General features: G+C 44.0%; 4 protein-coding genes across 7 annotated transcripts; 3 read left to right on the plus strand and 1 right to left on the minus strand.

The window, feature by feature from the left end:
* The first annotated feature begins 2,687 nt into the window (after positions 1-2,687).
* memo1 (mediator of cell motility 1) lies at positions 2,688-36,515 on the plus strand. Its single transcript, XM_067989568.1, has 9 exons — positions 2,688-2,715; positions 6,820-6,901; positions 10,182-10,250; positions 21,015-21,127; positions 23,891-24,002; positions 27,985-28,127; positions 29,644-29,720; positions 35,017-35,121; positions 35,967-36,515. The coding sequence occupies exons 1-9, from the start codon at positions 2,688-2,690 to the stop codon at positions 36,096-36,098; spliced, it is 861 nt and encodes a 286-aa protein (XP_067845669.1). The 3' UTR covers positions 36,099-36,515.
* Positions 36,516-38,501: 1,986 nt separating this feature from the next.
* urb2 (URB2 ribosome biogenesis homolog) lies at positions 38,502-62,029 on the minus strand. 3 transcript variants are annotated; one of them, XM_067989388.1, is made up of 10 exons: positions 61,692-62,029; positions 58,991-59,119; positions 56,661-56,837; positions 50,503-53,851; positions 46,755-46,915; positions 46,548-46,658; positions 44,753-44,995; positions 43,413-43,509; positions 40,645-40,784; positions 38,502-39,635 (listed from the first exon to the last, which is right to left on the minus strand). In XM_067989388.1, exons 2-10 carry the CDS (start codon positions 59,114-59,116, stop codon positions 39,438-39,440), a joined length of 4,602 nt encoding a protein of 1,533 aa, XP_067845489.1. In that variant the 5' UTR covers positions 59,117-59,119; positions 61,692-62,029; the 3' UTR covers positions 38,502-39,437. The 3 variants fall into 3 exon arrangements, with proteins under 3 accessions (XP_067845489.1, XP_067845490.1, XP_067845492.1); XM_067989389.1 differs by lacking the exon at positions 61,692-62,029 and adding an exon at positions 61,593-61,632; XM_067989391.1 differs by lacking the exon at positions 61,692-62,029 and adding an exon at positions 61,563-61,605.
* taf5l (TAF5-like RNA polymerase II, p300/CBP-associated factor (PCAF)-associated factor) lies at positions 61,666-96,023 on the plus strand. The gene is made up of 5 exons (XM_067989392.1): positions 61,666-61,891; positions 64,014-64,158; positions 78,177-78,281; positions 81,579-82,303; positions 94,193-96,023. The coding sequence occupies exons 2-5, from the start codon at positions 64,017-64,019 to the stop codon at positions 94,982-94,984; spliced, it is 1,764 nt and encodes a 587-aa protein (XP_067845493.1). The 5' UTR covers positions 61,666-61,891; positions 64,014-64,016; the 3' UTR covers positions 94,985-96,023.
* A 7,558-nt stretch (positions 96,024-103,581) lies between these two features.
* LOC137324235 (small integral membrane protein 26-like) lies at positions 103,582-110,161 on the plus strand. 2 transcript variants are annotated; one of them, XM_067988382.1, is made up of 2 exons: positions 103,582-103,785; positions 108,882-110,161. In XM_067988382.1, exons 1-2 carry the CDS (start codon positions 103,635-103,637, stop codon positions 109,067-109,069), a joined length of 339 nt encoding a protein of 112 aa, XP_067844483.1. In that variant the 5' UTR covers positions 103,582-103,634; the 3' UTR covers positions 109,070-110,161. The 2 variants fall into 2 exon arrangements, with proteins under 2 accessions (XP_067844483.1, XP_067844482.1); XM_067988381.1 differs by having other exon boundaries at positions 103,583-103,785; positions 108,879-110,161.
* Positions 110,162-111,711: the final 1,550 nt, after the last annotated feature.

The raw sequence follows: 111,711 nt of genomic DNA on the forward strand, positions 1-111,711 counted from the left end.
TGGGGGCGACTGGGTCGGGGTATGAGGGGGCGACTGGGTCGGGTATGAGGGGGCGACTGGGTCGGGGTATGAGGGGGCGACTGGGTCGGGGTATGAGGGGGCGACTGGGTCGGGGTATGAGGGGGCGACTGGGTCGGGGTATGAGGGGGCGACTGGGTCGGGGTATGAGGGGGCGACTGGGTCGGGGTATGAGGGGGCGACTGGGTCGGGGTATGAGGGGCGACTGGGTCGGGGTATGAGGGGGCGACTGGGTCGGGGTATGAGGGGGCGACTGGGTCGGGGTATGAGGGGGCGACTGGGTCGGGTATGAGGGGGCGACTGGGTCGGGGTATGAGGGGGCGACTGGGTCGGGGTATGAGGGGGCGACTGGGTCGGGGTATGAGGGGGCGACTGGGTCGGGGTATGAGGGGGTCACTGGGGACGGGCATGAGTGAGTTATTGAGGGTGACACAGAAAGGACATGACTGGGTTATTGGGGGTGACTGGGTAGGGGTATGAGTGGGTTACTGGGGGTGACTAGGTAGGGGTATGAGTGGGTTACTGGGGGTGACTGGGTAAAGGGTATGATTGGATGACTGGATAGGGGTATGAGTGGTTTATTGGGGGTGACAGGGTTAAGGATTTGAGTGGGTTACTGGGGGTGATAGGGTAGGGGTTTGAGTGGGTTATTGGGGATGACTGGGTAGGGGTATGAGGGGGTCACTGGGGACGGGCATGAGTGAGTTATTGAGGGTGACACAGAAAGGACATGACTGGGTTATTGGGGGTGACTGGGTAGGGGTATGAGTGTGTTACTGGGGGTGACTGGGTAGGGGTATGAGTGGGTCACTGGGGGTGACTAGGTAGGGGTATGAGTGGGTTACTGGGGGTGACTGGGTAAAGGGTATGATTGGATGACTGGATAGGGGTATGAGTGGTTTATTGGGGGTGACAGGGTTAAGGATTTGAGTGGGCTACTGGGGGTGATAGGGTAGGGGTTTGAGTGGGTTATTGGGGATGACTGGGTAGGGGTATGAGGGGGTCACTGGGGACGGGCATGAGTGAGTTATTGAGGGTGACACAGAAAGGACATGACTGGGTTATTGGGGGTGACTGGGTAGGGGTATGAGTGTGTTACTGGGGGTGACTGGGTAGGGGTATGAGTGGGTTACTGGGGGTGACTGGGTAGGGGTATGAGTGGGTCACTGGGGGTGACCGGGTAGGGGTATGAGTGGGTCACTGGGGGTGTCACTGGGAATGTCAGGGTAGGGGTATGTGTGGGTCACTGGAGGTGACAGGGTGGGGGTGTGGGTGGGTGACAGTGTATGAGGGGGTCACTGGGAGTGTCAGGGTAGGGGTATGAGGGGGTCACTAGGGGTGACTGGGTAGGGGTATGAGGGGGTCACTAGGGGTGACTGGGTAGGGGTATGAGGGGGTCACTAGGGGTGACTGGGTAGGGGTATGAGGGGGTCACTAGGGGTGACTGGGTAGGGGTATGAGGGGGTCATTGGGGTGACTGGGTCGGGGTATGAGGGGGTCACTGGGGATGACTGGGTAGGGGTATGAAGGGGTCACTGGGGGTGACTGGGTAGGGGTATCAGAGGGTCACTGGAGACAGGCTTGAGTGAGTTATTGAGGGTGACACAGTAAGGACATGAGTGGGTTATTGGGGGTGACTGACTAGGGGTATGAGTGGGTTACTGGGGTGACCGGGTAGGGGTATCAGTGGGTTACTGGGGGTGACAGGTTAGGGTTATGTGTGGGTCAAGGGTGGGGGTGTGGGTGGGTGACAGTGTATGAGGGGGTCACTCGGAGTGTCAGGGTAGGGGTATGAGGGGGTCACTGGGGGTGACTGGGTAGGGGTATGAGGGGGTCATTGGGGGTGACTGGGTAGGGGTATGAGGGGGTCATTGGGGGTGACTGGGTAGGGGTATGAGGGGGTCATTGGGGGTGACTGGGTAGGGGTATGAGGGGGTCATTGGGGGTGACTGGGTAGGGGTATGAGGGGGTCATTGGGGGTGACTGGGTAGGGGTATGAGGGGGTCATTGGGGGTGACTGGGTAGGGGTATGAGGGGGTCATTGGGGGTGACTGGGTAGGGGTATGAGGGGGTCATTGGGGGTGACTGGGTAGGGGTATGAGGGGGTCATTGGGGGTGACTGGGTAGGGGTATGAGGGGGTCATTGGGGGTGACTGGGTAGCGGTATGAGGGGGTTATTGGGGGTGACTGGGTAGGGGTATGAGGGGGTCATTGGGGGGTGACTGGGTAGGGGTATGAGGGGGTGACTGGGTCGCGATATCGGGGTCACTGGAGACAGGCTTGAGTGAGTTATTGAGGGTGACACAGTAAGGACATGAGTGGGTTATTGGGGGTGACTGGGTTATTGGGGGTGACTGGATAGGGGCATGAGTGGGTTATTGGGGGTGACTGGGTATGGTATGGTTGGGTGTCAGATGAGGGGAGAGGTAGGACTGATAGGAAGATAACAGGAGCCTGACAGGAGGTGAGTAAGTGGAGACTCGTGCCTGACAGCCTCTAACATGGGGGAGATGAGAGCTGACGTTGGGTGGAGCATGTGATGTTATCTTGGTGGTGATCGGATCTGATGAGCGTTAATGGAGTCAGTCAAGATTGGGGTGGCTTTTGGGTTTGACTGGATTTAATGGTGGGAAGGGAGAGGAATATATGTGGGTATGTGACCATGGAACATGGGGGTTCTGAAGAGTGAGCGGTGGGGTACGGGAGATTGGAAGAGGACACGGTCTGATGGGGAACAGAATAACAGTGGATGATAGGGAAGAGAATGGAGATGGGTGACCGCATTTGATATGGTAATGGGGAAGATGGTGACAGGATGTTGTTGGAGGTTTGATGGGTGACCTCATCACTGTACATTGGACACGAAGGAGCTCCAGTCTGGCGCTGGGATATTGGAATCTGTGAAGAGATGGGGTTGGGGTTTGAAAGGATAGTGCCAGGGAAGGTGTGAAGAGATCTGATGCTTATAGTTCTAGGAGGAGGGGGTCACTGCGTTAGTATACCGGCCCGTTACTCCTGCCAATCCAACCCAAACCGATATAACGATGGCCTTTCCCTGTCAGGGCCCAGTATGAAACGAGCTTGGAGAATTTTGCAGCCCAGTTTGTCGTGGGTTGCACACAGTGCAAGTCCTGCTAACTTGGCAATAAACATGCTCAAAAGGGATCAAAGGACAGCATGTGTGTGATATGATGGGGGTGGGGGACTGGTGGAGAGGTTGGGGCAGAGTCGAGGGAGCTTTACTCTGTACCCAACTTTGCATTTGCTGATCTGAGGGTGCTTGACGTAGATGGCTGCCTACCTGAAATGGGAGGACATCCTATTCCCTAGTGCATAACCTCCCTCGCCAAAATGAACACAACAAACATGGTGGGGGTGAGGGAGGGGATCAGTTTGACCGGAGATGATCAGTGGGAGCTGGGTTATAACCGGTAGGGGTGTGAGGAAGGGAGAGAATTATCTGGGTGCTGAGCGACAGCCTGGTATCTGGATGGTGGTCACTCTTCAGACTTGAAAGAATTAAACATGAACTCGACATTTCCCACTGCTTTTGCTTGATGAATTGTTAAATGTTTGCAGAATCAGTGCTGAAAGAAAAATATTGGGGAGTATGTTCTGTGCTGTAAAATTCCACAGGGTGTCCAAATTGTATTTTCAGAGCCAGCCGTAGTGTGTAGCTTTATTTCCTGAAACTTGTGGCTCGGGTCAGGTGAGGTAACTCGATTCTCTTAATTCTGTTTTTACTGAAGTGCTCAGTGCAGCATTGACAGGTTCCTGGTGAGGCTGTGGGTCAGTGGTAAATGCCGCATTGGCAATGTTTAACAATTCATGGAAAGTAAAGCCAGATGTTACCGCGTGATGTGGGTCTACACAATACCTCTGTCCAGTAAAGGATGCTATCTTTGGCTTGGTAGTAATGCAGGCTCAAAGATTCTTCTAATTGCAAAAAATTGGGGATGAATTAGTTCCCGTAATGAGTGCTAACTCTTGCTGAAAATCCCTGCCATTTCATCTAGCAGGAAAGTTGCAGGTTTGGAGCTGTTCAGCGGGTTTGGTGCCCTGTGGGTATGTTTATTGCAATACTGCTGAGTGATTTTTCTCTTCACCACTCTGGTGTAATTGTAAGAACTCGCTGGAGCACGGAGGGAGGGATTCAAACTCATGCGATTCTTCACTCACAGTTTTTGTTCGGTGGATTTTCTGAGTTGTTTTACTGCTACTGCTATCGGCTGTCAAAGCACCTCTGATCGTCTCATCCTGTGACAGGAAGATGGCAATTTTTTTAAAGTTGCTCACTTCTGCCAACCAGCTGCTATATGACGTTACTCCTCAATGTTATTTTAAAGCACGGGTTTCCAAACTGAGGCTCCTCCAAGCCCTGCAGTCAAAGCCTAGGCAACTCAGTTCTATTTGTGCTTGTATTTCTGTAATGCCCTGTTTGAATTATTGTGCCTGGAGGTTGGGAAAAGGGCTGTTCTTAGCGCTGTTGCCTCATTTGATGGATAAGTCCTGAATCAGAACACCAAGACCTGTTAGTGTTAGAAACTTGAGATGTATGGGAATTAATTAGCACTCGGGGTAAACTTTATATGTCGTTCCTAACCCTTCCCCTGAGAGGCTAATGGTCTATGCAACCCACCAAGACACAAATTTGTACAACCCTTGTTTGAAGAACAGAGAAAGGAAGTTGTGTTGCACCATAAAAGTGACCCTATGATCTACTGAACATTACAGATCTAAGGTTACATAAAGCTGAGCAATGTTACACGGCAGCAATCTAGCCGTAACTGTTGGCCATTCAGTGGCTCCCCTCTTGTGAAATAATTACTCACATGAACGATCTTTTAATTTAAAAAAAAAGTGATTCAACATCATACAAGTGAAATATTGAGCCTCCTTCCTGAACAGATGGTCTCTACTTATGACCCGACCATTATAGCACTGGCAGCCAAGTTGCCCACTCTTTTCGCCTTGAAAGGAGGCAAATGATCTGACGGAGTATCCGAGACATTAATTGGAATTGAAAAGGTTAATCCTGAGCGCTGTTTCAAGTTCAAGGGCAGTGGAAATCTGGAACACTCTTTCCCCAAAAAGCTGTTGAAGCTATGCCAATTAAAAATGTCAAGACTGAGATCGATAGATTTTTGATGGGTAAGGGTATTAAAGGATATGGAACCGTAGATGCTGATCTAATTGAATGGCGGAACAGGCTCGAGAGGCTGAAGGGTCTCCTGTTTCACGTGTTCCTAAGTTAAACCGTGATTTGCAGGACAAGGGACATGGGTGCAAACTGGTAATGGAGGAGTTCAGGACTGATGTCAAGAAGCATGTCTCTCTCAAAGAGTGATCCATAGCTGGACAGGTCTTTGAGGTGGGGGGAAAGAGGCGTTGTGATGGAGTAGGGGAGGGGAACTTTTGGTTTCTATGGAAGACATGGCCCTCCACACCTGTACTTACCTTTGTGATGTTTCTGAGGTGCGGCAGTCTATAACGGCATTGCTATCTCTTTGGCCGTTATGCTGATATTTGCTGCCATGTGTCCCGACCTGTGTTTAACAGCATCACGGAAGCCACCTGCAATTTGTGCTTAGTTGAGAGAAAACCAGTGAAACGGCTACTGTGATGTGAAAAATATAAAATAACATTTTAAAAGTATTCTCAACAGGAACATGAGAGCCTTGATGTTTTTGAACATTAGGAATACAGCCCTTTTAAAATGGCGTTAAAGTTATACTTGTACAAAGGCATGTATGCTGTGCAATTCCCTAATCTTGTCATTCTTTTGTAAACCTTTGGGAAATTTTAACTTTTGAAAGAACCTGTCTTAATGAATATGCTTTTAAATGCGCCTTGATCCTCTTGAGCATGTTTACATTTATTTATACATGTTAGGAAACTCAGTATCCTAATCCCTTCCTGCTCTGCTCTGTCTGTGTGCCAGCTTAAGTGACAGAGATGATAATGACCTTATATTTTTTTCACCGAATCATACTGTGGGTGGGTGTTGTTTGGTGTTAGAAATCGCTTGGCACAGTATCTGTACTTGGGCTTTTTTGATGCTAAAATTGCAGTGTTGGAGATTCCAGCACCAAATAATAGCACCTGTGATTTAACAACAATAACTTGCACTTATATGGTGCCTTTTAAGGTAGAAAAATCCCGAGGCGTAATCCAAAACTCTGCTGCCTGTATCCTAACGCACACCAAGTCTCGTTCACCCGTCACCCCTGTGCTCGCTGACCTACATTGGCTCCCGGTCCAGCAATGCCTCTATTTTTAAAATTCTCATCCTTGTTTTCAAATCCCTCCATGGCCTCACCCCTCCCTAACTTCCTCCAGCCCTATAACCCTCCAAGATTTCTGCACTCCTCCAATTCTGACCTCTTGGGCATCCCTGATTTTCATGGCTTCACCATTGGAGGCTATATAAATGCCAACTGTTGTTGTTGCACTAGACAAAAATGGAAGTCGAAGAGAGAGATTTTAGGAAAGGCGATCAAAAGCTTGGTCACAGAGGTGGGTTTTAAGGAGGAGAGGTTTAGGGAGGGAGTTCCAGAGCGTGGGGCCCAGGCAGCTGAAGGCATGCTCGCCGATGGGGCGAAGGGAGTGGGGGATGCACAAGAGTGGGAGGAACAGTGTTCTTGGGGAGCGGTGGAGGGTTGTAGGGCTAAAGGAGCTTACAGAGATAGGAGAGGGGTGAAGAATCTTGGTAGATTCCACTTGAAATGTGCAGTTAGAACTTGTGAAAGAGATGAATTTTTAAAGTCCACTGGGAATAATCTTTTGTCTCTCTATTTGCAGGAGCACAACTGAACGCACAATTAGAAAGCTGGCTTGCCCAAGCACAACCGACTGGGAGACCGGCTAGAGCCATCATTGCACCGTAAGTTCATCCGTGAAACCTGTCAAGAGTTTCTAAAGTGACTGCTTTAACAGTAAACTCACTCCTGCATCCATTTCAACCATGTGTGTGGGTCCTGTTTGCCTCAGGTATAAAGAAAGGAAAAGAAAGAACCTTCATTTATGCGGTACCTTTACACATCCCCAGGGTGTCCCAACATGCTTCACCTCCAGTCAATTTGAAGTGTGGATAAACGTACAACAAGATCCCACAAACAGCATGAGTTAAATGACCATTTTTTTTGTGGTGGTAGTTAAGGGAGGAGATTTGGCCAGGACACCAGGCGAACTCCTTGCCCCTCTTTGAATAGTGCCATGGGAACTTTTACATCTACCTGAGAGGGCAGATGGGGCCTCGGTTTAATGACTCATCCGAAAGACGGCACCTCCTACAGTGCAGCATTCCCTCAGTATTGCACTGTCAGCCTGTATTATGTGCTCGTGTCTCTAGAGTGGGGCTTGAACCATGATCTTCTGACTCAAGGGATGAGCGTCCTACCTCTGAGCTAAACTGATAGTTGCACTTGTGCATATTTTTACCTTCACAGAATTACTGCTTTGTTCAAACTGGATGCCAAGGTGTTTGAAATATAAACCGTCACTTTCATTTCATCAAAGTTTTGTTTATAAGCAAGACTTATTTTGTCAGTTGTGGTGATGTCTTGGAGGAAGTAAATGTCAGTCTTGGCTCTATGGGTAGCACTCTTGCCTCTGAGTCAGAAGTTCGTGGGTTCAAGCCACGCTCCAGAGACTTGAACCCATAATCCAGGTTGACACTCTTAATACAGTGCTGAGGGAGTGCTGCACTGTCGGAGGTGCCGTCTTTTAGATGAGATGTTAGACCAAGGCCCCGTCTGCCCACTCAGGTGGATGTAAAAGATCCTATGGCACTACAGGGAGTTCACCCAGTGTCCTGGCCAATATTTATCCCTCAACCAACATCACTGAAACAGATTATCTGTATCTCATTGCTGTTAGTGGGATCTTACTATGTGCAAGTTGGTTGCCGTGTTTCCCTACATTACGACAATGACTACACTTACGAAGTACTTCATTGGCTGTGAAGTGCTTTGAGAAAGTTGTTATGTAAATGCAAGTTTGTTCTTTCGTTCGTTTGATGTGACTTTGGACCACCTGTTTAACTGTTTCAGTTCTCAGTTACCAGTCAGGTGAGTGCCCTGTTACAAGTAGCCACCATTACACATCTTTGGCTTTTATTTGAACACGAGCCTCTTGTATGAAAAGACAATGCAAACATTCTCCAGTCGACTTTTTGGCGAATATAGGAACAGTTCTGATCAGTTCAAGATATTTATAAGTTGCTCACAAAATTATAACCGGTTCATTTGTTATTATCATAATTCTGTCTTCAGAAGGGTTTAAACAAAGTGCTGTAGTAAGGGTGTGCTGGTGCCTGTAAACAGAGGTGAAACAAACTGTTTGTATTGTAATGGGTTTTGTATCTGGGAATGTTCACTGCAATAATTTCACCTGAAGCAGAGGGTCACGCTAAGGGCGTTCTGCATTGTTGGAGGGTCCGTCTTTCAGACGAGGCTCAGTCTATCTGTTCACGTGGGTGTCAAAGGTCCCATGGCACTATTCAGGAAAAAACAGGGAGTTCTTCCGGTGTCCTGGCCAACATTCCTCCCTCAACCAACACCACCGTGATCTACACCACATAGAAGGACAAGGACAGGAGATGCATGAGAACACTATCATCTCCAAGTTCCGCTCCAGGTCACGCACCATCCTGACTTGCACATATATCGCCATTCCTTCATCGTTGCTGGGTCAAAATCCTGGCACTCCTTACCTAACAGCACTGTGGGAGCACCTTCACCACATGGACTGCAGCAGTTCAAGGAGGCCCACCACCATCCTCTCAAGGGCAACTAGGGATGGGCAATAAATGCTGGCTTTGCCTGCAGTGCCCACATCCTGCGAATGAATTTTTAAAAAATCAAAAACAGAATATCTGCTCATATGTTCAGGCCAGGGGCAGGAGGAAGGGAGTGGAGAGGAATCTCCTGGAACTGCAGTTGCTTTTTAGGTTTCAAACCTATTTGCTTCTCTTTACTTTTTCAGTCCCTCAATTATTATTGAAAGTAGGCTTGGTGAGACTGAGAGAAATTACTCCTCTCCCGATCAACAGTCTTGCAGTTCTGGTATCGTAAACTGCAAAGTTGAAGCACGGATATCGTGTGAAGACCTGCAAAGCTGCACAATTATCGTTTTAATTCTGCCCCAGGCATTTGTCCTTTGTATGGTTTATCATAATTTTAAAAAAAATACAAAAAAAAAGTTTCTCCTCACTAAAAGGCACGAAACCCAACACAGGTCACGTCAGCTATAGTGATAAAATGCAGGGGTGCCCGTTTTCAGACCCCAAGATCTAGCTCTTGAAGCCCATGCAGCCATATCCGTATGCGCATATTTATTCACCGGTTTGTTGTGTTTGGATTTTGTGGAGCTGGAGGTTTGGAAAGGGCTGTTCTTGGTGCTGTTGCCTCATTGGTGGATAAAACTTACTAATGGATTTTGATGTTCTGATACGTCATCAGCTTTAGAGCACAGATGGAGGCCATCCAGCCCATTATGTCTGTGCCTGCTCTTGGCTAGACTAATCCAAAGTTAATCCCACTGCCCTGTGGACTGCCCATCACCTGTAAGCTGTTTTGCATCAATTATTTATCCAGTTGTATTGTAAAAGACGCAATGGTCTCGGACTCAACCACAAAACATTCGATCCTCCATCAGCTCTCTGCAGAAAGAAATTTCTCTTAACCTTTCTCCTCGCTCTCTTGGTAACAATTTTAAATAGATGACCCCTCCTTATTGAATCCCTACCCTGAGAAAATAGTCTTGCCTTATTGACGCTATCAAAACCTGTCATAGTTTTAAAAGCCTCTGTTATATTTGCATTTCTTGCCTATCCTTTTCTCTCTGCCCAAAACAGTCAGCTGCTGACCTGATCTGACCTCTGTCAATGCAACTCTGTGACTGCTGCTAGAAAGGTGCACAAGAACATCCCCCAATGACCTTCCTACTGATTCTCCTTCCTTCCGTGCTGGGAAGTGCTTGGTTTCCACTTGCTCGGCTGAGGTTGGAACCATGCCCTGCAAAGGATTGCTGGCTTAAAGCCATGTCCTACCACACTCTGGTACAGGACTTTGTGCTGCTTGTGGATGTTTTGATTAGTTCTGTGTAAGTTTGGTGTGGGATGTTGGCGCTCATGCAAACCTCTTCTGCTCTTGCCTTTACAGTCATGCAGGATACACGTACTGTGGATCTTGTGCTGCTCATGCTTATAAACAAGTGGACCCATCCATCACGTAAGTGAATCTCAATATTGGGGCTTCTCTTCTGGCAAACGCTGTCTTAAACAAGACTAATTCTGAAGGGATGAAGGAGGAACTGACCAGAATTGTGTGGGAGGAATGGTTAAATCAATGGAACCTTATCACACAATAGACTTGTTAACAAAATTGAAGCCCATGGAATTAATGCGGCAGTGGCAGCATGGATACAAAATTGGCTAAGGGGCAGAGAGTAGTGGTGAACGGTTGTTTTTCTCACTGGAGTGTATCCCAGGGGTCATAGCACCATGGCTCTTTTTGATATATATTAATGACCTGGACGTGGGTATACAGGGCATAATTTCAAAGTTTGCAGATGACACGAAACTCGGAAATGTAGTAAACAGTGAGGACAATAGTAACAGACTTCAGGAGGACATAAACAGACTGGTGAAATGGGCAGACACATGGCAGATGAAATTTAACCCACACAAGTGTGGAATGATGCATTTTGGTAGGAAGAATGAGAAGCAATATAAACTAAATGGTACAATTTTAAAGGGTTGCAGGCATAGAGAGACCTGGAGGTATATGTACACAAATCTGTGAAGGTGGCAGGACAAATTGAGAAGGCTGTTTAAAAAAGCATATGGGATCCATGGCTTCATAAACAGGCATAGAGTACAAGAGCAAGGACTTTATGCTAAACTTTTACAAAATACTGGTTAGGCCCCAGCTGAAGTATTGTGTCCGATTCTGGGCACCACACTTTAGGAAGGATATCAAGGTCTTAGAGAGGGCGTAGAGGAGATTTGCTACAATGGTACCAGGGATACGGGACTTCAGTTATGTGGAGAGACTAGAGAAGCTGGGGTTGTTCTCAGAGCAGAGAAGATTAAGGGGAGATTAAGGGTTGGTAACCAGAGGACACAGATTTAAGGTAATTGGCAAAAGAACCAGAGACGTGATGAGATTTTTTTTTACGCAGCGAATTGTGATGATCTGGAATGCACTGCCCGAAAAGGTGGTGGAAGCAGATTAAATAATCCCTTTCAAAAGGGAATTGGAAAAATTTGTGGGGCTATGGGGTAAAGGCAGGGGAGTGGGACTAATTGGATAGCTCTTTCAAAGAGCCGACACAGGCATGATGTGCTATATCATTCTCTGAATCAATGATCTATCCAAGGAGGATATCAGTGGATTACCAACAAGTATAGGAAGGCTTCAGAGGTACTTTTTGAGGGCAGTTCTGCCATTGTCTGTGAGAAGGGCTGGGACGAGTATGGAACAGAAGGAGAAGGCTTGTGTAAGGGCAAAGGATAGTGCTAAGAGGAGGAGGGCTAGGAGGAATATAGAAAGCAACAAAAGACGACCCAAATAAATACTGGGGGCAAAGACAGAACATGTGGGTAGCTGCAGATAGTATGAAGCGGAAATAACAAAGGTTTTTTTTTACAGACGTCAAGGGGGAAATAAAGCGGTAAAACAGCAGCCATTAATAACTGCTTTAGAGGATAAAGATGTGATAGGACCGCAAATTAATATTTTGTCTTCACATTGGAGAAGGAGGATACGATGCTAGAGCTGCAGGAAAGACTGGAGATTAGTTCAGGAAAGAAAATCAAAGGAAAAGTATGATTTTTGTTTTGCAATGGATAACTAATGCAATTGAAGCTGGACTACTCTCCAGGCCCAGAATGTTTCCACTCAAAATAAAAGTAGGGAGGGATGTTGGGGAAGCTTTAGTTCAAATCTATCAAAGCTCTCTGGATTCAGAGATTGTACTGACGGATTGGAAGGTAACATACCTTATTCAAGAAGGGGGAAGGGATCCCAGTAACTACAGGCCAGTGACTTCAATGTCAATAGTGGGAAAATTGCAAGAGTCCATTATTATGGACAGAGGAAAGTGAGCACGTGGAAAAGTATAAATGGATTGGGGAGAGTTTTTTAAATTAATTCTCAAGGTGCAGGCATCGCTGGCAAGGTCGGCATTTATTGTCCATCCCTAGTTGCCCTGAGAAGGCGGTAGTGAGCCTTCTAGCAGTTTGCTGTGAGTGAGTGGCATGCTAGGCCACTTCAGAGGGCAGTTAAGAGTCAACCTTGTTGGTGTGTGATTGGAGTCAGATATAGGTCAGACCAGGTAAGGACGGCAGGTTTCCTTCCCTAAGGAACATCAGCGAACCAGATGGGTTTTTACGACAATCCATCAACTTCATGGCCACTTTTACTGATACCATCTTTATACTTCGATTTTTAAAACTGAATTCAAGTTCTCAAACTGCCACAGTGGGATTTGAACTTGTGTTCTCTGGATTATTAGTACAGACCTCTGGATTAACAGTCCAGTAACACTACCATACTCATGCAGTCAGCGTTGTTTTGTGAAAGGTAGCGTTATAGCTAACTAACCTAATGGTGTTCTTTGATGGAATTCCTGAGTTGGTAGATAGAGGGGGTTCATTGGATGATCTATGCATTTCAGAAGGCATTTGATAAGGTTCCATACAAGAGGTTACCAGCTAAGATTACAGCACATGGGATAGGAGGCAACCTTGTTGCATGGATAGGAAATTAGTTAGGACGCAGAAAGATGAGATAAAAGGAACTGACGGGAAGTGACAGCCTGTGTCGCTCTGGGGACCCTAGCTTTTCTATATATTAAACCTGCAATTGATGGTGTGTATACAAGTTTGCAGCTGACACTGAGCTAGGAGGTGTATTGTGAAGAGAGGAGAAACATGCAGCAGGTCACAGGCTAAAGAAGTGGAAGATGCAGAGCAAAATGTGAGAATTTTGGAGGTAAGAATGACACGGAAATACAGAAATAAGTTGGGAAATGCGGTGGGGGTGGAGGACAGGAGATCAAAGAGATTTAGAGATCCAGGTACCTAAGTCATTAAAAGATAGCTCAAGTGCAAAAAGCAATCTAAAAAGCTAATGGGATGCTGGGTTTGATTTTTAACTGGCTTAGTTCTAAGAGTATAGAATATGAAAGCAAGTACTTGGCAGTGACAGAGGACTCCTCAGAGCTCCTTTCGGAATATAGTGTTCAGTTTTGGGTGCCCACCTTAGGAAGGAGACACTGGCCAAGGGGAGAGTCGAGCCGTGATTTCTGGGATGAGCAGACTTGGCTATGATGAGAGACTGAGTAAACTTGGGTTATATTCCCTGAAGATGAGGCGGTCAGTGGGGGGTGGGGGGGGAGGTCTCAAACAATGATGGGAATTGACAGGATAGAGGGAGAATGAGTTTTCCCTCTAGTGGGGGGAATCCAGAACAAGGGGACAGAATCTTAGAATTAGAATTTACTGGTTTAAAGTGAATCCACAAAAAATATCTTCACACAAAGGGTTGAGAGAATGTGGAATGCACTGTACTTGATGCCATTAAATGCAGAATCAATTGAGATGTTTAAGAGGAAGAGAGACGTACTTGGGCAGTAAGGGTATTAAGCGATATGGAGAAAGGGCAGGGAATTAGGATTAAAAAGATAGAACTGCAATGGCTGACAAAATGGAATGGGGCCGATGGGCTGAATTGTCCACACCTTTGTAAAATGTTAAGGTTACTCGTGAGCAGTGTAGAATGCTCTATGTCTGTACTAGTGGTCACAGAGCTATGTAGCTAATTTATTTATTGACAATTAAATATTTTTACAGCTAAAAACCTGTTACCGTCTCCTTCTCCATCTACTTGCCAATTTTTTTCTCTCTCTTACTTCTCCCCAGAAAGCCTGCACTCCTTTCTGGGGTACGGCTCCTCTGGTACCAGTTACTCTGCCTCTTGCCCTACTGACCATTAATTATGCGTGAGCCTTGATGGTGAGTGCCAGCGGGCCATTCCACCATGGGGGCCATCACAGCTGAACACAGTCCCATCCCTGTCTGATGGCTGCACACGTGCACCCCTAGCAGGGCTCACTGGATGACGAACAGGAGCAGGAACACTGACTGATGTTTGTTTTTGTCACCCACCCTACTCTTTCTCTGCCCACCTGCTCTCCTCTTTCTCTGCCCACCCACCCACTCAGGGGCACTTGGTTCAATTATAGTGACCCATGACTGCCATGGTTCAAATCAACGAATTCAGGACATATGAGGGAATTGATCTGAATGACTCAACTACTCATTGGATAAACTCATTGGGACACTCAACTGCACATTGGATAAGCCCTCTGTCTATTGCTTAGCTACTGATTGGATAAGCGACCGCCTCCTATCCATTGCTCAACTACTGATTGGATAAACCCTCTCTATTGCTCAACTACTGATTGGACATGCCCCCTGTCTATTGCTCAGCTACTGATTGGATAAGCAACCGCCTCCTATCCTTTGCTCAACTACTGATTGGATAAACCCCCTCTCTATTGCTCAACTACTGATTGGACATGCCCCCTATCCATTGCTCAACTACTGATTGGATAAACCCTCTCTATTGCTCAACTACTGATTGGACATGCCCCCTGTCTATTGCTCAGCTACTGATTGGATAAGCAACCGCCTCCTATCCTTTGCTCAACTACTGATTGGATAAACCCCCTCTCTATTGCTCAACTACTAATTGGATAAACTGTCACTATTGCTCAACTCCTGATTGGATAAGCCCCCTGTCTGTTGCACAACTGCCTCCTTTTTTAAGGATATACAGCAAAAATAGATTGTGTTATAAATCAAAAATGTCTTTTTTTGGAACCAGTGCCAATCATGTGCCTCAGTGAGGAGCAGGTGATAACAGAAATGGTACAATGGCTGCGGTTTAATAAAAAAAGATGCCAAGTTCCTTTCGCTAGAACGCTCCCAACAGGGAATGCAGCTCAAAAAAGTTGGAGAAGGTAGGCACCACTCTGCTTATAAACAGTACAAGGTCAGTGTAGGATACCCTCCAGTTCCAAATGCTCATGGGGCATTACTGGAATGTTTACCTTATAAGAATATTGTACGGTGTAAATATTGCCAGCGCATTCCCTAGTTAAGTACATGGACATTAAAATGCACTGTCCCGATCGCTGTTTAATTTTCATCCATTGTGATGACCTCCTCCGATGTATCATCTTTCCTCTTGAAGCTGGCAGAGTGGGACTGTAGAGTACTCCAGCTAACTAAACCTCACTGCCACTTAATAAAGGGCCCTCTGATTGCGATGTGCGACAGTGGAAGTGTCCTGTTAATTTTTGTTTGCCCACGAGTAGAATGCTTTGTGCTTGCTCGATGACCTGTGGAGGAGCCTGTCAGAGAACTAAACAATGTGTTCATCTGTGGGTTACATCAAACAGATCACGTGACCTGACCTTGTAAAGAGGATCAGTGGAGATCTACCGAGGTTGGAGTGGAGGGGAATCTGCCACACACGGAGTAGATTTCAAAGGACGGGCAAGATGTTTTACTTGTCGTTTGTTTTAATTATGCTTCCATTTGCGCTCTCCCTCAACATATTCATCATTAAAAATCACCGACCTGCATTTCCTGTACAAACTGTATATGTCTCTCTCTTCGCACTCCCCCCGCCCCCCCATACAGTCTGGATGTGCCTTAATTACTGTCTGGGTTTGATTAGTGCAGACAGCTATTTTCAGTGTAGCAATCGCGAATGCTCAAAGAGAATGGAATGGCAGTTCTGAATTAGGGTGCAGTCAGATCAGGCTGCAGTTTGAGATTCGGGCGTTAGCAGTAGCACAGATTCTGTCATTCACCAAACCGAAATTGCCACGTTTCTCCATCTGTGCAATGACTCAAACCCTTCCTAATTGGGTAAGAAGGAATAGGTAATCATTTTAATACAGATGGAGAATAAAATTTGAACGAATTTCTTGCTGCTGGGTAAAACCTTTCGCAATCCCGCTCTGGATAACGGGGCCTGAAAGCCAGAATCCGAGTTGTGACCAAGATTGTCTTTGTCGTTTTAGCGCTTTTTACTGCGTTGCTGCTACAGCAGTGACGGAGCAGTCAATATACGGCTTTCGGTCTTTCCTACTACAGGTTACACACGGGCATTCGGGGCCGAGAGGAGGAAGGGAGGATGGGAGGAAAGGTCTGCAGCTTCTTAATTTAACTATGCATGGACTCGCCCAGTGTTTACTTAACATCAGTTGGATTTAGATGGCTAGAGACATACACTTCAGCAGCAGGATACTTACTACCTGTTATGTCACATGGTTTAATTTTCCTGAATTTATAAAAGTGTGCATTCTCTGACTTATCATGAGCATGGGAGATTTGTTGTTAATATATTAAAATGAGTACATCTGCATACATTTCCTGTCTGTCACATACAACAACCATTAAAACTAATCACAATTAAGTCATATAAATTCATAATTACTATTACAAATTTAAATTGTGTATAAAATTAAATTATATTTGTTTTATGTAGACAATTTAATCCATTAATTTTTTTTAGATAACTCATTTATATGCCATCATGATAATACAGTCCCCACCGTATACAGCGGGTGCGTTTGTGCAAACGCAATTTGCCGGCTGTACGCGATGGCCGGTATAACATGGCCAGGGTAATCCCAGGTTACTTTACAGGGATTTAAGTATCATCTTATGCAGCAGTGGCAGGAGTTCTAGAGGCCACGAAGGGTTAGGACTTAATGAAAGGTAATTCCACTTTAACGAGGTGTGACCAGCAATTTAACAGCCCGAAATAGCCAGCACTTTTAATACGGTTTAAGCAGCGCCTCTGTAATTGATGCCTATGGCAATGGCAAATGTTTAGCACCATTTGACCGATATAGGCGGGGACGAAGTAAGTAGTGGGTTCTGTCCATTATAAAATCCCATCAGTATAAACTATATATCCTCTGGTGATTAATGAGCAACGCCATGGGAGATCCAATAGTAATATTAAAAAGATAAATATCTCTCATGTTCTGTTCATTACACTTCAACTGTCACGTTCATATTTCAAAAAAGGGTATAAATAAGCGAAGGAACTTTCCAAGTGTGCGAAAATAACAGAACCACAATGTCTTCAGCCTTTTAATTAACCTCTATGAACTTACCCAGTGTTTACTAAACAGCAGTTAGACTTTGTAGAGTTAAAGGGATATTATCCTACACATGGGTACCAAATTGGGGGGTATAGTTAATACTGAGGAAGGCTGTGACAAAACACAAAAAGACATTAATAAACTTGCAGAATGGCCATGTAATTGGCAGGTGAATTTCAATGTAGCTAAGTGTGAGGTGTTGGTAGGAAGAATGAGGAGGTCACATACTGCTTGGATAATAGGAGTCTAAATAGGGTAGAGGAGCTGAGGGATCTTGGGGTACAGATACACAAATCACTGAAAGTAGCAATGCAGGAAGGCCATTTTTAAAAAAAAAGCAAAGAAACCATGGGTTCACTTCTAGAGGGATAGAATTGAAAAGCAGGGAAGTTATGTTAAACTTGTATAGAACCTTGGTTAGACCACACTTGGAGTACTGTGCTCAGTTCATGTCTCCATATTATAAAAAGGATATAGAGGCATTGGAGAAGTGTAAAAAAGATTCATAACCTCTCAGTTCTACTAACATCCTTATCAGGAAAGATTGAACAGGCTGGGGCTCTTTTCTGTAGAAAAGAGAAGGCTGAGAGGTAACCTGATTGAGGCCTTTAAGATTATGAAAGGGTTTGATGGGGTAGACATAGTGAAGATGTTTTCAATTGTGGGGGAGACCAAACTAGGAGCCATAAATATAAGATAGTCACTAATAAATCCAATAAGGAAATCAGGAGAAATTTCTTTACCCAGAGAGTGATTAGAATATGGAACTTGCTGTCACAAGAGTAGTTGAGGTGAATAGCATAGATGCATTTAAGGGGAAGCTAGATAAACACATGAGGGAAAAAGGAATAGAAGGTTATGCTGATAGGGCGCGATATAAGAGTGGTGGAAGGAGGCTCGTGTGGAGCATAAACATCAGCATGGACCAATTGGGCCGAATGGCCTGTTTTGGTGCTGTACATTCTATGTAATTGTATGTAACTTCATCCAAAGAATAATATATTGTGTTTTACATGGGATAATGTTGCTGTCTGACAGTGTGAACAGCAGCAGCAACAAGTGCAATAAAGCTTGTTTGTCAGCCAATACCTGCTTTTTCTAGCTAGAAATAGGCATGTCAGTTGTTCACTTGCTTGACTCTGGCAGTGCTTGGCTAAGACTTTGAAGTGTAAGTCGCTGTCATACAATGACCAGATCCGCAGCCTTTTAAGAAGGTTTCCGATAAGGCAATCCTCTTTATCTACCTCCTTCCAGTAACAGCTGGCATGAGTCACTGGGGAGCTGTGAGTGGAGCTTGAATTATTTAAAGCCACACGTATTGAATCCACTTCTTCGTATCTTATTCTCTGAAGGCACTTGGCTTCATTTCCCCCCAGTTTTCGCAGGTGGCGTGGCCTTGGATATCAGAAGCTGAGTTACTGAATTTAATTAAACGGCATCTCCCCCTGCCCAAACTCCCTTTTAATCTAGGCTGCAGCACTCAGTGATATCCGATTCCTCTCACTCCTGTATCTTTGTGGTCACAGCATCGAGCATCTACTGACTGACCACATCAGGACCGGACCTGCATCCACCACAGACATGTATCCAGCCCCTTAGTACTGATTGACTCCAGCCAGGCCCTTTAGCTACTCTGTTTCATGTCCAGAAGCAAGACCCTTGAGCACAGCCTAAAGCTGCTTCAAAGTGTGGACTGTGATATGATATTTGTAAACTGGGCAGTGCCCCACTAACTTCCAGCACCTCCCTGTATCAGTGCACAAAATCGCCTGAACTAGATCACGTTCTGAGGTGTAACCATTTCCTGAGAGGATAAACCTTGTTAATTTCATGAGAGCGACTCATGTATTCTGCACTGGGTCTGGGACTAATTAAATAAACTTGATCGTACACACATGAGCAGAGTTCAGTACATTGTACCAATCACTTTCTCAATCTCTATATAAACAATATGTATGTATTAATAAAAGTCCTGTGTAGAGCACGCATTTCCTGTCCCTAAATGTTATCCCTCTTGTCTTAATTTTTGGTCACACTTTTTTGTTGACATTTACTATTGTAATTTGCTGTGTTAACATTTCCCATTAAATATTGCTATGTCAACTGTCACGATGTAGTTGCAGGCCATGGCCACTTAATGGCTCTGTGGAGTGAGTTTCTGTGGTCTTTCTCCCAACTCTGTCACTATCTTGTATGTAAAAGATAGCTTGTATTCAACTCACCATGGGCAACTTCTTGGGCACTTTACTAGTCTATTTAATGAGGGTATTGTAGGTTCTGCAGAAGAATTCCAGTGGGCTCAAAATGAGCATAAGGTTGGGGCACTGATGCATAATACCAAAGGAGGAAGCCGAAGCTTTTTTTCACCCTGCACCAAGTCAGATGATAGAAGCCCAAGTTCCTTTAACGTTCCCAATTACTGAACACGTATGATTACCTTTGACCTGGATTCAGAAGCTCAAAATACAGTGGTCAAATTTGCAGATGATCCCATACCTGGAGGCACAGTGGGATTGGAGGAGGCCCCTCAGAAAATACACAGAGCCGGACAAAATACGCAAGTGGGCAGGACAATGGCAGGTGGAATTTAATGCAGAAAAGTGTCTGGAGCTGCACATGGGAAGTTAGAATAGACAATGTGGGCTCCATGAATGGTGTTGAAATAGTTACGGATAAAGGTGAAGGAAACCTAGAGTCTTAGTAAACTTTGATGCTGAACATGTTTAACCAATGTAAGGAGTCTTACAACACCAGGTTATAGGCCAACGGCTTTATTTGAAATCACAAGCTTTCGGAGGCTTCCTCCTTCGTCAGCCTCCGAAAGCTTGTGATTTCAATAAAGCCGTTGGACTATAACCTGGTGTTGTAAGACTCCTTACATTTGTCCACCCCAGTCCATCACCGGCATCTCCACATCATGTTTAACCAACGCAAAGCAACAATCAACAAAGCCAAGAGGATGTTGAACTATACAGCCAAAACAGTAGAATACAAGTCAGAGGGGGTACTGATCAAAATGTATAGGGCTCTAGTCAGACTGCACCTTGAATACTGTGTCCAGTTCTAGTTGCCAACATACAAGGGAGACATTCAAGTGCTGGAGGCAGCGCAGATAAAGGCCATGAGGGTGATCCCCAGTGTCAGGGGTCTTAGTTATGAGGACAGACCGGAGAAACTTGGGCTTTTCAGCCTGAAAAGGAGATGACTCAGAGGTCGTTTATAGAGGGATACAAGATTAAGGGTAAAAAAAGTTAACCCAGAATATTACTTTTAATTATACTGTGGGAGTGGAGCTAGGGGACCGAGGTTCAAACTAAAGAAAGGCGATTTTAGGACTGATATCGAGAAATTCTTCTTCGCACAGAGTGATCAACGAAGCTTCCAGAAAGAGCAGTGGAGGCAAAAACCCTAGAAACATTTCAGAAACAATTGGATGCTGCTGTGGGAGGGGGTGTTAGGATCTCATCTGTAATTACCATGTGACCCTGGGGTCTGTGTTGCTTGAGGTATTGGAGTTCATTTCTGTGCGTTTCATGGAAAGTGAATGGCGAGTGACATCAGTTAACCGTGGTCCGAGGGCAGGCAAATCTCTTCAAATCCCCCTTCTGTCACCTACAGTAAAAAGAAGGCAATAGAAGAAGGGTTGGGATCTGCTGCTGATCACCGCTATGTGACTGATGCTCGCTGGGTATTAATGCTTGTGGAACTGTTGGGTTCCGTTTTTTAATATTTTGTAATCAGTTGTGTTAAATCCGAAGGAAGGTGGCTGCTCAGATTTACCTTTCAATTTAATTTCTTCACAGACGCAGAGTTTTTATCTTGGGACCATCGCACCATGCACCTCTTTCTCGCTGTGCTCTATCCACTGCAGATATTTATAGAACACCTTTGTACGATCTACGCATTGATCAAAAGAGTAAGTGTTGATGCTTAGCTCTTGCTATTGATATAAAGCAAAGTATTATGTACGGATTCTTTAACGTACATGGAAAAACTGACGTCAAACTCACCTACTGCCCTTCAGATTCAGGAATTAGGTTTGCCTTTAAATTTGTCATTAACCATCCTACCCACTTTGAGGAGGTAACAGACATGATGGATGGGGAAATGCAGTGGTTGAAGTGTACATGGACTTTAGGAAAGCCTATGATAAGGTACCACACGGGAGATTATTAGAGAAGGTTAAGAATTAGGGGGAGAATTCCAAATTGGAATAAAAATTGGTTAGAAAGGAGAAAACAGAGAGTAGGAGTTAAGGGCAGTTTTTCATAGTGGTTGGAAGTTGTTAATGGTGTCCCACAGGGTTCTGTTCTGGGGCCGCTTCTGTTCACTGTGTATATCAATGATGGATCTAGGCCTAGAGGGAGTGGTGTCGAAATTTGCAGATGATATTAAAAAGGAGGTATAGTTAATTCTTTAGAAGACCAAAGGAAGTTGCAAAAGGATATTTGTAAGATGGGGAAATGGCTTAAAAAGGGGCAGATGGAATTCAATGTTAGTAAGCGCGAGATGGTACATATTGGTGAAAATAACAGCAGTTATTGTACTCTTAATGGAAGTAAGCTTAGTGCTGTGATTTGGGGGGACAGGTTCACAGGACATTAAAGGCAGCACCTCAAGTTGATAGGCTGGAAAAAAAAAAGCTAATGGATTCTAGATTTGATCATAAGAGTAAAATATAAAATCCAAGAGGTAATGATGAGCCTATATCAAATCGTAAGACCTCAGTTAGAGTACTGTGTGTAGTATTGGGCTCCGTAGGAAGGATACTGAGGCTTTAGAGAGGGGACAACACAGATTCACTAGAATGGTGCCTGGTATGAGGAAATATCAATACAAAGAAAGACTTGAAAAATTAGATCATTTTTCATTAGAACAAAACAGATTACAGATCATCCAGTGGTTGAGGCAGAAACTATGTCAGCATTCAAGATTAGATTGGATAGGTAGATGAAGGAAAAGGGATTGAAGGAACAGGGTGGGTAAATGTAATTAGGATTATTTGTTTGTGTGGAGGTTAAATGCCAACACAAACTGGTTGGGCCGAATGGCCTGTTTCCGTGTTGTAACTTCTGTGCATTTCTATACTATTTGCAATTTGTCTCTTCTCCCTCCTCTGGATTCTCTGTTCCTTTTAGAAAAAGGACCTTAACCACCCCCCCCACCCCCCCCATCTTATTTACCCGATGAACCTATTTATGACAGGGTGTGGTAATGAGTCCTGTAGAGCAGCATGGCCCCACGTTTGACTGCTTGCTTGTTCTGAGTTTGCCGATTCCCATTGGGGGTTGTGGTAGTGGTGCTACAGTTGGCACCTGTAGGTTAGGGCTGAGGTAAATCACCAGGGATTCCCGCTCCTGATCTCCCAAGTGTTTCGCCGCCCGCTGTGGACAGCATTGTGCTTAGTTGCGACGGACCCGCACTCGCTGTCCAGACTCCACAGGGCCTATGAAACCAGTCCCCCAACGCAAGGCAATGCCTTTAGAAGAGGAAGGGAGGAAATGAAAGAGTAAAAGAGGGAGGGTGAGTTCTTCATCTCACAAGGGGTGAGGGTCAGCAATTCAAATTCTCATCATTTGTTAAATTGAATTAAATGTTTGTGTTGCTTGTGAAAATGACAAGCAACACCAAACATTCAGTATTTGATCTGAGCACTGGGCCATCTGAGATTAGCTCGTGGGCCACTTGTGCCCAATAAAGCTCAGTCAACTCAGTCCTATTTGCACTTGTATTTCCTATTCGCTGATTTATCCTGTATGTATCCGGAGGTTTGGAAAGGGCAGTTCTTAGTGCTGTTGCCTTATTGGTGGATAAATCCTGAATCAGAGCACCAGGATCTGTTAGTATCAGCAACTTGAGATTTATGAAGGTTAATGGGAATAGGGATTTAAATGTTATTTATGGCCCCCTGGGCTCCATGTAATAAATGGCCTATGAAAGCAAAAAGCTTGGACACTCCCAGCCAAAACTCTGACTTTTCAGTGGCTTGAAAGCATTCAGCTGGATTGTCGCCAAACATCATTCGATGTTAGGCAATCTGCAAGCCATGCCATTTAATAATGGAAAAATTTGGGAATAAGCCAGTACAGGTAGGCAGCGCCTTGCACCCTGGTGTCATTCTCCAGGCAGCCCTGATATCAGTAAAAACCGCACTGTCACGTAACCGCACTGTCACGTAACCGCACTGTGTTCAGGCTTCACTAAATTGTAGGGAGCATGATGTTCTCTGTGTGAAAACTAACATAGCCCCACACGCAGCTTAAATTGTAGAACGCCTTAGGCTTTGTACAAAGCACGCACTTAAATCTTCAGCACCGTAAGATTATTTTCAGCTCTACTAAGTAAAATACTGTGCCAGCAAGGATAAGACTAGATTGTGATAATCTGATAGAACTTTTTTTATTCTCCTTGTGTGTGCGAGAGAGAGAGAGAGAGAGAGAGAGACATGGAGAAATTCTTCAGGGTCCAAGTAAACTATTAACGAAAGCCCTAATCCACCACTATCCAACTAGTTCTTTTGGATTCCCAGCTTACACTCATTCCGCAGAACTGCTAAATTTAATTGGTGATACTGTGGGCTAGAATCGTTTCAGATGAGTGGTTAAATCACGTGCAGATATAAATCGCGTTGAGGCTGAAGATGCCAGCGATCTTGACTTTTCTATTTTGTAATGATCAGTTTACGGAGAGCTGTGGAAGACGGGAATGTTTGAGCGGATGACTATTCAGATAGACGAAGATGAACATAGTATTGAGATGCATCTGCCTTACACAGCTAAAACCATGGAGAGGTAAGTCACTCAGCTGCTGTACTTCATGAGTGAGCGTGCAGTTCATTAGAGTAAAACCAAATTTGAAGCCTCCCTTTAGTGTTTTCATCACCTGAAATGGTGTAAAGAGCTGTGCGCTGGGAGGCAGCGTGCTGCACAAATAACAGGTTACCTTACTGCAAGGCTGAGATTGGGGGAGCGGAGTGAACAACTCGCCGACTTCATCCCACGTCACATTTAGATCCCTGTAGCACTCCAAAAATTGAACATTAAGTCGTATTTTACTTTAACATGTTGAGGTTTACTTCAGTATCTCAGTGATTTTCAGCTCCTGGCCTTACTCTCTTTTCTTACTCTCCCAGATTTCTGCTGCTCTGTGAAAGTCTCCCAGTATAAATTGTCCAGCAGTAGCCCAGCACCATTCCCCCTGATGACACCAGCCTGTTGTGCTCCCACTCTCCTCTCTCTGACTCCTGTTCAGTGCTGTTGTTTTCTCTGCCACTGGTTCACCTGTTTGAATGTGGTGGGCCCAGCAGCTTGGAGGGGGTGCAGCACAGATTCACCAGAATGATACCAGGGCTTAAAGGGTTAAATTTATTAGGCTAGGTTGCATGGGCTAGGTTTGTATTCTCTTGAGTATAGAAGATTAAGGGGTGTTCTAATTGAAGTGTTTAAGATGATCAAAGGAATTGATAGGGTAGACGGAGAGAAACTATTTCCTTCAGTGGGGGAGTCCAGAACAAGGAGGCATAACCTTAAAATTAGAGCCAGGCTGTTTGGGGGTAATGTTACGAAGCACTTCTTCACACAAAGGTTAGTGGAAATCTGGAACTCTTTTTTTCTTCCCCCCCCCCCCCCACCCCCCCCCAAAAAAAAAAACAGTTGAGGCTAGGTTAATTGGAGCTTTCAAAACTGAGAGATTTTTGTTCGGTAAGGGTATTAAGGGTTACAGAACCAAGGTGGGTAAATGGGATTAAGATACAGATCAGCCAGGGTCTAAATGAATGGCAGAGCAGGCTCGGAGCCGAATGGCCTACTGTTCCTATGTCAAGTCTCCTTGCTGCTTCCTCAGCCATGGACATTGCATGCTTTGGAGGGCCAAAATAGCCCTGGCATCTTATCCTCAATTGAACCAGCCAATGGGGTAATTTAAAACATTTTTTTTAATTCATGGGATGTGGGCGTCACTGGCAAGGCTGGCATTTATTGCTCATCCCTAATTGCCCTTGAGAAGGTGGTGGTGAGCCGTCTTCTTGAACCACTGCACTGAAGGTATTCCTACAGTGCTGTTAGGTATGGAGTTCCAGGATTTTGACCCAGCAACGATGAAGAAACTGTGATATATTTCCAGGTCAGGATGGTGTGTGACCTGGAGGGGAATGTGCAGGTGGTGGTGTTCCCATGTGCCTCCTGCCCTTGTCCTTCTAGGTGGTAGAGGTCATGAGTTTGGGAGGTGCTGTTGAAGAAGCCTTGCTGAGTTGCTGTAGTGCATCCTGTAGATGGTACACACTGCCACAGTGCGCTGGTGGTGGAGGGATTGAATGTTTAAGGTGATGGATGGGGTGCCAATCAAGCGGGGATTGATCAAGACCAAGCTTGTATTGGTTGACCCCCTCAATGATAAGCCACTGCTTGGCATTCAGCATTCAGGTTAGTGGAACAACATTAATACAGGAACATTTGATTCTGAATGGGACTTTTGAAAGGGTGGTTGGCAGATATGGTGTATTGTGTTAACTGTCTGTTTCTGCTCCTTTCCCTCTCTCACACTCTCTTGCTTCTTTCAGTGCACTTTACTCATGACCGTGAACAGACAATTCAGCCGGCATTTGAGCAAGATTTTATTTCTTTTAAAACTGACATTTCTGATAAAAATCACTGTGCCCTTTTTATACCTAAGTACAGTGATGAGTAATGGCTTGAGTTCAACAAGAAGAACTTGCATTTATATAGCACCTTTAGCATAGTAAAACATCCCAAGTGCTTCACAGGAGCGTTATCAGTCAAAATTTGATACTGAGCCACAAAAAGAGATATTTGGTCAGGACACCAAAAGCTTGGTCAAAGAAGTAGAATTTAAGGAACAACTTAAGGCAGGAGAAGTTTCTGGAGGGAATTCCAGACCTTAGGGCCTAGGCAGCTGAAGGCACGGTCGCCAGTGGTGGTACGATGAAAATCGGGGATGGACAAGAGGCCAGAATTGGAGGAGCGCAGAGATCTCGGTGGGTTGTAGAGCTGGAGGTTGTTACAGAGATAGGGAGGGGTGAAGCCATAGAGGGATTTGAACACCAGGATGAGAATTTTAAAATCGAGGCGTTGCTGGACCAGGAGCCAATGTAGGTCAGCGAGCACAGGAATGATGAGTGTTGCTTTGTTCCATTGCTTCTTTGGGTAATTGGTCAAATGATGAACTGAAAATTGGGGCTGTGGGGGTGATAAACTAGGAGTTAGTTTTTTTTTCCTCTGCATCCTGTGATTTCTCGATCAGCAAATACTCAAGAGCTTTGAACTGGCACCAACACTCCTTTTAAAGAACAGGCGCAAATGTAATTTGAGTCTTGTTTAAATAGAATTTACTACCTCCAAATGGGCTGACCTTTTTACACTTTTGAACCAACTGGAGTTTGCTGAATTGGAGCAAACCGTGTTTAGTATCACTCGCAATAAAGCACGGGATTTGCTGAAAGAGCAGGATGACGATTCAGGACATTGTTCTGACCTTCAGCTGCGAAGTTCCCTTCGGGACATTTGCTTCATTAAAGTCATAATATCGGCGTTCTGCATTTGTTAGACTAGAGAACATACAGCTGTAATCAGAGTGTGCTTGGCATTTATTTTAAAGGGGCCCTTCTCCCGGTTAAAAATTTTATGTCCTCACTCTAAGACTGAACCTTCGTTGAGTTGTCGGCTTTTGAATCTAGCGACTGCACAGCATAGAAAGTTCAGAGGCACTGGACATTCTGTGGAAGTGTTTTGGTGCTAAAGTATTGTGTACAAACAGGTTAATGTCCATTTTTGGGCCCATATTGTGGATGGAATTTTGGATTGTAGAATCAAAACGGGCCCCATTTATCCATCCACCTGAGGATAAGGACATGGGCAACAGAAAAAGCATCGATGGATATAAAGGGAGAATGCTAGAAATATAGCACAGAATGAGAAAAGGTCCATTACCCTCTCAAACTCCCTCCTTCCACAAGAAGTAAACTCTTCCTGACCAATTTAATCTCTCGAGGAAAAGCTCTATCACATATTTCCGTCTCCACAGATAGTCGAGCAAGACTCCTTTATTCAATTCAGGCCTGTTGGGTATTGGCCAGTGGCACTTCCTTGATCACAGTAGCATGTTCCATGGAATATACAGTCAACTCTGTCTACACTTACTCCTATAACCTTCAGTCATAAAATGTAGAAACATGGGAAGAAATCATCCTTTTTTTAAAAAAAGAAAAAAACTTGTATTTACATAGCACCTTTCACTTCCTCAAAACATCCAAAAACGCTTCACAGCCAATGAAGTACTTTTGAAGTGTAGTGGGTTGTAATGTAGGAAACGCAGCAGCCAATTTGCGCACAGCAAGATCCCACAAACAGCAGAGAGGATAAATGACCAGATCATCTGTTTTGATGTTGGTTGAGGGATAAATGTTAGCCAGGACAGTGGGGTCAACTCCCCTGTTCTTCGAATAGTTTCCATGGGACCTTTTACATCCACCTGAGAGGGCAGATGGGGCCTCGGTTTAACGTCTCATCTGAAAGATGGCACTTCTGACAGTGCAGCACTCCCTCAGTACTGCACTGAAGTGACAGCCTAGATTTTGTGCTCAAATCCCTGGAGTGGGACTTGAACCCATGGCTAATGAAACAGAAAAGCAGGTGAGTAAGCCAGTGACAATGACAACCACTAAGTTTAGTCCCCATTACAAGGCTAAGAAGAAATTTTTTTTCTCCTAATAGCTTTGTGTTTCCTTTTATTTGCATTTCTTTCTGTGTTTCTAACCAGCCAAAAAGATGAGTTAACCATTGTTCCTGTTCTGGTTGGAGCGCTGAGTGATTCCAAAGAGCAGATGTACGGGGAACTCTTCAGTAAATACCTAGCGGATCCACTAAACCTCTTTGTGATTTCGTCAGATTTCTGTCACTGGGGTATGTACTGGTTTAAATCACATTGTGACTGTGCTGTTGGAAGGGATCTGAGAGAAGGACACCTTTGTGTAATTTTGTCATTAAGCAGCCCTCCCCACAACAACATTTTTGGTTTATCTCTTCAGTCTTTTTCCTCAGCTATACCTTCACGCATGAGCACGAGCACACCCACACACACGTGCATATACATGTGTTGCATACCCTCTTGCCATGCACACATGTTGTGCTCCCATATTTACACTATCTTCTTCAAGCAACAGAGTCTAATCCATTAGAAGGTAAATGCACAAAAGATAATCCTTTTTAGTACAGAAACTGTCCCCAGAATGAGGGGGACTGAGTGAGATAAGGCTCAACTTTAATCGCAAGTGCAGTTAAGTTCTATAATCCATACGCTCCCACTCTATATTCCTGTTTATATATAAATATAAAGCATAGAAAAGGTATTTTGCTATTTATTTTAGCCTGAGCTGTTTATAAATGTTGAGAGCACTTTGGTGCCTTTGTGTCTTTATGTGAAGTGACTCAGATATCTTCAGAAAATTTTTGACTGCCATCTTGGTTATTCCATTAGTGGGGATTAAAATTCTTGACCCCCAAGGACCTTATATTTTAATAACTTGTCAGAGAGATCATTTATATTTCTAACTGCCTGGTTCTGATGCTTATTACGAGGATATAATTGGATGTTACTGGTGTTTGCAGCACTATCTTTCATTGCTAGTAACAGGGATATTAGCCCCTTTCTTTTGGTCAGTTTTTAAAGAATTTTATCTTTACAGTGACACTGAACCACAGAGGTAGAAATTTAGAACTAGGGGGAGCTGAGTGGCACAGTGGGATGGACACTGGCCTTTCACTACTGGCACCTGAGTTCGAATCCAGTCCAGACTCTGTGAAATGAATTTGGTCAGCCTCAGCCCAGTTCCTTGTGGGCATGGGCCTACAGCACAAAACTGTCCCTAGTCCAACACTAAATGGCAGTCTCACTCAGAGGCTTAAGGATGTTTGGTGTGGGGAATGGGACAATGCCACCCCTCCCCTCAGGTTAGGGGTTGAGACACATTGTTGGGGCAGAGCGTAGGGACTTTACTCGACATCTGGCAGACCTGGGAGTGCTTGATGCTGTTTCTGGGTGCTTGAAATGGGAAGAGTTCTATTCCCTTGCATGAACATCCCTCACCTTGAAGATCAAAAAATTCGAATAAGAAGAAATTTAGACTTGTACAAATTATTAATATGTACATTTAATGGATTTACTGAGAACCAAATCTACGAATGAAAGACTAGTGAATAAGGGATCAATGAGCTGTTCCCTCACACATGCAGACAGCAAGAATATTACACGGCCCATACGATTATAGAACCGTAGAAGTTTACAGCACAGCAGGCGGCCATTTGGCACATCGTACTACAGAGTATTTCTGCAATTAGGGATGGCCTGTAATGTTGTAGCTGAGTTTAAAGTGTGCCCGACTGTGTCTGCCTCAGATTTCTGACACTTGATATTTTTCAGGGCAGCGTTTTCGCTACACGCATTACGATGAGAGTCAAGGGGAAATCTACAGATCGATTCAGCACCTGGATAAAATGGTATGGCAAATGACAGGTTGTTTTCTGAGGGAGGAGACTCGTTGCTGTGTTTTCTGTACACAGTTTTGTTCCAGCTTTATTTGTGTTTAATCTGCTACAAATGCCAATTAGCTGCACGCTAAAGTGCCTAAGGCACTTCTGTCACTGCTGAGCCGATGGTTTCTACATAGAATTACACAGAATTTACAGCACAGGAACAAGCCATTCGGCCCCACTGGTCTGTGCTGGTGTTTATGCTCCACACAAGCCTCCTACCACCCCTCATCATCTAACCTTATTGGTGTAACCTTTTATTCCTTTCTCCCTCATGTGTTTATCTAGCTTCCCCTTAAGTGCATCTATGCTATTCGCCTCAACTACTCCATGTGGTAGCAAGTTCCACATTCTAACCACTCTCTGAGTAAAGAAGCTTCTCCTGAATTCCCAATTGGATTTATTAGAGACTATCTTATATTTATGGCCCCTAGTTTTGGTCTCTCTCACAAGTGGAAACATCTTCTCTACATCTATCCTATTGAACCCTTTCATAATCTTAAAGACCTCCATCAGGTATCTGTGTTACGTCAGTGAAAGCTTAAAAACCTGGTGGTTCTGCAGCTTTGGTCTGCTGTAGGAACAGGAGTGATTCCCCAGGCTGTTTGTTGTCTTGTTTGATAATCAACCCGATTTAAATCTACTAATCTAATTGAGGTTGAATGGTAGATGAGGCATATTTCTCTCTTTTGCCCTTTAACGGTTTGAAGCAGAGGAATGGCTCAATCTGCTTGTGCTCGATCACCTCCTGGACCAATATTAGATCTATCTGTAAGGCAGGCACCGATGCGGGCTAATCTGCATAATTCACATTAAGTGTTATTGCTGAGTGTGTCTGCTCACTGTGACGAGTTGCTCGGCATTTCTTGTCTGCAAGCAAACCATGAATCATAAAGCTGCTTGCATGTCAGATGCTGTCTTCATTTAAAAATAAAGTGCTCAGCGAATCTTTTTATATTTGGAAAGATAGTTATGACTCATTTTTGTCACGATAACAAAAAGGCGACTAGATTAATTTCAATCAGACACCATTCAAACACCACCAGCTATTTGCCATTTTTTTAAAGCAAACACTTGCTATGCGCCCTTACGAAAAATGTACCGTGCCTTCTGCTGCTTAGGCCCTAAGCTCTGCAATTCCCTCCCTAAACCCCTCTGGCTCTCTACCCCTCTCTCCTTCTTTAAGATGCTCCTTAAAACATACCACTTTAACCAAGCTTTTGATCAATTTTACAACACCAAGTTATAGTCCAACTTGGTGTTGTAAAATTGTTTACAATTGTCAACCCCAGTCCATCACCGGCATCTCCACATCAAAGCTTTTGATCACCTGTGCTCATATCTCCTTATGTGGCTCGGTGTCAAATTTTGTCTGATAACGCTCCTGTGAAGCGCCTTGGGACGTTTTACTACGTTAAAGGCACTATATAAATGCAAGTTGTTGTAAATTGTACCACACAAGTTCCGAGTCTTTTTGTGAGTGGTTTCAGTAACTCAGTGACTTTCCAAATGACTATGTTGAGGGGTGTTTTACTGGTGTCACGGTTACACATACACTACACATGATACCCAAACCTCTGTCAGATCTTCATCTACTGTTGGGGTCTTCAGTGGCACACCAGGGTCCATTTCTGGACCTTGGACCCACTTTTTGCGAAATGGACAGGACTTTGAGGCGTGAGTTAGCGCAAGCACGGACTCGTTGCTAATCGACGTTCGTCCAGCTAATGAATGGAAGTGAGCAATAATTGGCAGTGACGATTTATCAATCAGAAGTGAGAAAGCTCTGTGGGTGGGACTATTGCTACCAATGTGAATGAGAGGAAGAAAAAGGGTAGTAAAGGGTAATGTGGGCCCTTTAAAAACAGATGCGGGTAATGTTGCAAATGAAAATAAGGAAATGGCAAACTTGTTGAACGATTACTTTGTGTCCGTCTTCACGGTAGAGGAAGGGGATAATACACCTGACTTCCAGGGAAACTAATAATGAATCAAGGACTGGAACTCACTAAAGTTAACGAAAGCAAAAAAACTGTATTAGAAAAAATAATGGCACTAAAGACTGACAAATCCCTTGGACCTGATGATTTCCACCCAGGGTTTTAAAGGAAGTAGGTGAGGAAATTTCAGAAATCTTTAGCCATAATCTTCCAAAGTGCGCTCGATTAAGGAATTGTCCCTTGAGATTGGAAAATTGCAAATGTAACTCCATTATTTAAGAAAGCTGAGAGAGAGAAATCGGGAAATTATAGACCTGTTAGTCTAACATCTGTTGTAAGGAAGTTATATTGAATCTATAATTAAGGACAGTGTGACTAAGCACTTAGAGAAATTTGAGCTGATTGGAGAGAGCCAAAATGGATTTGTAAAGGGTAGGTCATGTCCAATGAATCTAATTGAATTTTTTGAGGAAGTAACTAAAGTAGTAGACAGGGAATGTCTATAGATGTAGTTTATATGGACTTCCAGAAGGCATTTGATAAGATTCCACATAAGAGACTATTAGCTAAAATTAAAGCTCATGGAATTATTGACTTGGTTAAGAGATTGGTTAGGCGGTAGAAGACTGAGAGTAGGGATAAATGAGTATGTCCTCAAATTGGAAGGAAGTGACTAGTGGTGACCTACAAGGATCTGTGCTGGCGCCTCAACTATTCACTATATTAATGACTTAGATAACACAATAGGGAGCCATATATTCAAGTTTGCCGATGACACAAAGATTGGTGGCATAGTAAGTAGTGTAGACAGGAGCATTTTTCCTACTCCTATTTATGTCTTGCTCCTATTTCTTATGTTTCTTATTAGGGGAATCAAGGGATCTGGGGATTAGACAGGAAAGTGAAGTTGAGGTTGAAGATCAGCCATGATCTTACTGAATGGCGGAGCAGGCTCGAGGGGCCGTACAGCCTACTCCTACTCCTATTTTTTAAGTTTCTTATAAAATTACAAAGAGACATTAATAGATTAAGTGAGTGGGCAAAACTGTGGCAGATGGATTTCAATGCAGGTAAGTGTGAGGTCATCCATTTTGGACCAAAAAAGGTTAGATCCGAGTATTTTTTTAAGTGGTGAAAAGCTAGGAACAGTGGAGGTCCAAAGAGATTTAGGGGTCCATGTACACAGATCACTAAAATGTAGCGGTCAGGTATAAAAAATAATCAAAAAGGCTAATGGAATGTTAGCCTTTATAACTAGAGGGCTAGAATATAAAAGGGAGTAAGTTTTGCTACAGCTATACAAAGTCCTGGTTAGACCACATCTGCAGTACTGTGTACAGTTCTGGGCACCACACCTTAGAAAGGATATAATGGCCTTGGAAGGAGTGCAGCACAGACTCACCAGAATGTTACCAGAGCTCCAAGGGTTAGATTATGAGAAGAGAACCCATCTAGTTCACTGCCGTCCTTACCCGGTCTGGCCTATATGTGACTCCAGACCCATAGCAATGTGGTTGATTCTTAAGGGCCCTTTTGAAATGGCCTAGAAAGCCACTAAGTTCAAGAAGGCGGCTCGCCACCACCTTCTCAAGGGCAATTAGGGATTGGCAATAAATGCTGGTCTTGCCAGTGACGCCCACATCCCATGAATGAAAATAAATTACATAAACTAAGCTTGTATTTCCTGAAATACAGAAGGTTCAGGGATGATTTGATTGAGGTTTTTAGGATTTTGAAAGGAATTGATATGGGAGATAGAGATAAACTTTTACCGTTGGTGGGAGAGTCTAGGACAAGGGACATAACCTTAAAATCAGAGCCAGATCATTCAGGAGAGAAGATAGGAAACACTTCTTTATGCAAAGGGTGGTAGAAGTGTGGAACTGTCCCCCACAAAAAGCAGTAGGTGCTGGCTCAATTAATAATTTTACATCTGAGATAGATAGATTTTTGTTAGCTAATGATATTAAGGGATATGGAGCCAAGGTGGGTCGATGGAGTTAGGATACAGATCAGCCATGATCTCATTGAATGGCTCGAGGGGCTGAATGACCTAATCCTGTTCCTAAGTTTCTGAGAGCGGAGTGGAGTTTTGTAACTATCACTGGCCTTGGGAACACTAAATGAGAGAATGTATAACAGGATTGGCTGAATCAACTGGATAAAAGAAAAAGTAAATTCTGTTAATTTCTGTGCAAATGTGACAGAAGGCAATGCGGGTAATTGTGACGTGGATTTATTTTTTGTGTATAAAATTAATTCATAAGAGAAACAGACTTGTTGAAACAGTAAAACGTTCAACAGATTCAGCTCAGATCAAGCTTTTCTCGGGCCTTGATGACTAGACTTTTGCCAAATATAACTTGGGGGTGGAAACCTGATCTATTGAGTTATATATTTTTTAATTATGTAATTTAAGTCCAGCAGGCCCTTAATTTACACAGATGACAAAGATTACATTATATGTTTTTCCATTGCTAGAGGTGGATATCAGACTACATTCCATACAATTTCAGGGGTTGTGTTGTATTCAGGAGTTGAGCCATTCCATGATTAACTGGTGACATGGTATTAAGATGAAGTGAGACCCATTCTGGCCCATTTCCTGGCACCACGATGGAGTTCTGACAGATTGTACATCACGCTCTTAGTTTGCTATTCAGTCTTCCCTGCTAGTGATGAGTCACAGCAGAGTCCCAGTGACTATGAAAAGCTCATGAGTTGGTTTTATTGGCTTGTCGCAGTCGATGATGGATCTGGCGAGTGGTGTAGGATAATTCGCCCATGGGTTCTTCCACCATCCGGAATAATTGGGCACCCTTTACGTTTCGAGTGTGTAGATATATTTTTTTCTTTTTAAAAAAAAACTGATAATACAAGAAAAGATATACGATTTACGTTCAGATAGAAATCTGAAATAAAAACAAAATGCACTGTACTTTGACCAGCAACTGAAAGAGGCAGAGACAGGTTAACGGTTCGAATGCAGGCACTTTGATAAAAGGCAACCCATCTTCCCTCTCAGACGGTAGTCAATCTGTATGTTTGACCTTTTCTGGTTTTAGTGCCATTTATACTCACGGATTTAGTTTGTTAGCCAGTATACCATTAGTCATTGAATCTTAGACGGGACCTACGTTTCCTCTGTATTCGAATTCTGGAGCAGCGTACAGAAGCTCACGAGACGGTCTTTCACACATAGTAAAAGGTGGTTTCCGAAGACAGCAAGTTTGGTAATGTACCCGTAACATGGACAGTTTTACAATGAACCACCAAATGGATCACAATACAATCTAACTATCAGTTAATCTGTTTTGTTTCAGGGTATGGATATTATAGAGCAACTAGACGCTGTATCATTTAGCAACTATTTGAAGAAATACCACAACACTATCTGTGGTCGTCACCCAATTGGGGTTCTGCTCAATGTAAGTTGGAAACAGTCAGTTTGCTGTTTTTGGCCTATTCCTCCATAAAGTAGTTTCGCTAGTTGCTGTTAAATGTATCCTTTTGTTGGGATGCGTTGCTTTTTATTGTACAGTTATTTTGATCAGGGTTATCCAACCTCATGCAGCAGGGGGCCAGATCCATGTGCTAGAAGTAGAGAGAGGGAGAGCCCATTCAGATTAAATTGCTTTGGGTCAGGGAGAATCCTGAGTAAAGACAAGTCCAACATTAACTCCTTTTCCAATATTTATTGGGAGAAGCGTTCAAAATCATTCCAAACATTACAGGGTTTGAGTGTGTTGGCATCACCCTGTTTACTGTTCCCCATTGACATACAAAAGCGGACCCCAATACAACTCCAAATTGGACCCCTATACACCTCAATAATCAGACCCCCCCCCCCAACACAATGAATCTGAAAAAATGAGTTCCTGCATTCATGAGAAAAACAATCCCAGTACGACTCAAAATCAGACTCCCATATGTGAGAAAAATGAGACTGCTATGTGCTGAAAGTTAGCTGTGATAGTTCCTACAGTTGATTAGTTTGTCAAAACTTCCAGAAGTTACACACAAAGAATGGCCAGTGGCTGAGAAACCAGAAACCAACCTTCCCCCGCCACCCCCCACCAATTCAGTGCCCTAGCATGACTCACCTCCTCATGGTAAAGAGGGAGAGAGAAAATAAAAGGCCTGTAACAGATCGGTCTGGCTGAATAGTTGTAACCTCTCTGGTGGGACATTAAGGGGTAGGCTGTGCTGTGGGGACATTAAGGGGTAGGTTGTGCTGGTCGGACATTAAGGGCTATTCCTCTTTCTCTTTCAGGCAGTTACAGAATTGAGGAAGAGTGGGATGAACATGGCTTTCTCGTTCCTGAACTATGCCCAATCGAGTCAATGCAAAAACTGGGAGGATAGCTCCGTTAGCTATGCTGCGGGTGTTCTGATGGTCCACTGAATCACCGCTACTCAGGAAAGCCACCGCACCCTCCGTCTCCTGATCCCAGCCTTCCCTCAAAGACATACCTCCATTGTTTGGAGCTATCTAATGTTGAACTCTTCTTCCTTGAGGTGTAGTCCCTCAGTTTTGATTGACATGTGCTTTTTGTTTTCTTCTTTAGGCTGAATTGAGGTACAGGATGACGTAAACTAGCGATAAGTTGGCCAATGCTGGCACTATAAACCTGTAGACGTGTACTTGCTTACAGATAGTTCTGCAGGATGTGGGTGAGAGTGTACCGTTTATATTCACGTCAGTTGCATTTATAATCTCATACCATAGTTACTCTGATATAAGCTGCAGTGCAAACAGCTGCTGCCAACATTGTATAAGGTTTTTGGTTTAGTTGCTAATAAAGGGCTACACACACCAAAATGGTCTTATGATTTAGATTTCCTGCTATCCGATGTGTAATCTGAATTTTGTCACTAATTGTAGTGTTTTTATTACCTATTTCTAAAAACGATTAAAGTTTAATTCTTTTCTTGATTATTTTCCTTACTTACGACAAATACTTTTTACATAGTTTCAAATTTTACTTAACGTTACTCCAGGCAGGAGGAGCCCATCCAGTTATCCCCTTGTCTGTAAGGTTAGCTCTGTGTATGTAATTAAAAGTTCTGTCTGGCACAGGGCAGGAAACTAACAAATCAAAAACTCCCCATCTGTCAAATGAAGTACACTAATTGGTTCAAATATCCAATTGCCACTGCATCCCAGACCTGGACACTGCTGTTCTCCTCTCTCCTCCCCAAAGTGCTGCCAGGCCTCAGCTCTTTACCCTGTGTCGTGCAGCCCTAGATTCCTCCTCCCCATAGTACCATTTCCCAGGCTCCAGACCACCGTCTCCATTTCCAAACCCAGGCTGCCCACTCTATCCCATCTACCAGCCCCCATCCTATCCTGGCCTCAACCCCAATACCCTGGTTTCTTCCTGGCCTACACCTGTCATACCAGCTCCCAGACATCCTGTCCCCAGCCCATCCGACATTACACCTTGGCTGTGATCTTGCTGCTAACTAGGGCTTAAACAAAGTCAAGAGCAAGAAATTGGCTACATGAGTAAAATAAATGTGAGAGCCACAGAGATATTGGGAGATGTACAGGAGAGTGCAGCCAGGGGGAAGAAGAGACTTAATGGGGAAAAAAAATGATAGAGAGAAATTAAACCAGGATTCAGAGATCATGAGAAAGTGTGAGCCATACAGAGAGAGACTGAGTGCAGAAATAGTGGGAAAGGAGCTGAGAAAAAGTTAAAGGAAGTAGCTAAAAGGATTAAATTATGAGGACGGGTTGCACAGACTAGGCTTGTATTCCCTTGAGTAAAGAATATTAAGAGGTGGTCTAATTGAGGTGTTTAAAATGATTAAAGGAGTTGGTGAGGTAGAGAGAAACTATTTCCTCATGGGAGAATCCAGAACAAGGAGGCATAACCTTAAAATTAGAGCTGGGCCATTTAGGGGTGATGTCAGGAAGCACTTCTTTACACAAAGGATAGTGGAAATCTAGACCACACCTCCAAAAAAAGCTGTTGAGGCTGGGGGGCAAGTTAAAAATTTCAAAACTGAGTGATAGATTTTTGTTAGGTAAGGGTATTCAGGGTTACAGAACCAAGGCAGGAAGATGGATTTAAGATACAGATCAGCCATGGTCTAATTGAATGGCGGAACAGGCTCGAGGGGCTGAATGGCCTACTCTTGTTCCGAGCACATTGTTTTATTCTGCTCTGAGCATAGTCATAGGCTGTCAACTAGTGTTTGTTAAATTTAATAACTGAATCCTTTCAGATGCATGAACTTCTCTTATTTCCTTTGTGAAATCCTGTAAAAGTTTCCTGATCAAACATTTGCACTGACCTATCGTTCGTTACGTTGAAGAAGTGTTTGTCTGAGTTGGCCATTTGCACAAGTTTGTCCACCATATGCGGAAAACTGGCGTCTACAACTTATCATCCTCTTCAAAACCTCAATCAAATCTTCTCACCAGAGAAAATCCCTCATTCAGTTCTAAAAGTCCTGGTATTCATCCTGTAGCTCTCTGTTCAATCACATGCCATCCTTTTTAAAAAAAATCTTGTGGACCAAAGCTGGACACCGTACTTTAGAAATGGGTCTTGGTAGAGCCATACACAATTCCCAAATGGCCATTCCCGTTCAAGCTGTTTCCCAACATCCTTATACTCGTATAAACTGTTTGAAAACAGTTTCCATAAACGGTTAGTCTCCCATTGGCTGAAAACTGTACATTCTTTGCCACTTGGGTTATTGTAGCCCCAATTAAGTCTGACCACGGTAATTAGCTTACTGGAAAATGTGGTTATCCTGTCATCCCAGACAGACAGACCCTCCTTAGACCACTGTGTACAAGCTAAATTGTTTGATTTATTTACAAGAAAGACATTATACAGACGCAGAAAGGCATAACATACTAACCAATACAATATTTATAGGAATGAACTCGAATCGGTCCACAAGCTGCCTTTTAGTCTGTATACGTGACGATTCCTTTGGACTGACTGGCCGGCTTTCTCTTGTCTGTAGTCTTTCAGAATGAGAATACATGAGTCGTACGCGATTACAGAGCCTGGACATCTTCACCAGAAATGAAAACTAGCAGCCAGACCTGGTACATTCATCATTCCAACCTGCTTTGATGGAAAACTATTTCTTTGAAAAAGCCAAGCAAACAAAATGGGAATAATTTTTAAACTTTAGCGGAGAATGGCTTGAAATAATCCTTTATTCTCCTGCATTTCAACCACTCCATGTATGGATCACAGCAGGAATTATACTGGGGGTCATGCTACCCCATATGTGGAGTGGAGTCCTTTTATTGGATGTGTGACTTACAGTGTCTTTCATTTTATCAAATGACGAGACAGCAGCCTCCATTTTAAAAGATGCTAAAAGTCCCTTGACTGAGCCAAACAGACTGGGAAGGTCCCAAGTCTGGTCCCTAATCCATGTTTAGTTTGCTGATCTCAGCTGGGGCATCTAAAATTGGCATCTGTGCATCTGTCTTAGGGAGGAGAGGAGAGGAAAAAGGCAAGAGTTTCCTCTCCAGATTGCTTGTTGGGAAGCGCAAGAATGGGCACGTGATGAAGATAGGGCTAAGCTTGTGATGCCCCCTGCAATAAAATAGCCCCACCCACACTCAGATCACGTGAATAACAGCCCTTTGGGTGAGGTACTGGGTCTCCGTGGTAACGGACCATAGTGAAAGGTCTTCAAAAGAGAGGAAGAGGGGACAATTTGTAGCCCCAAAAGAAAATGGGGGCTGTGGTTTGTACTTTCCAGTTTAGGCCGTGTACTTCTCCTCGCCTTGTGTTTTACTTTTGTGATAGTGTGTGTAATCGTTGTACAAATCCTTAAACACCTCCCTCACACCCATCTGCAACGAAGCATTCAGAAAGCGGAGATCGCACTCTGTGACCAGATCCAGGAGGTGATACATTCCCTCCGTCAAGTGTCTTTTCACATCTGCATTGAGGGTGACCTATAAATTAAGAATACAAATTGTTAAACACCACACTGAAAGGTTCTGTTGTGCTCTTTTAGCAGTATTCGGGGAATGGAGAGGCCTTTGGATATGGAACAGCTGCCGTTTTGCTGGTAACTGTAGTGCTTTGTGCTCCCTGTGGGAGATGCTCGCAGTGTGCGGCTATGTGACCTAAAGTCGCAACCAGCCACCTGCGCATTAATCTCCGCGATCCACCATGTATCCCGATAGATCCATCGAATCTACTTGTGAAACTGTCCAACATCCTGGACTCGGGGGCGCAGTGATCCCGACCGACCGCCTATAGCAGGAGAATGGTCGGACAGCAGTAGGTTTCCACCCTTTCTGGTTTGCCTTCGCTTTCATGGTGTGATTTGCTTCAGGCAGTTGGGAGGAAATATGAGAAATCAACAGGTCAGGAATCTTAGGCACAAACCAGGTTCCTGGCACTCCATGGCACAACACGGCAGAATGCCATGTGATGTCAGCTTGGCTCAGTTGGTGGCACTCCCACCTCAGTCAGAAGGTTGTAGGTTCAAGTCCCACTCCGGAGACTTGAGCACATAATCCAGGCTGACACTCCCAGCACAGTAACGAGGGAGTGCTGCACTGTCGGAGGTGCCGTCTTTCAGATGAGATGTTAGAACAGAAGAGGCCTCAGTTTCTCAGGTGGATGTAAAAGATCCCATGGCACTATTCTGAAGAGGAGCAGGGGAGTTCTCCTCTGTGTCCTGGCCAATAATTATCCCTCGACCAACATTACTAAAACAGATAATCTGACATCATCACATTGCTGTTTGTGGGATCTTGCTCTGCACAAATTGGCTGCCGCATTGTAACACCAAATCCAGCATATAGATTTTGTGCTCGAGTCTCAGGAGTGGGGCACGAACCCATGACCTTCTGACTCAGGCGAGATTGCTACCACTGAGCCATGGCTGAATCTTACAGTCCTAGTGACCTCTCGAAGTTGGAGGTAAAATTGGTCGTTGGCGATGATGATTACCTTTTGTAGCTCATTGACATACTGTGCCACTGTGAAGGCAGAGAACATTGCAAATTCCTCTGTTTTTGATGCAATGTGAGTGTACATCCTTTCCACCAGACGTGCACATTGCAGGATAACGTCATTGTCTGTTGTCATACCTATAATAAAATAATTATTTTGAAAGATTCTCGAATATTATAATAATTATAGACTCCAGGGCTCCAGACAAGGGGAAAGTTTTACTGAAGCATATATGGCTGCCCTACTTTTTTTGTTTTTTACTATTACAACATTGGCACACTGCATTGGCACAATATTGTATCTCACCAACACACTGTCACAGAGCACAGACACACCACCACATAGCACTGACACACCATCACACCAAAACACCACCACATAGCACTGACACACCATCACACCAAAACACCGTTGCACTGAAACACCATCACACCATACTGCTGAGTCATCCATGATTATTTGAATTTTTTTTCATGACTTCTTGTGCTCAGGTGAAGGATGATAATGGTGAGAAACAGAGCTCTCCTAACCTGGGCACTCACTGTGTGTCTGCATCAAACACTCTTCAGTCAGATAAAGCTCCTTCTACTCTATCCCAAACTCAGAACAGCGACTGGTACCGCAGTATTGTGAGTAGTTATACCCATTTTGTGTCGTGGCCCCACATCACACTCAGAACTGGTTCGAGACACCTTAAACTCACTTCACACTGCACGTCTCCGGGCAAAGAGAAGGCAGCTGGTTTCCAGGAGTGAAATGTTAGCGTCAAAAACCCACTGAATCACTGGTCCTCTGATTATTTAGAGATTTGTGATTAAACATTCAGTAACGGGGAAATTTACAAGAGTTTAAACAGCTTCCTGATTGTAAAGTTTCTGAAGTTGAAATGCTCGTGGAATATTTGTAGATGTACAAAACATGACCTTGCCCCTCCCTATTTGTAAACTCCTCCAGCCCTACAACCCTCCGAGAACTCCGCACTCCTCCAATTCTGGCCTCTTGCGCATTCCCAATTTTAATCGTTCCACCATAGACGGCCGTGCCTTCAGCTGCCTAGGCCCTAAGCTCTAGAATTCCCTCCCTAAACCTCTCAGCCCCTCTATCTCTGCTCCTTTAAGGCGCTCCTTAAAACCTACCTTTTTGACCAAGCTTTTGGTTCAACTGTTCTAATGTCCCCTTGTTTGGCTCGGTGTCAAATTTTGTTTGATTTATACTCCTGTGAAGCACCTTGGGATGTTTTACCACATTAAAGGCGCTATATAAATGCAAGTAATTGTTGATATCACACTTTAAAACTGTCTGACTAACTTGATTGAATTTTTCGAGGAGGTGACAAGGAGGATCGATGAGGGTAGCGCAATTGATGTAGTCTACACGGATTTTAGCAAGGCTTTTGACAAGGTTCCACATGGCAGATTGGTCAAGTAAAGGCCCCTGGGATCCAAGGGAATGTGGCAAATTGGATCCAAAATTGGCTCAGTGGCAGGAAGCAAAGGGTAATGGTCGACGGGTGTTTTTGTGACTGGAAGGCTGTATCCAGTGGGGTGCCGCAGGGCTCGGTACTAGGTCCTTTGCTTTTTGTGGTATACATTAACGATTTGGACTTAAACAGAGGGGGCATGATGGTTGAAATTTGTGGATGACACAAAGATAGGCTGTGTGGTTGATAGTGAGGAGGAAAGCTGTAGACTGCAGGAAGATATCAATGGACTGGTCAGATGGGCATAAAAGTGGCAAATGGAGTTCAATCCGGAGAAGTGTGAGGTAATGCATTTGGGGAGAGCAAACAAGGCAGAGGAATACACAATAAATGGGAGGATACTGAGAGGTGTAGGGGAAGTGAGGGACCTTGGAGTGCATGTCCACAGATCCCTGAAGGTAGCTGGACAGGTAGATAAGGTGGTTAAAAAGATATATGGAATGCATCCCTTTATTAGCCGAGGCATAGAATATAAAAGCAGGGATGTTATGCTGGAACTGTATAAAACACTAGTTAGGCTACAGCTTGAGTACTGCATACAGTTCTGATCAACACATTACAGGAAGGATGTAATTGCACTAGAGAGGGTGCAAAGGAGATTTACAAGGACGTTGCCAGGACTGGAGAATTTTAGCTATAATGATAGATTGGATAGGCTGGGGTTGTTTTCCTTGGAACAGAGGAGGCTCAGGGGTGATTTGATTGAGATGTACAAAATTATGAGGGGCCTAGATAGAGTGGATAGGAAGGACCTATTTCCCTTAGCGGAGGGGTCAATAACCAGGGGCATAGATTTAAAGTGATTGGTAGAAGGATTAGAACGGAAATGAAAAAAATTTTTGTCCAAAGGGTGGTGGGGGTCTGGAACTCACTGCCTGAGAGGCTGGTAGAGGCAGAAACCCTCAACTCATTTAAAAAATACCTGGATGTGCACCTGAAGAGCCATGACCTGCAGGGCTACGGACCAAATGCGGGAAAGTGGGATTAGGCTGGGTGGCTCGTTTCTCAGCTGGCATGGACACGATGGGCCAAATGGCCTCCTTCTGTGCCGTAAATTTTCTATGATTCTACGAATGTTTAAAAGTGTGGAAACAGTATGGCCCTGTGGCTCAGTGTGTAAATGTGTGCTATTGTTCAGAAGGACGTGGGTTCAGGCCCCACTCCAGGACTTGAGCATGTAATCTAGGCTGACCCTCCCAGTGCAGTACTGAGCCAAACTAACGCGGGGTTTGTAGTATTGTCATCAAAGGTGGAACAATTCAGGACAAACTTGCTCTGCACGTACCTTTCTCACCAACACTTTTTTGACGACCTTTATGCATAATAGAAAGCACGAGTCGACTAAAACACTTGAGGAAGGAGGGTGCTGCATTGAGCAAAACCTGTGTACCAAAGCAAAAGATCCCGATCAGTGACAAGATTTCAAGCAGGGCAACATGAAAAAAATAATGCAGGAATTTCAGGGCTTCCAAAAATGCATACGTTTTCAAAATATCTCCCTCTTTATTTTACAGACCGACTCACTTTCTCTACACAATTCGCATCATTCCCAGAGTAGGACAGTGGATCCAAGATCAGGGCAATCGGTAGGATCCCAGTTCAGGGCCGTCAGTGGATCCCCACCACAATATTACCCCCTTGTGTTAACTATAACAAATCTGTAAACGAGTTTGCAAACAATTCTATAATTGACGTAGGGAGGATAATCCTATCTGGCCTTCGGTCAGGCCCAACCTCCTGGCCTTCGCTGCCTGTAATTTCAACATTTCTGTCGGACTCATATGCGAATCAGGCCAAAGGGTAGCCGTCTGATTCCCTATGAACACAATGGTGGGAACGGCTACATGCCACAGAGTAACCTGCATTCAGTCCCTAGTATTTGACCCGAGTAAACTTGTCCTTCGTTCCACATGAAAGTATTTTAATCAGCAAATGTAGCAGATTTATTCCAACAGGGTTCCTGCAGCAAAAAGTCTAATAGTAAACATGATCACTAAAGATTCAAATTTCTAAAGTTACCCTGAATCTCTTGTCTAATTGAACACACTCTAGGAATCTATGCAGTAACGTAGTGTACCTTTAACCGCGAGCACACTGTACCTTTAACTGCCAGTGCACCAAAAGGTCGCCTCAGACTGGATAACCAGGAGTAGGTAGGCTGACCTCATATATTCTCCAATCGGAGCTGCCGCTGTGTAATCTCGCCAAGTGAGATTATGGAACCCGAGTCCCTGAAAACCCACCCTAACCAATCAGTGCATCAGAGAGAGGCATCGTCCCCTCACTGCTGCAAAAACGACGAGTCACGTTTTCGGGGTCAGGGAGCATTAGGGAGGGTGATAGAAACGCAGCGACAGACCCAGGTAAGGCTCCAAACCTGGCTCCTGACTGCCTCATCAAACACACTGCAGAGAAAGGCAGCAGTGGCCAAGATCCCACTGGCGGAGTCTGGGAGGTTGGAGGTGGTCCTGACCTGCAGCCCCCAGTGTCAGCGTTCAGCAGACTGATCTAGGAGGAGCGTTTTAGGGAGGACCCTTATTGTGCCCCACTCTCCAAGGTATCATAGAGCAAGCAGATAACTCGGGGGGGAAAGTGGGGAGGGGTTACCCAGTAGCACCAGCTTACCTTAGGGTGAGACTGTAATATAGAAAACAGGACCTCGTGGATAGCTTGAAAAACTCTTCCATATTCGTCCAGCCTTAGATGGTCAAGTGGAACGCACAACAAAGCATCAAACGCAAGCGTCACATGATGTGGATTTGAGAGCACGCCCTCTCCATACCGGATCAGAACTGCCAAGGTCTCCAAACTGGGCAAAGTGATCTTACAGGTCCAGGACTGATCCAGAGCCGCTTCCTTGCTCAAAACCTGAAAAGCCAAGGGTTAAAACGTGACCATGGTGAAACTTCTGGCACTGATTACTGCAACAATGGGCTACGCTATAAGTTCTATCATTCTATAGAATATAACAGACATAAAGGTTGCTTATGAAAGGATAGTGGGCCTAGTTGTTGTTATTGGACTCGTAACCCAGAGATCATGGGTTCAAATCCCACCAGTGCAAGTTGTGAAACTGAATTCAATAAATCTGGTAATTTGTGGCTGACACCAGAAAACGACCCTAAACTCCTGGATTGTTGTAAACACCCAACTAGAAACCTGCCGTCCTTACCCGATCTAGGATTTAGCGTGATTCCAGTCCCACATTATGTGGTTGACTCCTAATTCCCTCAGGTCACCAACATTCCAAGAGCAAAAAAAGATAGTACAAACAATTATAAAGATAATGCTTTCCTTGTTGTTTTCAAGAAAATGGGGTATGATTCCTGGGCATTGAGTAGTCCATTTGTGGAACTGAGTCACAGTATGAACAGTTGATGCTGTGTTGATTAACTCCTTCAAAAAGGAGCTGGATATACAGCTGGTTAGGAGTGGGGTTGAAAGTTATAGTGGTGTAGACTGCGGTGGTCAATCCTCAGGATACGGTGGCTCCTGTGTTGTTGGGTTAGTAGTCGTCATCTTTGGTGGGTAGCAGGCTGGGGGTCAATAATGCAGATGTGGGATTGGGTGAACATTCTGTCGATAACCTTTGGGAATCATGGGCTTCTGCTCATTATCCAACCCAAGATCAGCAAACAGATTATCTGGTCACTTAGCCCATTTGCTTTTTATGGGATCGTGCTGTGTGCAAATTGGCTGTTGTTTGCCTACAAAATAGTGACTACACTTCAAAACTAATTCAATGGTTGTGAAGAGCTTTGGAATGTCTCTAGCATGTAAAAGGCCCTAAAAAAAATGCAAGTACATCCACCAGACCCTCCCCCATTTATATTTTCTCTTATCCTCAGGTTACAAATCCACACCAACTGTCCCTGATTCAGCCTCCGATTTATGCAAATTGATGAGAACAAGGACAAACCCCATTCCAGAGACTCGAGCCCGTAATCCAGGCTGACACTCCAGTGCAGTACTGAGGGAGTGCTGCACTGTCGGAGGTGCCGTCTTTTGGATGAGATGTTAAACCGAGGTCCCGTCTGCTCTCTCAGGTGGATGTAAAAGATCCAATGGCACCATTTCGAAGAAGAGCAGGGTCCTAGGCCAATATTTATGCCAACATCACTAAAACAGATTATCTGGTCATTTATCTCATTTACTGTTTGTGGGATCTTGTCTGTGGGCAAATTGGCTGCTTCATTTGGTTACAAAATGGTGACTACACCTCAAAACGTACTTTATTGGCTGTGAGGCACTTTGGGACATCCCGAGGATGTGATAAGTTTATATAAATCCAAGTTCTTTCTTTAAACTCTACATTTGATCCTAGAGACTCGATACCCACGTGATCCCCAAGAGAGAACCTTGGTCACCCCCCGATTTGTTCCTAAAACTGGGTAAAAAGCCAACTCGCGGCGTTACTTACCAGAAGCGCCGTGATAATCTGCGGAGCTGCAAACCAAACAGCCTTTTCGATATCTCCACTTAGAGGGCATTTCAAAAGAAGTGTGGTCAGGGTCAGAGATGACACAACATCCTGAATCAAAAAAAAACACAATGCAATGTTAGTGAGAAAACAAACCGGACCAATGGGGAGCACAGCGTTTGGTCACCAGCCCAGAACTCTACCCACCAGGTGCTGTCCTTTCCAAAGGTTGGTGACCTCAAGGCCCTGTGTGATCGACTTCATGATGAGGTAAAACTGCTGATCTGTGCACGTTTCTGCCAAGCAGGTGAGCAGCCCGATCAGCTGAGCTTCCAGCAACTGAACGAACTGCGCTGTCATCCAGGGAGCTGGAACAGCACAGAGAGCAGTGTGATTACATTTGGATTGTCAAACGAAGAGCAGTTTAAGAACAACACATAGCAACATCGCGCTAACTTTATGCCTTTCTTATTGTAACAACACGCAACAAGATAGGAAATTCAAACTCTGCGGTACAGTACAGCCTGCTCCACCGCACTTCATCATCGGTAAGTACAGACTCTAATTTGCGCCTGGTGTTTTCTCCCTCCACTGACAGCAGTGCCTTCAGCTGTCTAGGCTCTGGAATTCCCTCCCTAAACCCCTCTGCCTCTCTCTCCTCCTTTAAGACACTCCTTAAAATCTACCTTTTCACCATTCCTAATATCTCCTGATGTGACTAGGTGTCAAATTTTGTCTGCTAATGCTTCTGTGAAGCACCTTGGGATGTTTTACTACATTAAAGGTGCTATATAAATGAAAGTTGTTGTGTTGGGGAGGGCAAGTTAACCTGAGCCATTTTACAGTGGTGTTGGCAGAGCACTGGGAGCTGTTCACCGACCCGCATCAATGACTGGGAAAGGGTGTGTGGAATGGGAGTGGGAGTGGAGTAAACACAAAAGAACCCAAGAAATTTTACGTGTCTGATTTTTAAAAAAGCATAGGATGAGTGAGAGAGACGGAGAGAGAAAAGTGTGTGAGAAAAGGGGGAGGAAGGTATGTGTCCTGGTTTGATGTCTTCAAACTCACCCCCGTGCAACTCCACAGGAGGTTGACTAATTCATTATGGAAAATGCCTATGTAAATGAGTCATGCTGTAATTACACCCTCTTGCTGGCGGAGACATTGCATTGTCTCCAAAGGGAAGAGTGTAATATTAGCGTGATATGTTTACATAGGCAGTTTCCATTATAAATGTGGGCACAGGAATTTATACAGAAAAAGTTGAAAGGATGTGTACACAGACTCAAAATTACTAATATTTTGTAGATCGATACTACACCTGTACTTGTCACTGCTTCATTTTAAAGTGCATAACCGTTCTCTCGTGCATTCTGAGGTGCCATAAAATCCAATGTGTAAGTCACACCCATTCAAATGGGAGCGACCTTTTGCCAGCTGACGACATGACAAATTGTGAGAGCAATGCATAATTGGTGCAACCAATACAACCAGATTCTGCAGAAAGTCTTTAAGGTGTTTCACACTACGTGTTTAGTGGCAGTGAGAGGCTGAACTTGTGTCGTACCTGAAGCCCTGAACTGACTCCGTGCCGGGGAGACTCACACCTCTTTGCTTGGGTGTCAGCTCAAACCCTGACCTGGATTCAGGCTACATTCACACCGTTAATTGCACCTTTATATGTCAGTCTTGGCTCAGAGGTAGCATTTTTGCCTCTGAGTCAGAAGGTCGTAGGTTCAAGTCCCACTCCAAAGACATGAGCACATAATCCTGGCTGACACTTCAGTACACTACTGAAGGAGTGCTGCACTGTCGGAGGTGCCGTCTTTCGAATGAGACATTAAACCATGGCCTCGTCTGCCTCTCGAGTAGGCGTGAAAGATCCCATGGCACTATTCAAAGAAGAGCAGGGGAGTTCTCGTGATGTCCTGGCCAATATTTCTCCCTCAACCAACATCAATGGAACACATTATTTGGTCATTATCACATTGCTGTTTGTGGGCAAATTGGCAGTCGCAGTTCCCTACATTACAACAGAGACTACACTTCAAAAGTACTTCATTTTTTATAGAATCATAGAATGGTTACAGCACAGAAGGAGGCCATTCAGCCCATACCGGCTCTTTGTAAGAGCAATCCTGTTAGTCCCAATCCCCTGCTCTTTTCCCGTAGCCCTGCACATTTTTTCCCTTCAAGTATTTATCCAATTCTTTTTTGAAAGCCACGATTGAATCCGTTTCCACCACCCTTTCTGGCAGCACATTCCAGATCATAACTATTCACTGCGTAAAAATGTTTTTCCTCGTGTCCCCTTTGGTTATTTTGCCAATCACCTTAAATCTGTGTCCTCTGGTTCTCGACCCTTCCGCCAATGGGATGAGTTTCTCTTTATTTACTTTATCTAAACCCTTCATGATTTTGAACACTTCTATCAAATCTCCTCTTAACCTTCTCTGCTCTAAGGAGAACAACCTCAGCTTCTCCAGTCTATCCATGTAACTGAAGTCCCTCATCCCTGGAACCATTCTAGTAAATCTTTTCTGCACCCTCTCTAAGGCCTTCACATCCTTCCTAAAGTGCAGAGCCCAAAATTGGACACAATACTCCAGCTGTGGCCGAGCCAGTGTTTTATAAAGGTTCAACATAACTGCCTTGCTTTTGTACTCTATGTCTCTATTTATAAAGCCCAGGATCCCATATGCTTTTTTAACCTCTTTCTCAACCTGTCCTGCCACCTTCAAAGATTTGTGCACATATACCCCCAGGTCTCTATGTTCCTGCACCCCCTTTAGAATTGTACCATTTAGTTTATATTGCCTCTCCTCATTCTTCCTGCCAAAATGTATCACTTTGCACTTCTCTGTGTTAAATTTCATCTGCCATGTGTTCGCCCATTCAACCAGCCTGTCTATGTCCTCTTGAAATCCTCCTCATTGTTTATTACACTTCCAACTTTTGTGTCATCTGCAAATTTCGAAATTGTGCCCTGTACACCCAAGTCCAAGTCATTAATATAGATATCAAAAAAAGCAGTGGTCCTAGTACTGACCCCTGGGGGACACCGCTGTGCACCTTCCTCAGTCCGAAAAACAACCGTTCACCACTGCTCTCTGTTTCCTGTCCCTTAGCCAATTTAGTATTCATGCTGCCACTGCCCCTTTTATTCCATGGGTTTCAATTTTGCTGGCAAGCTTATTATGTGGCACTTTATCAAACGCCTTTTGAAAGTCCATATACACAACATCAACCCTCTCTGTTACCTCATCAAAAAACTCAATCAAGTTAGTTAAACATGATTTGTCTTTAACAAATCTGTGCTGGCTTTCCTTTATTAATCCATACTTGTCCAAGTGACTATTAATTTTGTCCCGGATTATTGTTACTAAAAGCTTCCCCACCACCGAGGTTAAACTGACTGGCCTGTAGTTGCTGGGTTTATCCTTACACCTTTTTTTGAACAAGGGTGTAACATTTGCAATTCTCCAGTCCTCTGGCACCACCCCCATATCTAAGAAGGATTGGAAGATAATGGTTAGCACCTCTGCAATTTCCACCCTTACTTCCCTCAGCAACCTAGGATGCATCCCATCTGGACCGGGTGACTGATCTATTTTAAGTACAGCCAGCCCTTCTCGTACCTCCTCATCATCAATTTTTAGCCCTTCCAGTATCTCAACTACCTACGAAACACTTTGGGACATCCTGATGCCATGAAAGGCGCTATAGAATTGCAAGTCTTTCTTTAAATACTGCTTAAAAAATGAAACAGATTGTTAAGGACTGAAGACCTGACGACATTATCAGTTTTATTTTGAAACTTAAAGGAGACAGCTTGCAGAAACAATTCAAACAGATGAAGGAAAGGATAAGTTAATTCTCTACTGGGAGAACTAATGATATCTGATTAACAACAATACTTGCATGCTTTGAATAATGAAATAGCCGAGTCTTTTACCTGCTAGCAGAGCCTTTACAGCTCGGAGTATGGAGGGGATGCCAGTCTTGATATCACGATCAGAGCACAACTCTGAAGCTGAACAGAACACTTTTAAAAAGTCAAGTTGCTTTCGGAGTGGCTCCGGGTCATCAGTGGAAGAGGCGAGTTGGTGAAGAACCTGTGAACAGGTGCTCTGGTACAAGTCACCGTGCTGCAGCCCCACCTTGTTGTGGCTCCCTCCTTCACTGACCACATCATCTTGTTCCCCCCTCGGGCACAGTTCTGCCTCCAGAAGGACAGTGACACAGGACACGGTGAGTGTTTGATCTAATCTTCTACTTTTGCTGAAATGTGACTGGAGAACTGGGCCCAAAAGGCCAATGAGTTGGGTCAGAAGGCAGGGCAGAGTTTTGCTCGTGTGTCTGTTCTTTTCAGACTGCTGCAAAGTGGTTACAATAACCCGGCTCAATGTTGACAGGCCAACTGTTAGAAGCTGCTCAGCCACCAGTTGCCATTCTCCTTTCACCTTTGAAGACATCCAGGCATTCGAGAGGAAAGCAACAAATTGCTCCAAGTTCAGGCACATGCTTTGCTTCCTTTCAACAATCGTCTGGATGAAACTAGTCAAAAACCTTTGGAAAGTGAGGAGAAACTCTGGCCAGACTGAACACTCTATGCAGCCGGCAAACTCTCTGCTCACAGGAAACAAAGGAGCTGTGACTTTCTCCAGGATGTCTCCGGCATGTGCCAACTTAAAGACCACATTGCCGTTGGTGCCCGTCTGCAGGACGGTGAGGAGGAAGTAGCACTTGCTTAAAACTTGCAGACACTTTGAAGCGTTGCTCTTTTCAGAGCTGGGTTTAAGGGTAGTGACCAGGGACAGCAACAAAAGAAAACAATGGAGATGATCGGTAGATGACAGGCTGTCCAGCCTCAGAGCAGAAAGGATGTCCAAAGATCGCAGGAGAACATCCAACTGCTGCTCAGGTAGGATGAGAAGGGAGGAGCTTTTTACTGATGACAGTATGTTTTGGGCAACAAGAGGTGAAATCCCTCGAGACTGTGTAGGGTGAGAGAACAGTGACCTTGAAGTGCTGCTTCTCCTATTGCCATCCCCCTGCCTGGCAATGCCACTGCCTGCCAGTTGTTCTAGTAACTGCGTGGACACACCCATTCCCGAGGCAGATACCAGACTCCTCATCTTCTCTGTTAAACCAAGCAAAAACGCACGGTGCAGGGGCTGCATTTCAGGAAGAAGAGCACTATTAAGCAAATTCTCACACAGCGTTGGAATAGAAAGTGAGTTTCCTGAGTCCTGGCCCAACTCCGGAGTCTCTTTCAGTAATAAATTCGTCACCACCACATCAGCTATGTAAGTGATGTCTTCCTCAGGGAGATACGGAACAAGGAGGACAAGGTTTGATGTGACCAGATGCCAGTGTGCAACTGCATACGTTTCTTCGGTCAGCGTGCTGAGCTCTCCATCCCATCCTCGGGCACGTGCGTCTTTAACGGCGGTTTTCCCGGATCGAATGATGAACTCAGCAGATAACCTCAGCGATGCGTCCTCCATTTCTGTCTGAGTCCCGGTCTGCATCATGATCCTCTTCATCTTCTGGACCGAAAGCAGCTGGAGGAAGTGCCACCTTAGCTCACTGTTCTGTCCCGAGACATCAGCTATCAGCATCCAGTCACCCGATCCCACCTGTGGAAGAAGGCAATGAAAGTTCCACTCCTCGACCTCTGCTTTGCCAGCCTGGCTTCCTGGCGAAACGTACTTGCTGCAGTTTAACTTGAACACATGATCGACTTCCACCCAGGTGTAGCTGAGAAGCAGCCCTGCGCTCATGGCTCTTGTGGCCCACAAGGAAGAGTTTTCACAGTCCGGATCCTTAACTATGTGGAAGAGTGGCATCACCACCGCTTGAACCATCTTGTCCATCAGAAGCTGGGTGCGTAGAATTATTGGCACTGGTGTTTTGGCATCGAGACTCTTCATATTAAAAAGAATAGAATTCAGTAGAGTACTCATTGTGAGAACTTTCAATGCCAAGTCAGAGTTCCTTGCTAGATCCGGAATCAAAAATTCCTGGCTCTTCAAGATTAGCTCCCAGACATCCAAGACTTGACTGGCTGGTACTTCCAGTAAACATTCAGAGAGCTTCTTGGTGAGGCCAATGGATAAGATGGGCTGCCTCAACTCATCAGCAGCTGGACGAGAGACAACGTCCAAAACCTCCTTGAACAGCCTTGCCAGTTGCCGCAGTTTGGTGTAGGTCTGAAGCAATGTGCTCAGCAGCGTGTCTTGGGCTCTTTTCACCCGTGAATCGTTAACATCGGCATCGATCCACGCTAACGACACCAGGTCGTCTAGATTCGGCTCCACGATCAAATGGTTTAATAGGACCAAGGTCTTCAGGCACCTAAACCAGGCTGGTGTGGCTGGGCGGGGGTAGGTTAGCAACATTTCTGCCACTTTGCTGTAGAGGGTGAATTGCACTCCCTCGCACCGGATTTTATCCACTGCGATATTGTAGATGTTGCTGCTGAAGATCGAATTCAATAACTGATCCAGTGCGAGTAGCCCAGGAGTCCAGTCCGCAGATTCTCCACGCTCGTCGCTCTTTATCTTTGGGAATCGTAAGGAGTCAAAGAATCTGGCGAAGATATGGAAACAGAGCAGGTGATTTCCGTCCCTGCAGTAGGACTCGAGACAGAGTCTGTAAAGCAGCGGGACTGAACCAGCCACAACAGCAATGTGCAGATCTGGGCCGAAGAAGTCAGCGTCGTCCAACTTTACAAGCATCATTTCAACAGGTGCTGCCAAGACCTTGGAAAAGCTTTTCTTCCTTTCCTGCGAGCTATCCCTTTGCAGGAGCTCGTCTCTGTAAGAGTTCAAGAAGTCGGCGTGGAACAGTCCGTTATGAAGTGCCGTCTGGATTTTATTGCATATCTCTTTGCTGAGGTGCTGTCGCACCATCACCTCATCTTCACTCATCCAACACCTCGAGGTCAGCAGGTGCCTCAGGAGGAGGAAGGGCTGAAAGAGAGGACCGCAGACCTGCAGAAATACCCGGGACTGGTTGTGCTGTTGCCTTTGAACGATGAGGTACTGATTAAACACCAACAGGAGGACATCAAAGAGCTGCGTGGAGCACAAGGCTTCTGATGATTTCAACCTGTGGCAGACCAGCAAGCAGAGTTTACACAGCAGATCCACCAGCAGCTCACACTTGCTGGTGTAGATGATGGAAAAGGCAGGAGATGCGAGAATACCTCGACAGCAGCTCAACACCGTGGGCAGGCTTGACGCGTCGTCATTTACTGGCACTTTGCCGGAACATTCTGAAATCCTGTCATTTATAATCTGAAATAAAAATTTAAAAAGAGGCATTGACAATTTTTCTCACACAAGTTTGAAATACTGAAGGGAGCCTTTCAAATTAATTAAAGTTTATAAACATCTTTTAAATTACATAGAATTTACAGCACAGGAGCAGGCCATTCGGCCTAACAGGTCTATGCCGGTGTTTTTATGCTCCACACAAGCCTGCTCCCACCCTACTTCATCTCACCCTATCAATATATCCTGTTCCTTTCTCCCTCGTGTACTTATCTAGCTTTCCCTTAAATGCATCTATGCTATTTGCCTCAGCTAATCCCAGTGGTAGCAAGTTCCAGATTCTAACCACTCTCTGGATAAAGAAGTTTCTCCTGAATTCCCGATTGGATTTATTAGTGACTATCTTGTAGTTATGACCCCTAGTTTTGGACTCCCCCACAAGTGGAAACATCTTCTCTATCGAAACCCTTTGTAATTTTAAAGGCCTTGCTATCAGGTCATCCCTCTTCTCTTTTCTAGAGAAAAAGCTCCAGCCTGTTCAGTCTTTCCTGAAAGTTATAAAGTACTTTCTGAATCTGTGGTGTTTGTATCCATTAAACTTACACTACATTAAGTCTAACATTTTGCTAAGATTACTTGTTTTTTCAACCTACAGTATTCCTGCAGACCCCTGTACCTGTCCAGGTACAATCTGGGTCTGTGGGGTGCTGATGGACACACCTATTCGTCAGAAGCCCTCCCTGTTATTTCTGCCAGATCGTACCACTAGTACCACAGGTCTCTCTTTAGGAACAGGAGGAGGCCATTCAGCCCCTCGAGCCTGTTCCACATATCTCGCTTTAAAGTATTTAATCAAAATTATTAATGAGAAATGCTTTCTTAAACTGAGTGCCGTAGTGGGTTCGGCACTGACCTTTGTCAGCTTGGCTCAGTGTTAGCACTCTTGCTGTTGAGACAGAAGGTTGTGAGATCAAGTCCCACTCCACAGACTTGAGCACATAATCTAGGCTGACACCCCAGTGCAGTACTGAGGGCGTGCTGCAATGTTGGAGGTGCATCTTTCAAGTGAGACACTAAACAGAGGCCCCATCTGCCCTCTCAGGTGGACTTAAAAGATCCCATGGCACTACTTGAAGAACAGCTGGGGAGTTCACCTAGTCAATATTTATGCCTCAATCAATACCATAAGACAAATGACCTGTTCATTTATTTTATTGCTGTTTGTGGGGCATTGCTGTGCGCAAATTGGCTTTCCCATTTACTACATCACAACAGTGACTACATTTCAAAAAGTACTTCATTTCCTATGATGCTGAGGACGTGAAAGGTGCTATATAATTGTCAAGTCTTTCTTTGGACAAGGATTCAAATCCAGCCCAGACTGATGGGATGAAAGTCTCCTCTGTCTGCTGGCCCTAGGGGTGCTATATGAAATGAGTCTCAATCTAGTTCCTAGTAGGCATGGGCCTACAGCATAAAACTGACCCCTAACCTCACCCAGAGACCCCTCAGGATGGTTGGTGTGGGAGATGGGAAAAATATCACACTGACACAGTAAGCTGAAACAGGAGTAGGCCATTCTGCCCCTTGAGCCTGTTCTGCCATTCAATTAGATCATGGTTGATCTGTATCTTAACTCCATTTACCCACCTTAGTTCCATAACCTTTAATACCCTTGCCTAAAAAAAATCCATCAATCTCAGCTTTGACATTTTCAATTGACCCCCAGCCTCAAGAGTTTGTTGGGGGAGAGTGTTCCACATTTCCACTACCTTTTGTGTGAAGAAATGCTTTCTGACATCACCCCTGAATGGCCTAGCTCTCATTTTAAGGTTATACCCCCTTGTTCTGGACTCTCCCACCAGGTGGAGTGGAGGGAGCTTTACTCTCCATCAGGTGTGCTGTGCCTGACCTGAGAGTGTTTGCTGCTGGCACTGGGTGCCTGAAATGGGAAGAATTCCATTCCCCAGCATTAATATCCCTCACCTTAATTAGCACAAAAAAATACATTTAAAAAAAAACACATTTGATGCCCAGATTCTTGAGTCACATTCCCACTGCCAGTATTACTCATAGTCGGCTAGTTTGACTGTAAATGTATCCTCGAAGCTGTTTCATCTATAAGAATTTGAAGCGAAGGTTGCTGGTGAACGAATAGATTTTGTGTTAAGAGGTAATTTTTCAAAGGCTAATTAGGTAACCCTTCCCCAACCCAGCACCGCTGTAACTCCAGGAAACAGCCCAAAGTGTGGTAGATTCTAATGGAAAGGGAACAATTAACCCTACCCCCATCATCCAACCAAGAAGCAGCACATTTAAGAAGAGAGGGAATGTGCAGTACTGAGGGAATGCTGCACTGTCGGAGGTGCCATCTTTCGGATGACGTTAAACCAAGGCCCCGTCTGCCCTCTCAGGTTTGGCATTATTTTGAAGAAGAGCGGGGGAGTTCGCCCCAGTGTCCTGGCCAACATTTATCCCTCAACCAACATTGTTAAAACAAATTATCTGGTCATTATCACATTGCTGTTTGTGGGACCTTGCTGTGTGCGCACTGGCTGCTGCGTTTCCCTACATTACAACAGTGACTGCACTTCGAAAGTACTTCATTGGCTGTAAAAGCTTTGGGATATTCTGAGGTCATGTTGTATAAATGTGCTGTACAAATGCAAGTTCTTTCTTTCTTCCAAGTCTTTCTAGTTCTATAGTCACCAATTAGTCCACTCATATCAGAACAGAAATAACTGAGTTAAATTGAAATGGTACCAAAAAAAAATTGAAATGGTTACTAATAACAACAGTTGGTTCCTGTCACTGTGATGTAAACCAGTTTCACCTGTGCAACCGTGAACCTAATGGTGATGATCTTCCCCTTCTCGATCATCTTCTGCAGCTTTTTGCTATGGAGGATATCATCCAGGTAAGTCCACAGTCCCTCCACAATCTCATCTCCAAACTGTAGCTTTTTGCTGTAATATCCAGTCAATGCGTGACTCACCCAATCAAGTAAAACCTTTGTAATAGAGAGAAAAGAGGTGGATCACAATAAGACATTCCTACCACTGCATACAAATGGTTGCTATTTAGATGAGTCAGAGGATATGCTCAAATGATACGGCTAAAGGGCGACGGGAAGGAAGTGTATTGTATATACAAGACTTTTAATATATTACTGATTGATATTTTGTGGCACTTTTATCTCCTTTTGTTACCTCTTTAACTCTGGAGGATGAGATCTGGCCTTTGGCCTTCTTCCCAACCCCCATCATTGCTGATGCACAGCAGGTCTGCCACAGTGAAGTGCTCCATCTAACAGCCCACTGATACAAAGCGTAGCTCAGTCTGACGAGAAGTCAAGGCTGGGATCCGAACACATGCCCTTTGAACCATAACCCTTTGACCAAGCACCACTTTCACTCAGTTATGGCTACATGACTTTATTTTAAAAAGTACACACTAATGTTAAAATATTTTGCTCATTGGAGAATAAGCAAAAAAAAGTCAATTCGTCCCATTAGACCCCCCCCCCAACCCCACCTCAAAGAATTCACAATTTGCCCCAGCATTGACAGCAGCTGTTTAATTGCTCAATCTGCAGAAATACTCTAATCCCCACAAATAATCCCAGTGAAACCCCAGAATTACAACATCTTCACATTTAGCCTTGGCCCCTCACATATACCATTCCCCTCATCCCAGTGGAAAAGGAACTATTGTCGTTCCCCCTCCCCGTGGAGGGTTTCATCACACTTATCTTTGAGATCTCCACCTCCAATTGCAGACAGATATTGACCTATCTCCTTTTAAAAGGTGTTAATTGTCATTGCTGGAACACAGATTTAAGGTGATTGGCAAAAGAACAAGGGGGAAGATGAGGAGAATTTTATTTATGCAGCAAGTTATTATGATCTGGAATGCACTGCCTGAAAGGGTGGTGGAAGCAGATACAATAGTAACTTTCAAAAGGGAATTGGGTATATACCTGAAGAGGAGAAAATTGCAGGGCTATGGGAAAAGAGTGGGGGAATGGGACTAATTGGATGGCACTTTCAAAGAGCCGGCATTGGCACGATGGACCAAATGGCCTCCTTCTGTGCTGTAAGATTCTATGATTCGGGTTTTCCATATGCATTACTATGAGCTCCTTCTTGAGATTCTCCTCTCCCTCCAACCATGCACTATTCCCACACACTGAGCAGAGGTAAGCAGACTGTCTGATTCCTTGGGACATGGCAGTGTTATTCCAGCCAGTGCCAGATACCATACAACGCAACCTGCCCACCAGTTCTCCCTTCCCCTTGGCGAATATTCATTTTTTTTCAAGAAACTATCTAATTCTGTTTTTAGAGCTGATGGTCTCTGCTTCAACAACAGATTATGGCAGAGAATTCCACATTCTAATCCACCTCTGCATAAATCTCCCATTTAATTCTTTTTGATTATCTTATATTTGCGCCCTCCCATTACCGTCTAGCTAACTGAGGAAACAATCTAGCACTATTAATCCTTCATAATCTACAAGACCTCCATCAGGTCTCCACTTACCCTCCCCAGTTCAAGTGGGAAATAGCCCCAACTCCTCAAATGGGACTTGGATGATGAGGGAATTATGACCTCCTTGCTTAATGGAGGGGAGAGTAGGCTGGAATTGGCAGCTAGTCCTCTGCAAAACTGACAACATTTCCTACAATGTGTTAACTCCGACCCAGCCTAGTTTTAACTGAACTTTACATCTGCAGAACCACAACAACAATAACTTGCATTTATATAGCGCCTTTAACGTAATAAAATGTCCCAAGGCGCTTCACAAGTGTGTAACCAGATGAAAATTGACACCGAGCCACATAAGGAAATATTAGCCCAGGTGACAAAAAGCTTGGTCAAAGAGGTAGGTTTTAAGGAGCATCTTAAAAGGAGGAGGGAGAGGTGGAGAGGTTTAGGGAGGGAATTCCAGAGCTTAGGGCCTAGGCAGCTGAAGACAAGACCAATAGTGGAGCGATAGAAATTGGGGATGCACAAGAGGCCAGAATTGGAGGAGCGCAGAGATCTCGGAGGGTTGTAGAGCTGGAGGCGGTTACAGAGATAGGGAGGGGCGAGGCCACGGAGGGATTTGAAAATAAGGATGAGAATTTTAAAACCAAACCAAAACGGAATCCAAATACGCACCTGTTCCTTGTTGGGCAGAAAGCACTGGTGTGAAATCCAGGCAAATCGAGCTAGTTTCAGTCTGTCTCCCCATGGGGTCTTTGCACTTTTAAGTTTTAGGTGAATCCCAGAGTAAATTGCAGCCATGATCTGAAATCAAGAGAACAACATCTGCTGTTTCGTATTAGAAATAACACAGGCAAAACGAGTTCAGATATTTGCTGGTGACTCTCTATGTTTTAATGTGAATTATATCACACGCATCAGTAGCACTCTTGCCTTTGAGTCAGAACGTGATGAGTTCAAGCCCCACTCCAAGACTTGAGCATGTAATCCAGGCTGACACTCCCAGTGCCAGTACTGAGGGAGTGCTGCACTGTCGGAGATGCCGTCTTTCAGATGATTAAACCAAGGCCCCGTCTCCCTTCTCAGGTGGACATAAAAGATCCCACAGCACTATTTCAAGAGCAGGGGAGTTCTCCTCAGTGTCCTGGCTAATATTTATCATTAGATACAGTGTTCCATATATATGTGTGTGTGTGTGTGTGTGTGTGTGTGCGCGTGTGTATATAGTTAGATACAGTGGCTCCTACCCCTCTATATAGTTAGATAGTGTCCCATACCCCAATATATGGTTAGATAGTGTCCCATATCCCTATATATAGTTAGATACAGCATTTCCTACCCCTATATAGTGTCCATTACCCCTATATAGTCAGTGCCTCCTACCCCTATGTATAATTAGATACAGTGTCTCCTACCCCTATGTATAGTTAGGTACAGTGTCTCCTACCCCTATGTATAATTAGATACAGTGTCTCCTACCCCTATATATAGTTAGATACAGTGTCTCCTACCCCTATATATAGTTAGGTACAGTGCCTCCTACCCCTATGTATAGTTAGATACAGTGTCTCCTACCCCTATGTATAATTAGATAGTGTCTCCTACCCCTATATATAGTTAGGTACAGTGCCTCCTACCCCTATGTATAGTTAGATACAGTGTCTCCTACCCCTATGTATAGTTAGGTACAGTGTCTCCTACCCCTATGTATAGTTAGATAGTGTCTCCTCCCCCTATATATAATTAGATAGTGTCTCCTACCCCTATATATAGTTAGGTACAGTGCCTCCTACCCCTATGTATAGTTAGATACAGTGTCTCCTACCCCTATGTATAATTAGATAGTGTCTCCTACCCCTATATATAGTTAGGTACAGTGTCTCCTACCCCCATATATAGTTAGATACAGTGTCTCCTACCCCTATGTATAGTTAGGTACAGTGTCTCCTACCCCTATGTATAATTAGATAGTGTCTCCTCCCCCTATATATAATTAGATACAGTGTCTCCTACCCCTATATATAATTAGATACAGTGTCTCCTACCCCTGTGTATAATTAGATACAGTGTCTCCTACCCCTATGTATAGTTAGATATAGTGTCTCCTACCCCTGTATATAATTAGATACAGTGTCTCCTACCCCTGTATATAATTAGATACAGTGTCTCCTACCCCTGTATATAATTAGATACAGTGGATCCTACCCCTATGTACAGTTAGATAGTCTCTCCTGCCCCTGTATATAGTGAGATACAGTGTCTCCTACCCCTACATATAATTAGATAGTGTCTCCTACTCCTATGTATAGTTAGATATAGTGGCTCCTACCCCTATGTATAATTAGATACAGTCTCTCCTACCCCCATATATAATTAGATACAGTGTCTCCTACCCCCATATTTAATTAGATACAGTGTCTCCTACCCCTATATATAATTAGATAGTGTCTCCTACCCCTATATATAATTAGATAGTGTCTCCTACCCCTATATATAATTAGATAGTGTCTCCTACCCCTATATATAATTAGATAGTGTCTCCTACCCCTATATATAATTAGATAGTGTCTCCTACCCCTATATATAATTAGATAGTGTCTCCTACCCCTATATATAATTAGATAGTGTCTCCTACCCCTATATATAATTATGATGTGGAGATGCCGGTGATGGACTGGGGTTGACAATTGTAAACAATTTTACAACACCAAGTTATAGTCCAGCAATTTTATTTTAAATTCACAAGCTTTCGGAGATTTTCTCCTTCCTCAGGCAAACATTTGCCTGAGGAAGGAGAAAATCTCAGAAAGCTTGTGAAAGTTTACAATTATATATAATTAGATAGTGTCTCCTACCCCTATGTATAGTGAGGTACAGTGTCTCCTACCCCTATATATAATTAGATAGTGTCTCCTACCCCTATATATAATTAGATAGTGTCTCCTACCCCTATATATAATTAGATAGTGTCTCCTACCCCTATGTATAGTTAGATAGTGTCTCCTACCCCTATATATAATTAGATAGTGTCTCCTACCCCTATGTATAGTGAGGTACAGTGTCTCCTACCCCTATATATAATTAGTGTCTCCTACCCCTATATATAATTAGATAGTGTCTCCTACCCCTATATATAATTAGATAGTGTCTCCTACCCCTATATATAATTAGATAGTGTCTCCTACCCCTATATATAATTAGATAGTGTCTCCTACCCCAATGTATAGTGAGGTACAGTGTCTCCTACCCCTATATATAGTTAGATGGTCTCTCCTACCCCCTGCTCTCCAGGCTCAGGCTGCGCTACACGTGCAGTCCCGTCAGTCCCAGCATTACATGACCTCTCACCCGTGAACTCTAACCCCTGAACTCTCACCCTTCAGTAGCGAATCAACATGAAGCCGAGCGGCTCGAGCGGAGGCGCCAAAGCCGTGAGAAGAGGAGCGGGAGGCGCGGCCCCGGCCTGGGCCCGAGCCTGAAGCGGAGCCTCAGCCCGAGGAGAGCCTGGGGCCCGGCGCCGCGCTCCGGCCTGTGCCGGCCCACTTCTCTGCTGTGGTAGCGAGCGGCCGTCATGCAGTAAGTTACGGTCCCGGCGACGGCTGGGGCAAGCAATTCACGGAGGCCGAGGCTTCGGGCCTGCGGGGCAGGGACACCGAACAGGAGGCAGCGCGCCTGGGGGCCCGGCCGCTGCTTAAAATAAAGCCCCGTACATCCCCTCCCCTCCCCCCAAGATCAACCCCTCCCCCCGGTCACTCCTTCCCTCCCCTCCCCCCGGTCACTCCTTCCCTCCCCTCCCCCCGGTCACTCCTTCCCTCCCCTCCCCCCGGTCACTCCTTCCCTCCCCTCCCCCCAGGTTCAGAAGTCGCTCGGTATAGAGGCTGAAGGAGGAAAGCAATGAAGATATCTGATTGAGAAACCTGGCATGGTACTTGGGTGGGCAGCAGAGAACGAGGATTTTAGTGGAGAGGCAAGAAGGGTGGAACAAGGTGAGATGCTCAAAGGAGGAGAAGGTACCAGAGGAGTAGAGGGACAGCCCAAGGTGTGATTTGGTGATCAGGGCCACACTGCTACTGCAGCAGTCTGGGTGGAGCAGGTTGTGGAAAGTTTGTTTAGGCAGGGAGGCAAGGTGTCATCACCTGTGAGCCAAGTTTGAATCAAAGCTAGGATGTCGATGCATTCACCCATAATTTGGTGGTGTGTGGTAAAGGTTTTGTCTGCGAGTGAATTGAGATTTTGGAGGGAAATGCGGAGGGGGCGATGATTGCTGTTCCGCTGGCAGAGTCCAAGGGGGCAGTGGTGGGTGGGGTGAGTGGGTCAGGAAGGAGGTTGGCGTGGTTAGCCCCAGTGGGTGTGCTGGGTGTGAAGGTTTGCGAGACAGGAGGATGGGGTGAGGGTCAGGGTTGCTGCTCGTAAGGAGGCAGCGACGGGTACCTCGATGGGCCTTTCGGAGAATGCCAAGAGGGATACAGAAGGAAGCTGTGGGCTTATGCAAGAGGGAATCAAGCCTGGGATGGCAGTAGGAGAGTAGGAAGGTCGAGGAGTAGTGACAGGTTGAGGTAGGAATTGCGGGGCCAAGTTCAGGCCTTAAAATCCAGTTTATACTGCACAAGTTTAGCATTGGTGCAAAGTCAAAATTGCTTTGCACTGACACTAAACTTGTAGTGTAAATCCACACTCTGCTAAGGATCTTATGTAAGTGTGTATTTTTCATGTTTTTTACCAGTAATTTTAACTCAACATCAGAATGTGGGTTCTGTAGCCACTGTGGACTCTGACATGTTGTAACTTGGATATTAGAACTATGTGTTTTCAGTTATGCTGTGCTACCAGTATTGTGCTCAGTGAAGCTATTGTATGGTAGTAAGAGGTGAAAAAAAATCCACTTAAAAAAAAATGTAATATATTAATAGTCTCGCAGCGAGTTACAAGATAGCAAACTGCTTAAATGTTGTTGCTATGATTTGTAATGTCAGTCACTTGGTTGAATTACCTCATTATAATTTATGAATAGTCTTCTGTTTTCTTCCTCCCTTGCTCTTGCATACGCTCTCACTTTCCCTCTAATTACGTGTCTCTTTGCATCTCTTTAAGCATTCTGTTTAAACCAAGATATTGCTGTGTTAATTTGTTTAGTTGTAGCACTGTATTCCCACCTCACCTGATTAATGATAAGACTAGTCATTTCAATCAGGAATAGATTAATGTAAACTGACTTTTTCCAGAGCTGTTTTAAGAGCTACAACTGTGTGCTATGGCGTCTCCTAAGCGGACACGATCGCACAATACACTAGGATATGTCATGTACTGCTGGAAATATTTTGGATATTGGTTTTAAATGTGGCTCTTAAAGATGTTTTGTTTCCCTTTTTGGAGGGGAAATGAATTTGTGTGTATCAAAGTGAGGTATGGTGCTTGAGAATGGAGTACGTTCCACTTTAGAAACCTGGTGTACCACTGACCATGTCAAGCAGTTGTTATTAGCACTAAAATTGTGCTTTATTGGTGTTTTTTTTAATATAGGAATACTACCCATTCGATAGCAACACAATCAATGTTGCAGTTTATAGCATGTAAATCAAACGGTGTTATGGAATATGTGCTGAGGTATTGATATCACAGTAGCCTATAGTATATAACTGTCATATAAAAGATACTGTGCTTCATATTGGTTTTGATTTTGTTTTGTTTTAACATTTAGACCATGAAGCGAGTACGCACAGAACAGATTCAGGCTGCAGTGGCTCACTACCTCCGAAGAAGACAATATGCCGACTCAGATGGAGCCCTGAAGCAAGGACCCAAGTTCTCTCAGACTGCAGAAGAAATGGCAACCAACTTAACAGGTATATCGAAGACAAATCGAGCAATGACGTGAATTATTGAGCCTATTAAGTGGGAAGGAGGGGTTTCATTTCATGGGACACTGGCACCAGTAATAGGACAGCAATGAGCCTTACGGCTGGAACAGGCTCCACCTGAATTGGAATGGGACCAGAGTCCTAGCGGAAAGGTAAAAAAAGAGTGATGGATAAGGCTTTAAACTAGCAAGCTGGGGGGAGGGATAAGGTAGCAATAACAAAAACCTAAAGATAAAAGAAACAGGAGATGAGTGCAAAGGTCAGACCAGGGTAAGGAGTAAAGATAACTTAAATGGTCAGGGAACAAATACAGTTATAAAACAGAAGTATAAGAGAAATTAAACTGCCTGTACAGCAATGTACACGGCGTCCAAAAATAATATTGGGGAACTGGAGGCAATAATCCGTAGTGAGGAACCTACTGTAGTAGGAATAACTGAAACATGGCTACATAAAGAACAGGGCTGGCAACTAAATATTGCAGGTTATAACATAATCAGAGAGGATAGGGAAGGAAGAAAGGGGGGGGTGGAGTAGCTGTACTAATTAGCGATAACATATTGGCAGTAGAAAAAAGGGATGTAACTAACAGAAGGATAGAAACAGAATCCATACGGATTCAAATAAAAGCTAAGGGATCGATCACGGTAATAGTGGTATACTACAGACCACCTAATAGCGGAAAGGAGTTAGAGGAAGAAATATGTAAGCAAATATGTGAAATCAGTAAAGGTCATAGACTAATAATCATGGGAGATTTTAACTGCCCCCAAATAAACTGGCAAGAAGAGGTAGGCAAAGGGGTACAGGATTGGAGTTTTTACAATATGTGCAGGACTCATTTCTTACCCAGTTTGTAAAAAGCCCAACAAGAGAGGAAGCAGTGCTGGATCTAGTAATGGAAAATGAACCAGAACAGATCAGAGAAGTAAGTGTAGGGACCATCCAGGCAATAGCGATCACAACATAATAAGGTTTAAGATAAAGATTGAGAAGGACATAAGTAAGACAAAGACCAAAGTAATAAATTGGAAAAAAGCTAATTTTGTGGGGATGAGAATGGAAGTAGGGAAAATAAACTGGAAAATTTTACTGACAAACAGAAATAGAACAGCGGTGGGAAACATTTGAAACAACTTGCATTTATATAGCGCCTTTTAATAAGGTGAAACGTCCCAAAGTGCTTCACAGGAGCGATTTTCAAATAAAATTTGACACCGAGCCACGTAAGGAGATATTAGGGCATGTGACCAAAAGCTTAGTCAAAGAGATAAGTTTTAAGGAGCGTCTTAAAGGAGGAGAGAGAAGTAGAGACACAGAAAGGTTTAGGGAGGGAATTCCAGAGCTTAGGGCCTAGGCAACTGAAGACATGGCTGCCAATGGTGGAGTGATTAAAATCGGGGATGCGCAAGAGGACAGAATTGGAGGAGTGCAGAGATCTCAGAAGGTTGTCAACCTGGAGGAGGTTACAGAGATAGGGAGGGGCGAGACCATGGCGAGGTTTGAAAACAAGAATGAAAATTTTACAAGTGAGTGGCTCCCAGTCTGGGAACACGTGTAGGTCAGCTGGCACAGGGGTAATGGGTGAACAGGACTTGGTGCGAGTTGGGCAGCCAGGTTTTGGATGAGCATAACTTTATGGTGGGTGGAAGATGGGATGCCGGCCAGGAGATCGTTGGAATAGTTAAGTCTGGAGGTAACAAGGGCCTGGATGAGGGTTTCAGCAGCAGATGAGCTAAGGCGGGGTGGAGACTGGCGATGTTACGAAGGTGGAAGTAGGCAGTCTTGGTGATGGAGCAGATATGTGGTCGGAAGTTCATCTTGGTCAAATAGAACACCAAGGTTGTGAATGATCTGGGTCGGCCCCGGAGAGTGATGGAGTCGGTGGCTAGGGAACAGAGTTTGTGGTGGGGACGGAAGACAATGGCTTCGGCCTTCTCAATATTTAGTTGGAGGGAATTTTTGCTTATCTCGGACAAGCAGTATGACAAATCAGAGACAGGGGAGGTGGTGATGAGGTCGAGCTGGGTGCCATCAGCGTACGTAAAGAACCTGATGTCGTCTTTTTGGATGATGTCACTGAGGGGCAGAAGTAGATGAGAAATAGGAGGGGGTCAAGGATAGATCCTTAGAGGACTCCAGAGGTGGTGGTGTGGGAGCGGGAAGAGAAGCCATTGCAGGTGATAATTGGGCTACAGCCGGATAGATAAGAATGGAAGCAGGCAAGCGCAGTCCCACCCAGCTAGAAGACGGAGGAGAGGTGTTGGAGGAAGATGATGTGGTCAACTGCGTCAAAGGCTGCAGGTCGAGAAGGATGAAGAGGGATAGTTTACCATGTCCACAGTCTCATAGGAAGTCATTTGTGACTTTGATAAGGGCAGTTTCAGTACTGTGGCGGGGCGGAAACCTGATTGGAGGGCTTGAAATATGGAGTTGGGGGAAAGATGTGCACAGATTTGGGAGGCGTCAACACGTTCAAGGACTTTGCAAAGGAAAGGAAGGTTGGAGATGGGGCGATAGTTTGCAAGGACAGACGGGTCAAGGGTGGGTTTTTTGAAGAGGGGAATGATGATGGCAGATTTGAAGGGGAGGGGGATGGTACCTGAAGAGAGGGAACCGTTAACAATATCTAGTTAACCTGAGGGCCAGGAAGGGAAGTTGGATGGTCAGCAATTTGATGATCAATAGAGTCCAAGAAAAATATATCCCATGGCCCAGAGAAAGCGCAGGAATCCCCCTCTTTTCCCCGCCCCCCGCAAAAAGAGGCCCGGTATAAAGAAGCAACAGAGAGAGAGAGAGAGAGAGAAGGCGTGGGAATTCCCCCCCCCCCTTGTATAAAGGAGGAGCAGAGGTGGTGAGTCTAAAATGGACAGAAAAAAATAATCAAAAAGAGACATCTCAAAACAAGGCGGAGCGGCAAGAGTAGATTACAGATATATATTTTGTTTAAGTATGTTGGTGATTAGTGTTGTTGGTGTAAGTATTTAGTTTATTGATTATGTTGTTGGTGGCTTGTGTAAGTGGCTGCAGGGGAGTGGTTTAAACTAGGAACCTATAACTTGCTAATATTTATTAAATTAATAACTTAAACTAGATAAATTAATTTCGTTTAAAAAGGATAACTAAAAATAAACCAAATGAAATAATTATATAAAAACTTTAAGTAAATAAATAAAACAAGGTTAGATAGAGATGGCAGTGCAGGTGGTGTGCCATAACTGCAGCATGTGAGAGTTGTGGAGAACAACGTGGTCCCAAGCAACCACGTCTGCAGTAAGTGTCTGCAACCCGAGGAACTTTGGCTCAGAGTTGTTGAGCTGGATTCCAAGGTGCAGACATTGCGATGCATCAGGGAGGGGGAGAGTTACCTGGACACTTTGACCTAGGAGGTAGTCACAGCCCTTAGGTTAGGTAGTGGATTAGATTTTATTAGTGGTCAGGTACAGGAGGATGTGACTGCGAGTGAGGTAGGTAAGGTGACCCCAGATGCAGTGGAGGAAGAGCCTCCGTCTTTGTCCTTGTCCAACAGGTACGAGGTATTTGCTACCTTTGTGGATGAGAAAAAGACTGCAGAGAGGATGTGCAAATTGACCACGGCACCGTGGTACAGGAAGCCATTCAAGTGGGGTGAGCGAAAAGGAATGTGGTAGTGGTCGGGGATAGGTACTGTTCTCTGCAGCCGCGACCAGGAGTCCCGATGGCTGTGTTGCCTGCCCGGTGCCAGGGTTAAGGACATCTCCTCGTGGCTGGAGAAGAACTTGAAGCAGAAGGAGGAGGATCCAGAGGTCGTGGTGCACGTGGGAGCTAACAACATAGGTAGAACTAGGAATGAGGTTCCGCTGAGGGAGTTTAAGGAGCTCGGGTCCAAATTAAAAAGCAGAATCTTCAAGGTGGTAATCTCTGGATTACTACCTGAGCCACCTGCAAATTGACATAGGGACAAACAGATTAGGTGGTTAAATGCGTGGCTGTAAGAGTGGTGTGGGAAGCAGGGGTTTCAATTCATGGGGCACTGGCACCAGTACTGGGGAAAGAGGGAGCTGTTCCATTGGGACAGACTCCACTTAAACCGGGCTGGGACCAATGTCCTAACACATCAAATAATTAGGGCGGTAGATAGGACTTTAAACTAATAAACGGGGGGAAGGACGGTTCAGGTAAGGGTAAATTTATAAATCTAGAGAAAAGTCAAGACTAGAGCAGAGTACTGATTTGGGTAAAAATAAGCAGTTTGTGTCAGAAAGGGACAAGAGTTTAACAAAGGTACTAGGGCATTAATGACTCTGGTTACGTCGGGAAAAAATAGTAAAAAGTTAAAATCAAATGTGCTTTTTCTGAATGCACGAAGCATTCGTAACAAGATAGATGAATTAATGGCACAAATAGAGATAAATGGGATTGATCTAGTAGCCATTACTGAAACATGGTTGCAGGGTGACCAAGGTTGGGAACTAAATATTCCGGATACATGACTTTTAGAAAAGATAGGCAAAACGGAAAAGGAGGGAGGGAGGGGGAGGTAGCCTTGATAATAAAGGATGAGATAAAGGCCGTAGTGAGAAAGGATCTTAGCTCCGAAAATCAGGATGTAGAATCAGTATGGGAGGAGCTAAGAAATAACAAGGGGCAGAAAACACCGGTGGGAGTAGTTTTTAGGCCCCCCAACAGTAATTATAGTGTTGAATAGAGTGTAAATCAGGAAATTAGAGGAGCAGCTAACAAGGATAATGCAATAATCGTGGGGGACTTTAATCTTCATATAGACTGGGCAAACCAAATTGGCAAAAGTAGTTTGGAGGATGAGTTCATGGAATGCATTAGAGACAGTTTTTTAGAACAATATGTCGAGGAACCAACTAGAGAACAGGCTATTTTAGATCTAGTATTGTGTAATGAGACAGGGTTAATTAGTAATCTTATATTTAAGGATCGTCTGGGACAGAGTGATCATAATATGATAGAATTTCATATTGAGTTTGAAAGTGATGTGGTTAAGTTCAAAACTAAGTTCTTAAATTTAAACAAAGCCAATTACGTAGGCATGAGGGGCAAGTTGGCTACGCTAGATTGGGAAATTAGATTAAAAGATATGACAGTAGGTAAGTAATGGTGAACATTTAAAGAAATAATTCATAATTCTCAACAAATATACATTCCCTTGAGGAATAAAAACTCCATGGGAAAAGTGAATCAACTGTGGCTAGCTAGAGAAGTTAAAGATAGTATTAGATTAAAAGAAGAGGCTTACAATGTTGCCAAAAAGACTATTAAGCCTGAGGATTGGGAGGGTTTTAGAAATCAGCAAAGGATGACCAAGAAATTGATAAAGAGGGAGAAAAATAGAACATGAGCATAAACTAGTAAGAAATATAAGAACAGATTGTAAGAGCTTCTACAAGTATGTAAAAAGGAAGAGATTAGCGAAAGTAAACGTGGGTCCCTTAGAAGCAAAGACAGGAGAAATTCTAATGGGGAATAAGGAAATGGCAGAGACGTTAAACAAATATTTTATATTTGTCTTCATAGTAGAAGACACGAAGAACATACCGGAAATAGAAGGGAACCAAAGGTCTAATGAGAGTGAGGAACTTAAAGTAATTAAGATTAGTAAAGAAAAAGCACTGGAGAAGTTAATGGGACTAAAAACTGACAAATCCCCTGGACCTGATGGGCTACATCCTAGGGTTTTAAAAGTGGTGACTGCGGAGATAGTGGATGCATTGGTTTTGATCTTCCAGAATTCCCTAGATTCTAGAATGGTCCCTGTGGATTGGAAGGTAGCAAATGTAACCCTGCTATTCAAGACAGGAGGGAGAGAGAAAACAGGGAACTACAGCCCAGTTAGCCTGACATCAGTAGTAGGGAAAATGCTAGAATCTATTGAGGACATAGTAACAGGGCACCTAGAAAATCATAATATGATGAGGCACAGTCAACATGGTTTTATGAAAGGGAAATCGTGTTTGACAAATCTGTTGGAGTTTTTTGAGAGGGTAACTAGCAGGGTAGATTAGAGGGAACTAGTGGATGTGGTATATTTGGATTTTCAAAGGGCATTCGTAAGGTCCATACAAGAGATTGTTACACAAGATTAGGGCTCACGGGATGGGGGTAATATATTAGCATGGATTGAGGATCGGTTAACCGGCAGAAAACAGAGAGTAGGAATAAACAGGTCATTTTCAGGTTGGCAGGCTGTAACTAGTGGGGTGCTGCAAGGATCAGTGCTTGGGCCTTAGCTGATTACAAAATATATCAATGACTTAGATGAGGGGACCGAGTGTAATGTATCCAAGTATGCTGACGATACATAGCTAGGTGGGAAAGTAAGCTGTGATGAGGAAGCAGAGAGACTGCAAAGGGATATGGACAGGTTAAGTGAATCGCAGATGGAGTATAATGTGGAGAAATGTGAAATTATCCACTTTGGTAGGAAGAATAGAAAAGCAGAATATTTTTTAAAAGGTGAGAGACTAAGAAATGTTGCTATTCAGAGGGGTGGGGTGTCTTTGTACATGAATCACAGAAAGGTAATGTGCAGGTACAGCAAGCGATTAGGAAGGCAAATGGCATGTTAGCCTTAATTGCAAGGTGGTTGGAGTATAAGAGTAAGGAGGTCTTGCTGCAATTATATAGAGCTCTGGTGAGACCACACCTGGAGAACTGTGTACAGTTGTGGTCTCCTTACCTACTTGCCTTAGAGGGCGTGCAACGAAGGTTCACTAGATTGATTCCTGGAATGAGAGGGTTGTCCTATGAGGAGAGATTGAGTAAAATGGGCCTATACTCTGGAGATTCGAAGAATGAGAGGTGATCTCATTGAAACGTATAAAATTTTTTTTAGAGGGTTTAACAGGGTAAATGCTGAGAGGCTATTTCCCCTAGCTGGAGAGTCTAGAACTAGGGGTTATAGTCTCGAGATAAGAGGTCGGCCATTTAGGACAGAGATAAGGAAAAATGTCTTCACTCAGAGGGTTGTGAATCTTTGGAATTCTCTTCCCCAGAGGGCTGTGGATGCTCAGTCATTGAATATGTTCAAGATTGCGATCGAAAGATTTTTGGACATTAGAGGAATCAAGGGGTATGGGGATAGGGCAGGAAAGTGGAGTTGTGGTAGAAGATCAGCCATGATCTTATTGAATGGCGGAGCAGGCTTGAAGGGCCATATGGTCTACTCCTGCTTCTATTTCTTATAATCTTATGTAAAAAGTGGGAACAAACTAGCCAATAATGACACACCATGCATGAATGCAGAAATAAGGGCAAAATTGAAACTAAAGAAAAAGGCATACACTAAGTACATAGACAATAGAGAGGATGGCAAAAGCGAATACGAAAAGGTTTGGAAAGATGTCAAAAGAACAATTAGGAAGGCAAAGAGAAACTATGATATTGAATTATCAGGGAATGTAAAAAGAAATAGTAAAGTATTCTACAGACACATAAATAACAAAAGAAAAATCAGGACAGGGATAAGGCCACTAAGGGATACACACGATAAACTCGCAGGTAATGACAGCGAAATGGCAGAAATACTAAATAATTACTTTGCCTCAGTATTTACCAGCGGGACTAACATGATGGGCATGACATTAGAAGAGGAGATCAAAAAAGATACTAAAACATTTAAGATAGAAAAGGGGAAGATAATTGATAAACCAATCAAACCAAGGGAGGTTAAGACCCCAGGTTCGGATAGATTTTTTTTTTATTCATGGAATGTGGGCATCACTGGCAATGCCAGCATTGAGAAGGTGGCGGTGAGCCGCCTTATTGAATCGCTGGAGTCCATGTGGTGAAGGTACTCACACAGTGCTGTTAGGTAGGGAGTTCCAGGATTTTGACACAGCGACAATAAAGATATGGCGATATATTTCTAAGTCAGGATGTTGTGTGACTTGGAGGGGAACGTGAAGGTGGTGGTGTTCCCATGTGCCTTATCCTTCTAGGTGGTGGAGGTCGTGGGTTTGGGAGTTGCTGTCGAAGAAACCTTGGCGAGTTGCTACAGTGCATCTTGTAGAGGGTGCACTCTGCAGCCACGGGGCGCCGTTGGTGGAGGGAGTGTAAGTTTAAGGAGGTGGATGGGGTGCCAATCAAGCAGGCTGCTTTGTCCTGGGTGGTGTCGAGCTTCTTGAGTGTTGTTGGAGCTGCACTCCTCCAGGCAAGTAGGAGTATTCCATCATACTCCTGACTTGTGCCTTGTAGATGGTGGAAAGGCTTTGGGGAGTCAGGAGGTGAGTCACTTACCACAGAATACCCAGTCTCTGACCTGATCTTGTAGCCACAGTATTTATGTGGCTGGTCCAGTTTAGATTCTGGTCAATGGTGACCCCCCCAGGATGTTGATGGTGGGGGATTCGGCGATGGTAATGCCGTTGAATGTCAAGGGGAGGTGGTTAGACTCTCTCTTGTTGGAGATGGTCATTGCCTGGCACTTGTCTGGCGCGAATGTTACTTGCCACTTTTCAGCCCAAGCCTGGATGTAGTCCAGGTCTTGCTGCATGCGGGCACGGACTGCTTCATTATCTGAGGGGTTGCGAATGGAACTGAACACTGCAATTATCAGCGAACATCCCCACTTCTGACCTTATGATGGAGGGAAGGTCATTGATGAAGCAGCTGAAGATGGTTGGGCCTAGGACACTACCCACATGCACCTGCGCATATTAAACAAAATTAGGGAAGAGATGGTAGAAGCACTTTCACATATATATAAAAATTCATTAGAACATGGAATCGTGCTGGAGGACTGGTAGACAGCTAATGTGATTCCTATATTTAAAAAGGGAGACAGAACAAGTCCAGGGAACTATGGACCAATTAGCTTAACATCGGTGGTAGGAATGATAATGGAATCCTTACTCAAACATGTAATAGAAAAACATCTAGAAACTGAAAATATAATGAAGAATAGTCAGCACGGATTTCAAAAGGGAAGGTCATGTTTGACCAACCTTATTGAATTCTTAGAAGTAACAGAAAGGGTAGACAAGGGTAATGCAGTAGATGTAATATATTTGGATTTTCAAAAGGCTTTCGATAAGGTACCACGTGTAATTGGCAAATGGATTTCAATATAGATAAATGTGAGGCGGTACATTCTGGTAGGAAGATTCATGACTTGTTATAGCATGTGGAGTCAGGGGACAAGTAGCAGAATGGATGGCAAGCTGGCTAGAAAACAGAGTAGGGGTTAAAGGTAATTACGCAGACTGGCAAAAGGTGGGAAGTGGTGTTCCACAAGGATTGGTGCTGGGACTACTGTTCACCATTTACCTAAATGATTTGGAATCGGAAGTACAATTTCAAAATTTGCAGACGATGCCAAATTGGGCAGTGTAGTTAATACTGAGGAGGACAGTGATAAAATACAGGAAGACATTAATAAACTTAGAGTGGGTGTGTAATTGGCAAATGGATTTCAATATAGATAAATGTGAAGTGGTACATTTTGCTAGGAAGAATAAGGAGGCCACGTACTCCTTGGGAAAATAAGAGGCTAAATGGGGTAGAGGAGCAAAGGGATCCTGGGGTACAGATACACAAATCACTTAAAAGTAGTGCCATAGGTCAATATGGGTATAAAATGGCAAAGTACTGGGGTTCATTTCTAGAACGATAGAATTGAAAAGCAGAAAAGTTACGTTAAACTTGTATAGAACATTGGTTAGACCACACCTGGTGTACTGTGAACAGTTCTGGTCTCCATATTTTTAAAAGGATATAGAGGCACGAGAGAAGGGGCAAAAATGATTTACTGGGATGATACCAGAACTGAGTGATTGAACAGGGTGGGGCTCTTTTCTCTAGAAAAGAGAAGACTGAGGGGTCACCTGATAGAGGTCATTAAAATTATGAAAGGTTTTAATGGGGAGGATGTTTCCACTTGCGGGGGAGACCAGAACTAGGGGCCATAGATATAAGATAGTCACTAGTAAATCCAATAAGGAATTCAGGAGAAACGTCTTTACCCAGAGATTGGTTAGAATGTGGAACTTGCTACCACAAGGAGTAGTTGAGGCAGCTAGCATAGATGCTTTTAAAGGGGAGCTAGATAAACACATGAGGGAGAAAGGAATAGAAGGATTTGTTGATGGGGTTCGATGAAGAATAGTGGGAGGAGGCTTATGTGGAGCATAAACACCTGCATGGACCTGTTGGGCAGAATGGCCTGTTTCTGTGCTGTACACTGTATGTAGTTCTATTTTGGGCACTGGGTGTCAGCATCAAGCACAGCCAGACAGAGAGTGAATCTCCTTGGCATGTTGATGGGGTGAGATGAAGTCAATAGAGTGGGAGGAGGCTCGTGTGGAGCATAAACTCCAGAATAAATTGGTAGGGTCGAATAATCTGTTTGTGTTGTAAATTCTATGTAATGTAATTCTATGTAATGTTCTTCCTTGACAATGAACCTTAGCCCCCCCCATTCCCATTTAGAAGAGCACCTCCCCACCACTGCACCAGCCATCCTTATGGCTCCATTCAATAACAATTTACATTTCTACAATAAAGCATTCCTAGGCACTTCAGAGAGGGAATGGAAATGGAGGGGTAATAGAAGAGTTAGGAGGGGCAACCGTGCAGTGGAATTGTTCAGGCTGTCAGTAAGTAAGAGAGCTTGCCAGTACACTTACTGATATAGTGAATTGCATGCAAATTTGTGGTGTGATCTAGCACTTAAGGAGCTGGGTTAAGACTTATTTGTCAGTGAAAGGCAGAGAGATGACTTTCAACCCATCAGTCTGGAGTTAAATCCCAGTGGCTGAATTAACAGGGTAAAAAGTCATTCAGGCAAATTCCAATCCCTTTCACTTTAAGTTTATTTTTCACATCAGATTAGGTTGTAAAAACACATTTAAAAAAAAAGTCACAAGCTCAACTCTTCAGTTCTTCTGTGTAAATAAGAAAGGGCACTTGTTTGCAGCTGCTCAATTTTTATTTAAGTTATAAAACTTAAGCAAGAAGGCCTAGAATGTAGGTTTGACCTTGCTGTCCCACTGAGTTTTAAACAGTAAACTATGGGCTGTTGGAGCAAGCAGAATGTTTTACAGCAGGTAGGGTTGACCAATTGCAGCCCCTGAGTCTTGGTAATCTGGCCTATGTAGCGCAGGTAACTCTGTCCTATTTGTGTTCCTAGTATTGTTAGAGAATTGGTGGATATATCCTAAATTAGAATCTGTTGGTATTGGCCTTGTGTAAGGCTTAGGTGCCCCTGTTTGATTGGGTGGGGGGGGTTCACTGCTGGCCAGCACACATGGGGTCCAGCTGTTGCATCAACAGCTTGGGAGAACCACTGAAATTCAGAACTAATAAGGAAAATGTTGGGGTGTATCATTGCCACGATTCTGAAACTTAGAGTTACCGCACTGAATGCAGCGAATTGTTCAGCTGCCCATTCCATGTTGATTACTTTTGCTATACTATGTTGCTAATGTACTAGTCTTGTATATAGAAACTTTAAACAACAACTTGCATTTAAATAGCATCTTTAACATAGTAAAATGTTCCAAGGTGCTTCACAGGAGCGTTATCAAACAAAATTTGACACCGAGCCATATAAGGAGGTATTAGGACAGGTGACCAAAAGCTTGGACAAAGAGGTAGGTTTTAAGGAGCGTCTTAAAGGGGAAGAGGGAGAGGTTTAGGGAGGGAACTTGGAGCCTAAGCAGCTGAAGGCAAGACACAGTGGAGCGATTAAAATAGGGGATGTGCGAGAGGCAAGAATTGGAGGAGCGCAGAGACCTAGGAGGCGGTTATAGAGATAGCAAGGAGCAAGGCCATGGAGGGATTTGAAAACAAGGATGAGGATTTTAAAATCGAGTTGTTCCTGTACTGGGAGCCAATGTAGGTAATCAAATGCTTGTATGTTATATTTGTAGTTATCCAATGCTTGTATGCTATATTTGTAGTTATCCAATTTCTTTCACATCCACCTTACCTTTGCTGACATGCATAAAAAGGGACAGGAACTGGTTTTATTTTGTTTCTGTAAAAATGTTACAAAACTAGAAACCTATAGAACAGTTAGGAATGTCACAAGCAACTTTTACACTTGCACTTGTTCGAATTCTGGGAGACCAACATCTGTGAGCCAGCTTCCTGCAGTTCCACTAAATCCAGTTCTCTTATCCCAGCAATAGAGTTGTTGGCACACAAAAACGTTTGGTCTTCAGAATTGGGTCTAAGCAGCAGTATAAAAACAACTATAGTGTGTCGGTTCACAAAAGACTTGTGGCTAAAAATAAAATGCGTGGGATCCAGGATGAAGTGGTTTTGAAATGTTAATTAACTCGTGATATAAAACAGGATAATTATCAATGGCAGTAGTTCTAAATGGGCAGTTGCAACTCCCAAGGGAATGATCGTGAGAACTCTGCTTTTTATATTACTGACTTTGATGCAGTGTTTAAACGGTTGGGTTTTAAATGGCATAAATTATACTTGAAATTAGGTTGGTTTGAGGAGACCTGTATGATTCAAAGTGACCTTTGGTCCTACAGTAATTGAGCAGATGAATGAAAGTTAATACCAAGAAATGCAAAGTAATATATGTTGTAGTGGGTGGTACATTGCGTTAGAGCACTTTGAATGCTGTAACTATCAGTACATAACACACACCATTATATATTGGGGAAATGGGCTCAAACCAATGTGTTTATAAACAAGTGTATGTTGTAGGCAAAAGGTTTTGATATACCTGAATGAGAGAGAATTATGTGCGAGTGTGTGTTGCATTTGAGATATGTGTTGTGTGTATCTGCCTGATCTGGTTTGAATCTACCCCACTCTGATGGGATAGAAGGGTCTTTGCAACCATATTCACTTCCCATGTTAATGAACAAATAGTCACAGAAAAATGTACACTGGTGCTAAAAAGGGCAACTGGATAACAAAGGGTTTATCATTAAACAAAAGGTAGCAAAAAAGATTTGGGTGTTTTTGACCAGATGTGTGTGTTGCTACTCTGTTTGGATCCCAGCAGAGTATGGTAGCCTAGTGGTTGTGGTACTGGACTAGCAACCTAGAGGCTGTGAGTTCAAATTACATCATGTCAAACGAATTCAATAAATTTTGGTAATTTGTGGACTGGCACCAGAAAATGACCATGAAAATTGCTGGGTTGTTGTACAAATCCAGCTGGTTCACTGATGTCCTTCTGGGAAGGGAAATGATTTTAAAAGTTCTTCAGACGATAAGAATGTTGGACCGTGGCAAGTAGAATGTCATGTTGTTCAGATAAGTTCAAGGAATGTATTATTGAACTGCTTCCAGTAACATGTTTTTTTTTGTTGTGCCAAATCTGCACATTGATACTGTCAGGGCACATTTGGCAACAGTGGGCAACTGGGCATACCAAGAAGTTGTGTGCGCAAGCTTTTTATATGTGCAGTTCCTGCCAAGTTCTTTTGTAGCTTTCTGTGTCCGGGACCATAGCTGATGTCAGGGTTGGGGTGGTGGGGGAAGGGTTGGCAAGTAATACCATACCCCAAAATGGATTGAACGATCTGCATGTGTATTTGAGGTAGTTTCGGTCAGAGGCACTAGTTGAAACTACCATTCCAGCAGGATTTTTCTCATTCTGACAGCAAGTTTATACCACAGTCTGAGGCAAACCTGTTGTATAAAGGGGGCATCAGATGTACTCAACAGGAGTGCACTACAGTCGTAACCAATGCTGATTGTAAATCTGTAATACGTCAATAGTATTTCATTTGTTGTAAGAAGATCCCTGTTGATGGTTGGAATTGAGCATGCTTTGGGAGAGTTGCAGCATTGGGCTTTGAATGTAATGAAACTGCCTCTGGCATACCTCAGCTGAACAGTTTAAATGTAATTATCATTTCGCCTGCATGCTAGTTGAATAGACCTTGTCCCTTTCATAAGTAACCTCTGCTTGTCAGTGCAGTTATTTTGAAATGTAAATTTGATGGCTAGGATATGGTTTCACTGCATGTGCCAGGTCTTTGGTGCTCATCATGTTCATTTTATATTTTCAAAAACAGTTCAAGCAGAGTCTGGTTCTCCCAACGTGGTGTCTGCAGCTCCCTGTCAGGCTGATCCTAATCAATATGAGATCCAGTTTGGACGGCTGAAAATCTTCCTTTTTGGTAAGTTTGGATAGAAGCAGCATATGTTTAGTGGTTAAATGTTTAGTTTATATAACATTGTCCAAGCGCTCTGTGTGTGTCTTGCTGTCTGCTTAATACTCTTTCTGAAATTTATAGAACACATTACTAAAGCTACAACATGTGTGTAATAATATAAATTTACCTAAAAAAAAAGTGTTTGAAATTTGTCCTCCTTGTTTTTCAAAATTATTTGAAGTAAAGCTACTGAGCAGTGCTAGAAGCTAAAGAAAAATATTCCACCTATACAGCTGACTTAACGGTACTGTTCCACATGCTTAGATAGCATAATCCAAATTAAGCGCAGTCACAGGTTTGGGCAAAAATATTCAGCGTAAGCTCAGGCTTTTGGGAGAAGCTGAGATCTTCAAGTAAACACTTCAATGAAGGCATTAAAAGACAATTCAATTGATAAATGTAATCACGTTATTACAAAATATGTAAATTTTATTTTAAACCCTGACTTTAGATATTTAGAAATTTCAGTTACTGCAGGAAAAAATTGCACCAAAAAAGATTCAGAAAAAAGTTTGAACAAATTGTTGGAACCCGGTGGCCATTTTGTACAATCACAGTGAATAGTTTACAATTTTAAACGTGAACATAGGAATTCACAATTGATCAAGGTGGTGGGGGGGGAGCAGAGGGTTGCAACAATGTGACAAAAGTTGTGCAGGCAGGAAGTGTGTACAGATAGCAAGGATGAAAGGCTCTTGTAATGGACAGACGAAAGAAACTGGAGTTCTTCTCACCAGAACATTGAAGGTTAAGTGGAGATCAGATGGGTAAAAGAAAGACTTGCATTTTTATAGCGCTTTTCATGACCTCAGGACGTCTCAAAGCGCTTTACAATCAATGAAGTACTCTTGAAATGTAGTCACTGTTGTAATTTAGGAAATGGGGCAGGCAATTCACGCACATCAAGGTCCCACAAACAGCAATGTGATCACGACCAGATAATCTGTTTTAGTGGTGTTGGTTGAGGGATAAATGTTGGCCAGGACACTGGGGATAACTCCCCTGCCCTTCTTCGAAATAGTGCCATGGGATCTTTTACGTCCACCTGAGAGGCAGACAGGGCCTCGGTTTAATGTCTCATCCGAAAGACGGCACCTCCAACAGTGCAGTACTCCCTCAGTACTGCATTGGAGTATCAGCCTGGATTTTGTGCTCGAGTCTCTGGAGTAGGACTTGAATCCTCAACCTTCTCACCCAGAGGCGAGAGTGCTACCAACTGAGCCATGGCTAATACTACTATCAGGGGGCTTGATAGATGAAAGGGGGGAGAACTAATCTACTGGTCAGTGACTAAAGGACATAAACATCATCAAAAGAATGAAGGAAGAGGTTAGAAGACATTTTAATGGAGAGGGTTGTTTGGATATAGAATGCCCTATGAGAAACAGTGGTAGAAATAGAATGGCTTTTGAAAGGGAATCAATTAAATATTTGGAGAGAAAAAACAACTTTAAGAGTATGTGGAAAGGGTAGGGGAATGGGGCTAAATGGACAGCTTTTCTCAGAGAGCCAGCACAGGCACAATTGGTCTCCTTCCACACTGTAAGATTCTGTGATGCCATGAAAACCTCATTTGGCAAACATTTGAGGAACATGAAAATAAATCCATTAAACAGGAGTTTGGATTCATTGCAGCTGCATCCATACTTCAGCTAATGTTGATAGCATAAGTTTACATTTTGACAATTTTCCTTTGTATTGTGCTTTTTTTTAATTGAGCTAAATTTTGGCAGGGTTGCTAAATTTCTGATTTCAGCAGGGATACTTCTAGCTGGCAAGATCAGCGCCAGCCACTGACTCCCGATTTCCCCATGACCATGTCTACAAAATCAATAAACGTCCATCAGTTGAAATATTTTGTCATTGAAAGCTCTGGTTCCTTGCTGATTTTGGGAGCATGTACACGAGGGAGCTGAGAGCCAGCAGCTGATGAAAAAGCTGTGCAGTGAGAGTTAATCTGGTCTGCTGTCTGTAGAATCGACCAGATAGTATTTTAGCTCAGTTTATTATATAACACAATGCCATTGCAAATTGTAAAGTTCCTTATTAAAAGTTGTCAAATGAAAACTTGTGCTTTGCTATCGCGATTAGCTGAAGAATGGATGCAGATCACCAAGTGCCTGTTCAGTTGTAATTAACATGGGTAACTGAGTCGAATGTGAAACTGAGCTTTTTAATTCCCTGTTGGCCACTTTAGGAGTATTCAATAGCCCTAGAAAGCCTAAAAGACTTTCACGTCAAACAGGCTTTAGTGACTAAGCTGCAGGTGCTGTATTTATAGAAAGATCAGGAGCTATGTCTCCCATTTAGTTAATTGAGGGTTTTGGTTGAACAAAGTTTTATTGTAAGTGCACTCAGTACTTTGTTCTTCCGTAACCAACACTTAGCTTTTTGCAAACTGTCATTTGGGAGGAGAAAATCTTTTCTTTCTGTTGAAGCTGAAGCTGTTCTCACAGGTGCCTTGGGAATGAGGAATAAAATCATCTGCTTCCTACGACATTCTAAATCACTGAACTAACCTGCTGTCAGGCACCTGGTCAGTGTGAAACTAGTTTTATCTGAAGCAGGTCTTTCCATTCGCAGTGGAGTGGATGTGATGTAGATGAAAATGGGAAAAGATAGCAATGTGAGAGATGAAGGTATATCATCTCATAGTAATATTTTTTTCTAACAATACATTGAAATGTAGCATGTTACAAGGGGACTTTCACAAGAGTTGTGTAATCTTGTTTTTCGTTCATAAAGAATAATAATTACATATGTGGCATGTAGAGTAAATTAGTCCCTTCACAATAGCTTTTAACTTTTAATTGTTGATTTGACTCCCAGGAAAGCATTTCTTTCAGTTCATTTGACTCAGTTCATTGAGTTAAATCATTTAAAAGTTACTGAAAAGAACTGCGAAGAGATTGTTACGTAAAATACATGTAACTGCCTATTCTGTTCTAGGTTTGCTTCTGTAACTTTAATAAATCTAATGAATACTGTTAGCCTGAGCATCACAATCTGGCAGTTTCATGTTTTCAACCATTTTGGAGATACCGGGAGGATGCTGACCATTTCTGGTGCATACCTCGATGGAGCCAGGGTTCATTGTTCAACCAGTGCGCACGTGTGGTTAAGTTTCGGTTGCCTATGGAAGCTGACTTTTCTGTTGAACACAAGTAAGGAATATTGGAAAGAAGTTTGAGTTGTAACAAGTGACTCTAAGAAGTGCTGATAGTGTATTTACTCACAACGCTTTCACGCTTCTGCTTCCAGATACAGAATCGAAGTACAGCCGAGAAGTAAAACAACTGCTCTACCCTTTATTCGTCTACCTCCACCTTGACATGGTGCACAGTGGTTTGAAGAGTGCAGCAGACAGCTTCTACAGTCGCTTCCATGGGATGTTCCTACAAAATACAGATCAGAAGGACATCATGGAACAGTTGCGGACTACTCTGAATAGCCAGGATATTTATTCAAACTCCAAGCTGCGTATCCTGATTGAAAACAAATATGTTCTTAGCCTTACTGAAGAAAGTTATAACTATCTCCTCCGCTACCTCCAGAGTGATAACAATAGTGCTCTATGCAAGGTTCTAGCCTCCCGCGTTCAGTTGGATGTGCAGTGTTCTCAGCAGACGGGTTATCAGCTGTACAGTGTTGGTGCGTTATCTCGAAGTGAGGGGGTGGGCATGGAGCCTTCGGAGATACCCTCTGCCATGCTGCAGAACGAAGCTGCGCTGGACATGTTGCAGGACAGTATAAAACGGGTAAAAGATGGAGCGCCCTCTCTTACAACTATTTGTTTCTACGCTTTCTACAACACAGACCAGCTGCTCAATACTGCGGAAATTTCACCAGACAATAAATTGCTTAGTGCTGGCTTTGATAACTCTTGTATCAAACTCTGGAGCTTGCGGTCGAAGAAACTGAAATCCGGACCGCAGCAAGTGGATGTTTCGCGAATCAACCTCGCCTGTGATATCTTGGATGATGAGGTATGAATGTGTTTGTGCTCCCTGGGTTGTATGGCAACAACAGGTTAAATAAGGCAGTTAATATCAAGTTGGATGACAGGTTTGCTACTTGATACGTGGTCACTGGCAGTTGTAGGAGACCCTTAAAACTTGAGAGTTCATTTTGTTTGCCTGGAGTTTGAAGTTACCAGTTTTCTTTAAACTCCCATTCAGCCCTAGCTCTGCTCCTCTAACTATAATTTTAATCCCACGATAGGTGATTAATAATGTGTTAACGGCCATACTAACATCTTCATATTCACAGCTGGCTGAAGAAACACCCATCTTAATGTGCAGTCAGCAGGATACTTAGGCTTCTTGTAAGAATCTTGCAGGCTGCACATAAGAGATGTTTCCAAGAATGGCCATTCTGTTAACTTGAGTTTGGTGGAGAAATGTTTTCAATAAAAATCAGGCTTCATTACAACTGATGTTGAGGCCCCAAGTTACATGATGCAGTCAATAACACAGCTGGTTCTGGACTGACGGGCCTTCGAACGGTTTCTAACCTTTTGTTCCAAATGTAATCACTTTACTTCAAATGCATTGATTGTTAGTTGCTAAATGTTAAGTACAGTTCTGTGCTGTAAAGTAGATAGGACATCGCTGGTGAATCCACTTGATGTGCATTCGTTAACACTACACAGAGCTAGAGGTTCCACTTCACTCCTAGCTCAATGACCTACATGAAGGAATAGAGAGCCGCATATCCAAGTTTGCTGATGACACTAAGCTAAGTGGCACAGCAGGTAGTGTTGATGGGAGCAGAAAGTTGCAAAGGGATATTGATAGATTAAGTGAGTGGGCAAAACTGTGGCGGATGGAGTTCAATGTAGGGAAGTGCGAGGTCATCCGCTTGGACCTAAGAAAGACAGATCAGAGTATTTTCTAAATAGTGGGAAGCTAGGAACTGGAGGAGCAGAGAGTTTTAGGGGTCCATGTACAGAAATCACTAAAAACTAGTGGACAGGTACAGAAAATAATTAAAAAGACTAATGGAATTTTGGCCTTTATCTCGAGTGGGCTGGAATACAAAGGGGTAGAAGTTATGCTACAGTTTAAGCTCTGTTTAGACCGCAACTGGAGTACCATGCTCAGTTGTGGGCACTGCACCCCAGAAAGGATATATTGGCTTTGGAGGGGATGCAGTGCAGTCACCAGAATGCTACTGGGGTTTAAAAGGGTTAAATTATGAGGACAGGTTGCATAGACTAGGCTTGTATTCCCTTGAATATAGAAGATTAAGGGGTGATCTAATTGAGGTGTTTAAGATGATTAAAGGATATGATAGGGTAGATAGTGAGAAACTATTTTCTTTGGTGAAGGAGTCCAGTACAAGGTGGCATAACCTTAAAATTAAAACTAGGCAGTTCAGGGGTGATGATAAGAAGCACTTCTTCACACAATGGGTAGTGAAAATCTGGAAAACTCTTCCCTCAAAAAGCCGTTAAGGCTGGGGGTCAATTGAAAATTTCAAAACTGAGATTGGAGTTAAGGTACAGATTAGCCATGATCTAATTAAAAGGCACAGCCAGCTCGTGGGGCCCACTCCTGATCCTGTGATCCCATCCATCTGTAGGCTTCATACTTGATGTGGAAGTTTTAAAAAAAATTGACAGGGTAGGCCGTATTACAGTGAAGCCTTTTGACGACCTGCCACAATTATTGTACTGCCAATATGTGATCAGTGGGGCAGTGCAGCACACAACTATAGTCTAGCATTCACGTTTACAAGATCTATAACAGTGATGTCGATGTGGGCTAATAACATAGTGGGATGGAATTTTATTTGTGCGCTGTTCATTTCACACATTTAATTTCCATGTCAGAACTCTTATAATAGACTGGCAGGTCTCCTGTTGCATTACACAGTGAGTCAGGTTATGCTGTCACATGAGGAGGGGGAATGAATATTTATAGTGTGAGAATTTGGAAGAGACAATGAACTCTAGTTTGATAAATAAAACTTTCTTTAACAAGATATTTCTACATATCATATATAGAAATTGCAACACAGAAACAGGCTGTTAGGCCCAACCAGTCCGTGTTGGTGTTTATCCTCCACACAAGCGGTAGTCCTAAACCCATGTGTCTGCCCTATTCCCATATCCCTTTATCCCCTATTCCTTTAACCACCTGTCTAACCTATTCTTAAATAGTCTCTGCTTCAATCATCAACTCTGGTATTTCATTCCAAAGCTTCACATCGTCTTGTGTAGAAACAAAAAAATATGAGCATGCAGTCCTTCTGTTTATAATGTAGCTTTTCAGAGCAAAAGCCAAGAAAAATACAAAACTTTAATATTTTATAATCTGCATCCTTCCTTATCAAATATCTCTGCAAATTACTGATTGTATTTGAGCAGATCCTTCGGTAAAAGTCAGGACTTTTATTCTGAGCTGCCCTCCAAATAGTACAGTCCTTCCAGACGTTGCTACCTGTTTATATCAACAATTGTTTTTGAATTCTCAGTATAAAGAAAGCAGCTGCTGTAACCTTTCAGAATACATTACGAACATACAAATTTGACGGGCAGGACAAAAACAGCTGATCCATCAAGCCTGCCCCACACTCTTAATGGCTGGAGCATCATGACTGGACACTTCCCACCCCCTACGCGGCCATGTAACCTCCTGGTTGAGGCAAAAAAAGTAGAGATTCCACTTTGAAATTTTCCTTTGTTCAAATGTAATTTGCCACACATGTAACTTACTTTAAATCCCCTTAATTTTTTTTTCAAGAAAACTACTTTCATAAAAAGTTAGAGTTGCTGCTTTACCTTGGCTTTGATGCTTTAATGCAAAAGTGGTTTCTGTTGGATTTCATTCTTTGGTTTCCATTGATCCACCAGAGTAGTGTGGGGAGCGAGGTTTACAAACGGCATATCCTGGCATGTTCTGGGAATGGCTAGTTTTATTGTCAATCATAAAAAATTTCCTGAAGTTGTAGGAGCAGTTTTAAATACACAGCTTAGTGGCAAACCAAGATGGCGGCTAAAGGATATTCAAAAATTGTTTGATTTAATTGGTTCTCCTAATCCTTTCATTTATTGGTAGATTATGCTGACTACTACTGCTTGATTTGTTTTATTTATAAGTCATTGGTAGTTTATATACCTGCTATAGTCACGGTTGATTTGTACATTCCTTACTTTCAGTTGTGATTGGCTCAACTTTTGTGTTCATAAAACAACAAATCAGCTGCAAGGAATTTGCATGTAAATTGTGGCATGATGGATAAAATACGTGCTAGGTGCAATTTTTTTGTATATACAAAAGTGAATCTCTCATGGTGGAAGATGGGCTCTCTCTTGCTTGTCTGTTGTGCACTTGCTCTCTCTTCTATTTCCTCTTCCTTCTCATTTTCTTTTCTCTCTTGGCCAACAGTGTTTTCTGTTGGTTCTTTCTCTTTTTGTGTATCTTCTTTCTTTATGGGTGTGTTTGGGGAAGAAAGATTCCAAGGACAAAAAGTCAGATTTTCCAGCAGCAGGTGTGGGAGGAATGCAGCTTGCAGGCCGTGGCATCCTTCTTCTTTATGCCATCCCTCTTGCTTCCCCCTCCCTTTCACATGCCTCGCTTCCCCCTCCCCTTCACATGCCTCACTTCCACCGTCTCTCCTCACTATGCCTTCGCATAGTTAGAACCCTTCCCCCATTATACTATTCTTTCCAACAATACCATTACTTGTGTAAGGTTTGTCTAGGGGAGTAGATTGCGGAGATATTCCTGCAGGTCCTTTATGGGCTCCTGTGCTGGCCTCTGATAGTGGTGAGTGTTTTAATCTGTAGCTGACTGTAGAACTGAGGCAGTTTTTAAGCACTGTAGTAATGGTGGGCTGCCACTACTGACTTTAATCGCTTAAGGCGATTTGTCAATAGTTCTGAAAATGTTCGTACTAGATTTGATTTTTTTTTTTGAGGTCCCAGCTTGTAAGAGTGCAATTTTTCAGCAGCTGGATGGTTTCTCAGAGTTAGTTGCTAGGGGAAAGTGGGTTTACAACAGACAACTGCCATAAAGAGAGAATATACTGAGGATAGGCTTTCTCTGCAGTAGTCATGTCAATAACTTGTGTTGGTGCAACACTTGACTCAATTACCAGCAGCTGGCAGTGAAATGTATATTTTTTAATTGGTCAGTGCAGTTCAACTTTCATACAGATATGCTATACAGAAAGTGAATAGAATGCTGTACGTTGAAGATGAGGTAGCAATTGATAATGGTCCTAAAATATCTTTATTGGGATTACTATTGAAGATTAAAGCTCCCGGTGTTCCTTCGTAATGATTATCACCATTGTTACTAGCAGACACACCCATTAGGATATATTCGGACCCATAGGAATATAGGACTGTGATGTGGAGATCCTTTGCTGGGTGAGGATACTTCCGCCTGCATATTAGTTATTTCCAGGCTTATCGTTGTGGTTGAACAATTGTGCAATATCCCGGCATTGCCATGGCCGTGCAACCACGGCCCAGTGTGAATTGCTGCCTTTGGAGTGTACAAGTGAAGAGAAAATTGGAATGGGAGGGATGAAGGATAAATGGTGTCCGTATCAGTGAAAGGGTTGTGTATTTGTGTGTGATTTCTCCTTTTTCTAACACTTGCCCTCCCAGTGCTGTGCACCGTTCCTTACCATGAAGATGGCTGACTTATTGCCAGCTAATGGTATTCTGAAACTGGCCATTTGGAATTGTACAGGTGTGGATGAAGGTGACCTTACTAGAGTTTTCTCTTTTTCCAAATAAAAAAAGTGGCTGTCCTCCACTTAATGCCTACATTATGACTGAGGCCAGAAACTTGGTCAGAGGATTGGTGAGAGCTTGTGATCGGGCTGCATTCATCAGCCAGTTTTTTTTTCTTAAAAATTTTAAATATCAAACAAAATTGTTTAATTTATTGCAACATGTAATCTGTTTCTAAAAAAAAGTTATTTTAAAATTTTATCTGTGCTTTTGCGTGTTATTTCCTATTTGGTATCTTTCGGTACTTGATAGCAAAACCTCTGTTTACTGCCAAGTTGTGTTTTTGCCAACAGATTTGTGAAAGGCAAGTCAGGCAAGGTTTTTGGGGGCTACGAGAGGTGCATGGTGGAGTGGGTTTTGGAAGAAATTCAGATGGCAAGCTGTGCTGGCTGAAAGATTAGCTTGTGATGGTGGAGCGAGGGGGTGCAAGTTGCACTCTAAATTCAGAGGAGTAGAGGGCTGGGATATATAGCAGGAGTTGACTCAAATAGACTGTTGAGGGATTTGAAAACCAGGAACAGAATGAAATTTGTTGGCTGGTTCATAGGAAGTCAATGGAGTTTGGTGAAGACCGGGTGATGGGTTGTGCAGGACTTTGTGTGAGAGGGGACTTGGGCCATGGGGGTTATAGATCAGTTGATGTTTGTGAAGAATGAAGGCAGGTGGTTGGCAAAGAGACCAATAGAGAAATTGATCCTTGAAATGATGTGTGGATGAGATGTGGGGCATAAGCAGGTAGTGTCCTAGCGATGGAAGAAGCTGGTTTTGGTGACAGTGTGGATACAAGTCTGAAAGTTCAACTCAAGGTCAAGCAATACCTAATTTATGCACCACTGGGTTCAGCCCAAGTAGGCAGCCAGGGAAGTTGGTGTTGAAACCAGAGATGAGTGGCTACTGTCCAGAGTTGGACAGGATGGTTTCAGTTTTGCCATTGTTGAACGGCAGGAAATTTTGACTGATCAAGAACTTAATGTCAGGCAGGCAGTTGGATAGTACAACAACAGCCCTGGAGCCAATGGTGTTGGCAGAGAGAGAGAATTGGGTGCCATCTGCTTCCATATGGAAGCTCACCCTATGCTTGTACATGATGTTTTTGAGGAATAGCGTGTGGATGAATATGAGGGGACTGGGGAGGAGTCGAGTGATTACACTAGGATAGATATATGTGGAAACACGTAGTAGGGCCATGGAGATACAACACAGTCTGTGGCGAAGACTGGAGTAATCAGCAGCATCAGAGAGGTCGAGGTGAATGAGAAGGATAGTGAGCACTAGCCAGTGTTGCACAGGACAGCATTGATGACGTTGACCAGGATGGTCTCAATGCTGTAGTCTAGTTGGAAACAAGATACCATGGAAGAGCTGAGCATGTAGTTTGTGGCAAAGATGCACTCGAGGACCATGGTGAGAAAAGGCAGGTTAGGGTTGGGACAGTAGTTTGCGAAGATAGACTGTTGGAGATGGGCCTTTTTTTTTTCAAAGAAGGTTTTAAGAGAGGTGGAATCAGTGAAGGGTAGAAACAGAGAGTTACAATGCCAGTGAGCATGGAGCCAATAAAAGGAAAATGAGTGTTCAGGAGTTTGGTGGGAGTGGATTGAGGAAACAGGTGGTAGACTTGATGGAGGATAGTAGTATGATGGGGAGATAACTTGGAGCATAACATGGGAGAGGAGGGACCAGAGGTTGCTGAACAGATGGTCTCTATTTTGAACACTAAGAAAGCCAAGACCTGAGGACGCAGGGTAGGAGGGCTAGGAGGGGTCAGAGGAGCTCAGTTGTGGTGAAGAGGAAGTGTTTGGACTCATCTTACTCTCTAGAGTGGAGAAATGAGAGATGGTACTGTACCCCAACTTCCTTTGCCCCACCATTGGCAGCCATGCCTTTAGCTGTCTAGGCCCTAAGCTCTGGAATTCTCTCCCTAAACCTCTCCACCTCCCTCTTTCCCTTTAAGACTCTACTTAAAACCTACCCCTTTGACCAAGCTTGACCTGTCCTAATATCTCACCTTTGGCAAGGTGTCAATTTTTGTCTGATTATGCTCCTGCAAAGTGCCTTGGGGTGTTTTACTACTTTAGAGGCGCTATATAAATGCAAGTCGTTGTTTTACTACTTGAGGTGGTCCCATCAGATCTGGCAGTAGACAGCTAGACTAATCATTCTGCAGCCTGTAGACTTAAGTTCACCAAGGTGGCTAATGTAGCAGGCAACGCAGTGGAAGGAGATCTCTGATTTGGACATCAAGTGGGGGCAAGTCAGAGCTGATTCAGAGAGAATCACTGGGGTGTTTGTAGGGGTGACAGAGGTTTGAGAAGTTGACCCCAGTTGAGTGCAGTGGGTAGAGAAGGGACAAGCTGGCTTCGGTAACTGCTTGTTGAGAGCCATAGTGCGCTTTATGGTGGAGATGACCAAGGAAGCCCAAGCTAAAGTAAAGAGAAGCTGTGAGCCTGTCCAAGGCAGGCGAGCCTGGGCCAGTGGTGAGATAGGAGTTCAGCAGTGGGGTAGCAAGTGATAGGATGGGAAATCAACAGACATAGTGCAGTGAATTGAGGAGAGAAGGTATGATTGACAGAAGCCAGCGAGAGGAGGGCAAAGCTAAACAGAGGGAGGGAAGCATGGCAGCCAGAACATGAGTGGGCAAAAAACGACCAGTAATTGCAAGATTTACTGTTTAGTTGTATGTGTGTGGGTGGTGCAGGGTGGGGCTGGACCCTTTGGTTAGTGCCGTCACTGACAGAAGGTTGGTAATTTTGACCCATTATTATGGCAAAATGTTACAAGTGGGATTGCACTCTTTGAGTATAAAATATTGCTCCCCTTCCTAGCCAACAGATCTTAGTGACTTGTTCCCAGACCTCCACCAGTGACACTGAGATGGCCTGTGTGAGAGCAGCTGGAGTGAGTTGCCCATCAATATTTTCCCTTCCCAAGAGGAAGTGCCAGGCCTCCATTTGCTGCAGCCCCACAGAAGCCTGCTGTGATTGGGCTCTGTGTGGAGTGTTTCTTTTGTTCATTCTCGGGAAGGCTGGCATTTATTGCTCATCCATAGTTGCCCTTAAGAAGATGGTGCGGTTTGATACCGAGTGGCTTGCTAGGCCAATTCAGAGGGCAGGTAAGTCAACCACGATGGTCACATACAGGCCAGACCAGGTAAGGACACTGGTTTCCTTCCCTAAAGGACATTAATGAACCAATTGGCTACCAGCTTTTTAAAAAATGTCCAGATTTTTTAAAAAACTGAATTCAAACTCTCACTGCCATGGTAGGATTTGAATATGTGTTCTCTGGATTACTGGTCCAGTAACCTAACCACTACACTACCGTACCCACATCACACATAGGATCCCTTGCTCTCCTACTCTGTAGTTCAATGTGTTGGCATCCAAAACCCCATGTCACCTTCAAACTTGGTTGAAGTGAAGCCCATGCTCTTGACAGAAGACTGGTGTAGAATAAATGGTAAACGATTGTATTGCAGTATGGAGAGTGTAACCCAGTGATAAATAGTGGGTAGTAAGACATGTGTCTGGAGCGGGGGTACACATTTAAACTGAGGACCCAACTGTATGTCTATTCCCACTGCCAGTCCGAGTCCTGACACTCCCAGTTACTTGTTTGCAGCTAGGGTGTGAAATTCCAGGCATACCTGTAATCTATAGGGAGGTGAAGGATGTAATCTGTAACCTGGTCACTTAAAGCAGTCTGAATAATCCACTGTAATACTGGACCTGCAGTGAGTGACACAAACTGGGTCAATTGCAGATATAGTCATTCCTTCTTCTTACACCCTCGCAATTAGTGAGTAGATGATGTCAAGTTTGAGTTTTAAAAGCCTGAAGGTTGTATAAGGAAAGAATGACTAAAGCTTTATCTGTATTGTATTTTGGCTACTAGCTGCTGTAGTGTAGCCAGCAGCAACATGAAGATATCTTTATCCTTATTTAAAAAAAATAAAAATCAGCCAAGAAGACCTGTTATTTTTTCTACGGGGTCTCCCCGACTGCTACCAAGACAGTCTAGTAGTGACACTACATTTATTGGTGTGCAAAATAATGAGCCCCACAATGCAGCTGCTTTACATGATCTGTAGAGAAAGGATGGTAGGGTTAATATTTCAGGTCAATGACCTTTTGTCAGAATAGTTCCCCCCCCCCACCTTCCCCTTTCCACAGATGCTGCCTGACCTGCTGAGTATTTGCAACATTTTGTTTTTATTTCAGATTTCCAGTTTCTGCAGTATTCTTAGCTGTGCAATCTACTGGTAAATGTGGGCGAGCAATGCAGTTAGCTCTCCCAAGACGCGGGCTACAGTGTAAAAGCAGCTTGAAGCGGGGTAAAGAATTGCCCAGTTTCGAGGTCCTGCGAAATGGAGATGGTCGGCAACTATGTGAGGGTGCATGGTTTCGACCCAAAGAGCATGTAGGGAGGAGTAAGAAATTTGGAGCTTACAAGTGAGAGGGAGATGGGTTGGAGACTCGAGGTGAGAAAGGCTTTGCCTATCAAACACCAAGCCTCTTCATGGGCTGCAAGTGTTAAGAGCCTCCCAGATATGGAAGCAATGTTAAAGGATTGGGGGGTGAGGGGGCAGCACTTGGGGCTTTATGGGGTGATATATATCTGGAATAATCTATTAGGCAAGGAAATTGAGGCCAAAACATTAGCCATGTTTAAGATCCAGTGATGTGCCATGACAGGAAAGTTACTATACCTGGGGGACAGGCTTCAATAGCCCCATTAGTCTCTTCCGACCTCTGTTGCTTAGTTTCATTCAAGTATTGCTCGCTTTTCCTAGACCCCACGTCATTGATAGAAACTGAGCCGTTCAGTCACATCTCAGGAATCCAATGTCTTGATTGTAACTAAAACCCAAATGAAATTATTCCCATACTTCTAATTAAACAGAAAATATTGTTACATTTTTGAATTTTTAATTTTCAGGTTTAATGTATTGATTTTGGGAAAGGGGTCTGTTTGAATAGAAAGATTTTGTGAGAGTTATTCCTAAACTGGCAATCAATTCCACATCATGAATCCTGTTCACTGGTTTTGGACTAGGCGAAAAGAGACCCCACTGGTTTCTTCATCTTTGGACGGGCAGCCCTACACTCCCCATCCCAAACTGAATTGAGCTTTTTTTTGTGTTGGGCAAGATTGATAAATTTGTGTTCGCCCTGCTACCACACTTATTGCACAGCTCGCGGGGGTTGTATTTAAAAAAGAGCATTGTGGCCTCCATATGCAACATACTGTGTGCACTACTCGCATCGTGTGTCTGAAATAGAAAACTGATCTCACACACATTGTACAAATTTGCCTCCAACTCGTAAGACAGACAATTTCTGAAATGGTTTGTATGGAATTATTCAGCCTCGTGGGGAACATCTGAGCCCCAAGGCGTACAGCCAGACATTGCAGTAAATTGGTATATGACCTATATCAGCAACTTTTTATTGGGGTGATGAACACTTGGGTTCAATTTTAATAGGTTTTTGTACCGAGGCTCTGAGTGATTCCCTGTATTGTATGGTTTATATTTCCCCATGAAATTCAACAGTTCTATACAAACCGTTTCAGAAGTTGTCCGTCTTACTGGTCGGGGCAGATTTGAAAGAAAATAAAGACGTACCTTTATATAGCGCTTTTCACGACCTCCGGACATCCCAAAGCACTTCACACCCAATGAAGTACTTTTGAAGTGTAGTCATTGGCTACCACATTCCCTACATTACAACAATTTGTGCACAGCAAGGTCCCACAAACAGCAATGTGATAATGACTAGATAATCTGTTTTAGTGATGTTGGCTGAGGGATAAATTTTAGTCAGTACACCAGGGAGAACTCACCTGCTCTTCAAAATAGTGCCACGGGATGTTTTACGTTCACCTGAGAGTGCAGACGGGGCCTCGTTTTAACTTCTCATCCGAAAGACGGCACCTCTGACTCAGTACTGCACTGGAGTGTCAGCCTAGATTATGTGCTCAAGTCTCTGAAGTGGGGCTTCAACCCACGACCACCTGACTCATAGGCGGGTGTGCTACCCACTGAGCCATGGCTGACACCTTTGTGAGATCAGTTTTCTGTTTAAGGCACACGATGTGAGTGGTGCGCACAGTATGTTGCATTTTGGCACGCTGTGCCCTTTCGTGGATAAATGCAGGTAGGTTTCATCAGCCTCCTGCATGAGTGTTCCGTTTCAACACGTGTCTCGCAGCAAGAGACCGCACTTCACCCAGAGCTGCTACTCCACATCACTTCTAATCCTGATTTACAGGATAGTCCTAAGTGCAGGTGGGGGTTGGTATAGAGGAGAGGATAATGACAATGACTATCTTGGTCCTATTTTAAAATATGTTTTTACTTGTTTCTAAAGTTTAGATATATAGATTTTTTTTTTAATGGGCAGGGGTGAAATAGCATCATTTTGAAATGACACCTTTCCACTTTAGGATCAGTTATTCAGAGGGAGCTCGGAAGAGTTAGCATCCCTTCAAGCTGCTCCTGCCTTACTAGACTGCCATTGGCTGTAAATAGCCCAGCCTCCACAGCAGGGAGACCCATTTTACAGCTCTGCAGTTGGTACCTCCAGCAACTCTCTGCTAAATAGGCTGTGCTGGCTCAGTGTATCCAGGTGCTTACCTTCTGACACAGAGCAGCATTGTGACAGGCTAGTGTAGATGACTGACTCCCTGCTGGTTTCCAGGCCTACGGCATTAGTTTTTTCATACACGCACCTCCAAGGCCGGCTACATCTGATTCTTGGGACAGTTTAAAGAAAGAAAGACATCTTATTGTCCTGTTGCTTTCACTCTTTTTTGTTGGCCCGTTGAAAGTTTATTTGGGAAAGACACTTGCGCATAAGACCATGTCTCCATGTTCCGAATCCATCCTCAATGGGTCTACAGGAGAACAGAAGCAAAAGACGGTATAAACACAAGTGACCCCACGTGGTTCATTTTGCCACCACGCTCCCAAGACCATGAAGAAACATGTAAAAGCCTTTAGAGGAGCATATTTAAAGGGAACTTTCAGATTCTACATGCTTGCATGATTAATTGAATTTTAATGTTAATCTTTGTTCTACCCAATCCTGATATTTACTGGTTTTGCATATTTTTTTTTCTAATGCAGCTGGAAGATGATGTGGGCACTGAAATGAAGATTCTAAGAGGGCACTGTGGGCCTGTGTATGGCACCAAGTTTCTCTCTGATAATTCAGGACTTCTGTCTTGTTCGGAAGACACAACAGTCCGATACTGGGATTTGTGCAGTTTCAAGAACACTGGTTTGTATCGAGGACACGCTTATCCAGTCTGGGACATCGACATTAGTCCCATGAGCCTTTATTTTGTGAGTGGATCGCATGATCAGACAGCAAGACTTTGGGCACTTGACAGAACGTACCCACTGCGCATTTATGCGGGTCACTTAGCAGATGTTGACTGTGTTAAGTTTCACCCAAACTCTAATTACATAGCCACAGGCTCGATAGATAAAACTGTGCGGTTGTGGAGTACGCAGCAAGGGAATACTGTACGTCTCTTCACAGGACATCGTGGCCCTGTGCTGGCATTGGCCTTTTCTCCGAACGGAAAGTACTTGGCTTCAGCAGGTGAAGACCAGCGGCTAAAACTATGGGACCTTGCATCGGGTACTTTATTCAAAGAGCTGAGAGGGCATACTGACAATATAACTAGCCTTGCATTTAGTCCAGATAGCAGTTTGATAGTTTCTGCATCTGTTGACAATTCGGTTCGTGTCTGGGATATTCGTAACACTTACTCTAATTCATCGGTGGATGGTTCTTCCAGTGAGCTGGTGGGTGTATATACAGGACAGACCAGTAACCTTTTGAGTGTACAGTTCATGTCCTGCAATCTGGTGTTGGTTACTGGAGTTGCACAAGAAAAAAAAGAACAATAAGCATAAGTGAACAATTCTGGTGTTTAATTAGAAACTCCTGGAAAAGTAAGCCATAAGATGACCAGACGTGTCATGGGTGTACCGTACTGGCTTGCTTTGACCAGACGTGTCGTGGATGTACCGTACTGGCTTGCTTTGACCAGAGGTGACGTGGATGTACCGTACTGGCTTGCTTTGACCAGACGTGTCGTGGATGTACCGTACTGGCTTGCTTTGACCAGACGTGTCGTGGATGTACCGTACTGGCTTGCTTTGACCAGAGGTGACGTGGATGTACCGTACTGGCTTGCTTTGACCAGACGTGTCGTGGATGTACCGTACTGGCTTGCTTTGACCAGACGTGTCGTGGATGTACCGTACTGGCTTACTTTGATTACATCTTGTCCCAGCCAAACACACCAACTGTTGCACAATCTTACCAGTTCTCAGATAGGAAAGAGTGATTCTATGATGCACAATGGGACCGATGTTTGTTCTCCTTCTCTTCTCACCCACCCCTGGACATTTGTGCAGGGTGCCTGAATTTTCCGGGTCGCTCAGTTTGCAGTCCTATGTAAATCCATTAGGCACAGGAGTCCTGGTCAACACAAGTTGAGTTTAAGATGCATGCTTGCATCATTGTATTGCCATGACGTTCAGGACGTAAATCTGACACTGTTTCCGATGTACAGCTGTAGGATGGATTATATCACTCATACACAATCAGCCAAAAGGTGTTCTCGCTGTAATTTATTTAGTCTGATCTTATGTTCAGACCAAACAAAATCCCAGTTGATTTTTGAGCTCCTCTGTTACACTAGCCCAGATGTTTAATTCTGGAATTTTCTGGCAAATACACTTGTGTGGCAGGGGTCGGTTATGTTTAATCTGTGAAGTGTTGTATTTGAAATCATGAAAGGTATTTTAAATCATGGAAAGTACTTCAATATACATCCACAGACTGTTAGAAAATGAAATGAACCTTCTGCTTTCCATCTCTAGAAAAGCATTCAATATACAATTTTGTTCAGCTGCATATTAAAGTCTGTTTTGCACAGTGTTTGACAAATTTGATTCCTGCTTCTTTCCAAATACAGTTTGTAGTTTCTGAATACAATGTCAATGTCAAAGATTTTTTATCAGTGATCAAGATTTTGTTGCATTTGGAAGAAATCTAAAACTCTCAATTTTTGATTGTAACACTAAAACAAAGAAAGAAAAACTTGTATTGATATAAAATATATATTTGATCTCCTGTGGCTTTGACATGGGTATCGAGTTCCAAATGTAACATTCAAATGAAGCAAGATTAGAGGGTGGGGAATGATTGGACCGGGGTGCACAGATGTAATTTAGTCAGTCTTTTAAAGTTGTAAATTCTGTCCTTATTTTGGTATTCCCATTATAATTCCCAGGCTGGGATTGCACCCATCTGCCTGTGGTGATGCTGCAGTGCCTCCACTGAGAAGAAAGTGTAATTACAGCCTGATAAGTTTACATAAGCAGTTTCCATTATAAACATGGACCTAGGAATTTATAATGGGCAAAGTTGACAGGAAGTGTACGGAGATGTATGTTTTTTTCTATGTATATTCTAGATACAACACCCTATCACATCTCAAACATCCCAAAGTGCATGCCATATAAGGAATTACTTTTGTTGTGCGATCACTGTTAAGTAGTCAAATATAGTGTACCAAATAATTGTACCAGTCTACCCACTAGTAGACTACGCCCCTGATGATTGGGTAGGATATGCATTACATTGCATAGTCCAGAGCTAATGGTTACAGACTACTCTGTTTAATTCAAACTCACTTAATTTGAATGAATCTATTAATTTGATTTTTGTTTCACGCAGGAATTAAGTTGCTTGATTAGAATTACTAGATAATTTGAATTTTTTTCATGCAAAAAAAGGCTTTGAATTGATAAGCGTAGATTGCACACTATTTAGCAGTAACATCATGCAGTGGAATTTTATTTACTCGCAAACTGACAGAAGATGCAGTGAAAGGGCCCACCTCCTGCAGGCTAAAACAACGGATGGAATTTATTTACCATTGATCTAAAAAGATATTGGGCAAATGCTATGCTGCATAATTATATAAAAGATCTAGAAACCATACACAGAGGTTATTTAATCTTTCTCAAATCTCGATTCCTTCGGTAAAAGCAAACAGCATGATGAGCTGTACAACAATATCTTTTAGTTCTGCAAGAATAGTGTAACGTAGGCTGTGAGGTTTCTGCCTTCTGACATGCTCAGACTGAGAAGCGGAACATGGGCTGGGGCCATAACACACTCTTTCAGGGTGCCTTTTCTTTTGAATGTAGGATTGCCAATCAAGCTTAGTTAAATCAGATCACATAACTGTTTTGCCCTGTCACGATGACATAGGTGCTCATGTTATTTCCCTGAGATTAAAATACAACACTGTGAGGATTAAGATCGAGATAGTTGATATCTCCTTTTATATTAGAACATCAACAGTATCAATTCCACTGTAAGTTGCATGGTGCAGATTCCCATTAACATTTTGAACAGGTGTCAGCCATGGTTGAGACTTGAGCACATAATCTACGCTGACACTCCAGTGCAGTACTTGAGCGAGTGTTGTACTATCGGAGGTGCTGTCTTTCGGATGAGATGTTAAGCTGTTCTCCCCTGCCCCCTCCACCCTCACCTCCAACGAAAAATGCGAGGGGCTCGTGAAATTCTTTGTCACTAGGATTGAGACCATCCGTTCAGCTGCCTCTGCTACTTCCCTCCCTTCCCCTGGCCCACCAAACCAAACTTCCCTACGATTCCCTTCTGCCCTAGCCCTGAAATCACATCTTTCTCTAGTTTCTCCTTTCTCCCCTTATGCCCTCTCTGAGCTCACCTTCGCCATGAGATCCACCTCCTGCTCCCTTGACCCTATTCCCACTAAACTGGTGACCACCCAACTTCCCTTCCTGGCCCCCATGTTAGCAGATATTGTTAACTGTTCCCTCTCCTCAGGTACTGTTCCCCTCCCCTTCAAATCTGCCAGCATCACCTCCCTCCCCACCCCCCCCAATCAAAAGACCCACTCCTGACCCTCTGTCCTTGCAAACTTACCGCCCCATCTCCAACCTTCCTTTCCTCTCCAAAGTCCTTGAACGTGTTGACGCCTCCCAAATCCGTGCCCATCTTTCCCGCAACTCCGTGTTTCAATCCCTCCGATCAGGTTTCTGCCCCTGCCGCAGTACTGAAATGGCCCTTATCAAAATCACAAATGATATCCTATGTGACTGACAATGGTAAACTATTCCTCCTTATGTTTCTTGACTTGTCTGCAGCCTTTGACATGGTTGACCACACCATCCTCCTCCTACACCTCTCCTCTGTTGTCCAGCTGGGTGTAACCAGAAAATCACTTGTAATGGCGTCTCTTCCCGCTCCCACTCCCGCACCATTACCTCTGCAGTCCCCCAAGGATCTATTCTTGGCCTCCTCCTGTTTCTCATCTACATGCTGCCCCTCGGCGACATCATCCGAAAACACAATGTCAGATTCCACGTGTATGCTGATGACACCCACCTCCACCTCACAACCACCTCTCTCGACCCCTCCATTGTCTGTCATTTGTCATGTTGCTTGTCCGACATACAGCATTGGATGAGCAAAAATTTCTCCCAACTAAATATTGGGAAGGCCGAAGCCATTGTCTTTGGTCCCCTCTGCAAACTCCATTCCCTAGCCACCAACTCCATCCTTCTCCCTGGCCACTGTCTGAGGCTGTGTTGGAGCGCAGAGATCTAGGAGGGTTGTAGGGCTGGAGGAGGTCACAGAGATAGGGAGGGGCAAGGCCATGGACGGGTTTGAAAACCAGGATGAGAATTTTAAAATGGAGGCGTTCCCAGACCTGGAGCCAATGTAGGTCAGCGAGCACAGGGATGCTGGGTTCGTAACCTTGGCGTCCTATTTGACCCTGAGATAAGCTTCCGACCACATAGCCGCTCCATCACAAAGTCCGCCTACTTCCACTTCTGTAACATCACCCGGCTCCGCCCCTGCCTCAGCCTATCTACTGCTGAAACCCGTATCCATGCCTTTGTTACTTCCAGACTGGACTATTCCAATGGTGGTCTGACTGGCCTCCCATCTTCCACCCTCCATAAACTTGAGCTCATCCAAACCTCTGCTGCCATATCCTAACTCGCACCAAGTCCCGTTCACCCAGCACCCCTGTGCTCGCTGACCTACATTGGCTCCAGGTCTGGGAACGCCTCGATTTTAAAATTCTTATCCTTGTTTTCAAATCCCTCCATGGCCTTGCCCCTCCCTATCTCTTAGACCTCCTCCAGCCCTACAACTGTCCGAGATCTCTGAGCTCCGACATTTCTTGCCTCTTGCGCATCCCCGATTTTAATTGCTCCACCATTGGCGGCGATGCCTTCAGCTGTCCAGGCCCGAAGCTCTGGAATTCCCTCCCTAAACCCCTCCATCTCTCTACCTCTCTCCTTTTAAGATGCTCCTTAAAACCTACCTCTTTGACCAAGCTTTTGATCATCTATCCTAATACCACCTCATGGCTGGATGTGAAATTTTGTTTGATTACACTCCTGTGAAGCGCCTTGGGACATTTTACTATGCTAAAGGCGCTATATAAATGCAAGTTGTTGTTTGTTGTATGTAATCAACGAGGATGGAGGCATTGCTGGATTTGGTTCTGGGGAATGAGGCGGGCTGAGTGGAGCAAGTGTCAATGGGGGAACATTTAGAGAACAGAGATCATAGTATTATAAGGTTTAGAATAGCTATGGAAAAGGACATGGACCACTCTAAAGTAAAAATACTCAATTGGAGGAGGGCCAATTTCAGTGCAATATGAACAGAGCTGGCCCGGGTAAATTGGAATCAAAGACTGGCAGGCAAAACTGTAATTGAACAATGGGCGGCCTTTAAGGAGGAGATGGTTCAATACAGTCTAGGAACATTCCCACGAGGGAGAAAGGTAGGGCAACTAAAGCCAGAGCTCCCTGGATGACAAAGGAGATAGATGAAGCAGAAAAAAGGGGCATATGATATGTCAGGTTGCTAACACAAGTGAGAACCAGGCTGAATATAGAAAGTTCAGAGGGGAAGTGAAATGGAAATAAGGGCAAAGAGAGAGTATGAGAATAGACTGGCGGCCAACATAAAAGAGAATCCAAAAGTCGTCTTTAGGCATGTAAATGGGTAGCAAGAAGAGGGGTGAGGCCGATTAGGGACCAAAAAGGATTTACTCATGGAGACAGAGGGCATAGCCGAGATACTAAATGAGTACCTTGCATCTGTCTTTACCAAGGAAGAAGATGCTGTCAGAGTCTTGGTAAAGGAAGATGTAGTTGAGATACCGGATGGGCTAAAAATTGATAAAAAGGAGGTACTAGAAAGGCTAGCTGTACTTAAAGTAGATAAGTCACTCGGTCTGGATGGGATGCATCCTAGGTTGCTGAGGGAAGTACGGGTGGAAATTGCAGAGGTACTGGCCATAATCTGTAGATAAGGGGGTGGTGCCAGAGGACTGGCGAGTTGTAAATGTTACACCCTTGTTCAAAAAAGGGTGTAAGGATAAACCCAGCAACTAAAGGCTAGTCAGTTTAACCTCAGTGGTGGGGAAACTTTTAGAAACAATAATCCGGGACGGAATTAGCCGTCACTTGGACAAGTGTGGATTGATTAGGAAAAGCCAGCACGGATTTGTTAAAGGCAAATTGTGTTTTACTGACTTGATAGAGTTTTTTGATGAGGGAACAAAGAGGGTAGATGAGGGCAATGCAGTTGATGTGGTGTATATGGACTTTCAAAAGGCATTTGATAAAGTGCCACATAATAGGCTAGTCATCAAGTTTGAAGCCCATGGAATAAAAGGGGCAGTGGCAGCATGGATACGAAATTGACTAGGTAACAGGAAACAGAGAGTAGTGGTGAATGGTTGTTTTTCGAACTGGAGGGAGGTATACAGTGGTGATCCCCAGGGGTCGGTGCTGGGACCACTGCTTTTCTTGATATATATTAACGACTTGGACTTGGGTGTACAGGGCACAATTTCCAAATTTGCAGATGACATAAAATTTGGCAGGGTAGTGAACAGTGAGGAGGATAGTGATAGACTTCAAGAGGATATGGACAGGCTGGTGGCATAGGTGGACACTTAACAGACTAAATTTAATGCAGAAAAATGTGAGATGATACATTTCAGTAGGAAGAATGAGGAGAAGCAATACAAACTAAAGGGCAGAATTCTAAAAGGGGTACAGGAACAGAGAGATCTGGGGGTATATGTACACAAATCGTTGAAGGTGGCAGGGCAGGTTGAGAAAGAGGTTAAAAAAGCATACGTCATCCTGGGCTTTATAAATAAAGGCATAGAGTACAAAAGCAAGGAAATCATGATGAACCTTTATAAAACACTGGTTCGGCCTCATCCAGAGTATTGTGTCCAGTTCTGGGCACCACACTTTAGGACAGATGTGAAGGCCTTAGAGAGGGTGCAGAAGCGATTTACTAGAATGATTCCAGGGATGAGGGACTTTAGTTATGTGGATAGACTGGAGAAGCTGGGGTTGTTCTCCTTGGAGCAGAGAAGGTTGAGAGGAGATTTGATAGAGGTATTCAAAATCATGAAGGGTCTCGGCAGAGTAGCTAGAGAGAAACTGTTTCCATTGGCGGAAGGGTCAAGAACGAGAGCACATAGATTTAAGGTGATTAGCAAAAGAACGAAAGGTGACATGAGGAAAATCTTTTTTACACAGCTAGTGGTTAGGATCTGGAATGCACGTGCATGGGGCTGGTGGAGGCAGATTCGATCATGGCCTTCAAAAGGGAACTGGATAAGAACGTGAAAGGAAAAAAATCGCAGGGCTATGGGGATAGGGTGCGGGAGTAGGACTAGCTGATTGCTCTTGCATAGAGCCGGCACTGACTCGATGGGCTGAACGGCCTCCTTCTGTGTTGTAACCTTTCTATAATTCTATGATCTCCAGGGACATGAGATGGCTCAGCTGGAGGCTGTTCCAGTAGCGGGTGCAGACTGGCCCTGCCCACTTTCTCTCACTCATAGTCGTTGGAGGGGAGAGTGGTGGAGGTCGTCGTTCTGAGCCAGCAACATTGTCCTTGCACAGTCCATACATGCTCCAGACACTGGGCCCAACTTCATCAAGCCTACATAATGGCAAACCAGACAGCAAAGGAGATTGCTGAAACCCCAATTAATGATTCTCTCCAGGTGATCAGCAAGCATCTCCAAAAAGGATTTTTTAAAAAAAGGGAAAACTGCAACTGGTGTAAATACAAAGCAGGTCAGTTAACATCTGCAAAGAGAAAAGATAGGTGAGACTTTGAAATTGTCAGGAGTACAGGGATATACCCATGTGTCAGCATGCAGACCATAGTGGGTGTGCATAGATGAACAGGCACAACACAGCGACAGTAAATGAAGGGTTTGCCCGGGGAATAACATGCAAAGGAAGGAGTTCTGAGATGAAGGCAACTGTTGCAAAACGTGCTGAGCAGCATAATGGGCGTTCGTGGGAAGTATGACAAGAGTGGCTGTGTGGTTACTATTTATTCTATATATGCTTCATAATCATCATTATATGAAATCATGGTGAAGCTGCAGATGGAAAACATGGGAAATAGCTTATTAAAATAGGTAAAAGAAATCATGCGGCTGTTCATTCTGAAAATGTAGCAACCTTGTTGCAGAAAACATAATGACGACCAATTCATATGGTTTTCTTTTAATTTCCCACCTCCAGCGGTCTCCCTGCGGATGCCGGCCGGGGGAGGTGGAGTGTGGCCGGAGGGGGCGCTATGGGGGGGAGTGACTATCCGTGTCCCGGGATATATACCGGATAGTATACCGGAAGCGCCAATGAGAGTGGATGGTGCTGGGGGTAGGATGGCGGTGCCTCCTAACCCAGTGACATTTGCAGTCAGGATGTGGAGATGCCGGTGATGGACTGGGGTTGACAATTGTAAACAATTTTACAACACCAAGTTATAGTCCAGCAATTTTATTTTAAATTCACAAGCTTTCGGAGGCTTCCTCCTTCCTCAGGTGAACGATGTGGAATCCACATCGTTCACCTGAGGAAGGAGGAAGCCTCCGAAAGCTTGTGAATTTAAAATAAAATTGCTGGACTATAACTTGGTGTTGTAAAATTGTTTACAATTTGCAGTCAGGGCCGAGGGGGCGCTGTGGCGGGAGTTGGTGCAGGAGGCGCTGTGGCGGGAGGGGGCGCTGTGGCGGGAGTGTCTGTATCCGTGTCCCGGGACCGCTCACTTCCAGTGTACTGGAAGCGCCGCTGAGCGTGGGCGGTGTTGGGGGTAAGATGGCGGTGCCGCTTAACCCAGTGACATTTGCAGTCGGGGTCGAGTTAGGGTGAGGTAGAGTCCAGGAGCGGCCCGGGTGCGGGGGCGGGGAGTGACCCGGAGCGGCCCGGGGGCGGGGAGTGACGGGGGGCGGGGAGTGACCCGGAGCGGCCCGGGGGCGGGGAGTGACCCGGGAGCGGGGGCGGGGAGTGACCCGGAGCGGCCCGGGGGCGGGGAGTGACCCGGGAGCGGGGGCGGGGAGTGACCCGGAGCGGCCCGGGGGCGGGGAGTGACCCGGGAGCGGGGGCGGGGAGTGACCCGGGGGCGGGAGCGCGCTGTCGGAGGATGAACCTGAAGGAGATCGCGCGCTGGAATGTCCGCGTGTCGCTGGTTTACGCGCTTGGGATCTGGACCATGCTCGGCACCTACGGCTTCTTTCAGTTGAAGAAGAAACGGGAACAGGCGATCATTGGGAGCAGCGCCGAGGACTCTGCAGGTAAAAGCACCCGGTGCAGTCTAAATGTCACCCTGTGCAATGCACCGTCCAGTGCAGTCTAAATGTCACCCTGTGTAATGCACCGTCCGGTGCAGTCTAAATGTCACCCTGTGCAATGCACCGTCCGGTGCAGTCTAAATGTCACCCTGTGCAATGCACCGTCCAGTGCAGTCTAAATGTCACCCTGTGCAATGCACCGTCCAGTGCAGTCTAAATGTCACCCTGTGCAATGCACCGTCCAGTGCAGTCTAAATGTCACCCTGTGCAATGCACCGTCCAGTGCAGTCTAAATGTCACCCTGTGCAATGCACCGTCCGGTGCAGTCTAAATGTCACCCTGTGCAATACATCACCGGTTCAGAATAAATCCAACTCCTCTCTTCCCTAATGTAAAAGGTACAATAGTGCAATATATAGCCCAGTAGAATGTAAATCTCACCCTGTGTAATCCGCCGCCCAGTGCCAAATAACTCCTTTATCTACTCTTCCCACCGCACCATGAAAGGTCACCCTCACCCAAGAACAACTCAGCAACAATGACGAAGTAGATCTAATTCCATCTCTTCTCTTTCTTTTACCATCCCCCTCTCCCGCACCATTCCTCCCCACTCCAAGCTAAATCTGCCCTGGTATAACAGCAAAAATAGCTAGCCCAATGATAAGTTTCACCAAATATATGACAGACAGAATATAGGGCAAATATCTCCTCACTCAATGTAATATGTCCACCCTTTGCAGGGTCAGTGTAGCCCAGTTTATAAAAAAAATAAATAAAGCAATTCACACGAGAACAATCATGAAACAAATAGAACAATACTGTGCCATCATTGATTTTTCCCACCTGTCGGATACCTGTATAAAATTCTCAACTTTGTTTTCAAGTCCCTTCATAGCCTTGCCCCTTCCTATCCCTTAACCTCCTCCAGCCCTCTCAGATCTCTGCACTCATCCAATTTTGGCTTCTTGCACATCCCCGATTTTAATGGGTCCATCATTGACGGCCGTGCCTTCAACTGCCTAGGCCCTAAGCTCTGGAGTTCCCTCCCTAAACCTCTCCGCCTCTCTCCTCCTTTAAGACGCTCCTTAAAACCTACCTCTTTGTCCAAGCTTTTGGTCACCTGTCCTAATATCTCCTTATGTGGCTCAGTGTCACATTTTGTTTGATAACACTCCTGTGGAGTGCCTTGGGATGTTTTACTCCACTAAAGATGCTGTATAAACGCAAGCTGTTATTTTCCAAAATGAATCATTACACATTGTGCTTTTAGCCTTCTCAAGGTAGGTTTATTTGAAACATATCTGCCCCATGCTGCTAAACCTTTCAATCCAGACAGACAGAAAAATCAAAAAGTGATATCACAACACAAGGAGGAGCAGCGGGGTTAAGTTACAGATAAATATTTAGTTCATTGGTTAGTGTTTTTGGTGGTTAGTGTAAGTATTTAGTTGATTGGTAAGTGTTTTTAGTAGTGGTTAATGTTTTTTTTAATGGTTACACTTTTACTGTTAGCTAAACAGTTAAATGGCCTTAAAGCTAAACAAACAGTTTAAATAACTGTTAGCTAATATGGCAGGACAGCTGGTGCCCATCGCCTGCACATCCTGTGCCAAGTGGGAACTCCAGAACACTTGTGTGTCCTGGAAAACCACGTATGCAGGAAGTGCCGCCAACTGCTCGAGCTCAGAGTTTCTGAGCTTGAGGGGTGATGGTGTCACTACAGTGGTATAGGGGAAACTGAGAGTTTCGTGGATAGCACATTTCAGGAGGTGGTCACCCCGCACCTACAGAGAGTTCAAGGGAAAGGGTGTGGGTGACCACCAGACAGATTAGGGGGAATAGGCAGCTAGTGCAGGAGTCCCCTGGGAGTGTGGCACTCACAAACCAGTATTCCAGTGAGGGTGAGTACACCTCAGGGGAGTGCAGTCAGAAGCAAATCCACGGCACTGTGGAAGACTCAATGCACGGGGGGGCACAAGAAAGTATAGAAATGCAGTTGTTATAGGAGACTCAATAGACAGGTTTTTCTGCAACTGCCGACGTGAGTCCCGAATGGTGTGTTGCCTCCGTGGTGCCCGGTTAAAGGACATCACTGAACGAGTGCAGGACATTCTGTGGGAGGAAGGGGAACAGCCGGAAGTCGTGGTCCTGTGGGAACCAATGACCTAGGAAGAAAAAGGGTCGAGGTCCTGCAGTCAGAGTTTCAGGAGGTAGGGAGGACTTCAATTATCCCAATATAGACTAGGATAGTAACAGTGTAAAGGCCAAAGAGGGGGAGGAATTGCTGAAATGTATACAAGAGAACTTTCTTGATCAATGCGTTTCCAGCCCAATGAGGGAGGAAGCAGTGCTGGATCTAGTTCTGGGGAATGAAGTGGAGCATGTTTAAGTGGGGGAGCATTTGGGGATCAGTAATCATAATATGATTAGGTTTAGAATAGCTATGGAAAAGGACAAGGAACAATCAAGCGTAAAAATACTTAACTGGAGGAGGGCTAATTTCAGCGAGTTAAAAAGGGATCTTGCCCAGGTGGATTGGAATCAAAAATTGGTAGGCAAAACAGTAATTGAACAATTGGAGGCCTTCAAGGGAGAGATGGTTTGGGTACAGAGTAGACACATTCCAACAAGGGGAAAGGATGGACATCCAAAGCTAGAGCTCCTTGGATGACTAAAGAATGAAACAGGAAAAGGAGGCTAATGACAAATGTACGGTTCATAATACAGTAGAGAACCATGTTAAATACAGAGGAGATCTAAAAAGGGAATAAGAGGGGCATAGAGATAGTTTGAGAATAGATTATCGGCTAAAAGGGAACTCAAAAGTTTTTTGTTAACATGAATAGTAAAATTTAGTCAAAGCAAGGGTGGGGCTGATTAGGGACAAAAAAGGAGATCTTCTTGTGGAGGCAGAGGGTATGGCTGAGGTATTAAATAAATACTTAGCATCGGTCTTCACTAGAGAAAAGGATGCTGCCAATGTAGCAGTAAAGGAGGAGGTTGAAGTGATATTGGACAGGATAAAAATAAATAAAGAGGAGGCACTTAAAAGGTTGGCAGTACTCAAAGTAGACAAATCACCCGGTCCAGATGGGATGCATCCTAGGTTACTGAGGGAAGTATGGGTAGAAATTGCAGGGGCTCTGGTCACAATCTTCCAATCCTTCTTGGATATGGGGGTGGTGCTGGAGGATTGCAAATGTCATACCCTTGTTCAAAAAAGGGTGCAAGGATAAACCCAGCAACTATAGACTAGTCAGTTTAACCTAAGTGGTGGGGAATCTTTTAGAAATGATAATTCGGGACAGAATTAACAGTCACTTGGACAAGGGTGGATTGATTAGGAAAAGCCAGCACGGATTTGTTAAAGGCAAATCGTGTTTAACTAACCTGATAGAGTTTTTTGATGAGGTAACAGAGAGGGTAGATGAGGGCAATGCGGTTGATGTGGTGTATATGGACTTTCAAAAGGCGTTTGATAAAGTGCTGCATGATAGGCTTAGCATCAAGATTGTGGCCCATGGAATAAAGGGGGCAGTTGCAACATGGATACAGAATTGGCTAAGGGACAGGAAACAGAGTAGTGGTGAACGGTTGTTTTTCGGACTGGAGGGAGGTGTACAGTGGTGTTCCCCAGGGGTCAGTGCTTGGACCTCTGCTTTTCTTGATACATATTAATGACTTGGACTTGGACTTGGGTGTACAGGGCACAATTTCAAAATTTGCAGATGACACAAAACTTGGAAGGGTAGTTAACAATGAGGAGGATAGTGATAGACTTCAAGAGGTTATAGACAGGCTGGTGGCACGAGCGGACACGTGGCAGATGGAATTAAACGCAGAAAAAATGCAAAGTGATACATTTTGGTAGGAAGAACGAGGAGAGGCAATATAAACTAGAGGCACAACTCTAAAAGGGGTACAGGAACAGAGAGATCTGGGGGTATATGTGCACAAATCATTGAAAGTGACAGGGCAGGTTGAGAAAGTGGTTAAAAAAGCATATGGGATCCTGGCTTTATAAATAGAGGCATAGAGTACAAAAGTATGGAAGTCATGATGAACCTTTACAAAACACTGGTTCGGCCACAACTGGAGTATTGTGTCCAGTTCTGGGCCACCGCACTTCAGGAAAGATGTGAAGGCCTTAGAAAAGGTGCAGAAGAGATTTACTAGAATGATTCCAGGAATGAGGGACTTTAGTTACGTGGATAGACTGGAGAAGCTGGGGTTGTTCTCCTTGGAACAGGTACGGTTGCGAGGAGATTTGATAGAGGTATTCAAAATCATGAAGGGTCTAGACAGAGTAGATTGAGAGAAACTGTTCCCATTGGCGGAAGAGTCAAGAATGAGAGGGCATAGATTTACGGTGATTGGCAAAAGAGCGAAAGGTGACATGCGGAAAAACTTTTTTACACAGCGAGTGGTTAGGATCTGGAATGCACTGTCTGAGGACGTGGTGGAGGCAGATTCAATCATGGCCTTCAAAAGGGAACTGGATAAGTACTTGAAAGGAAAAAATTTGCAGGGACATGGGGAAAGGGCGGGTGAGTGGGACTAGCTGGGTTGCTCTTGCACGGCACGGACTCCATGGGACAAATGGCCTCCTTCCGTGCTGTAACCTTTCTATGATTCAATGATAGAATAAATAAGGAGAAACTGTTTCCAGTGGCGAAAGGGTCGGTAACCAGAGGACACGGATTTAAGGTGATTGGCAAAAGAACCAGAGGCAACACGAGGAAACATTTTTTCACGCAGTGTGTTATGATCTGGAATGCACTGCCTGAAAGGGTGGTGGAAGCAGATTCAATAATAATTTTCAAAAGGGAATTGGATAAATATTTGAAGGGAAATAATTTACAGGGCAGTCAGGAAAGTGCAGGGGAGTGGGAGTAATTGGATAGCTCTGTCGAAGAGCTGGCAAAGGCACGATGGGCCAAATAGCCTCCTCCTGTGCTGTAACATACTATGATACTATGACATTCCATGATTTGGAGCATTTCTTCCCCCTCAAACCCATGTTTTGGGGCTAATGGCAATGGCCTTTCTTCTACACTAAATGAAGTTGTTAATTTTTTTTGCTTTCTTTTCTTTAGCAGCCACTTACCAAGAGGAACTCCAAACCAATGTTGAGCCTGAAAAGAAAACGAAGAAAGAATTTGTAGATACAAATGTTGTTTTAAAGGAGAATTTTGTCCCTTTTTCATCCAGAATCTACAGCTATGGGAAGTCTGTTTTTGGTGATTCATCTGATACTTCAACAGAAGAAAGGAATTCAGAAAAATGACTGGATTGTACGGCATTGTTAATGACTTATGCTTCAGTCTTCCTCTGGACACTCAGGACTTCTCGAACAATGTGCCCTCAATTTGTGAAATTGCCTTGCACCGTGCCAACAGCAATTGAGAGGCTGGTATCTGTGATAGCCTGTCTAACAGTCGCTCTGTTACCTTGTACATAAATTGTCAATTTTTAATGGATAATATTTGGTATCAACATCATGATGACATCACATCTTGCATGGAGTGGGGCATTAGTACCATTTTGAGAGAATTCAACTATTTTTAAATTGTGGAGAAAATTTAGTTCCAAACAATTCAACTTGAAAGTTTAAACGCACAACATTGTTGTAGTTGAATAACAAACTCTCCAGAACACCTTTTTGTAAATGCAAACCCGTCTTCTTTCTTTTGTTCTTTCTCCCAAGAGCTGGGTGATCTGCTTCCAAGCCTCCCCATTACTGCTTTGAAACTAGTCACTTGGAGTGGCTGGGATGTTTGACCCTTCCTCTTTATCAAGAAGGACCTAGCTTTTTTAAAGCCTGATGAAGACCCTAACTACAGTAGTTAACTAGAAGGGAATATTTAGTGTAAAACCCTTCTGCCCCTAGGTTATAATGTATTTTTCCCATAACCCACTTATATATCTCTCAAATTCATTACCACTCGATACATCTATGTGTTCTGTTAGAAATATCAACCAACCGGTGAGAAAAGTTTAAAATTTGTCTAAAGCAACATGCGTCTTACGACCATCGCAATAAACTTTTTTTTATTTTGAAAGAAAGGTTAATTAACAGATTACAGTGGCTTGGCAACGTGAGCAGGAATTTTAAATGATTGCATGAAATTAACTATTTTACATTAGTTTAAAAATTAGAAATTGGGATTTGATCTTGGAGGAGATTTGCTATGTATGATTGTATATAATTTTCATTGTGATGTATTGTTAATCAGCAAGGTCAAAGTGACTCTTGAAGTTATAAACAATCACTTATAATCCATTCTTTTGTTGCTTGTACCTAAAACAGTTGATACACTTCGAGTCTAAATCTGTTGTGAAATGATGTCTCATTAAATGTCTGTATAGCAAGATTTAATTCTGCACCTGTCTGTAATTTGATTTCTGTAACACTTTTCAGTGGGTATTTGTTCTGGAGAGGGTCACACAAGCTATCTTCCCTCTTTGGCCCACATTATCTAAGTGACCCGGGGCTTGAAGTTTTCTGCTGCGTTTGCCCAGTCTCTTCGGTGGATATAAAATCGTGGGGGTTTGGTGTGCGCAGAAGTGAAACGCCCCAACTACAGTAACTGATTCTTAAGTCATGGGCTGGACTCAGATGGTTGTGGACAATGTCCAGCTAAAGAATGCAGTAACTAACCTGGGAACTGAGTGTTTTTAGATCTCAGAATATCCAGCTGAATAGCTGTATTTTTGATCATGGCTAATCCATTGTATATTATCATATGCCCAGGTTTCTGTTCTGTGAGATTTCTGTTTAGAAGTTTTCAGAAATACAGAGTCAAGGGCATATTTCAGATCTGTGATTTTTGTGTGTTATTTGATGTATATTGTATCAGGGAACACTTTTGATATGGGTGCATACGTCAGCAGTTTTGTTTGTCATTATTGCTGTTATATGCCCACTAGGAAATGTTTACCCCCTCAATGTGGGACTGCACAGCTATAAATTGCTAACGTAAGTAGATATACCCACAATAAGCTTTCACAGATAATTTGAACTTTCTGCCTGCACTGGATTCCTGTTGACAGGACCCACAGGAGCCTTGTTCAGTTGACTTAGTGTCTGCAGAAGATATTGCACTACTTTGACACTTGAAAAATCATAATAGTAGTCCTGAACTATTTCCTGTTTGTTACAGTCATGTGGTTTCTAATGTGAGCCGTAGACTCATCTTTAAATTAGTCTGGGACACCTGAAGCAAATGATCATCGAATTTGTCTTGTATGAAATTACTAATCCACAGCCAAGCCTGATTCTGTCCTCATCGAATGTCTACGTTCCACAAGAGCCATTGCAACCAGGAGATGGAGCCCTTTCTGACTTATATCTCCCCTCCATAATTCAGGGGTGTCAAAGCCAGTTACCCTAGTGACCACCTCTGGTGGCATCAGCTAACTTGCCACATAACAGCCATTGAACCTGGGAATTTCCTGGTGTGTTTATACTCAGTACCAGACTGGGTAGTACACTTTCCCACTAATCCATCATGGAGCTGTAGACACTTTGATAATTTTCTTAATTTTGGAATCTACCTCTCCACCATCCTGAAAGTACAGATGCTGCTGTGCTATAGTTCTGCTGCAGGACACCGTCTGGTACCAAGCAGGACAAATCCAATCCGGCTTTTTACCGCCCCATCAGTCTACTCTCAATCATCAGCAAAGTGATGGAAGGCGTCGACGACACCTTACATCAAGTGGTACTTGCTCACCAATAACCTGCTCACCGATGCTCAGTTTGGGTTCTGCCAGGACTACACGGCTCCAGACCTCATTACAGCCTTGGTCCAAACATGGACAAAAGAGCTGAATTCCAGAGGTGAGGTAAGAGTGACTTCCCTTCACATCAAGGCAGCATTTGACCAAGTGTTCCACCAAGGAGCCCTAGTAAAGTTAAAGTCAATG

Source organism: Heptranchias perlo, chromosome 8 (genome assembly GCF_035084215.1).
Source record: "Heptranchias perlo isolate sHepPer1 chromosome 8, sHepPer1.hap1, whole genome shotgun sequence".
Lineage (NCBI taxonomy): Eukaryota > Metazoa > Chordata > Chondrichthyes > Hexanchiformes > Hexanchidae > Heptranchias > Heptranchias perlo.

Bases quoted from the DNA above. Each gene is read 5' to 3' on its own strand.
- memo1 (XM_067989568.1), top strand. From the start codon at position 2,688: ATGGGGGTTCTGAAGAGTGAGCGGTGGG. The intron at 24,003-27,984 runs GTAAGTCACTCA...GTTTCTAACCAG, and splicing joins ACAGCTAAAACCATGGAGAG to CCAAAAAGATGAGTTAACCA. The intron at 28,128-29,643 runs GTATGTACTGGT...GATATTTTTCAG, and splicing joins GTCAGATTTCTGTCACTGGG to GGCAGCGTTTTCGCTACACG.
- taf5l (XM_067989392.1), top strand. From the start codon at position 64,017: ATGAAGCGAGTACGCACAGAACAGATTCAGGCTGCAGTGGCTCACTAC. The intron at 64,159-78,176 runs GTATATCGAAGA...TTTCAAAAACAG, and splicing joins AATGGCAACCAACTTAACAG to TTCAAGCAGAGTCTGGTTCT. The intron at 78,282-81,578 runs GTAAGTTTGGAT...TTCTGCTTCCAG, and splicing joins GCTGAAAATCTTCCTTTTTG to ATACAGAATCGAAGTACAGC.
- LOC137324235 (XM_067988381.1), top strand. From the start codon at position 103,635: ATGAACCTGAAGGAGATCGCGCGCTGGAATGTCCGCGTGTCGCTGGTT. The intron at 103,786-108,878 runs GTAAAAGCACCC...TCTTTTCTTTAG, and splicing joins CAGCGCCGAGGACTCTGCAG to CAGCCACTTACCAAGAGGAA.
- urb2 (XM_067989388.1), bottom strand. From the start codon at position 59,116: ATGGCTGCAATTTACTCTGGGATTCACCTAAAACTTAAAAGTGCAAAG. The intron at 46,659-46,754 runs GTGGGTAGAGTT...TTTTTGATTCAG, and splicing joins TTTGGAAAGGACAGCACCTG to GATGTTGTGTCATCTCTGAC. The intron at 44,996-46,547 runs GTAAGTAACGCC...TTGGCTTTTCAG, and splicing joins AGATTATCACGGCGCTTCTG to GTTTTGAGCAAGGAAGCGGC.